This window comes from Heptranchias perlo, chromosome 16 (genome assembly GCF_035084215.1).
Source record: "Heptranchias perlo isolate sHepPer1 chromosome 16, sHepPer1.hap1, whole genome shotgun sequence".
NCBI lineage: Eukaryota > Metazoa > Chordata > Chondrichthyes > Hexanchiformes > Hexanchidae > Heptranchias > Heptranchias perlo.
In genome coordinates this window covers 13,921,856-14,053,730 of record NC_090340.1, presented here as the reverse complement: position 1 = coordinate 14,053,730, position 131,875 = coordinate 13,921,856, and the positions used below count along the sequence as shown (strand labels likewise).

Here is a 131,875-nt window from a genome sequence, read left to right as displayed (position 1 = left end):
GAATAGGTACCTCTACTCTACTCTATTGAATGGATACAATAGGTACCTCTACTCTACCCTATTGAATGGATACAATAGGTACCTCTACTCTACCCTATTGAATGGATAGAATAGGTACCTCTACTCTACCTTATTGAATGGATAGAATAGGTACCTCTACTCTACCCTATTGAATGGATACAATAGGTACCTCTACTCTACCTTATTGAATGGATAGAATAGGTACCTCTACTCTACCCTATTGAATGGATAGAATAGGTACCTCTACTCTACCTTATTGAATGGATAGAATAGGTACCTCTACTCTACCCTATTGAATGGATAGAATAGGTACCTCTACTCTACCCTATTGAATGGATACAATAGGTACCTCTACTCTACCTTATTGAATGGATAGAATAGGTACCTCTACTCTACCCTATTGAATGTATAGAATAGGTACCTCTACTCTACCTTATTGAATGGATAGAATAGGTACCTCTACTCTACCCTATTGAATGGATACAATAGGTACCTCTACTCTACCTTATTGAATGGATAGAATAGGTACCTCTACTCTACCTTATTGAATGGATAGAATAGGTACCTCTACTCTACCCTATTGAATGTATAGAATAGGTACCTCTACTCTACCCTATTGAATGGATACAATAGGTACCTCTGCTCTACCTTATTGAATGGATAGAATAGGTACCTCTACTCTACCTTATTGAATGGATAGAATAGGTACCTCTACTCTACCCTATTCAATGGATAGAATAGGTACCTCTACTCTACCCTATTGAATGGATACAATAGGTACCTCTACTCTACCTTATTGAATGGATAGAATAGGTACCTCTACTCTACCCTATTGAATGGATAGAATAGGTACCTCTACTCTACCCTATTGAATGGATACAATAGGTACCTCTACTCTACTCTACCTTATTGAATGGATACAATAGGTACCTCTACTCTACCCTATTAAATGGATACAATAGGTACCTCTACTCTACCCTATTAAATGGATAGAATAGGTACCTCTACTCTACCTTATTGAATGGATAGAATAGGTACCTCTACTCTACCTTATTGAATGGATAGAATAGGTACCTCTACTCTACCCTATTGAATGGATACAATAGGTACCTCTACTCTACCTTATTGAATGGATAGAATAGGTACCTCTACTCTACCCTATTGAATGGATACAATAGGTACCTCTACTCTACCTTATTGAATGGATAGAATAGGTACCTCTACTCTACCCTATTGAATGGATACAATAGGTACCTCTACTCTACCTTATTGAATGGATAGAATAGGTACCTCTACTCTACCCTATTGAATGGATACAATAGGTACCTCTACTCTACCTTATTGAATGGATACAATAGGTACCTCTACTCTACCCTATTAAATGGATACAATAGGTACCTCTACTCTACCCTATTAAATGGATAGAATAGGTACCTCTACTCTACCCTATTGAATGGATAGAATAGGTACCTCTACTCTACCCTATTGAATGGATAGAATAGGTACCTCTACTCTACCCTATTGAATGGATACAATAGGTACCTCTACTCTACCCTATTGAATGGATAGAATAGGTACCTCTACTCTACCCTATTGAATGGATACAATAGGTACCTCTACTCTACCCTATTGAATGGATAGAATAGGTACCTCTACTCTACCCTATTGAATGGATACAATAGGTACCTCTACTCTACTCTATTGAATGGATACAATAGGTACCTCTACTCTACCCTATTGAATGGATAGAATAGGTACCTCTACTCTACCCTATTGAATGGATACAATAGGTACCTCTACTCTACTCTATTGAATGGATACAATAGGTACCTCTACTCTACCCTATTGAATGGATAGAATAGGTACCTCTACTCTACCCTATTGAATGGATAGAATAGGTACCTCTACTCTACCCTATTGAATGGATACAATAGGTACCTCTACTCTACTCTATTGAATGGATAGAATAGGTACCTCTACTCTACCCTATTGAATGGATACAATAGGTACCTCTACTCTACCCTATTGAATGGATACAATAGGTACCTCTACTCTACCCTATTGAATGGATACAATAGGTACCTCTACTCTACTCTACCCTATTGAATGGATACAATAGGTACCTCCATTCTAAGGGCATTAGATAATGTAGACAATGACAAGCTATTGTCCAGAACAGTAGAACCAGAGGACACGGCCTGCGCTTGTAGGGGAGTAAATTCAAAACTAACCTGCGGAAACAATATTTCAGTGAGTGAGTGGTCAATCTATGGAATAGGCTCCCTAGAGAGACGGTGGAAGCAGTTAGTATTGATTAATTCAAATGCAAATTAAATAGATTTCTTTCAGAAAATAACATTTTGGGATAGTCTATATGAGCAATGTGAGACATGACATGTTAAGTGTAGCATGGTTGGGAGGAAAAAGGTAACTTTGGACCTATGGGGGACGATTTTCGGATGTCCGAGCGGGTGCGTTCATGGCAGGGGGGCTGCTAAAATTCGCAATTCTCGGGCGGGTCCGGAGCCAGGTTCCAACCCGCCCACTTCCGGGTTCCCCAATGTCGTGCTTAGATGCGCACGCAGCCCCCACACACGGGACTCCCACCAGCAATTAAAGCCGGCGGGATCCCACTTAAACCAATTAATTAGATAGCTCAGGTCGTTTGCAGACCTGATTCGGAGGATATTTTAGGAGGGGTGGGATTTTCATCTCAACTGAGCGTGTTTCCCATTCTGGGGGAAACACTCCCAGTTAAAACAGACATGTTGCAGCTGCCAGCCTGTGGCAGCTGCAAAGGTCCATTTGACAAGTTGGGCAGGGAGACCCTCACTCATTGCAGGAGGCCACTCTGTCACTTTGGACAAAGTTTGGCCTGCACCACCCTCCACCTAACACTAAAGTTCACAAACTTGGAACCTCAACCCGGGTGTCCAGACACATTTACCTACCTTGCGGACCCCCTCAAACGTTCATCTTCCGGATGGGGGCCGCCGTAGCTGCAATCATGACCTCATCGGAGGACGAACAGCATCACCGGCCTCGCCGGCCAAGCCGTCCACCTCTGACACGTGGAGCTCCATAACACGGTGCTGTGACACATCCACCTGCACAGCAGGAGGGAGGGCAACTGTAGAGAGAGATGCTCTACACACTAAGGCTCAGCTTCCTGGACCTCTCTGAGGAGCAGTGCACATGGAGGCTCAGAGTCACTCGACATGTAGTCGTGGACACCTGCAGCCTCCTTCATGCCGAGCTGCTCCCGGCTGGCCCGAGCACCATCTTCTTACCTGTCGCCGTCAAAGTCACCACTGCTCTCAACAACTTCTCCTCCGGATCCTTCCAGGGTGCCACTGGGGACATCGCCAACATCTCAGTCGTCTGCACAAAAGAGCCCTGCAAATACACCTACACCCACTCTGCAGTGACCCAATGGTGGCATCAGGTGTGGGTCTTCATGGTGATCCTCAGGAAAGGGAATTATTGCACAAACCAGACAAGATTTTCAAAGACATGGCAGTAGTGGTGATAATAAATTTTAATGTGCTTGGCAAAACAAACAAAACTAAATGAAAAACATGACATTTCGTCTTACACCCTTGTGCATCCTCTTTGTGCTCACAAAACCTTAGCCTCACGTTTACGGGAACCCCTACATGGTGCTACCCCTGTGGCTTCAGCAGAGGTAGTGGCAGGTTGCTCTTGTTCATGCCCTGACCGATGAGATGCTTTGTGTGGACACCCTCTGGGTTTCTGTGCCCGTGAGGGCCCCTCCAAAGACTGCTCCACCTGCACCTGTGGAGGGGCAGACTCGGCCACCTGGAGAGGGGGCAGCATTGCGGGTACTGCTGGAAAGGGGGGCAATGGGAGCACTTTGAGAGGCGTCCCCACTTCCATGTCCCCTTTCACCATCATCCCTCTCCTAGCCCAGGCCCACATCACTCCTTCCACCCTGCTGGACGACAATTTGGAGGACTTGTGTGAAGCCTTGGAAGGCCAGTTGTAAGGTATCTATCAGCCTGTTTAAGGCGGCAGAATGTTGCTCACCCTGAATCTGAATGGCCGTTGTCAGGGCCTGAATGGACTCATTGTTGAGCCGTGCTTGACGCTCGATGGAGGCTAGCCTTTCCTCCATCGCAGACACTCCCGCACCTACCCGCGACACTATCTCAGAGATGCCTTCACATCCTTGTGACAGTATTCCACTCATGCAGGAGTTGGACTCCTCCATCCTCTGCGCGATTGTGGAGAGTGCGCGTGGCAACTGTTCCAGTACCTCGGCAATGTGCTGCTGCCCCTCGATGACTCTCCTTTTCATGGCTGGCCCCCAGGGTTCAGCATCTGGGTCCAGCTGAGCAGAGCCTGGAGAAGAGTGCTCCCACCGACGCGGACGCTCCACGGCTGCCCCTGCCACCAGGGTCTGCTCGTGCTCACATGTGCGTGGTGACTCACCATGTGCAAGCCCAACTAAGTGAGGATGGGGACCCACCGAGGTGTGTGTATCTGCGCTGGTGGATGGCTGGCTCAGATGTGACGATGCACCCTCAGTGGCCGGCAGGTCCTCTGAGGAATCGCCCTCCACAGTCACGGCGGTCGCAGATGGCCCTGCAAGAGAACAGAAAGCAATATTAAGCATGTGGACAGATGTTGAGGTGCTGCAGATGCCACGTGATGTTAGGATCATTCACTATCATGACTGCTGAGTGTTAGATTTCTGTCACAGCCGCTTGTGCGCTCCCAGTTTCAGCGTTGCCATGGACAGGCACTCCAGCGTCCGGCTTATTTCCATTGCCTGCTGCTCAGCGTCCGTTAGGACCACCTGGTGTGGCGGGCCCCCTCTGGTCCTTGCCCTCTCCCGGACATTCTGGCATCTCTTCTCCTATAAAGGAGAAACACAGAGGCATGATTGAGTGATGGTTGCATGGTGACCCGCTGCATGCATTGGAGTGGGAGAGCGTGAGGGAGATGCATGGGAGGGTGCGTTTGAGACATAGCCATGGGATTGTATGAGGATTGAGTTGCGTTGTAGTGTTCAAATGGGAATGGGGCAGTGGGTACATGCAGGCAAGGTGAGGATGATGGTTGAGTGGATGTGAGGAGTGATGTGAGAGCGTTGTGGCAGTGCAGAAGGAGTTGTGTAATGGTGGAGGTGATGTGGAAGACAGAGTGAGGGAGAATGCGTAAGTATACTCACTTTGGCTAACCTGGTTAGGTCATTAAAGCGCTTCCTGCACTGGACCCAGGTTCGGCCAACGTTGCTGTTGCTGCTGACCTCCTCGGCCACCTTGACCCAGGCCTTCTTGGTGGCAGAGGGAGGCCACCTCCTCCCATCAGATGGGAAAAACGTTTCCCTCCTCCTCCTCCTCACCCCATCGAGCAGCACCTGGAGTGAGGAGTCAGAAAACCTTGGAGCAGCCTTGCCTCTGGCCTGCTCCATTCTATTATTTTGGTTGTTTGCTGCAGGAGGAGCATTGGAGGACTGCCCCTTTAAATAGGGCTCCTCCTGCTGACAGCCTGCGATGTGGGTGCGCAGTGCGCTCTCTGCGCAGGTCTGGAACGGGAAACCCGGAAGCACGCTTAAGTACATTCAAATAGGCTGCGATCGCGTGCAGAGCACAAAGATTTCACTGGGCGTGTTCCCCACGCGCCCAGTCGACCCCCCCGCTGCAAAACCGTCTCCCTCCTAATATCAGGCCCATGGTTTCCCAAAGGTCTCCACCATTTGGGTTTCTATTCACAGCAGTCCATAAAGTCCAGGTTTATATGAGTTTCTCTTGATGTGAATAGAGAGAACACATTGTTCTCCACTAGTGGGAACCTTCACATCATTGAGATCCAGGCAAATCGTGACAGCTGTACTGCCTAATATCAAGTGACCACTAATCAAATTACCAAAAGATCAATTAAAAGACCCTTCCCAGAATCCAGATGGATCACTTTCTGGAGCACCTAGGGTTCAAATAGATTGCAATCTCTGTGGTGGTCTTGACTCCATCTGATAGTCGAAGTCCAGTATTGCCAGACTTTCAGATCTAGTCAGAATATGAGAAATAGATTCACTCCTCTCCAACACACACCAAAGCCAGAAATGTCCCAACTATGGAGTTGTACCAATATCCCAATATATGGTACATCCAAAAGCAAAATACTGCAGATGTTGGAAATCTGAAATAATATCCGAAAATACTGGAAACACTCAGCGGGTCAGACAGCATCGTTGGAGAGAGAAACAGAGTTAACGTTTCAGGTCGATGACCTTTCATCAGAACTGGAAGATGTTCGAGATGAACAGCTTTTAAGCAAATACAGAGCCAGGGAAAAAGGGGCAGGGAAAGAACGAAAGGGAGAGGTCTTAGTTAGGATGGAGGGCAGGAGTGATGAAATGACAAAAGGGATGATGGTGCAAGGCAAAAGGGAGTGATAATGGGATGAGTATGGAAACAAAAGATGGATCCAGAGGAGGTGTAACTGATTACAGCAGAATAGCAGAGGGGGAGAGAAGTATGGAAAATTTGGCAAAACGGAGAGGGTTGCCATGGCCCGGAAATGTGGCGGAAGGAAGGCAGGCAGACCCCAGAGATGTGGACCACCCCTCCAGCCGTGTACCCATATGGGATCGCCACCCCAACCCATACAATGAATATTGTACATCTATTTTGGCAATTTTTTTTGTCATGAATGCAGAGATACTAGTTTTGCTGGGCTTGTGACCATTTGCCATTCATTAAATATTGAGCAGACATGATGTGATAACGGTCCATCTGATCTTCCAGTGGGAATTTTACAAAGTGCAAATTTGGCTCAGCTGATTGCAGAGTACTTTGTAAAACAGATGAAAGGTGCAAACTTATTGTGACACACAAAGAGAAAAGTGACACAGTGATTGATGATGCTGCCCTACTACAGTCAGCATCATCAACCCAAGGCAAGTCATCTGAAGAAAACTGCTCATTTCCATTGGTGACATTGCACAGAGTTGTTATAATGAGGCTAACAGGAAACAGATGCATACGAATGGGGAATAAACAGGTGGTGACAGAAATTTCCTTTCCAGAGAACACTTGTGTAGGCTGCACAGTTTATCCACAAACACTGTATTGATTACCAGTCTGTCTAGGGCTAGTGTCACAGAATTAAGAGAGCGGGAATTTATTTATCCATGCTGGCCTCATTATAAAAGATCTTTGTCAACGCATAATGATCAGGAGTGGGGAAATAAAGAGGAAATAGAATAAAAAGATGTACTGAGAAAATGCATCATGTAGTTTGGCACTGAGCCAGACAGTCTGGAAGGATCCAGGATCCATCTCCAGTCTGTGTTGGGCTAGTTAATCTGAACCTGCACTGTAGCTGGGGCACTACAACCTCTGATCCCTACCGAATAATCGTGTGTATGTGAGTCTGTGTATGTGAGTGTGTGTCTGTGTGTATGAGTAAACATGTGTGTGTGTGTGTGTGTGTGCATGAATGTGTGTCTGTGTGTGTATATGTGTGTATGTGTATATGTGAGTGTGTGCCTGTGTGTATATGATGCGTGTGCACATGAGTGTGTGTCTGTGTGTACATGAGTGTGTATACATGTGTGTACATTTGTGTGTGTATATGTGAGTGTGTGTCTGTGTATATATGTGAGTGTGTGTACATGAGTGTATATGAGTGAGTGTGTGTGTATATACATGAATGTGTGTACATGAGTGTGTGTGTATGTACATAAGTGTGTGTGTGTGTTGTATGTATACATCAGGTGAGGATCAGTTTCAGCTGTGATAGCTCCCGTAGTCAAGTAGCCCGCCAAGGCTGATTGACCTGGCTAATACATGAGGAATGGCAACCTGGGCAAGGTTCCGGAGAACTGCTGCCAACTTTGAAACCGTACTCAAGCAAGAATCAGCGCCTTCAGGAGGGGAGGGGGAGAAAACAGGAAAAGAAAGAGCCAAAACACTGGGGCCAGTATGTAATCTGTGCTGGCTCGGGACACTGCCTGTTGAATTAGACAGTGAATAATTCAACAGCGTATTGTTTTTACATAAATAATACACACTCTATAAAGCAAACTAGGCCTAAAGTTTTCTTGTAGTCAATTCCAGACCATTCCCTATAAACCTGCTGTAATGATGCTTTGATAGAATGGGCCTGTAATGAAGGTAAAAGTACTTATCTGTTCACTTGAAAATATATGGGCTGTGTTGAGCCACCTGCTGCTCAGTGAGTAACTGCACTGTGTAATGTGGCACTGAGCTATGCGGTCCAGGAAGGCCCCAGCTTTCGTCTCTGGACTTTGCTGAGTTAGTGGATCTCAGCCATGACAGTCTGTCGCAGCTTCTCCAGGCTCTGGAGGGAAGGTAATCGACCATGATGTGAAACCAGATTCTAGTCTGCCTGTTGCTACGGTCCAGGTGGATCAAGGATGGATTAGCCCATAGGCCTATGGAGCCCTGGCCAGGGGCCCCAGCCAGATATAGGGCCCCTGGTAAAACTCACCATAATGAGGAAAACTGCATACAGCCTCAGGATCAAAATATTGTCGCATTTCAAAATACTGTCAGAAGTGGGCGTGTCAGGAGAGTCGATATTTTACTACAAGTTTGTATTTTAATGGATCGGGTGAAGGGGGGGCTGGGGGGAGGTGTGAAGGGGCCCTGAATAATTCCCACCAAACAACATCTAAGAATTGTAATCATTCCAGATTTTACTGAAAGAAAGACTTGCATTTATATAGCATAGCTCACAAGTCCTTCACATAAAACGAGTTACTCTGTAGTGTAGGTTCTGACTGTCATTACGTAAGTAAACATTGCAGCTAATTTGCGCACAGCAAGATCCCACAAACAGTCGTTGGATGAATAACCAGTTTGTCAGGGCTCCAAGTATTCTTAATCCAGCTCTGAGGTGAATGTTAAAATTCCCTGGCTTTATTCGAAAAAGAGCAGGAAACATAGAAAAATAGAAACATAGAAAATAGGAGCAAGAGTAGGCCATTCGGCCCTTCGGGCCTGCTCCGCCATTCAAAATGATCATGGCTGATCATCTAACTCAGTACCCTGTTCTCGCTTTTTCCCCATATCCCTTGATCCCTTTAGCATTAAGAAATATATCTATCTCCATCTTGAATACATCTAATGACTTGGCAGGAAGTTCTCACGCATGGCCTCACCATTCCTCCCTCAACCAAAAACAAATAAACTGTGAGCAAATTAGGAGGAACTAGGGAAAGATGCAAGTTCAGGGCTAGGGCAGGGGAGAGCCTTGGCTTGGTGGCCTAGGGGAAGAGAGGGATGTGACAGAGACAGCTTAATGGATGGTGTCAATCTAAGTGACAAAGAATTGAAAGACCTCCTCGCACTTATTGTCGGAGGTGAAGGAGGCAGGAAGAGGGGTTTCAAGAGACAGTTGGTAGTGGAGAAAAGAATCCAGGGGTTATCTTTGCATTCCAGGATGATCCTGGAGTAGTGAACAGTTCTGGCAGAGGAGAACAGGGCCTGATAGTGCTTGATGTGGTCCATCTAGATTTGGCATTGAATGGGTAAACCAGTTGTGCACCATATACACACAATTTGTGTCCCTTGAACTTAAGGGAGCGAAGATGGGGACTGTACCAAGGGGAACGACCAAGGTGGGTGAGAGTAAGGATTTTACTGGGGACAAGGGCTTCAAAGGTGGAGATGAGGGTGTGATTGAGCAGATTGACAGCTGCAAACGCATTATAGCTAATGGAGGGCCAAAGACTAGACAGTTGGGAGTTTGAAAGTGTTTTAAGTGACTCGGGGGGAGAGTTTTTTTCCCAGGGGCAGACACAGATGGAAGTGGGGTTGGGAGGGGGAAGCGGATGTGAGTGGTGAGGGATACAAGGAAGTGATCAGAAATAGCCTTGTCAAGGATTGAGACAATGGGAATGGAGAGGACATGTGAGATAGCACGGTCGAGGGGTGGCCGTGAATTTGGGTGGGAGAGTTTATATGGAGGGAGAGGTTAAGGGAGCACAGGAGCGCAGTTATTTCAGAGGAGAGAAGGCAAGAAACATTGAAATGGAGGTTGAAGTCACCGAGGATGAGAAGTCGCTCGTGCAGTGGACGAGGGAGGAAAGCAATGAATACATCTCGCTAAGAAACCTGGCGTGGTACTTGGTAGAGAAGGAGGATTTTAAAGGAGAGGCGAGAGGGATGGAACAAGGTGAGATGTTCAAAGGAGGAGAAGGTGCCAGAGGAGTAGGGGGACAGACCAAGTTGAGATTTGGTGATAAAGGGCCACACTGCCACTGTGCCAGTTTGAGCAGGGCAGGTGGTGGAAGGTATAGACAGGCGATGAAGCTTCAGTAAGGGGGGAAGATGTTAACATCCATAAACCAAGTTTCCATCAAGGCCGTGATATCAGTGCAATCATCAACAATAACGTCGTGGATGGCGAGGGCTTTGTTCTCAAGTGAACGGACATTCTGGAGGGAGATGCAAAGAGGGGAGGTGATTGTTGATCTGCTGGCAGATTCCATGGTGGGAGGGGTGAGTGGGAATGGAAGGAAGATAACAAGATTAGTCCCCAGCAGGTCAGTGTGAGAGTATAGGATGGGGCAATTGGGGTTCCTGCTCAGAAGGAGGCAACAACGAGTGCCTCGATTGGTTCTTTGGAGAATGCGGAGGGAGGCAAAGAGGAAGCTGTGGGCGTATCCAAGAGGGAATCAAGTCTGGGACGGCAGCAGGAGAGTAGGAAGGTAACGGAATAGTGAAAGGTTGGGGTAGGGGTTTGGGGGAGAAATGAGAGGGCAGAAATAAAAGAAGGCATGACTGGGTAACAGGAAGGGGAGGAGACAGGAGAGAAGGTTCCAGGGGGATAAAGAGGCTAACATGGGAGGTAGAAGTAATGGGCTCGGGTCTGGAGCGGCAGCCAAAATGCGCATGCAAATTGACACAGAGAAAATTCAGGCAAAGATTTCTATACACAAACCACCCGGCTGACTCCATTAGATTCTTGCTTGCAATCTTACTCTCACAATTCCCTTATTCTATAGAGCTAATTTATCAACTTTATGCTTTCAGTGGGGAGCCTCAGCCACTGAGAATCTTCTCCTCCTCTTCCATGCCTAGCAGTACATGAGGCAACCCATTTCTTCCACTGCTTTTACATACATGGGTTGTTTCATTAACAAATGTGGATAGTCATTAGCCTGACCCAGGGGGAATGGCACTCTACTTCCATTGGACACAGGTAGCCCGTTGCATGTCAACCCAATATTCAGCGACGGGAACCCTCGTCTCCACTCACCGGGGCTGTCTGGAGTGGAGCCCGAACCTATGACCTTTGGCCTCAGAGGCGGGAATAACTGAGCCAAGGCTCACTCCTCACCCGCTGAGACTGCGTGTCGAAAACTTCAGCATGCACTACCCATGATTTCCTGACCATTTCCAATATGGATTTTTGGCTGTCTCTCCCAGAAATAGGAGGTCGGGAAATTGCCACTTATGTAGAAATCATCTGATCTCTTTGTTTAGACTCCAGCCTGCAACGTTCTCCCAGCTATCAATTATCCTATCCTTGATTACACAATAAAAACAGAAAACGCTGGAAATGGGCAACAAGTCAGGCAGCATCTGTGGGGAAAGAAACAGAGTTAATGTCTCAGGTCGAAGACCTTTCGTCAATGCCAGTTCTGACGACCTGAGACGTTAACTCTGTTTCTTTCTCCACAGTTGCTGCCTGACCTGCTGAGTATTTCCAGCATTTTCTGTTTTTATTTCAGATTTCCAGCATCCACAGTAGCTTGCTTTTTGACTCCTTGATGACATTCCACTCCGTAACTCAGTCCAACATAAGCAAGCTTGCTTTGTATTTTCTTACATTGTATTACATTTCATGGTTGCGAGTGTGAATCCTGCATGGGTGGGTTGTGTTGAAAGTGAGGGTTGGTCACGGCATAACTGATTTTGCATCACTGCATAGTCTGTGTGATGCCCCCAACCATTGCCAAGTGCCTGAATTTTATTGAACATAGTAATTATCTTGATACATTGTCCTAAAAAGTAAACATCACAGTTAAAAGAGTTTGTAATGTGCCACCATCGAAGTTTGAAGGGGTTTGTAATATGTGTCCCTCACAATCTGAATGGGTTTGTAATGTGGACAGACTTCAGACTTCACAATCTGAATGAGTTTGTAATGTGTTCATCCCTCACAATCTGAAGGGGTTTGTAATGTGTTCATCCCTCACAATCTGAAGGGGTTTGTAATGTGTTCATCCCTCACAATCTGAAGGGGTTTGTATCGTGTTCATCCCTCACAATCTGAAGGGGTTTGTAATGTGTTCATCCCTCACAATCTGAAGGGGTTTGTATCGTGTTCATCCCTCACAATCTGAAGGGGTTTGTAATGTGTTCATCCCTCACAATCTGAAGGGGTTTGTATCGTGTTCATCCCTCACAATCTGAAGGGGTTTGTAATGTGTTCATCCCTCACAATCTGAATGAGTTTGTAATGTGTTCATCCCTCACAATCTGAATGAGTTTGTAATGTGTTCATCCCTCACAATCTGAATGAGTTTGTAATGTGTTCATCCCTCACAATCTGAATGAGTTTGTAATGTGTTCATCCCTCACAATCTGAAGGCGTTTGTATCGTGTTCAGCCCTCACAATCTGAACGAGTTTGGAATTTGTGACTCACAATTTGAAGAGGTTTGCAATGTGAATCCCTCACACTTTGAAGCAGTTTGCAATGTGAATCCCACAAAATCTGAAGGGGTTTGTAATGTATGTCCATCACAGGCTGAAGTAGTTTGTGCTGTGAATCCCTCAAAGTTTGAAGAAGCTTGTAATGTGTGTTATTTACAGTTTGGATGGGTTTGCAGTGGGTGCCTCTTTCTTTGAATATGAGCTTCCCTCTTCGTCTTTCCCAGTTGGTTACAGTTCAGCGAGTATAACTTGGTGTCAAGTCTGGGAGTGTACAGTTTGGTGACAGGAACGGGAGTGTACAGTTTGGTGACAGGAACGGGAGTGTACAGTTCGGTGACAGGAACGGGAGTGTACAGTTTGGTGACAGGACCGGGAGTGTACAGTTCGGTGACAGGACTGGGAGTGTACAGTTTGGTGACAGGACTGGGGGTGTACAGTTTGGTGACAGGAATGGGAGTGTACAGTTTGGTGACAGGACTGGGGGTGTACAGTTTGGTGACAGGAATGGGAGTGTACAGTTTGGTGACAGGTGTACGGTTTGGTGACAGGACCGAAAGTGTACAGATTGGGGACAGGAGCAGGAATGTACAGTTAGGTGACAGGACAGGCAGTGTACGCTTTTGTGACAGGACTGGGAATGTTCAGTTTGGTTTCAGGTCCGGTAGTGTATAGTTTGGTGACTGGACTGGACTGTCCAGTTTGGTGTCAGGGCCCGGAGTGTTCAATTTGTGGACAGGACTGGAAGTGTACAGTTTGGGGACAGAACTGGGTATATACAGATTGGTGGGAGGTCTGGGAGTGTGCAGTTTTGTGACACAACTGGGAGTGTACAGTTTGGTGACAGGGCCAGGTGTGTTCAGTTTGGAGACAGGACTGGGAGTGTACAGTTTGGAGACAGGACTGGGAGTGTACAGTTTGGAGACAGGACTGGGAGTGTACAGTTTGGAGACAGGACTGGGAGTGTACAGTTTGGAGACAGGACTGGGAGTGTACAGTTTGGAGACAGGACTGGGAGTGTACAGTTTGGAGACAGGACTGGGAGTATACAGTTTGGTGACAGGACTGGGAGTGTACAGTTTGGTGACAGGACTGGGAGTATACAGTTTGGAGACAGGACTGGGAGTGTACAGTTTGGGGACAGGAGTGGGAGTGTACAGTTTGGGGACAGGAGTGGGAGTGTACAGTTTGGTGACAGGACTGGGAGTGTACAGTTTGGAGACAGGACTGGGAGTGTACAGTTTGGGGACAGGAGTGGGAGTGTACAGTTTGGGGACAGGAGTGGGAGTGTACAGTTTGGGGACAGGCCTGGGAGTGTACAGTTTGGGGACAGGAGTGGGAGTGTACAGTTTGGGGACAGGACTGGGAGAGTACAGTTTGGTGATAGGACTGGGAGTGTACAGTTTGGTGACAGGACTGGGAGTATACAGTTTGGTGACAGGACTGGCAGTGTACAGTTTGGTGATAGGACTGGGAGTGTACAGTTTGGTGACAGGACTGGGAGTATACAGTTTGGAGACAGGACTGGGAGTGTACAGTTTGGAGACAGGACTGGGAGTGTACAGTTTGGGGACAGGAGTGGGAGTGTACAGTTTGGGGACAGGAGTGGGAGTGTACAGTTTGGGGACAGGACTGGGAGAGTACAGTTTGGTGATAGGACTGGCAGTGTACAGTTTGGTGATAGGACTGGGAGTGTACAGTTTGGAGACAGGACTGGGAGTGTACAGTTTGGTGACAGGACTATCAGTGTACAGTTTGGAGACAGGACTGGGAGTGTACAGTTTGGAGACAGGACTGGGAGTGTACAGTTTGGTGATAGGACTGGGAGTGTACAGTTTGGTGACAGGACTGGGAGTGTACAGTTTGGGGACAGGAGTGGGAGTGTACAGTTTGGAGACAGGACTGGGAGTGTACAGTTTGGAGACAGGACTGGGAATGTACAGTTTGGAGACAGGACTGGGAGTGTACAGTTTGGGGACAGGACTGGGAGTGTACAGTTTGGAGACAGGACTGGGAGTGTACAGTTTGGTGATAGGACTGGGAGTGTACAGTTTGGAGACAGGACTGGGAGTGTACAGTTTGGTGATAGGACAGGGAGTGTACAGTTTGGTGATAGGACTGGGAGTGTACAGTTTGGTGATAGGACTGGGAGTGTACAGTTTGGTGATAGGACTGGGAATGTACAGTTTGGAGACAGGACTGGGAGTGTACAGTTTTTTGACAGGACTGGCAGTGTACAGTTTGGTGACAGGCCTGGGAGTGTACAGTTTGGTGACAGGACTGGGAGTGTACAGTTTTTTGACAGGACTGGCAGTGTACAGTTTGGTGACAGGCCTGGGAGTGTACAGTTTGGTGACAGGACTATCAGTGTACAGTTTGGAGACAGGACTGGGTGTGTACAGTTTGGAGACAGGACTGGGAGTGTACAGTTTGGTGACAGGACTGGGAGTGTACAGTTTGGAGACAGGACTGGGAGTATACAGTTTGGTGATAGGACTGGGAGTGTACAGTTTGGTGACAGGACTGGGAGTGTACAGTTTGGAGACAGGACTGGGAGTGTACAGTTTGGTGACAGGACTGGGAGTGTACAGTTTGGTGACAGGACTGGGAGTGTACAGTTTGGTGACAGGACTGGGAGTGTACAGTTTGGAGACAGGACTGGGAGTGTACAGTTTGGAGACAGGACTGGGAGTGTACAGTTTGGAGACAGGACTGGGAGTGTACAGTTTGGAGACAGGACTGGGAGTGTACAGTTTTGTGATGGAACTAGGAGAGGGCAGTTTGGTGTCAGGACTGGGACTGTACAATTTGATGACAGGACTGGGAGGTGCAGTATGGAGTCGGGGCTAGGAATGTACTGTTGGTTGACAGCACAGGGATTGTATAGTTCGGTGACAGGACTGGGAGTGTACAATTTGGTGACTGGACCGGGTATGTATTGTTTGGTGACATGAATGGGAGTATACTGTTTGGTAACAGGAACTGGAGTGTAGAGTTTGGTGACGGAAACGGGTGTGTGCAGTTTGACAACAGGAATCCGAGGTTACAGTTTGGTGACAGGACTGGGAGTGTACAGTTTGGTGACAGGACTGGGAGTGTACAGTTTGGAGACAGGACTGGGAGTGTACAGTTTGGTGAGAGGACTGGGAGTGTACAGTTTAGTGACAATACTGGGAGTGTACAACTTGGTGACAGGACTGGGTGCCTACAGTTTGGTGACAGGACTGGGAGTGTACAGTTTGGTGACAGGACTGGGAATGTACATTTTGGTGACAGAACTGGGTGTGTACAGTTAGGTGTCAGGACTGGGAGTTTTCAGTTTGGTGACAGGCCTGGGTGTGTACAGTTTGGTTACAGGACTGGGTGAGTACTGTTAGGTCAGGACTGAGAGTTTTCAGTTTGGTGACAGGCCTGGGAATGTACAATTTGGTGATAGTACTGGGAGTGTACAATTTGGTGACAGTACTGGGAGTGTACAATTTGGTGACAGTACTGGGAGTGTACAATTTGGTGACAGTACTGGGAGTGTACAATTTGGTGACAGTACTGGGAGTGTACAATTTGGTGACAGTACTGGGAGTGTACAATTTGGTGATAGTACTGGGAGTGTACAATTTGGTGACAGTACTGGGAGTGTACAATTTGGTGATAGTACTGGGAGTGTACAATTTGGTGACAGGACTGGGAGTGTACAATTTGGTGACAGTACTGGGAGTGTACAATTTGGTGACAGTACTGGGAGTGTACAATTTGGAGACAGTACTGGGAGTGTACAATTTGATGACAGTACTGGGAGTGTACAATTTGGTGGCAGTACTGGGAGTGTACAATTTGGTGACAGTACTGCGAGTGTACAGTTTGGTGACAGGACTGCGAGTTACAGTATGCGATCGGGACTAGGAATATTTTTAAAAATTCGTTCATGGGATGTGGGCGTCGCTGGCGAGGCCGGCATTTATTGCCCATCCCTAATTGCCCTTGAGAAGGTGGTGGTGAGCCGCCTTCTTAAACCGCTGCAGTCCGTGTGGTGAAGGTTCTCCCACAGTGCTGTTAGGAAGGGAGTTCCAGGATTTTGACCCAGCGGCGATGAAGGAATGGCGATATATTTAAAAGTCGGGATGAGTCTTGGAGGGGAACGTATAGATGGTGTTGTTCCCATGTGCCCGCTGCTCTTGTCCTTCTTGGTGGTAGAGGTCGTGGGTTTGGGAGGTGCTGTCGAAGAAGCCTTGGCGAGTTGCTGCAGTGCATCCTGTGGATGGTACACACTGCAGCCACAGTGCGCCGGTGGTGAAGGGAGTGAATGTTTAGGGTGGTGGATGGGGTGTCAATCAAGCGGGCTGCTTTGTTCTGGATGGTGTCGAGCTTCTTGAGTGTTGTTGGAGCTGCACTCATCCAGGCAAGTGGAGAGTATTCCATCACACTCCTGACTTGTGCCTTGTAGATGGTGGAAAGGCTTTGGGGAGTTAGGAGGTGAGTCACTCGCTGCAGAATACCCAGCCTCTGACCTGCTCTTGTAGCCACAATATTTATAGGGCTGGTCCAGTTAAGTTTCTGGTCAATGGTGACCCCCAGGATGTTGATGGTGGGGGATTTGGTGATGGTAATGCCGTTGAATGTCAAGGGGAGGTGGTTAGACTCTCTCTTGTTGGAGATGTAAACAATTTTACAACACCAAGTTATAGTCCAACAATTTTATTTAAAATTCACAAGCTTTCGGAGGCTTCCTCCTTCCTCAGGTGAATGTTGTGGAAATGAAATCCTCGAACCCTTCACATTTATAAATCACAGAACAATACCTGGTGATTACAGATAGTCTTTCCAACTGCCCGTTGCCACGGCAATCACAGTGTGCAGACAGAGAGGTGTTACCTAAAAGGCCACCGAATATACAAACCACCAAAAAAAAACAGAGAGAGAGACATTGTTGGAGATGGTCATTGCCTGGCACTTGTCTGGTGCGAATGTTACTTGCCACTTATGAGCCCAAGCCTGGATGTTGTCCAGGTCTTGCTGCATACGGTCTCGGACTGCTTCATTATTTGAGGGGTTGCGAATGTAACTGAACACTGTGCAATCATCAGTGAACATCCCCATTTCTGACTTTATGATGGAGGGAAGGTCATTGATGAAGCAGCTGAAAATGGTTGGGCCTAGGACACTGCCCTGAGGAACTCCTGCAGCAATGCCCTGGGGCAGAGATGATTGGCCTCCAACAACCACTACCATCTTCCTTTGTGCGAGGTATGACTCCAGCCACAGGAGAGTTTTCCCCCTGATTCCCATTGACTTCAATTTTACTAGGGCTCCTTGGTGCCACACTCGGTCAAATGCTGCCTTGATGTCAAGGGCAGTCACTCTCACCTCACCTCTGGAATTCAGCTGTCTTGTCCATGTTTGGACCAAGTCTGTAATGAGGTCTGGAGCTGAGTGGTCATGGCGGAACCCAAACTGAGCATTGGTGAGCAGGTTATTGGTGAGTAAGTGCCGCTTGATAGCACTGTCGACGACACCTTCCATCATTTTGCTGATGATCGAGAGTAGACTGATGGGGTGGTAATTGGCCGGATTGGATTTGTCCTGCTTTTTGTGGACAGGACATACCTGGGCAATTTTCCACATTGTTGGGTAGATGCCAGTGTTGTAGCTGTACTGGAACAGCTTGGCTAGAGGCGCAGCTAGTTCTGGAGCACAAGTCTTCAGTACTACAGCCGGGATGTTGTCGGGGCCCATAGCCTTTGCTGTATCCAGTGCACTCAGCCATTTCTTGATATCACATGGAGTGAATCGAATTGGCGGAAGACTGGCTTCAGTGATGGTGGGGATATGGGGAGGAGGCCGAGATGGATCATCCACTCGGCACTTCTGGCTGAAGATGGTTGCAAACGCTTCAGCCTTGTCTTTTGCACTCACGTGCTGGACTCCGCCATCATTGAGGATGGGGATGTTTACAGAGCCTCCTCCTCCTGTTAGTTGTTTAATTATCCACCACCATTCATGACTGGATGTTACAGCTACAATATTATCAAGCAACACTTACTCACCAATAACCTCCTCACCGAAGCTCAGTTTGGGTTCCACCAGGACCACTCGGCTCCAGACCTCATTACAGCCTTGGTCCAAACATGGACAAAACAGCTGAATTCCAGAGGTGAGGTGAGAGTGACTGCCCTTGACATCAAGGCAGCATTTCACCGAGTGTGGCACCAAGGAGCCCTAGTAAAATTGAAGTCAATGGGATTCAGGGGGAAAACTCTCCTGTGGCTGGAGTCATACCTAGCACAAAGGAAGATGGTAGTGGTTGTTGGAGGCCAATCATCTCAGCCCTAGGACATTGCTGCAGGAGTTCCTCAGGGGAGTGTCCTAGGCCCAACCATCTTCAGCTGCTTCATCAATGACCTTCCCTCCATCATAAGGTCAGAAATGGGGATGTTCACTGATGATTGTAAGGAATCTTACAACACCAGGTTATAGTCCAACTGTTTTATTTGAAAATCACAAGCTTTTGGAGGCTTTCTCCTTCGTCAGGTGAGTGTGGGAACAGTTGGACTATAACCTGGTGTTGTAAGATTCCTTACATTTGTCAACCCCAGTCCATCACCGGCATCTCCACATCATCACTGATGATTGCACAGTGTTCAGTTCCATTCGCAACCCCTCAAATAATGAAGCAGTCCATGCCCAGATGCAACAAGACCTGGACAACATCCAGGCTTGGGTTCATAAGTGGCAAGTAACATTCACGCCAGACAAGTGCCAGGCAATGATCATCTCCAACAATAGAGAGTCTAACCACCTCCCCTTGACATTCAACGGCATTACCATCGCCGAATCTCCCACCATCAACATCCTGGGGTCACCATTGACCAGAAACTTAACTGGACCAGTCATATTAACACTGTGGCTACAAGAGCAGGTTGGAGGCTGGGTATTCTGCGGCGAGTGACTCACCTCCTGACTCCCCAAAGCCTTTCCACCATCTACAAGGCACAAGTCAGGAGTGTGATGGAATACTCTCCACTTGCCTGGATGAGTGCAGCTCCAACAACACTCAAGAAGCTCGACACCATCCAGGACAAAGCAGCCCGCTTGATTGGCATCCCATCCACCACCCTAAACATTCACTCCCTTCACCACCGGCGCACTGTGGCTGCAGTGTGTACCATCCACAGGATGCACTGCAGCAACTCACCAAGGCTTCTTCGACAGCACCTCCCAAACCCGCGACCTATACCACCTAGAAGGACAAGAGCAGCAGGCACATGGGAACAACACCACCTGCACATTCCCCTCCAAGTCACACACCATCCTGACTTGGAAATATATCGCCGTTCCTTCATCGTCGCTGGGTCAAAATCCTGGAACTCCCTTCCTAACAGCACTGTGGGAGAACCTTCACCACATGGACTGCAGCGGTTCAAGAAGGCGGCTCACCACCATCTTTTCAAGGGCAATTAGGGATGGGCAATAAATGCTGGCCTTGCCAGCGACGCCCACATCCCATGAACGAATAAAAAAAAGTCCCCTCAGGATCGTATATGTTTCAATAAGATCACCTCTCATTCTTCTAAATGTAATGTATACAGGCCCAACTTGTCCAACCCTTCCTCATAAGATAACCCCGTCATCCAGGTATAAGTCGAGTGAACCTTCTCTAAACCGCCTCTAAGCAATTATGTCCGTTCTTAAATAAGGAGACAAAAACTGCACACTGTATTCTAGATGTGGTCTCACCAACGCCCTGTACAACTGTAGCAAAACATCTCTACTTTTATATTCCATTCCCTTTGCAATAAATGACATAATTCCATTTGCCTTCCTAATCACTTTCTGAACCTGCTTTTTGTGATTCATGTACTAGGACACCCAGATCCCTCTGTACCTCAGAGTTCTGCAATCTCTCTCCATTTAAATAATATCCTGCTTTTCTATTCCTCCTGCCAAAGTTGACAAATTCACATTTTCCCACATTATATTCTTTCTGCCAAATTTTTGACCACTCACTTAACCTATCTATATCCCTTTGCAGACTCCTTATGTCCTCTTCACAACTTACTTTCCTACCTACCTTTGTGTCATCAGCAAATTTAGCAACCATACATTCGGTCCCTTCATCCAAGTCATTGATATAGATTGTAAATAGTTGAGGCCCCAGCACTGATCCCTTTGGCACTCCACTCGTTACATCTTGCCAACCTGAAAATGACCCATTTATGCCTACTCTCTGATTCCTGTCAGCTAACCAATCCTTTATCCTTGCTAATATGTTACCCCCGACACCATGAGCTCTTATTTTGTGTAGTAGCCTTTGATGTGGCACCTTGTCAAAAGCCTTCTGGAAATCAAAGTACACCACATCCACAGGATCCCCTTTATCCATTTTACTTGTTACTTCCTCAAAGAACTCTAATAAATTAGTCAAACATGATTTCCCTTTCACAAAGCCGTGTTGACTCTGCCCGATTGCATTGAGATTTTCTAAGTGCCCTCCTGAAGAATAGATTCTAGCATTTTCCCTATGACAGATGTTAAGCTAACTGGCCTGTAGTTTTCTGCTTTCTGTCTCCCACCTTTCTTGAATAGAGGAGTTACATTCACTATTTTCCGATCTGATGGGACCTTTCCAGAATCTAGGGAATTTTGGAAAATTAATACCAATGCATCTACTATCTCTGCAGCCACTTGTTTTAAGACCCTAGGATGCAGTTTGGAGACAGGACCAGGAATGTACACTTAGGTGACAGGACTGGGAGTGTACAATTTGGTGACAGGACTGGGAGTGTACAGTTTGGTGACAGGACTGGGAATGTACACTTAGGTGGCAGGACCGGGAATGTACAGTTTGGTGACAGGAACAGGAATGTACACTTAGGTGGCAGGACCGGGAATGTACAGTTTGGTGACAGGACCGGGAATGTACAGTTTGGAGACAGGACTGGGAGTGTACAGTTTGGTGACAGGACTGGGAATGTACAGTTTGGTGACAGGACCGGGAATGTACAGTTTGGTGACAGGACTGGGAATGTACAGTTTGGAGACAGGACTGGGAATGTACACTTAGGTGGCAGGACCGGGAATGTACAGTTTGGTGACAGGACCGGGAATGTACAGTTTGGTGACAGGACCGGGAATGTACAGTTTGGTGACGGGACTGGGAGTGTACAGTTTGGGGACAGGACAGGGAGTGTACAGTTTGGGGACAGGACAGGGAGTGTACAGTTTGGGGACAGGACAGGGAGTGTACGGTTTGGTGACAGGACTGGGAGTGTACAGTTTGGGGACAGGACAGGGAGTGTACGGTTTGGTGACAGGACTGGGAGTGTACAGTTTGGGGACAGGACAGGGAGTGTACAGTTTGGGGACAGGACAGGGAGTGTACGGTTTGGTGACAGGACTGGGAGTGTACTGTTTTATGACAGGACTGGGAATGTACATTTTGGAGACAGGACTGGGAATGTACACTTAGGTGGCAGGACCGGGAATGTACAGTTTGGTGACAGGACCGGGAATGTACAGTTTGGTGACAGGACCGGGAATGTACAGTTTGGTGACGGGACTGGGAGTGTACAGTTTGGGGACAGGACAGGGAGTGTACAGTTTGGGGACAGGACAGGGAGTGTACAGTTTGGGGACAGGACAGGGAGTGTACGGTTTGGTGACAGGACTGGGAGTGTACAGTTTGGGGACAGGACAGGGAGTGTACGGTTTGGTGACAGGACTGGGAGTGTACAGTTTGGGGACAGGACAGGGAGTGTACAGTTTGGGGACAGGACAGGGAGTGTACGGTTTGGTGACAGGACTGGGAGTGTACTGTTTTATGACAGGACTGGGAATGTACATTTTGGTGACAGGACTGGGAATGTACAGTTTGGAGACAGGACTGGGAATGTACACTTAGGTGGCAGGACCGGGAATGTACAGTTTGGTGACAGGACCGGGAATGTACAGTTTGGTGACAGGACCGGGAATGTACAGTTTGGTGACGGGACTGGGAGTGTACAGTTTGGTGACAGGACTGGGAGTGTAGATTTTGGTGACGGGACTGGGAGTGTAGATTTTGGTGACAGGACTGGGAGTGTAGATTTTGGAGACGGAACTGGGAGTGTAGATTTTGGTGACGGGACAGGGAGTGTAGATTCTGGTGATGGGACTGGGAGTGTAGATTTTGGTGACGGGACAGGGAGTGTAAATTTTGGTGACGGGACAGGGAGTGTAAATTTTGGTGACGGGACAGGGAGTGTAGATTCTGGTGACGGGACTGGGAGTGTAGATTTTGGTGACGGGACAGGGAGTGTAGATTCTGGTGACGGGACTGGGAGTGTAGATTTTGGTGACGGGACTGGGAGTGTACAGTTTGGTGACAGGACTGGGAGTGTACAGTTTGGGGACAGGACAGGGAGTGTACAGTTTGGGGACAGGACAGGGAGTGTACTGTTTTATGACAGGACTGGGAATGTACATTTTGGTGACAGGACCAGGACCGCACAGTTTGGTGACAGGACTGTGTGTATCTAGTTTGAGGACAGGACTGGGAGTGTACAGTTTGGTGACAGGCCTGGGAGTGTACAGTTTGGTGACAGGCCTGGGAGTGTACAGTTTGGTGACAGGCCTGGGAGTGTACAGTTTGGTGTCAGGCCTGAGAGTGTACAGTTTGGTGTCAGGCCTGAGAGTGTACAGTTTGATGACAGGACTGGGGATTTGCAGATTAATGACGGGACTCAGTGTGTGCAGTTTGGGGAAGGGACTGGGAGTGTACAGTTTGGTGATGGGACCGGGAATATACAGTTTGGTGATGGGACCGGGAATTTACAGTTCGTTGACAAGTCCAGGAGTGTACAGTTTGGTGTCAGGCCTGGGAGTGTACAGTTTGGTGTCAGGCCTGAGAGTGTACAGTTTGATGACAGGACTGGGGATTTGCAGATTAATGACGGGACTCATTGTGTGCAGTTTGGGGAAGGGACTGGGAGTGTACAGTTTGGTGATGGGACCGGGAATATACAGTTTGGTGATGGGACCGGGAATTTACAGTTCGTTGACAAGTCCAGGAGTGTACAGTTTGGTGGCTGGACTGGGAGTGTACAGTTTGGTGATGGGACTGGGAGTGTACAGTTTGGTGATGGGACTGGGAATTTACAGTTTGGTGACAGGACTGGGAATTTACAGTTTGGTGACTGGACCAGGAGTGTACAATTTGGTGACAGGACTGGGAAGCTGGGACTGGGAATGTAAATTTTGTTGATGGGACTGAGAAGATGGGACTGGGAATGTATAGTTTGCTGATGGTACTGGGAAGGTGGGCCTGGGAGTGTACAATTTGGTGGATGGACTGGGAGTGTTCAGTTTGATGATAGGACTGGGAGTGTACAGTTTGGAGACAGGACTGGGAATGTACAGTTTGGAGACAGGACTGGGAATGTACAGTTTGGAGACAGGACTGGGAATGTACAGTTTGGAAACAGGACTGGGAATGTACAGTTTGGAGACAGGACTGGGAGTGTACAGTTTGGAGACAGGACTGGGAGTGTACAGTTTGGAGACAGGGCTGGGAGTGTACAGTTTGGAGACAGGACTGGGAGTGTACAGTTTGGAGACAGGACTGGGAATGTACAGTTTGGAGACAGGACTGGGAGTGTACAGTTTGGAGACAGGACCGGGAGTGTACAGTTTGGTGACAGGACTGGCAGTGTACAGTTTGGAGACAGGAGTGGGAGTGTACAGTTTGGAGACAGGATTGGGAGTGTACAGTTTGGAGACAGGACTGGGAGTGTACAGTTTGGAGACAGGACTGGGAGTGTACAGTTTGGAGACAGGACTGGGAGTGTACAGTTTGGAGACAGGACTGGGAGTGTACAGTTTGGAGACAGGACTGGGAGTGTACAGTTTGGAGACAGGACTGGGAATGTACAGTTTGGAGACAGGACTGGGAGTGTACAGTTTGATGATAGGACCGGGAGAGTACAGTTTGGAGACAGGACTGGGAATGTACAGTTTGGAGACAGGACTGGGAGTGTACAGTTTGGAGACAGGACTGGGAATGTACAGTTTGGAGACAGGACTGGGAGTGTACAGTCCCAGTCCGACCCTGGGTTTTGAATGGGATCGAAGAGGAGAGGCAGCATAAGCAGCTCGATGCACTATTGTTGTCAGTTCGACGCCTTTCCTGTCGTCCTGTGACTGACTCACCTCTCTCTGTGTCAGCATGTCCACTCCGGGACTGTCAGCTGCAATCTCGCGGAACTCACCCAGTCCCTGGGATCGCGAAGGAAACTGACACAGCAATTAACACGAAACCCTCGGCCCCTTTCCTCCTCCTCCTCCTCCTCCTCCTCACAGCACGGGCAGCCCCAGCCTGTAAATGACCATTCATTACCATCCAGAGCCTATCAGCGGCAGAGCAGGGGATGTCTGCAGAGGATGGCAGCGTGAACAGACAAGGTAAGGAAGAGCAGGCAACTCGCAGACTGCGCTATAGCGTTCACCATCAGTGATTCTGTTCATCCTCAGCATGTTTCTTGGATCGGGAGCGGGGTGATCAGCCCTGATCTGGAAATGCCTGTAAATCCGCAGAGTTAGAAATCTCTCGTGTTATGTATAACACGCTGCGTCTGGCCGACAGCCGGCTGTTAGTCGGATCATTTCAGGGGCGAGAGAGGAAAAAGCAAGAAGAAAAAAACAGCACTTAGGAATGTTAACGGATGTGACTGGGTAAGTAGCATTTGGACTATGTCTCTTTAAATGGGCAATGTGGCATCTCTCGCCTCTGGTACAGCGCTGTTATTAAGGAACATTGTGTTGTGTTGTGGGTGCCCTCCTTGCGTTTAGATTAGGAATTCTAGAAATTCGTCATCTTTTAAAGACTTTACAAGTTACTTGTACCACATTCAAGTCGTCCTCTCTCTCTCCCACCTTTATGTTGTACAGTCTTTACTCAACGGCTGATACATAGTTGGAATAATCTATACACGGATGAGGCAAAGACTTTGGTTTATCGCAAATACAGTTAAATGCCAACATGGGATAGTTGGTAGAGGGAGGGGTTTGGATCCATGGGCCTTTCTCACCCCTGACTTACGTTCTTACACTTCTGTAATGGGCAGACTTATACTGACGCGTCCCTCTCTCAGAAACATTTCAAAGACCTTTACAGGCAGAAAGTTATTTTGAAATGCAAATGCTGCGTCTTTTTGCAGGATCGCACAAACAGCAAATGAATGAACGATCGGTTTTTGGTGGTGTGGTTGAGGAAGGAATGTTGGTTAAGACACTAAAATGGGACCTTTAACATCCACCTAATTAGGCACATCAGCCCTCGATTTAATTCCTCATCCAAAAGGCAGTGCTTCTGGCAATACAGCAGCTCCCTCAGTACCGCATTGAAGCGTCAGCCTCGATGACATGCTCAGGTCCTGCAGTGGGAGTTGAACTATAGCCGTCTGAGTCGGGGCCAAGTGTTATCAACTGAGACAAGAGGACACACCGATTTTGTATATGCTATTTTAAAAATATAGACAGGAACCTAGGAGGAAATAAATATGTATTGTATTATAGGACAAAGAGCAGGCTTCCCTAAGGGATCAGGTGGCCAGGATTAGATTGTTCCCTTTCGGAGTTTATTTCAGTATTTGTTAGCACAGTATTGTTAACATTTTTTAAAGACTAGATTCCAAACTCTCTTTGTTAAATGAAACATAAGAAATGTTAATTATTTTAAGACTGCAAAGCATTGAGAAGCACGAGAAGCCAACCTTATTTTATACTTACATTTTACATTTACTTTTTCATTCAAAAAGAGATTAAATGAGTACCCACTTAGCAATGGAGTATCTCAATGCACAATATTTATTGTTGGAGTACTCCAACCTGTAGTACGTATTGATGGAGTACTCCAGCCTACAATACGTATTGATGGAGTACTCCAACCTACAGTATGTATTGATGGAGTACTCCAACCTACAGTACGTATTGATGGAGTACTCCAACCTATAGTACGTATTAATGGAGTACTCCAACCTACAGTACGTATTGATGGAGTACTCCAACCTACAGTACGCATTGATGGAGTACTCCAACCTATAGTACGTATTAATGGAGTACTCCAACCTACAGTACGTATTGATGGAGTACTCCAACCTACAGTACGCATTGATGGAGTACTCCAACCTATAGTACGTATTAATGGAGTACTCCAACCTACAGTACGCATTGATGGAGTACTCCAACCTATAGTACGTATTAATGGAGTACTCCAACCTACAGTACGTATTGATGGAGTACTCCAACCTACAGTACGTATTGATGGAGTACTCCAACCTACCGTACGTATTGAAGGAGTGCTCCAACCTATTGTACGTATTGATGGAGTGCTCCAACCTACAGTACGTATTGATGTAGTACTCCAACCTATAGTACGTATTGATGGAGTACTCCAACCTATAGTACGTATTGATGGAGTACTCCAACCTACAGTACGTATTGATGGACTACTCCAACCTGTAGTACGTATTGATGGAGTACTCCAACCTAAGTACGTATTGATGGAGTACTCCAACCTACAGTACGTATTGATGGAGTACTCCAACCTACAGTACGTATTGATGGAGTACTCCAACCTACAGTACGTATTGATGGAGTACTCCAACCTACAGTACGTATTGATGGAGTACTCCAACCTACAGTACCGATTGATGCAGCACTCCAACCTACCGTACGTATTGATGGAGTACTCCAACCTACAGTACGTATTGATGGAGTACTCCAACCTACCGTACGTATTGATGGAGTGCTCCAACCTATTGTACGTATTGATGGAGTACTCCAACCTATAGTACGTATTGATGGAGCTCTCCAACCTACCGTACGTATTGATGAAGTACTCCAACCTGTAGTACGTATTGATGGAGTACTCCAACCTGTAGTACGTATTGATGGAGTACTCCAACCTAAGTACGTATTGATGGAGTACTCCAACCTACAGTACGTATTGATGGAGTACTCCAACCTACAGTACATATTGATGGAGTACTCCAACCTACAGTACATATTGATGGAGTACTCCAACCTACAGTACGTATTGATGGAGTACTCCAACCGACAGTACGTATTGATGGAGTACTCCAACCTACAGTACGTATTGATGGAGTACTCCAACCGACAGTACGTATTGATGGAGTACTCCAACCTACAGTACGTATTGATGGAGTACTCCAACCTACAGTACATATTGATGGAGTACTCCAACCTACCGTACGTATTGATGGAGTACTCCAACCTACCGTGCGTATTGATGGAGTACTCCAACCGACAGTACGTATTGATGGAGTACTCCAACCTATTATACGTATTGATGGAATACTCCAACCTACAGTACGTATTGATAGAGTACTCCAAACTACAGTATGTATTGATGGAGCACTCCAACCTGTAGTACGTATTGATGAAGTACTCCAACCTACAGTACGTATTGATGGAGTACTCCAACCTACAGTATGTATTGATGGAGTACTCCAACCTACAGTATGTATTGATGGAGTACTCCAACCTACAGTACGTATTGATGGAGTACTCCAACCTACAGTACGTATTGATGGAGTACTCCAACCTATTGTACATATTGATGGAGTACTCCAACCTATTGTACGTATTGATGGAGTACTCCAACCTATAGTACGTATTGATGGAGTACTCCAACCTATAGTACGTATTGATGGAGTACTCCAACCTGTAGTACATATTGATGGAGTACTCCAACCTATAGTACGTATTGATGGAGTACTCCAACCTACAGTACATATTGATGGAGTACTCCAACCTACAGTATGTATTGAAGGAGTACTCCAACCTACAGTACATATTGATGGAGTACTCCAACCTACAGTAGGTATTGATGGAGTACTCCAACCTACAGTACGTATTGATGGAGTACTCCAACCTACAGTAGGTATTGATGGAGTACTCCAACCTACAGTAGGTATTGATGGAGTACTCCAACCTACAGTAGGTATTGATGGAGTACTCCAACCTACAGTACGTATTGATGGAGTACTCCAACCTACAGTAGGTATTGATGGAGTACTCCAACCTACAGTATGTATTGATGGAGTACTCCAACCTATAGTACGTATTGATGGAGTACTCCAACCAACAGTACATATTGATGGAGTACTCCAACCTATAGTACGTATTGATGAAGTACTCCAAACTATAGTACGTATTGATGGAGTACTCCAACCAACAGTACGTATTGATGGAATACTCCAACCTACAGTACATGTTGATGGAGTACTCCCACCTACAGTAGGTATTGATGGAGAGCTCCAACCTACAGTACGTATTGATGGAGTACTCCAACCTATAGTACGTATTGATGGAGCACTCCAACCTACAGTACATATTGATGGAGTAATCCAACCTACAGTATGTATTGATGGAGTACTCCAACCTATAGTACGTATTGACGGAGTACTCCAACCTACAGTAGGTATTGATGGAGTACTCCAACCTACAGTACATATTGATGGAGTACTCCAACCTACAGTACATATTGATGGAGCACTCCAACCTACAGTACATATTGATGGAGTAATCCAACCTACAGTATGTATTTATGGAGTACTCCAACCTATAGTACGTATTGACGGAGTACTCCAACCTACAGTAGGTATTGATGGAGTACTCCAACCTACAGTACATATTGATGGAGTACTCCAACCTATAGTACGTATTGATGGAGTACTCCAACCTACAGTACGTATTGATGGAGTACTCCAACCTATAGTACGTATTGATGGAGTACTCCAACCTACAGTACGTATTGATGGAGTACTCCAACCTACAGTATGTATTGATGGAACACTCCAACCTACAGTACGTATTGATGGAGTACTCCAACCTATAGTACGTATTGATGGAGTACTCCAACCTACAGTACGTATTGATGGAGTACTCCAACCTACAGTAGTTATTGATGGAGTACTCCAACCTACAGGACGTATTGATGGAACACTCCAACCTACAGTACGTATTGATGGAGTACTCCAACCTACAGTACGTATTGATGGAGTACTCCAACCTATTGTACGTATTAATGGAGTACTCCAACCTATTGTATGTATTGATGGAGTACTCCAACCTATTGTACGTATTGATGGAGTACTCCAACCTATAGTACATATTGATGGAGTACTCCAACCTACAGTAGTTATTGATGGAGTACTCCAACCTACAGTACGTATTGATGAAACACTCCAACCTACAGTACGTATTGATGGAGTACTCCAACCTACAGTACGTATTGATGGAGTACTCCAACCTATTGTACGTATTAATGGAGTACTCCAACCTATTGTATGTATTGATGGAGTACTCCAACCTATTGTACGTATTGATGGAGTACTCCAACCTATAGTACATATTGATGGAGTACTCCAACCTACAGTACGTATTGATGGAGTACTCCAACCTATAGTACGTATTGATGGAGTACTCCAACCTACAGTACGTATTGATGGAGTACTCCAACCTATAGTACGTATTGATGTAGTACTCCAACCTACAGTACGTATTGATGGAGTACTCCAACCTACAGTACGTATTGATGGAGTACTCCAACCTACAGTACGTATTGATGGAGTACTCCAACCTATAGTACGTATTGATGGAGTACTCCAACCTACAGTACGTATTGATGGAGTACTCCAACCTACAGTACGTATTGATGGAGTACTCCAACCTACAGTACGTATTGATGGAACACTCCAACCTACAGTACGTATTGATGGAGTGCTCCAACCTATTGTACGTATTAATGGAGTACTCCAACCTATAGTACGTATTGATGGAGTACTCGAACCTGTAGTACGTATTGATGGAGTACTCCAACCTAAGTACGTATTGATGGAGTACTCCAACCTACAGTACGTATTGATGGAGTACTCCAACCTACAGTACGTATTGATGGAGTACTCCAACCTAAGTACGTATTGATGGAGTACTCCAACCTACAGTACGTATTGATGGAGTACTCCAACCTACAGTACGTATTGATGGAGCACTCCAACCTACCATACGTATTGATGGAGTACTCCAACCTATTGTACGTATTGATGGAATACTCCAACCTACAGTACGTATTGATGGAGTACTCCAACCTATAGTACGTATTGATGGAGTACTCCAACCTACAGTACGTATTGATGGAATAATCCAACCTACAGTCCGTATTGATGGAGTGCTCCAACCTATTGTACGTATTAATGGAGTACTCCAACCTATTGTATGTATTGATGGAGTACTCCAACCTATTGTATGTATTGATGGAGTACTCCAACCTATAGTACATATTGATGGAGTACTCCAACCTTCAGTACATATTGATGGAGTACTCCAACCTATAGTACGTATTGATGGAGCACTCCAACCTACAGTACGTATTGATGGAGTACTCCAACCTACAGTAGGTATTGATGGAGTACTCCAACCTATAGTACGTATTGATGGAGTACTCCAACCTACAGTAGGTATTGATGGAGTACTCCAACCTACAGTACGTATTGATGGAATACTCCAACCTACAGTACGTATTGATGGAGTACTCGAACCTGTAGTACGTATTGATGGAGTACTCCAACCTACAGTACGTATTGATGGAGTACTCCCACCTACAGTAGGTATTGATGGAGAGCTCCAACCTACAGTACGTATTGATGGAGTACTCCAACCTATAGTACGTATTGATGGAGTACTCCAACCTACAGTATGTATTAATAGAGTACTCCAACCTACAGTATGTATTGATAGAGTACTCCAACCTACAGTACGTATTGACGGAGTACTCCAACCTACAGTAGGTATTGATGGAGTACTCCAACCTACAGTACATATTGATGGAGTACTCCAACCTATAGTACGTATTGATGGAGTACTCCAACCTACAGTACGTATTGATGGAGTACTCCAACCTACAGTACGTATTGATGGAACACTCCAACCTACAGTACGTATTGATGGAGTGCTCCAACCTATTGTACGTATTAATGGAGTACTCCAACCTATAGTACGTATTGATGGAGTACTCGAACCTGTAGTACATATTGATGGAGTACTCCAACCTAAGTACGTATTGATGGAGTACTCCAACCTACAGTACGTATTGATGGAGTACTCCAACCTACAGTACGTATTGATGGAGTGCTCCAACCTATAGTACGTATTAATAGAGTACTCCAACCTATAGTACGTATTGATGGAGTACTCGAACCTGCAGTACGTATTGATGGAGTACTCCAACCTAAGTACGTATTGATGGAGTACTCCAACCTACAGTACGTATTGATGGACTACTCCAACCTGTAGTACGTATTGATGGAGTACTCCAACCTAAGTACGTATTGATGGAGTACTCCAACCTACAGTACGTATTGATGGAGTACTCCAACCTATAGTACATATTGATGGAGTACTCCAACCTACAGTACGTATTGATGGAGTGCTCCAACCTACAGTACGTATTGATGGAGTACTCCAACCTAAGTACGTATTGATGGAGTACTCCAACCTATAGTACGTATTGATGGAGTACTCCAACCTATAGTACGTATTGATGGAGTACTCCAACCTATAGTACGTATTGATGGAGTACTCCAACCTATAGTACGTATTGATGGAGTACTCCAACCTACAGTACGTATTGATGGACTACTCCAACCTGTAGTACGTATTGATGGAGTACTCCAACCGAAGTACGTATTGATGGAGTACTCCAACCTACAGTACGTATTGATGGAGTACTCCAACCTACAGTACGTATTGATGGAGTACTCCAACCTACAGTACGTATTGATGGAGTACTCCAACCTACAGTACGTATTGATGGAGTACTCCAACCTACAGTACCGATTGATGCAGCACTCCAACCTACCGTACGTATTGATGGAGTACTCCAACCTACAGTACGTATTGATGGAGTACTCCAACCTACCGTACGTATTGATGGAGTGCTCCAACCTATTGTACGTATTGATGGAGTACTCCAACCTATAGTACGTATTGATGGAGCTCTCCAACCTACCGTACGTATTGATGAAGTACTCCAACCTGTAGTACGTATTGATGGAGTACTCCAACCTGTAGTACGTATTGATGGAGTACTCCAACCTAAGTACGTATTGATGGAGTACTCCAACCTACAGTACGTATTGATGGAGTACTCCAACCTACAGTACATATTGATGGAGTACTCCAACCTACAGTACATATTGATGGAGTACTCCAACCTACAGTACGTATTGATGGAGTACTCCAACCGACAGTACGTATTGATGGAGTACTCCAACCTACAGTACGTATTGATGGAGTACTCCAACCGACAGTACGTATTGATGGAGTACTCCAACCTACAGTACGTATTGATGGAGTACTCCAACCTACAGTACATATTGATGGAGTACTCCAACCTACCGTACGTATTGATGGAGTACTCCAACCTACCGTGCGTATTGATGGAGTACTCCAACCGACAGTACGTATTGATGGAGTACTCCAACCTATTATACGTATTGATGGAATACTCCAACCTACAGTACGTATTGATAGAGTACTCCAAACTACAGTATGTATTGATGGAGCACTCCAACCTGTAGTACGTATTGATGAAGTACTCCAACCTACAGTACGTATTGATGGAGTACTCCAACCTACAGTATGTATTGATGGAGTACTCCAACCTACAGTATGTATTGATGGAGTACTCCAACCTACAGTACGTATTGATGGAGTACTCCAACCTACAGTACGTATTGATGGAGTACTCCAACCTATTGTACATATTGATGGAGTACTCCAACCTATTGTACGTATTGATGGAGTACTCCAACCTATAGTACGTATTGATGGAGTACTCCAACCTATAGTACGTATTGATGGAGTACTCCAACCTGTAGTACATATTGATGGAGTACTCCAACCTATAGTACGTATTGATGGAGTACTCCAACCTACAGTACATATTGATGGAGTACTCCAACCTACAGTATGTATTGAAGGAGTACTCCAACCTACAGTACATATTGATGGAGTACTCCAACCTACAGTAGGTATTGATGGAGTACTCCAACCTACAGTACGTATTGATGGAGTACTCCAACCTACAGTAGGTATTGATGGAGTACTCCAACCTACAGTAGGTATTGATGGAGTACTCCAACCTACAGTAGGTATTGATGGAGTACTCCAACCTACAGTACGTATTGATGGAGTACTCCAACCTACAGTAGGTATTGATGGAGTACTCCAACCTACAGTATGTATTGATGGAGTACTCCAACCTATAGTACGTATTGATGGAGTACTCCAACCAACAGTACATATTGATGGAGTACTCCAACCTATAGTACGTATTGATGAAGTACTCCAAACTATAGTACGTATTGATGGAGTACTCCAACCAACAGTACGTATTGATGGAATACTCCAACCTACAGTACATGTTGATGGAGTACTCCCACCTACAGTAGGTATTGATGGAGAGCTCCAACCTACAGTACGTATTGATGGAGTACTCCAACCTATAGTACGTATTGATGGAGCACTCCAACCTACAGTACATATTGATGGAGTAATCCAACCTACAGTATGTATTGATGGAGTACTCCAACCTATAGTACGTATTGACGGAGTACTCCAACCTACAGTAGGTATTGATGGAGTACTCCAACCTACAGTACATATTGATGGAGTACTCCAACCTACAGTACATATTGATGGAGCACTCCAACCTACAGTACATATTGATGGAGTAATCCAACCTACAGTATGTATTTATGGAGTACTCCAACCTATAGTACGTATTGACGGAGTACTCCAACCTACAGTAGGTATTGATGGAGTACTCCAACCTACAGTACATATTGATGGAGTACTCCAACCTATAGTACGTATTGATGGAGTACTCCAACCTACAGTACGTATTGATGGAGTACTCCAACCTATAGTACGTATTGATGGAGTACTCCAACCTACAGTACGTATTGATGGAGTACTCCAACCTACAGTATGTATTGATGGAACACTCCAACCTACAGTACGTATTGATGGAGTACTCCAACCTATAGTACGTATTGATGGAGTACTCCAACCTACAGTACGTATTGATGGAGTACTCCAACCTACAGTAGTTATTGATGGAGTACTCCAACCTACAGGACGTATTGATGGAACACTCCAACCTACAGTACGTATTGATGGAGTACTCCAACCTACAGTACGTATTGATGGAGTACTCCAACCTATTGTACGTATTAATGGAGTACTCCAACCTATTGTATGTATTGATGGAGTACTCCAACCTATTGTACGTATTGATGGAGTACTCCAACCTATAGTACATATTGATGGAGTACTCCAACCTACAGTAGTTATTGATGGAGTACTCCAACCTACAGTACGTATTGATGGAACACTCCAACCTACAGTACGTATTGATGGAGTACTCCAACCTACAGTACGTATTGATGGAGTACTCCAACCTATTGTACGTATTAATGGAGTACTCCAACCTATTGTATGTATTGATGGAGTACTCCAACCTATTGTACGTATTGATGGAGTACTCCAACCTATAGTACATATTGATGGAGTACTCCAAACTACAGTACGTATTGATGGAGTACTCCAACCTATAGTACGTATTGATGGAGTACTCCAACCTACAGTACGTATTGATGGAGTACTCCAACCTATAGTACGTATTGATGTAGTACTCCAACCTACAGTACGTATTGATGGAGTACTCCAACCTACAGTACGTATTGATGGAGTACTCCAACCTACAGTACGTATTGATGGAGTACTCCAACCTATAGTACGTATTGATGGAGTACTCCAACCTACAGTACGTATTGATGGAGTACTCCAACCTACAGTACGTATTGATGGAGTACTCCAACCTACAGTACGTATTGATGGAACACTCCAACCTACAGTACGTATTGATGGAGTGCTCCAACCTATTGTACGTATTAATGGAGTACTCCAACCTATAGTACGTATTGATGGAGTACTCGAACCTGTAGTACGTATTGATGGAGTACTCCAACCTAAGTACGTATTGATGGAGTACTCCAACCTACAGTACGTATTGATGGAGTACTCCAACCTACAGTACGTATTGATGGAGTACTCCAACCTAAGTACGTATTGATGGAGTACTCCAACCTACAGTACGTATTGATGGAGTACTCCAACCTACAGTACGTATTGATGGAGCACTCCAACCTACCATACGTATTGATGGAGTACTCCAACCTATTGTACGTATTGATGGAATACTCCAACCTACAGTACGTATTGATGGAGTACTCCAACCTATAGTACGTATTGATGGAGTACTCCAACCTACAGTACGTATTGATGGAATAATCCAACCTACAGTCCGTATTGATGGAGTGCTCCAACCTATTGTACGTATTAATGGAGTACTCCAACCTATTGTATGTATTGATGGAGTACTCCAACCTATTGTATGTATTGATGGAGTACTCCAACCTATAGTACATATTGATGGAGTACTCCAACCTTCAGTACATATTGATGGAGTACTCCAACCTATAGTACGTATTGATGGAGCACTCCAACCTACAGTACGTATTGATGGAGTACTCCAACCTACAGTAGGTATTGATGGAGTACTCCAACCTATAGTACGTATTGATGGAGTACTCCAACCTACAGTAGGTATTGATGGAGTACTCCAACCTACAGTACGTATTGATGGAATACTCCAACCTACAGTACGTATTGATGGAGTACTCGAACCTGTAGTACGTATTGATGGAGTACTCCAACCTACAGTACGTATTGATGGAGTACTCCCACCTACAGTAGGTATTGATGGAGAGCTCCAACCTACAGTACGTATTGATGGAGTACTCCAACCTATAGTACGTATTGATGGAGTACTCCAACCTACAGTATGTATTAATAGAGTACTCCAACCTACAGTATGTATTGATAGAGTACTCCAACCTACAGTACGTATTGACGGAGTACTCCAACCTACAGTAGGTATTGATGGAGTACTCCAACCTACAGTACATATTGATGGAGTACTCCAACCTATAGTACGTATTGATGGAGTACTCCAACCTACAGTACGTATTGATGGAGTACTCCAACCTACAGTACGTATTGATGGAACACTCCAACCTACAGTACGTATTGATGGAGTGCTCCAACCTATTGTACGTATTAATGGAGTACTCCAACCTATAGTACGTATTGATGGAGTACTCGAACCTGTAGTACATATTGATGGAGTACTCCAACCTAAGTACGTATTGATGGAGTACTCCAACCTACAGTACGTATTGATGGAGTACTCCAACCTACAGTACGTATTGATGGAGTGCTCCAACCTATAGTACGTATTAATAGAGTACTCCAACCTATAGTACGTATTGATGGAGTACTCGAACCTGCAGTACGTATTGATGGAGTACTCCAACCTAAGTACGTATTGATGGAGTACTCCAACCTAGAGTACGTATTGATGGAGTACTCCAACCTACAGTACGTATTGATGGAGTACTCCAACCTAAGTACGTATTGATGGAGTACTCCAACCTACAGTACGTATTGATGGAGTACTCCAACCTACAGTACGTATTGATGGAGCACTCCAACCTACCATACGTATTGATGGAGTACTCCAACCTATTGTACGTATTGATGGAATACTCCAACCTACAGTACGTATTGATGGAGTACTCCAACCTATAGTACGTATTGATGGAGTACTCCAACCTACAGTACGTATTGATGGAGTACTCCAACCTACAGTACGTATTGATGGAACACTCCAACCTACAGTACGTATTGATGGAGTACTCCAACCTATTGTATGTATTGATGGAGTACTCCAACCTATTGTACGTATTGATGGAGTACTCCAACCTATAGTACATATTGATGGAGTACTCCAACCTACAGTACATATTGATGGAGTACTCCAACCTATAGTACGTATTGATGGAGTACTCCAACCTATAGTACGTATTGATGGAGTACTCCAACCTACAGTATGTATTGATGGAGTACTCCAACCTACAGTACGTATTGATGGAGTACTCCAACCTACAGTACGTATTGATGGAGGACTCCAACCTACATTACGTATTGATGGAGTACTCCAACCTATAGTACGTATTGATGGAGCACTCCAACCTACAGTACATATTGATGGAGTAATCCAACCTACAGTATGTATTGATGGAGTACTCCAACCTATAGTACGTATTGACGGAGTACTCCAACCTACAGTAGGTATTGATGGAGTACTCCAACCTACAGTACATATTGATGGAGTACTCCAACCTACAGTACATATTGATGGAGAACTCCAACCTACAGTACATATTGATGGAGTAATCCAACCTACAGTATGTATTTATGGAGTACTCCAACCTATAGTACGTATTGACGGAGTACTCCAACCTACAGTAGGTATTGATGGAGTACTCCAACCTACAGTAGGTATTGATGGAGTACTCCAACCTACAGTACATATTGATGGAGTACTCCAACCTATAGTACGTATTGATGGAGTACTCCAACCTACAGTACGTATTGATGGAGTACTCCAACCTACAGTATGTATTGATGGAACACTCCAACCTACAGTACGTATTGATGGAGTACTCCAACCTATAGTACGTATTGATGGAGTACTCCAACCTACAGTACGTATTGATGGAGTACTCCAACCTACAGTAGTTATTGATGGAGTACTCCAACCTACAGTACGTATTGATGGAACACTCCAACCTACAGTACGTATTGATGGAGTACTCCAACCTACAGTATGTATTGATGGAGTACTCCAACCTATTGTACGTATTGATGGAGTACTCCAACCTATAGTACATATTGATGGAGTACTCCAACCTACAGTAGTTATTGATGGAGTACTCCAACCTACAGTACGTATTGATGGAACACTCCAACCTACAGTACGTATTGATGGAGTACTCCAACCTACAGTACGTATTGATGGAGTACTCCAACCTATTGTACGTATTAATGGAGTACTCCAACCTATTGTATGTATTGATGGAGTACTCCAACCTATTGTACGTATTGATGGAGTACTCCAACCTATAGTACATATTGATGGAGTACTCCAACCTACAGTACGTATTGATGGAGTACTCCAACCTATAGTACGTATTGATGGAGTACTCCAACCTACAGTACGTATTGATGGAGTACTCCAACCTATAGTACGTATTGATGTAGTACTCCAACCTACAGTACGTATTGATGGAGTACTCCAACCTACAGTACGTATTGATGGAGTACTCCAACCTACAGTACGTATTGATGGAGTACTCCAACCTATAGGACGTATTGATGGAGTACTCCAACCTACAGTACGTATTGATGGAGTACTCCAACCTACAGTACGTATTGATGGAGTACTCCAACCTACAGTACGTATTGATGGAGTACTCCAACCTACAGTACGTATTGATGGAACACTCCAACCTACAGTACGTATTGATGGAGTGCTCCAACCTATTGTACGTATTAATGGAGTACTCCAACCTATAGTACGTATTGATGGAGTACTCGAACCTGTAGTACGTATTGATGGAGTACTCCAACCTAAGTACGTATTGATGGAGTACTCCAACCTACAGTACGTATTGATGGAGTACTCCAACCTAAGTACGTATTGATGGAGTACTCCAACCTACCATACGTATTGATGGAGTACTCCAACCTATTGTACGTATTGATGGAATACTCCAACCTACAGTGCGTATTGATGGAGTACTCCAACCTATAGTACGTATTGATGGAGTACTCCAACCTACAGTACGTATTGATGGAATAATCCAACCTACAGTCCGTATTGATGGAGTGCTCCAACCTATTGTACGTATTAATGGAGTACTCCAACCTATTGTATGTATTGATGGAGTACTCCAACCTATTGTATGTATTGATGGAGTACTCCAACCTATAGTACATATTGATGGAGTACTCCAACCTTCAGTACATATTGATGGAGTACTCCAACCTATAGTACGTATTGATGGAGCACTCCAACCTACAGTACGTATTGATGGAGTACTCCAACCTACAGTAGGTATTGATGGAGTACTCCAACCTATAGTACGTCTTGATGGAGTACTCCAACCTACAGTAGGTATTGATGGAGTACTCCAACCTACAGTACGTATTGATGGAATACTCCAACCTACAGTACGTATTGATGGAGTACTCGAACCTGTAGTACGTATTGATGGAGTACTCCAACCTACAGTACGTATTGATGGAGTACTCCCACCTACAGTAGGTATTGATGGAGAGCTCCAACCTACAGTACGTATTGATGGAGTACTCCAACCTATAGTACGTATTGATGGAGTACTCCAACCTACAGTATGTATTAATAGAGTACTCCAACCTACAGTATGTATTGATAGAGTACTCCAACCTACAGTACGTATTGACGGAGTACTCCAACCTACAGTAGGTATTGATGGAGTACTCCAACCTACAGTACATATTGATGGAGTACTCCAACCTATAGTACGTATTGATGGAGTACTCCAACCTACAGTACGTATTGATGGAGTGCTCCAACCTACAGTACGTATTGATGGAACACTCCAACCTACAGTACGTATTGATGGAGTGCTCCAACCTATTGTACGTATTAATGGAGTACTCCAACCTATAGTACGTATTGATGGAGTACTCGAACCTGTAGTACATATTGATGGAGTACTCCAACCTAAGTACGTATTGATGGAGTACTCCAACCTACAGTACGTATTGATGGAGTACTCCAACCTACAGTACGTATTGATGGAGTGCTCCAACCTATAGTACGTATTAATAGAGTACTCCAACCTATAGTACGTATTGATGGAGTACTCGAACCTGCAGTACGTATTGATGGAGTACTCCAACCTAAGTACGTATTGATGGAGTACTCCAACCTAGAGTACGTATTGATGGAGTACTCCAACCTACAGTACGTATTGATGGAGTACTCCAACCTATTGTACGTATTGATGGAATACTCCAACCTACAGTACGTATTGATGGAGTACTCCAACCTATAGTACGTATTGATGGAGTACTCCAACCTACAGTACGTATTGATGGAGTACTCCAACCTACAGTACGTATTGATGGAACACTCCAACCTACAGTACGTATTGATGGAGTACTCCAACCTATTGTATGTATTGATGGAGTACTCCAACCTATTGTACGTATTGATGGAGTACTCCAAACTATAGTACATATTGATGGAGTACTCCAACCTACAGTACATATTGATGGAGTACTCCAACCTATAGTACGTATTGATGGAGTACTCCAACCTACAGTACATATTGATGGAGTACTCCAACCTATAGTACGTATTGATGGAGCACTCCAACCTACAGTACGTATTGATGGAGTACTCCAACCTACAGTAGGTATTGATGGAGTATTCCAACCTATAGTACGTATTGATGGAGTACTCCAACCTACAGTAGGTATTGATGGAGTACTCCAACCTGCAGTATGTATTGATGGATTACTCCAACCTTCAGTACGTATTGATGGAGTACTCCAACCTACAGTATGTATTGATGGAGTACTCCAACCTACAGTAGGTATTGATGGAGTACTCCAACCCACAGTACATATTGATGGAGTTCTCCAACCTATAGTACGTATTGACGGAGTACTCCAACCAACAGTACGTATTGATCGAGTACTCCAACCTACAGTACGTATTGATGGACTACTCCAACCTACAGTACATATTGATGGAGTACTCCAACCTATAGTACGTATTGATGGAGTGCTCCAACCTACAGTACGTATTGATGGAGTACTCCAACCTACAGTACATATTGATGGAGTACTCCAACCTACAGTATGTATTGATAGAGTACTCCATCCTATAGTACATATTGATGGAGTACTCCAACCTACAGTAGGTATTGATGGAGTACTCCAAACTACAGTACGTATTGATGGAGTACTCCAACCTACAGTAAGTATTGATGGAGTACTCCATCCTACAGTACATATTGATGGATTACTCCAACCTACTGTACGTATTGATGGAGTACTCCAACCTACTGTACGTATTGATGGAGTACTCCAACCTACAGTACGTATTCATGGAGTGATTCAACCTACAGTACGTATTGATGGAGTACTCCAACCTACAGTATGTATTAATGGATTACTCCAACCTGCAGTATGTTTTGATGGAGTACTCCAACCTACAGTACGTATTCATGGAGTGATTCAACCTACAGTACTTATTGATGGAGTACTCCAACCTACAGTACGTATTGATGGAGCACTCCAACCTACAGTAGGTATTGATGGAGTACTCCAAGCTACAGTGCGTATTGATGGAGTGCTCCAACCTACAGTACATATTGATGGAGTACTCCAACCTACAGTACGTATTGATGGAGTACTCCAACCTACAGTACATATTGATGGAGTACTCCAACCTACAGTACATATTGATGGAGTACTTCAACCTACAGTACGTATTGATGGAGTGATTCAACCTACAGTACGTATTGATGGAGTGCTCCAACCTACAGTACGTATTGACGGAGTACTCCAACCTACCGTACGTATTGATGGAGTACTCCAACCTACCGTACGTATTGACGGAGTACTCCAACCTACCGTACGTATTGACGGAGTACTCCAACCTACCGTACGTATTGATGGAGTACTCCAACCTACCGTACGTATTGATGGAGTGCTCCAACCTACAGTACGTATTGATGGAGTACTCCAACCTACAGTATGTATTGATGGAGTACTCCAACCTACAGTACGTATTGATGGAGTGCTCCAACCTACAGTACATATTGATGGAGTACTCCAACCTACAGTACGTATTGATGGAGTACTCCAACCTACAGTACATATTGATGGAGTACTCCAACCTACAGTACATATTGATGGAGTACTTCAACCTACAGTACGTATTGATGGAGTACTCCAACCTACAGTACGTATTCATGGAGTGATTCAACCTACAGTACGTATTGATGGAGTGCTCCAACCTACAGTACGTATTGACGGAGTACTCCAACCTACAGTACATATTGATGGAGTACTCCAACCTACAGTACATATTGATGGAGTACTTCAACCTACAGTACGTATTGATGGAGTACTCCAACCTACAGTACGTATTCATGGAGTGATTCAACCTACAGTACGTATTGATGGAGTGCTCCAACCTACCGTACGTATTGATGGAGTACTCCAACCTATTGTATGTATTGATGGAGTACTCCAACCTACCGTACGTATTGACGGAGTACTCCAACCTACCGTACGTATTGATGGAGTACTCCAACCTACCGTACGTATTGATGGAGTACTCCAACCTACCGTACGTATTGACGGAGTACTCCAACCTACCGTACGTATTGATGGAGTACTCCAACCTACCGTACGTATTGATGGAGTGCTCCAACCTACAGTACGTATTGATGGAGTACTCCAACCTACCGTACGTATTGATGGAGTGCTCCAACCTACAGTAGGTATTGATGGAGTACTCCAACCTACAGTACGTATTGATGGAGTACTCCAACCTACAGTACGTATTGATGGAGTACTCCAACCTACAGTACGTATTGATGGAGTACTCCAACCTACAGTACATATTGATGGAGTACTCCAACCTACAGTACATATTGATGGAGTACTCCAACCTACAGTACATATTGATGGAGTACTCCAACCTACAGTACGTATTGATGGAGTACTCCAACCTACAGTACATATTGATGGAGTACTCCAACCTACAGTACGTATTGATGGAGTACTCCAACCTACAGTAGGTATTGATGGAGTACTCCAACCAACAGTACGTATTGATCGAGTACTCCAACCTACAGTACGTATTGATGGACTACTCCAACCTACAGTACATATTGATGGAGTACTCCAACCTATAGTACGTATTGATGGAGTGCTCCAACCTACAGTACGTATTGATGGAGTGCTCCAACCTACAGTACATATTGATGGAGTACTCCAACCTACAGTACGTATTGATGGAGTACTCCAACCTACAGTACATATTGATGGAGTACTCCAACCTACAGTACATATTGATGGAGTACTTCAACCTACAGTACGTATTGATGGAGTGATTCAACCTACAGTACGTATTGATGGAGTGCTCCAAACTACAGTCCGTATTGACGGAGTACTCCAACCTACCGTACGTATTGATGGAGTACTCCAACCTACCGTACGTATTGACGGAGTACTCCAACCTACCGTACGTATTGACAGAGTACTCCAACCTACCGTACGTATTGATGGAGTACTCCAACCTACCGTACGTATTGATGGAGTGCTCCAACCTACAGTACGTATTGATGGAGTACTCCAACCTACAGTATGTATTGATGGAGTACTCCAACCTACAGTACGTATTGATGGAGTGCTCCAACCTACAGTACATATTGATGGAGTACTCCAACCTACAGTACGTATTGATGGAGTACTCCAACCTACAGTACATATTGATGGAGTACTCCAACCTACAGTACATATTGATGGAGTACTTCAACCTACAGTACGTATTGATGGAGTACTCCAACCTACAGTACGTATTCATGGAGTGATTCAACCTACAGTACGTATTGATGGAGTGCTCCAACCTACAGTACGTATTGACGGAGTACTCCAACCTACCGTACGTATTGATGGAGTACTCCAACCTACCGTACGTATTGACGGAGTACTCCAACCTACCGTACGTATTGATGGAGTACTCCAACCTACCGTACGTATTGACGGAGTGCTCCAACCTACAGTACGTATTGATGGAGTACTCCAACCTACCGTACGTATTGATGGAGTACTCCAACCTACAGTACGTATTGATGGAGTGCTCCAACCTACAGTAGGTATTGATGGAGTACTCCAACCTACAGTACGTATTGATGGAGTACTCCAGCCTACAGTACGTATTGATGGAGTACTCCAACCTACAGTACATATTGATGGAGTACTCCAACCTACAGTACATATTGATGGAGTACTCCAACCTACAGTACATATTGATGGAGTACTCCAACCTACAGTACGTATTGATGGAGTACTCCAACCTACAGTACATATTGATGGAGTACTCCAACCTACAGTACGTATTGATGGAGTACTCCAACCTACAGTAGGTATTGATGGAGTACTCCAACCTACAGTACATATTGATGGAGCACTTCAACCTATAGTACGTATTGTTGGAGTACTTCAACCTATAGTACGTATTGATGGAGTACTCCAACCTACCGTACGTATTGATGGAGTGCTCCAACCTACAGTACGTATTGATCGAGTACTCCAACCTACAGTACGTATTGATGGAGTACTTCAACCTATAGTACGTATTGATGGAGCACTCCAACCTTCAGTACGTATTGATGGAGTACTCCAACCTACAGTATGTATTGATGGAGTACTCCAACCTATAGTACGTATTGATGGAGTACTCCAACCTACAGTACGTATTGATGGAGTACTCCAACCTATAGTACGTATTGATGGAGTACTCCAACCTATAGTACGTATTGATGGAGTTCTCCAACCTACAGTACGTATTGATGGAGTACTCCAACCTACAGTACGTATTGATGGAGTACTCCAACCTACAGTACGTATTGATGGAGTACTTCAACCTATAGTACGTATTGATGGAGTGCTCCAACCTTCAGTACGTATTGATGGAGTACTCCAACCTACAGTACGTATTGATGGAGTACTCCAACCTATAGTACGTATTGATGGAGTACTCCAACCTACAGCACGTATTGATGGAGTACTCCAACCTATAGTACGTATTGATGGAGTACTTCAACCTACAGTACGTATTGATGGAGTACTCCAACCTACAGTACGTATTGATGGAGTACTTCAACCTACAGTACGTATTGATGGAGTGCTCCAACCTTCAGTACGTATTGATGGAGTACTCCAACCTACAGTACGTATTGATGGAGTACTCCAACCTATAGTACGTATTGATGGAGTACTCCAACCTACAGTACGTATTGATGGAGTACTCCAACCTATAGTACGTATTGATGGAGTACTCCAACCTACAGTACGTATTGATGGAGTACTCCAACCTACAGTACGTATTGATGGAGTACTCCAACCTATAGTACGTATTGATGGAGTACTCCAACCTACAGTACGTATTGATGGAGTACTCCAACCTACAGTACGTATTGATGGAGTACTCCAACCTATAGTACGTATTGATGGAGTACTCCAACCTACAGTACGTATTGATGGAGTACTCCAACCTACAGTATGTATTGATGGAGTACTCCAACCTTCAGTACGTATTGATGGAGTACTCCAACCTACAGTACGTATTGATGGAGTACTCCAACCTGCAGTACGTATTGATGGAGTACTTCAACCTGTGAGAGGAAAATCATGTTGTGAGAGGAAAATCATGTCTCACGAATTTGAATGAGTTTTTTGAAGGGGTAACCAAGAAGATAGATGAGGGCTGTGCAGTTGACGTGGTCTACATGGACTTCAGCAAAGCATTTGACAAGGTACCGCATGGTAGGTTGTTACATAAGGTTAAATCTCATGGGATCCAAGGTGAGGTAGCCAATTGGATACAAAATTGGCTTGACGACAGAAGACAGAGGGTGGTTGTAGAGGGTTGTTTTTCAAACTGGATGCCTGTGTCCAGCGGTGTGCCTCAGGGATCGGTGCTGGGTCCGCTGTTATTTGTTATTTATATTTATGATTTGGATGAGAATTTAGGAGGCATGGTTAGTAAGTTTGCAGATGACACCAAGATTGGTGGCATTGTGGACAGTGAAGAAGGTTATCTAGGATTGCAACGGGATCTTGATCAATTGGGCCAGTGGGCCGATGAATGGCAGATGGAGTTTAATTTGGATAAATGTGAGGTGATGCATTTTGGTAGATCGAATCGGGCCAGGACCTACTCCGTTAATGGTAGGGCGTTGGGGAGAGTTATAGAACAAAGAGATCTAGGAGTACAGATTCATCGCTCCTTGAAAGTGGAGTCACAGGTGGATAGGGTGGTGAAGAAGGCATTCGGCATGCTTGGTTTCATTGGTCAGAACATTGAATGCAGGAGTTGGGATGTCTTGTTGAAGTTGTACAGGGCATTGGTGAGGCCACACTTGGAGTACTGTGTATAGTTCTGGTCACCCTATTATAGAAAGGATATTATTAAACTAGAAAGAGTGCAGAAAAGATTTACTAGGATGCTACCGGGACTTGATGGTTTGACTTGCAGGGAGAGGTTAGACAGACTGGGACTTTTTTCCCTGGAGAGTAGGAGGTTAAGGGGTGATCTTATAGAAGTCTATAAAATAATGAGGGGCATAGATAAGGTCGATAGTCAAAATCTTTTCCCAAAGGTAGGGGAGTCTATAACGAGGGGGCATAGATTTAAGGTGAGAGGGGAGAGATACAAAAGGGCCCAGAGGGGCAATTTTTTCACTCAAAGGGTGGTGAGTGTCTGGAACAAGCTGCCAGAGGCAGTAGTAGAGGCGGGTACAATTTTGTCTTTTAAAAAGCATTTGGACAGTTACATGGGTAAGATGGGTATAGAGGGATATGGGCCAAGTGCAGGCAATTGGGACTAGCTTAGTGGTATAAACTGGGCGACATGTACATGTTGGGCCGAAGGGCCTGTTTCCATGTTGTAACTTCTATGATTCTATGATTCTATGATTCTACAGTATGTTTTGATGGAGTACTCCAACCTACAGTACGTATTGATGGAGTGCTTCAACCTACAGCACATATTGATGGAGTGCTCCAAGCTACAGTACGTATTGATGGAGCACTCCAACCTACAGTACGTATTGATGGAGTACTCCAACCTACAGTATGTATTGATGGAGCACTCCAACCTACAGTACGTATTGATGGAGTACTCCAACCTACAGTATGTATTGATGGAGCACTCCAACCTACAGTACGTATTGATGGAGTACTCCAACCTACAGTATGTATTGATGGAGCACTCCAACCTACAGTACATATTGATGGAGTACTCCAACCTATAGTAGGTATTGATGGAGTACCTCAATGCACAATACTTATTGATGGAGTACCCAAATCCATTACAGTCAATCATGGAGTAGCCAAACACACAGTACTTATTTCTGGATTATTCCATCATACAGTACTTACTGATGAAGGACATCAACCTATAGTACCTACTGATGGAGTAACTTAATGCGCAATACTCACTGATTGGGTACTCCAAACTATAATATTTATTGATGGGGTACCCAAATGCACAATACTTACTGATGCAATGCCCAAATCCACAATACTTACCCATTAAGTATCTAATCACACAGTACTTAATTATGGAGTATTCCAACCTACAATACTTATTGATGGAGCACCTAAGCCTACAGTACTCACAGATAACAAAGCAGTCCATGTCCGCATGCAGCAAGCCCTGGACAACATCAAGGCTTGGGCTGATAAGTGACAAGTAACATTCGTGCCAGACAAGTGCCAGGCAATGACCATCTCCAACAAGAGAGAGTCTAACCACCTCCCCTTGACATTCAACGGCATTACCATCACCGAATATCCCACCATCAACATCCTGGGGGTCACCATTGACTTGAAACTAAACTAGACCAACCACATAAATACTGTGGCTATAAGAGCAGGTCAGAGGCTGGGTATTCTGTGGCGAGTGACTCACCTCATGACTCCGCAAAGCCTTTCCACCATCTACAAGGCACAAGTCAGGAGTGTGATGGAATACTCTCCACTTGCCTGCATGAGTGCAGCTCCAACAACACTCAAGAAGCTCGACACCATCCAGGACAAAGCAGCCCACTTGATTGGCACCCTATCCACCACCCTAAACGTTCACTCCCTTCACCACCAGCGCACCGTGGCTGCAGTGTGTACCATCTATAGGATGCAATGTGGCAACTCGCCAAGGCTTTTTTGACAGCACCTCCCAAACCCGCGACCTCTACCACCTAGAAGGACAAGAGCAGCAGGCACATGGGAACAACACCACCTGCACTTTCCCCTCCAAGTCACACACCATCCCGACTTGGAAATATATCGCCGTTCCTTCATCGTCGCTGGGTCAAAATCCTGGAACTCCCTTCCTAACAGCACTGTGGGAGAACCTTCACCACACGGACTGCAGCGGTTCAAGAAGGCGGTTCACCACCACCTTCTCAAGGGCAATTAGGGATGGGCAATAAATGCTGGCCTTGCCAGCGAAGCCCACATCCCATGAATGAATAAAAAAAGTACTTGCTGATGGTGTATCTGAACCTATAGTATTTGCTGATGGTGTATCTGAACCTATGGTATTTACTGATGGTGTATATGAACCTATAGTATTTGCTGATACAGTATCTGAACCTATAGTATTTGCTGATGGTGTATATGAACCTCTAGTATTTGCTGATACAGTATCTGAACCTATAGTGTTTGCTGATGGTGTATATGGACCTATAGTATTTGCTGATACAGTATCTGAACCTATAGTGTTTGCTGATGGTGTATATGAACCTATAGTATTTGCTGATACAGTATCTGAACCTATAGTATTTGCTGATGGTGTATCTGAACCTATAGTATTTGCTGATACAGTATCTGAACCTATAGTGTTTGCTGATGGTGTATCTGAACCTATAGTGTTTGCTGATGGTGTATATGAACCTATAGTATTTGCTGATACAGTATCTGAACCTATAGTATTTGCTGATGGTGTATATGAACCTATAGTATTTGCTGATGCAGTATCTGAACCTATAGTGTTTGCTGATGGTGTATATGAACCTATAGTATTTGCTGATACAGTATCTGAACCTATAGTATTTGCTGATGGTGTATCTGAACCTATAGTGTTTGCTGATACAGTATCTGAACCTATAGTGTTTGCTGATGGTGTATATGGACCTATAGTATTTGCTGATACAGTATCTGAACCTATAGTGTTTGCTGATGGTGTATATGAACCTATAGTATTTGCTGATACAGTATCTGAACCTATAGTATTTGCTGATGGTGTATCTGAACCTATAGTATTTGCTGATACAGTATCTGAACCTATAGTGTTTGCTGATGGTGTATATGAACCTATAGTATTTGCTGATGCAGTATCTGAACCTATAGTGTTTGCTGATGGTGTATATGAACCTATAGTATTTGCTGATACAGTATCTGAACCTATAGTATTTGCTGATGGTGTATCTGAACCTATAGTGTTTGCTGATACAGTATCTGAACCTATAGTGTTTGCTGATGGTGTATATGGACCTATAGTATTTGCTGATACAGTATCTGAACCTATAGTACTTGCTGATGGTGTATCTGAACCTATAGTGTTTGCTGATGGTGTATATGAACCTATAGTATTTGCTGATACAGTATCTGAACCTATAGTATTTGCTGATGGTGTATCTGAACCTATAGTGTTTGCTGATACAGTATCTGAACCTATAGTGTTTGCTGATACAGTATCTGAACCTATAGTGTTTGCTGATACAGTATCTGAACCTATAGTATTTGCTGATGGTGTATCTGAACCTATAGTATTTGCTGATGGTGTATATGAACCTATAGTATTTGCTGATACAGTATCTGAACCTATAGTATTTGCTGATGGTGTATATGAACCTATAGTATTTGCTGATACAGTATCTGAACCTATAGTATTTGCTGATGGTGTATATGAACCTATAGTATTTGCTGATGGTGTATCTGAACCTATAGTACTTACTGATGGTGTATCTGAACCTATAGTACTTACTGATGGTGTATCTGAACCTATAGTACTTACTGATGGTGTATCTGAACCTATAGTACTTACTGATGGTGTATCTGAACCTATAGTACTTACTGATGGTGTTCCCCCAAGTGGGGGGATTTGTCGCTGAGCATTGTGGCCCCTTACATCCAGGGTGTGCCAAGCTGGGAAATGAAAAATTCTTCAGTCATCAAATTTCATACTCAACAATTTTATTATAATTCTGGAGGAACAAGGTTATATTTTGAAAACGAAGCTCATTTTCTTTCTAATTCCCCAATTTTCTTCCCTCCTCTCCTGAAGGGGTACAGATCGACGGGTGCCTTGCCCCAGCGACCAAGGTTCACCAGTGAGCTTTGACAGTGAGTTTCAGAAGGTCACTCAACCGCAGGGGGCATCACAGTTGAGGCTGATCTGAGTTTTCGCCCATGTCCGCGCACTCGTGTGTCACTTCCAGGAGTCAGTCTGGCTGATTCTCGCCCTCCCTAGCCCAGGGACGATGTGACCAAATGTAGAATCCCTGTTGTTACGATTTGCAATGCACGGCCTGAAAGGGTGTTCAAAGCAGATTCAATAGTAACTTTCAAAAGGGAATGGGATATATATATACTTGAAAATGAAAAATTTGTAGGGCTATGGGGAACGAGCGGGGGAGTGGGACTCATCGGATAACACTTCCAAAGAGTCAGCACAGGCACGATGGGCCGAGTGGCCTCCTCCTGTGCTGTTTGATTCTATACTGTTGCCTGGATTGACATCAATTAACTCAGCATAGACGGTGGATCAAACCTCACTCTTTCCTGGGTCTATACAGTTCACAAATAGAGACAGTAAGGTTTGATTTCTTAATAAGTTTGGAATCTCAGTTCTGTTGAGTGTATATTTACTGTTCTGTGTATGCACAGATGTCTATTTGGAATGCATGACAGCTCATGGAATTCAATGCAACACCTGGTGAGGTACTGAGCCATACAGGTGAGGAAGATCCCAGGTTTCAGTCCGCAGTGTGTGCTCAGTTAGCTGATCTCGGTCTGGGTGATGGTAAGGAAGTTACAGTTGGCCTTAGTGTCCTCAAATTCAGAAATGGCCAGGCCAGGGTTTCTGGTGCTGATTCCTAACCAGTGACTCCTGCCGGAAATTCCGCATCTCTGGATGTTGGGTGATGATAGCATCGGGTTCGACTGTAATGCTCAGCACAGTTGAATAGCCTCCAAGCAATCGTCATCTAGATTTACATAGAAAGAACAGTGACTTGGATGAGGTGCTGGAGGACAGCTGATGCCCGTGAAACTGAGGCCTAGTAAGAGTCAGTGCCTTCAGGAGAGGAGAAGCTGGGGCGGTGGGGGAGGGGCTGGTAATTAATGACATTGGCATGTACATAGCAGCAGTGCTAGACTCTGCACACAGTCAGACCACAGGACGTCTGAAATGCCTGCTGACAGGAGGATATTGGATGACTTTGCCAAGGGCTGATGCCATCTGTATCAGTCAGACTCCAAGCTGCCACGATCACAGTTTCTCTCTCTCTCTGTCTCTCATTTTCTGTCATTCTCTCTCTCTGTTTCCTTCTCTCTGTCTTCCTTTCTCATTCTCTTTCTCTCTCTCCCTCTTTTTCATTTTCTATCTCTTGTTTTCGTTCCCTCTCACCCTTTCCTCTCACTCTCTTTCTCCTTACATTCTTTCTCTCCCTTTCACTTTCCCAATCTCCCTTCCTCTCTGACTCCTTCTATCATTTTCTTAAAGTCACTCTTCCTATTCCTCAATTTTTTCTCTCATTCTCTTGCCCTCTCTCATTCTTCTCTTTCCTCCCTTTCTCTCATTCCCTCCACCTCTCTCGTTCTTTCTCTCCGTTTCTCCACTTTCTCTCTCCCTCTTTCATTCTTTCTCTCATTCTCTCTCATTCTCACCCTCTCTCACATACAGAATGTTGAGTTCACCGTCAACAGTGCAGTCTTCCGAGAGCTGATCCAATTTAAAGGGGCACCACCTTCCCAGAAAACTTGGCAGATGTTCTCTCGATGAATTTTAAACACACGGGATGCTGATGTAAGCACGATTGAAAGGCATCGCTCCATCAGTTGCATGTGGGGGTAACTGCATTTCAAGTGCTTCCAGTGCAGAACTTGGTGAGCTGAGAACACATCGTGGGAATTCAGGCACATGCTCGATTTTCTATCCACTACCGTTGATGTGCACACCCAAACCTCCCGTTCCCAGTGTGCAAAGCCAAGAGCTTTAAATGCACCCCCCCAGATGTGAGTGACGGCTATAATGCTTGGCTACTCAAGCTCCAAATACAACAAATTCCAAACACTTTTTCATGGCGACAGTATCACTTTAAGAAGCACAGAAAACCAAAGAACGTAAGTTTTTTGATAATTCTCAAAGGCACAAGATGCATTCAGCGACGATAAATAATCTATTTCCTTTAATACGTTGCTCGGCTGTCATCACTGACCTTTCCAGTCCTCCTGCTCGATATCGATTTCTGCCTGAGAGTGGTTTGAGCACAGTATGATTTCATTTGCACTCAGTGATGCATTGCTTATAACATGCTGCCAAACAGTTACTTCACCGCTGATAATCTGGTGACTGCGCAGGAGATGCAATAGTTTATTGCTGATGAAGTGACGAGGTGGGGTGTGCGACTGCTCTCTGTGTATTGTCCCACTTAGTATCCAAAGGGGGTTTGTGTGGGGAGCCTGGCTGTTTGGCTCCGGGAGCTATGTTCAAATCCAGCTCACACTGATGGGGATGAAAGTCTCTGTTATGGCTCTGACTTTCTCCCTGTTTTGTGTTCATGGTGAAAAAGTGCCTTATGTAGGCAGACTGAGTTTGTGCCCTTTTATATTGGCCCAGGATAAACAATTGCTCCTAAATTACGGTATGTAAGGACAGATCTTACAAACTTGCAGTCTCAGGCAGAACTTCATATGCTGGGGGTGGGTGCAGAAGCCAGCACACCCCAAAGGATTTCTCATCCATTAGTTTCAAGAGACAGACAATCCTGTGGGGCCCAATATTTCCTGCACCAGAATTCTCAAAATGAGCTCGAGGTGTATGTAACTCCACCCTGAGTGTAAATTCATAAATCTGAACCTATGCTGCACAGGAGATCATGTGGGATGCCCATCAGGTTATCCTGTCATCTTTGAAAGGAAGAAAATACCACACTGTCAGAATAATAAATACAGGCTAAAATTCGTATTTGGATTTATTTAATTTGAATACTATATTGAAGCAGCAAAACATAGCATGATATTAAAAGCACAACAGCAGACTTACAGAATTTAAAAACTGCTTCTAAATTTTAAAAAAAAGACGGTCCAAAATTCTGTGGTTCTTTTCTGTAGCTTCTGATGGAACCTTTGATAGGAGTTACATGAAAAAGGACCCTTACCGAGCCCTTCTCAGCCCCCTCACGTTGTAGGGGCAGTGTGAAGCTGGGAACGGGGACCACAAGGGTGCCCCTCAATTAAATGGCTGCCGTTAGTTTGACGTTAAAGCAGGTACATTTGACAATACAATGATTTATTCTCAATGATCAAGCAATTTAGATATTAACCCATTTTTAACGCTTAAGTAAATAAGGGAGCCGATTTTCGTGTTGACAGCCTTGGCGGTAATCTGGTTACCTTGTAGAACCCATCTGGTTTTCATACCGTTCAAATCAATACAATGAAAACCAGGCGGGTTCCATGACGGGCGGGTGATCCGCTCCGTCAGATTACAGCCCAGCTCAACACAAAAATCTACCCTAAGGTGTGAACTGTGGCCCCTGGCCATTTAACAATCTGTTTGCTTTTGACACCTGAAGACAATCAAAGCCATAACTCTGCCTGATTGGCATGAGGTGGGGTTAATGTATGATAATTTGATGAGCCTGGGCTCACAGGCTATTGAGATTTTGCCCCAAAGACTCCATGTGTGGTCTTCTATGTTGAATTTTGGTAAAGGGAGACAAGAAAACGTCCATTTGGACTCCAGCTATTTTGAAAACATGTCTGAAATAACGACACGGATTTCCATATCTGCTACAGGATGAAAACTCTGCTTTTGCTGCGGTCTCCTCTGTCTGTCTCTGCAAGGATCCTAACTGAAGTGAGTCTCACCCAATTCCTTCTGACCTGGCCCACAGCACAAAATTGCTACAATTCAATGGAAGTTAGAGAGGACACAGAAGGTGGGAAATAGTAAAATGTCATAAGGGTGCAGAAAGGTTCTGAGTTTAGAGGTTAGAGTTAAGGCACATTGTTAAGGTATCTAACCCATGCTATACCTGACCTGGGATCTACTTGACGTGGACAGTAATGTACCAATGTAGCTTGGTGCACATACTGACATACTCTAGGGGAATCAAGGGATATGGGGATCGGGCAGGAAAGTGGAGTTGAAGATCAGGCATGATCTTATTGAATGGCAGAGCAGGTTTGAGGGGCCATGTGGCCTACTCCTGCTCCTATTTCTTACTTCTTATGTTTTTATACCGAAGTGACACAGGAGTGGGAGGATGGAGGAGCATGTAATGGATTGTAATGGGAATTCATATCTTCCATTTATTCCCAGTGGTTACGCTTGGAGTGCTAAGTAATGACTTACAGGCCATGTACCTCGGACCGAATGTGTTTTTTTTTATCTTGTGGTGTCTGAATAATGGAGCTTGCTGTTAAATGACAGCACTGAGTGCTCAGAAGATTGATGAGGTGCCTCTGAACTTATGGTAATATGAGCTTGTTTATTTCAGAGCTTCCACTTTCCGTAAATACAGTCCAGGACGTGGCTCTGACTGTTGCTTAGGAGCGTCCAAACTGAATGTAACCTGCGTTGCTCTTACCCTCTGCAGTTCAGCTCGTGTCATTGGCCATGTTAAATTACCAGCTCAGCCCCTGTGCTACCATTAAATATTTTCAGCATCAAATACCAATTTGAAGTGAATCTGCTACAACAAAGCTCAATCTGAGGTGACGGAACGGGGTAAATATTTACACTAGACTATAGCTGGAATCTACCCATAAGATTTAATAATAATGATGGCAAGCACCTGAAGCTCTGGAGTGCAGACTCCCTTTACTGGAAGGTGCAGAGGCCTGAGGCCTACTATGCGCCTGACTCACACAGCGCACCAATTAGGGTTGCCAATTCTGATTGGACATTGCCTGGCGGTTTCATCACATGACCTCCGGCCTCCAACTGTCCCAGCCAGTCAAACAGCCTTTTTCTCATCTCCAATATTTTTATAACTGATCAACAAAAGTGTTCAAAGAAAACCCCAGTTTTTTTAATGCCCCTATGATTTTTCTCTCAGAGTTGCTCGCAGCAGTATCCAGGAGATTAACCTTTAATTCCTGGGGTTGGAAACCCCTAGCGCCAATACAAGACCCTGAAACACCTCGAGCCCAAGAAGAGCTCCAGACTTGCAGTGCTCGACTGAAATGGGCACCACACGGACTGCAGTGGTTCAAGAAGGCGGCTCATCACCACCTTCTCAGGGGCAATTAGGGATGGGCAATAAATGCTGGCCTCGCCAGCGACACCCACATCCCATGAACGAATTTTAAAAAACATCAATGGAGAGCCCCTTCGCAATAGGGAATTGTTTGTTCCTCCTGAGTGGCATCTTTCTTCCTGTAGGACCACTCAATTTTTGGCCCTCATTTCTTCGGCATGGCCAGTGCGCCACTGCCTGCAGTCCCGGGGCCCCCCCATTTTTACTCAGCATCATTCGGTATTATGCCACGGGTGGTGAATGACATGAACCCCATTCAATATTTTTCCTACTTCATAGAGATTGATCACAAACAGTTCTGTGTGGGAAGGGTTTGAATTCACAGCGATAACCCCAGCATCCATCTAAAAATGAAATTCTACAACTGAACTGGACCAGCCACGTAAATGCCGTGTCTACTAGAGCAGGTCAGAGGCTGGGTATTCTATGGCAAGTGACTCACCTCCTGACTCCCCAAATGCCTCTCCACCTACAAGACAGAAGTCAGGAGTGTGATGGAATACTCTCCACTTGCCTAGATGAGTGCAGCTCCAACAACACTCAAGAAGTTCAACACCAACCTAGGACAAATCGGCAGCCCATCCACCACCCTAAACATTCACTCCCTTCACCACCGGCGCAGTGGTGCAGTGTGTCCTATCTACAAGATGCACTGCAGCAACTCACCAAGGCTTCTTCGACAGCTCCTCCCAAACCCGCGACCTCTACCACCTAGAAGGACAAGGGCAGCAGGCGCATGGGAACAACAGCACCTGCACGTTCCCCTCCAAGTCACACACCATCCCGACTTGGAAATATATTGCCGTTCCTTCATCGCTGCTGGGTCAGGATCCTGGAATTCCCTACTTAACACCACTGTGGACATACCTTCACCACACAGACTGCAGTGGTTCAAGATGAAGGCTCACACTAGGGATGGGCAATAAATGCTGGTCTTGCCAGCAACTCCCACATCCCGAGAATAAATCTGCGTCCAACTTTTTTTTCCCTTTATTTTTTAACAATTTAACTGAACCTGGTGTGCGGTAAGGCAGAATATCTGGTGAGGAGCTGTGCAAAACCATTTATACCTCATTCATGGTTACCACTTGGCAAATGGCAGCATCTCACTTGTGCTCCTTGGTTACCTTTGGCCTGTGATATCAATTGTGTCTTTTATTTTCCCGACTAAAAACTAAGTGGGCCAAATATTAGGCCCCATTTGAAGCTCGCCTGCCTTTATATGCAGCCCCTTAGCAGTCTTGCTGTTCCATATATCTCTGGGCCTCTGAGTTTGGGCAGTGGGGTGTTGCCAGAGCTGGGATTTCAGCCAAGGCGTATGCTCCTCAACGCTATCCGGGCTGGCTCCTGCTGGAAAGTGCGGACATGCAGGGACCAGATCAGGATTGTGGTGAGATGTGGAGATTGGCCAGCGTCCATGGAATCCCACCCCCCTCCATCAGCCACAAGAGTCAGCACCTTCGGAGTACGAGGGGTGGAAGCTCGGAGAAGTAGAATCCTACATGACTGAATACTATTCCAGCTTATGACCTAATGACATTTTTGGACTTAGAAAGGAGGCCCAACCTCCTTGAACTCCTTGCATTGACCTCCGCAGATGTGGTCGGTCGTAACAATGTTTCCTGATGTCTCTCTATCAAGTTCTCCCATTGTTGACTGAGGCCTGGTTATTCTTCTCTCCCCCCTCAGCTGACACATCATATGGCTGTCATTGTTTCAACTTCAGCCAGATTACTGAGCAACAAAAAACAAGCCTGAATGGTTTGATTATGTTCCGACAGCCACGTGTCTGCTACGGGCTCAGATCTGGGAAGAACGGGCACCAGGCATTTCCAGCCTGTGACACAGAACTGACTGATTCCCCCACCCCCCAACTCGATGGGTTTGGTAGTCAGTGTACTGATGGGCCACATAGAACAGAGAAATCTGAATCTTAAATCTGTGCTGTGTTAGCTGATCACAGCTGGGACCACAATCGTGGGGGGGAGGGCAGGGGCGGAGGGGGGGGCTACAATTGACCTCATTGCCGTGGGTTAGGGAGGGGAATCTCAGCTAGGGTTCCTGCTCCTAATATCTGTGCATTAGTTCCTGCTGAAAAGTCGGGTGAGAGCAGCATCAGGCTTGGCTGTTGTGCTCTCCATGGTCGAATAGTCTGCAACAATCACTGTTTAGGTTAAGATGTGAAAAATGGTCATGGGTTTCCTACAATTTTGAAATGCCAGCTTGGTGCACCGAGTCACTCCTTTCCAGATTAACCTCATCCTCTCTCCCATTCCTTTCAGCCTTGCCTACGTCCTGCTGTAAGAGCCTTGGCGCCTTCACGGTAGATTTTAATACAGTGACAAAAATGATTCAGCGCCTTCAGGAAAGGATGGGAGGAATCTCGAGGGAAGTAATTACAGGGAAAAATAAAATAAACTTGTCAGATGCCACACCAAAAAAAGAGAAAAAGGAAAGGATGTTAAAGTTAGTCAGAATTATTTTTAAACTGGCTTTGAAAAGTCAGATGCAAAGATTTCCTCTCTATTGAGGTAGCTATGGCTTGTAATCTGTTGTTCTTATCATACTTAAAGCTTTTTGTTTGTTATTTAATTTAAATCTTCAGGTGTTTTTTTTAATTCAGGGCTGAGCCTCCCAAAGCTGTTGAAATGTTCACATGAATCAAATTTTAACTCTTAGACTGTCAGCAGGCCCAGTGTTATTCCTCTCACCTGGGAATCACATGCCATCTTTGTGTATGCTAGCTTGTCCCAGTTGGTATTACTTTCACCTCTGGATCACATCTGGAAGGGTGTGGGATCAACACCAGGGCTTGAACACGCAGTCTAGACTCTATCTAGACTGACATTGTCAGACGTACCCTCGTTCAAGCAAGACATTAAATCGAGGCCCTGTCTGTCTGTTCAGGTGAATGGTAAAAATCACATGACTCAGAAGAGCAAGGCGTTCTCCTGGTAATCTGGCTAATATTGCTCCTTCACCAATATCTTGTCATTTATCTCATTACTATTTATGGCAAGTTGCTGTGTGCAAAATGGCTGCTATGCTTACCTACATAACAACAGTCACTGCACTCCAGAAAGTAATTCACCGTGTGAAGCACTTTGAAATGTCCCAATGTGGTGATACGTCAATATATAAGATGGAGAAACTTATGTCTATGGGTATAGCAGCCTAGTGGTTATGGTACTGGACTCTAACCACTATAACCACAAGCCAAAGGTTATTAGTTCCAAATCCTACTATAACAAGTTCTGAAATTGAATTCAATAAATCTGGTCATTTGTGGGCTGGGCACCAGGGAAGAAATGACCATAAAAGCTGCTATTTTGCTGTAAAAACCCAATTGGTTCACTAATGACCCTCACGGAAGAGAACCTATCTGGTCTGGCCTACATGTGGCTCCAGTCCCACACTATGGGATTGGCTCTTGATGCCCACAGGGCAGCTAAGGATGGGCAATAATTGCCTTGCCTTGCCGGTGTTGCGTACATCCCAAGAACAAAAGGAAAATGACAGTTCATTTTCGAAATGTTTTTGTGTGTCCAAACAGCTAAACGGCAAGTATAGTCATCCACTGACCCAGTGATTGTGTCCAGAGGAGAAACCTCATCTGCAGCAGGCTGGAGGTTAAATAAGATTGTCAACCTAGTTCACATGGATTCAAAAAATGCCCGTTTATCGCTCCCAATTACCTCATGGTAAACGGGATCAGGTCACTGAACGTACCAAGGAGTTAAAGGGTGAAATTCAACTTTGGCAGGGATGCAAGCGGACGGTAGCAGATTGCCATCCATTAAACACTCCGCTCAATTTTGCTTTACGTTGACTATCGGGCGAGGTGCATAACAGGCGGCCGATCTGCTAGAGTCAGTTTGTGCTGCTATCGAAGATGAATTTCATCCCCAAAGAATCCAGCTCAGTATAATCCTTCCTCCTTTTTTTTGTGCTTTCCTTTTTTTAATTTTCCCTTTACCCCCATTGCCCACAGTTTTGCGAAGGGCTCCTTGGTGCCAGTCTCGGTTGGGTGCTGCCTCAGTGTCAAGGGTAGCTACTCTCAGCCCTCCGATGGCAGGCTATTGGCGAGTAGGTGTCGCTTGATGACACTATTGATGACTTCGTTCGACAAGAGTGGCTACAAGAGCAGGTCAGAGGTTGGGTATTCTGCGGCGAGTGACTCACCTCCTGACTCCCCAAAGCCTTTCCACCATCTACAAGGCACAAGTCAGGAGTGTGATGGAATACTCTCCACTTGCCTGGTTGAGTGCAGCTCCAACAACACTCAAGAAGCTCAACACCTTCCAGGACAAAGCAGCCCGCTTGATTGGCACCCCATCCACCACACTAAACATTCACTCCCTTCACCACCGGCGCACAGTGGCTGCAGTGTGTACCATCCACAGGATGCACTGCAGCAACTCGCTAAGGCTTCTTCGACAGCACCTCCCAAACCCGCGACCTCTACCACCTAGAAGGACAAGAGCAGCAGGTACATGGGAACAACACCACCTGCACGTTCCCCTCCAAGTCACACACCATCCCAACTTGGAAATATATCACCGTTCCTTCATCGTCACTGGGTCAAAATCCTGGAACTCCCTTCCTAACAGCACTGTGGGAGAACCTTCACCACACAGACTGCAGTGGTTCAAGAAGGCGGCTCACCACCACCTTCTCAAGGGCAATTAGGGATGGGCAATAAATGCTGGCCTCGCCAGCGACGCCCACATCCCATGAACGAATTTTTAAAAACGTGTAAAAGGGGCAAATATCAAAATGGAATCAGCTAATGGATCTCAAAAAAAAGTGTCCCATTTATACAGAGGTTTAAGAAAAGTTATGTAATTGTTTGGTTACATTACATTGTTATATTTATAGCGCACAGTACGTAAGGTTCTCTGCATTTGGTACAAAGGGATACTGACTGAGCTTTGCAGTACAGTTTGGCTTATGATGACCTTGGTGACTGAGGATGTACTTGTTTTGCTTTTGTAAGAAAGAAAGACTTGCATTACCTTCCGGTTCCTGCTATTCAGAATAGTCATTAGGTATTTCAAATGTAAAAGCGGTATTTCTATATGCAGCGCGGAAGGAATTTTTGAAAGCCCTGCCCGCTCTCTTTTCAGATGCTATGTGGCCAGAGTTCGAGAAAGCTGAAAGGCTGGCCCGGGGATCCGCGTTAAAATGGGCCTCGGGAATCTTTTACCGCCCCGATCAATTGGAGAGACTGGGCCAGTATCGCAAGAGGGAAACGCAAAGAACATCCTCTGTTCAGTCCAGGTTAAAGGCAAGTGTGTAACAGGATCGTGAGATAGTAAGGTAGCAACTGATGTCGTTCATACCCATCCCAACTTGGGCTCCATAACCCTGGTTGTGTTTCTGAAAAATCATTTTCCTATCTCAAATGACTCTATTAGATCAGGAGCTGATCCAATTTTCTTCTGAATGTTTCAAAGAGTCGTTGTTTGCTGACTGGGCTGGTAGTTAAATCTTTTGCTGACTTTGAGCTCTTGTGCGAAGTTCAGCTTGTGGATTCCTCAGCGTGTCCTTCAGTTCCTTATTCTGGAGTTCCTCGAAGTACATCCATCTCATTAATTCCGTTTATATTTTTAAAAATTTCCACCTTCTACTTTCTTACTCTTCTCTCTTCCAACTTAAAGATTTTTTTTTGTCTCTTGCTGTGGATTCCAGTCCTGATTGCAATCCCGTGACCCAGGCTGCAAAGTGAGCGCAGGTGTGGAAATTGGCTGAAGACAGGATTGAGCTTGGCTGTGATGCCCCAACAGTCGAATAGTCTGAGGACATTTAATACCTAGGCTAACTCATGAAGGATGGCTACCTGGTTGAAAGAAATGAAAATGTTTGAAACAATGAGTGAATAACAAGTCAAGTACTCCTGTTACTTCCAGCCCCACCTGGCTAATAAGCCATTCAAGCTCCCTGGTGGTTCACTGCGTTTATCTAGTGAGTAGCTGAACGATACAGCCCAGGCAGGTCTCGGGTCCAATTCCCGCTCGGTGCCGAGTTAGCTGATCTCATCCAATACAGTGATGGGGCTCAGCAATCATGTGTCAGGGATAGGAAACATGGGGCAAGATTTCTGCTCCCAATTGTTGTCGAACAGCCCATGCTGGTAAGTGCAGTCGGGTGGAGATCAGGTGAAGGCAGGATTCTGCTGTGATGGGTAAGCATGAAATTTGAGCAAAGTACTGGAGCCCAGCGAGGAATCAGGGCCTTTGGGAGGAAGGGAGAAAATTGGTTTTAAAAGAACAAATTAATATTCCAATTGAAAGAGAAACCTCAGTGCCCTACAGTTATTGTATAATTGTCTTAGTCCCTTGGTGTATGGATAGGAGTGAAAGAAGCTGGTTTGAAAACTGCAGTCACTGTGGAGACGCTCAGGGCTTCACAGAAAGAGAAAACTTGCATTTATATAGAGCCTTTCGCAATCTCAGGATGTCCCAAATCATTACAGCCAGTGAAGTACTTTTTGAAGTGTAGTCACTGTTGTAATGTAGGAAACACAGCAGCCAATTTGCACACAGCAAGATCCCACAAACAGCAATGTGATAATGATCAAATCATCTCTTTTAGTGATGTTGGTTGGGGGATAAACATTAGCCAGGAAAACTGGGGAGAATTCCTCTGCTTATCTTTGAATAGTGCCATGGGAGCTTTTACATCCATTGGAGAGGGCAGACAGGGCCTTGGCTTAATGTTACACCTGAAAGACAGCACCTCTGGAAGTGTAGAACTCCCTCAGTGCTGCACTGGAGTGCCAGCCTGGATTATGTGCTCAATGTCCCTGGATTGGGAACTTGAACCCATGACCTTCTGACTCAGAGGTGAGAGTGCTACCAACTGAGCCACGGCTGACAGCAGGGAGGGCAGCTTGAGGAATGCTCGGTTTGTGACCTCACACTATGACCTCTGGCCTTTGGCCTGGCTTGTTGCCAATCATGCTGCTAGAATCCAGGGGTCAGGAATGCGAGCTCTCAAATTTCATGTTAATAAGGTTAATCTACTCGGCAAAAATAAGGCTTTAAAAAGATCGCCACTGGAAGGATGTTTCAGTAATCCACATCCCGTATCTCCTACATTGGAAAAATGAATCAAGTGTCTTCACAGTGTCATTGTTTAACGATGGTTCAAAACCAGGAATCCGGTTCACTGAGCCTCGCTGTGTTTAGCTGTCATGGGACTGTTCCCATTGATGTTGACCAAACCTCCATGAATAGAGCACTCAAGACTATTTGGCCTTATGACATTGGGGAGGGTGTTGCTGTGTGGATGCCACGTGGCCTGAGAGTGCCGCACAGCTCAGGTTGCCGTTGTGATCTTGTGCTTCCATATTTAAATGTTCTTCTCTATTTGGCCACCCTAGCAAAGGGGGTTCCCTCAGCCTTTACATCCTTAAAGGCTAAATGAAGGGGTAAAGTGAGCACTGTGAGAACAAAAGGTTTCAGGCTCATTTTTATTGTTTGACTGAGGTAAGCGTCTCTGTCTCTCTCTCTCTCTCTCTGCAGTCTGCTGTTCAGTCCTATCTGGAAGGGGTTGGGACGGGCCTCGGGCAGCTAAGGGCTTCTCTCGATGATGTCAGGACCGTGTGCCGCACGTTGGTCGAGGTCCGTGAGGACTGGCAGAACAAAATCAACGGGTTCGAAGGCCTGGGGCAGCTGAGAGGCCTGGTTTCTGACCACGTCCAGTTGGCCACTGCGGTACACAATCTACAGCAAGTTTTCTCAGGTAAGGAGGCCTGCGGCCTTTACTGTTTACAATCTCCACGTTCCTCACTGTCCGATTAATTCTCGCATTAAAGGGTACACGACTCCGCTTGGTCCTCCGATGGTCAAGGTGTTGACTAGTGTGCAGATCTGGAAGGCCTCAAGTTTAACTAAGCACTCCGATAGGCCTCAGTGCCCCAGGCTAGGTAGAGAAGACATCAGCCAGGGTTCCTGCTCCTGCTGGACATTGGACCAGAATATGATTGGGCTGGCAGCAACAACAACAAGAACTTGCATTTATATAGCGCCTTTAATGTAGTTAAATGTCCCAAGGTGTTTCACAAAAGCTTGGTCAAAGAAGTAGGTTTTAAGGAGTGTCTTAAAGGAGGAGAGAGAGGTAGAGAGTCAGAAAGGTTTAGGGAGGGAATTCCAGTGCTTAGGGCCTAGGCACCTGAAGGCATGGCCACCAATGGTGGAGCGATTAAAATCGGGGATGCGCAAGAGGCAAGAATTAGAAGAGTGCAGAGATCTTGGAGGGCTGGAAGAGGTTACAGAGATAGGGAGGGGTGAGGCCATGGAGGGCTTTGAAAACAAGGATGAGAATTTTAAAATCAAAGCCCATGTAGGTCAGCGCGTACAGGGGTGATGGGCAAATGGGACTTGGTGCGAGTTAGGAGACGGGAAACAGAGTTTTGGATGAGCTCAAGTTTATGGAGAGCGGAAGATGGGAGGCCGGCCAGGAGAGCATTGGAATAGTCAAGTTTAGAGGTAACAAAAGTTTGGAAGAGGGTTTCAGCAGCAGATGAGCTGAGACAGGGGTGGAGACTGGCGATGTTATGAATGTGGAAGTAGGCAGTCATGGTGATGAAGCGGATTTGTGGTCAGAAGCTCATCTCAGGGTCAAATAGAATGCCCAGGTTGTGAACGGTCTGGTTCAGCCTCACACAGTGGCCAGGGAGAGGGATGGAGTCGGAGGCTAGGAAACGGAGCAGGGATGGAGCCATACTTGAGCACAAACCACTGCCTTCAAGAGAGAGGAGAGAAAATTGGAGGGGGGTGGGGGGTGGTGGCATCTAATTCCATTAATTCCTATCCCCCCCTCCCCTCTCCTAGCCGAGATGCCAGGTGAATGAATTAAGGATATCGTCATAACTTCAACGCCAAATGTGCTCAACCAGCCGCAAGTGGTTTGCTATAGAAGAGATAACTGCTTAGTGCCATTTACTCACGTCCTATGGTTTTACTTCAAGGATATTCAATAGAGATGGTTCCGAATATGAAAAGAAGGCCCAAAAAAGTCTGTAAATTTTACCATGCAAAGAACTAAATTTCTTGGCAACTTAAACATAACAAGCTGGGGCCTATTGTGTATGTCACAGTGAGCCTGTTTAGTGAGTGTCAGAAAGCTATTGACCCATATGGAGCATTGCAGCTCATTCCGATCTTGACATCTTCACATGCTAGATAGTAACAAGAAGTGGAAGCAATGGCTGATTTCCCCCTCCTTAATCTGGGGCAATTCAGGTCAATTATAGCATTCCCCTCAGCTCCCATCTGAGACCAGAGGTCAAACCTGGGACCTTCCTGCTCTGCGGAGCTCAGTTCCATCCTGGGCAGTTGACCCAACTGACCCATCAGAGGAGCACCAAGAGACATTGGAGTTCCACCTGACCACTACAACTGGAATAATACAAAGAAAGACTTGCATTTATATAGCATCTTTCACAACCTCAGGATGTCTCAAAGTGTTTACAGCCACTGAAGTACTTTTGAAGTGTAGTCACTGTTGTAATGTAGGAAACGCAGCAATGTGATGATGACCAAACAATCTGCTTTTTTAGTGATGTTGGTTGGGGGATAAATATTGGCCAGAACACCATGGAGATCGCCACTATTCATCTTCAAAATAGTGCACTGGGATCTTTACATCCACTGAGAGGGCAGACAGGGCCTTGGTTTAACGTCTCATCTGAATGACGGCATCTCTGACAGTGCAGCACTCCCTCAGTACTGCACTGGAGTGTCAGCCTAGATGATGTGCTCAAGCCTCTGGAGTGGGACTTTAACCCATCACTTTCTGACTCAGAGGCGAGAGTGATACCAACTGAGCCACAACTGACAGTTCATGGCACTTATATCAGAAACTAGTACCTGTTTCCAGATGGCCAGGTGTTTTTAGGTCATTAGAGTTTGAAAGGATGGAGTAATAGGAGAGAGTCCAACTCCCCACCTCTGTGCACCTTCAGTGAGAGACACTGCGCCCAACTTCTTTCCCACAGCTAGGGACCAGACTGGCATAGCCCTGTCAGCTGGCTGCAGTGTAACACTCATAGAGGCCGGGTAACAATTCTCTTTCCTGTCTTGGCCTAGAAGGATGGATAGCATGGGGCAGAGATAAGAACTGGGGGGGGGGGGGGGGGGGAGAATAGCTGGAATAAAACTGAACCACCCAGCAAATGATCACACAGTGAAGCAAAGGTGCAACCATATTGAAAGAGTAGTCAGGACATTCACGACAACTGTGCGATTTGAAAGGGTGGTTTCAAAATAACTTTAAACCAGTTGGGTGATAGGGGTAAGAGCCCTAATGTGGGACATGTAACTAAGGAAACTGCAGACCAATGGGCACCATTTTACAATCCAAGTACAAGAGGAAGGAGGAGGCAAATACTGTTATTGACCAATCGCAGTGGTTGTTATTCCTGGGTGGATTTTTGTGATTGGCGGGATGGAGTGGATCTCCTACGGCCTGTGACAGGAGGATTGGAGCTTGTTTTGGTCGGTTGTTAGTAGTCGCAGCAGCATCTCTGACATTTCCTTTAAGGGAAAATTGGTTTATTATTTATTTAAAACTTTCGTTGATTGTACGTAATTAATGTTGAGGTGATGGGAGGCGATTCCATCATTACTGTTTTGGGGTGGGACATATCTCATGCTGAATAATGTCGTGGGGAGAGGGCACATCCCATTCAGTTCTCCCCTTCTCGGATGATAGGATTCTGCAGTCTGTCCTGTTGTTTCTTCCCAAGTCCAGCCTGCTTGATTCATTGCCTAAAATCCGTCTGATGCCCTGCAGACGGTTCTTCCATTGTTCTGTCCATTACCCTTCCTGTTTAAAATAAGGAAACAAATATTTTCCTGGAGCAGATTGTTTTGGTTGCAGACAGATCATTGTGTGTGTGAGAGACCAGAGACATTTATTAAATTGAAAGGAGTTGTTTTTGTCCTTCTACAAAGGCATCAGCATTAACGACATTACTTTCTGTAAACATAGAGCAGAATCTACAACCAGACACATTCCTATGTTTACTTTACATCAGCTTTATCTAACTGAGGATTTACATTGCCATCTGACTCTCACAGCTAGATTCCAGCCACTAATTCACTTCTGGGTCTCCATATTTTATACATTAATTATCATTTCATTAAGCTACGCTCCGTGTAACTCACTCCTAGAACCTGTTACTCTGTGTGTAAATTATTCCCAGTGCCTATCACTCTCTGTGTAACTCATTCCCAGTATCTTTTACTCTCTGTGTAACTCACTCCTAGTACTTGTTATGCTCGGCGGAACTCACTTTTGACCACCTATTACTCACTGTGCACGTTGTCTTGGATTCAGCATCACCCAGCCTGTAAGTAGACCTTCCGTCCCTTATGTTCAGGAGTTTACCTTTACTGCCCGATATCTAGTCATGCAATAATATGTCCCGAGGGTTGTAACAATGAAACCCCTCATTGTCTGAACTAAATACCAAGATCTTGGACATACCCCACGTGCATTTCTCCAGAAGATGGACTGATAAAACACTGGAGTGATTTGAGGCCAATTGTAAACTAACAAGCTGATAACATGTGAACGAACAGAGTACTGGCCCCATTATTTACAGGGCGGTGGGAAGGGATTGTAGTGGCCGGGAAACCTGGAAATGCGAGTAACACAGAGGTCCTGTGAATTTAATGCCGTTTTTTTAAAAAATTCTCCTTTTTCCGGCTGGCAGCCAGTCAGATTGAGAGGCTGGCTGGATGTTAGGCTGGAAGACCTGAGACACCAGGCCACAGCCGGGGAGCAGAGAGGAGGGAGGGTTTGTTCGTGGGTTGGGGGAACATCATGGATGCAAGGTCAGTGGTGAGATCGGTGGGGGGGTAGCATTGGATCACAACGAGGGAGGCTAATCGCAGGGGAGGTCTGATCACGAAGGGTGGTCAGATCGCGGGGGAGGGGGGTCCAAACACAGGAGTGGGGGAGGTCCGATCGTGGGGTGGTCCGATCGCAGGGGGTTGTCCGATCACATTGGGTGTCCGATCACAGTTGAGGGGTTCTGATCCCGCGGGGGGGGCGACCGATTGCAGGGGGGTCCGATCACAGGTGGGGAGGTCCAATTGCCGGGGTGGTGGTGGGGGTGGGTCCGATTGTACTTGCTGGATTCAGCCGTTCTCACCTCCCTTCAGCTGTCGGGTTTCCTGAGCCCGTCTCCGTTAAATTTAAAACTGTGGTAAAATTTGAGGCCGCACCCTCATTCGAATTTTCAAATTACTGACCTGCCTCTGGAGAGCAGGATAGTCTCCCACTGCCCAACCCGTCTCCGATAAAACCGAGGAGCTGGGTTGGGGTCGGATTTCCAATTCTTGAAATTTTAATCCCTCCCCCTACCCCTCTCCCGCCCGTCCTGGGGGAGTTAAAATTCTCTCCACAGCTTCTCAATGAATTTCAAATTATTTCATAACACTCCTTTTGACATGGGAAATAACAAAGCACGACACACTATCCTTGTTAATGGGCTAAATTCACTTTACAGACTGGCAAATCTCTGAAGCCAGTCGGCCCTGACCTTAAGAAGAACAATCTTTCTGAGTGACTGTTCTCACTCCAAATTTCTGCAGACTTCTTCTTTTTCCTTAGCTGAACAAAAACTTGACCTCTGACCCTTCCCCATGCTCTCCGTGCCCAGGGAGTAGCCAGTTGATCTGCCAAATAAACCTGCCACTGCACTTATGTATGGGCTGCAGGTAGCCATCTCCCCTCACCGTCCCCCGAAGAATGAAGACATTCCAATATATTCGGTGTGAATGTCAGTAGAATGTCTTAGCAATCCCCGCTGTCTCGAGCTGATATGGAAGGTAGGAAACACCGTGGACAGACATTTCAGCTGGATCTAATTGTCATTCCCAGATGCAGAGTACGTGGTGTGGATTTAATCGCTTGTGAGCTGAATTTAACTCATCAGCCTCGTCTTAACATAAATTGGTCAGAAATCCCTCCAAGGGCGAGCAGTGAAAAGTCCCGAAACATGAAAATCTCCGGGTATAACTCACTCCTGGATACCTGCTTTTCTCTGTGCAGCTCATTCCCTCATATGTGTGATTACCTTTGCCTCATTCTACTCTTCATAGCAAAGAAAAGGTGGTGGAGGTGTTAACGAGGGAGGGCCCTGATGCTTTCAAGTCCACTTGATGGACACCTCGGAAGCCAGAAGCTATTGTTCTAAAGCATAAAGTGGTCCCCAGCTCGGCAATCCTTCTGGTTCACTGCGATATTGATGAATACCTAAAGACACGTGGTCATAAAAAAACCTAACCTAAGCTCCAGAGAATTAAGCACATTAACTTGTCTGACACTCCAGTGCAGCACTGAGGGAGTGCAGCACTGTTGGAGGTGCCGTCTTTCAGATAAGACGTTAAACCGAGACCCCTCTCAGGTGGACGTAAAAGATCCCATGGCAGTATTCAAAGAAGAGCAGGCAAGTCCTGGCCAACGTTTATCCCTCAAACAATACCTAAAATAGATTATCTGATAATTTACTTCATCGCTGTTTGTGGGATCTTGCTGTGCGCAAATTGGCTGTTGCGTTTCCTACACTACAACAGTGACTACACTTCAAAAGTATTTTAGTGGCTGTAAAGCACTTTGGGACGTCCTGAGGTCATGAAAGGCACTGTATAAATATGCAAGTTCTTTTTTCTTTCAGTAAGTTTAATGTTAGAGATGCTGCTCCAGGTTGAATGTTGCTAAGTGGGAAGCGAGGTGTTTTAACTTTTCATATTTTTGTCTGAGTTAGATATTCTGGCCCTGGAATTTTGCGGAGTTACCACAAGTCTCTCGCTGTGACTTCGGTAGGACACTTGTCAGAATCTCCGGTGAAACCACACACACGGCCATTTTCAACCATTCCAATCTGCGGACCGACAGCTGATCCGAGCAAAAGATAGCGGCGTCGTCCATGTACAGGGAGGCCTTGACCTGAGTGCCTCTGCTGCCTGGGATCATCACCCCTCTTATGCCCGCATCCCTCCTGATGGACTCGGCAAAGGGTTCGATGCAGCACACGACCAAAACGGAGGAGAGAGGACAGCCCTGCCTGACTCCAAATTTGATCGGGAAGCTTTCTGATTCCCACCCGTTGATTGAAACGGCACTACTGATGTTTGTGTAGAGCAGTTGGATCCAATTGCGGATTCCCTCCCCAAACCCCATTTTGGAGAGCACGTCCATCATGTACGTGTGGGATATTCTGTCAAAGGCCTTCTCCTGGCCCAGGCTGATCAGGCAGATATTCACCCCCCTGTCCTGTACGTAGGCGATCGTATCCCTGAGTAGCGCCAGGCTATCAGCGATCTTCTTGCCGGGTACGGCGCAGGTCTGATCGGGGTGGATCACCACCTCCAGGGCTGACTTGACCCGATTGGCGATGACCTTGGACAGAATTTTGTAGTCCACGTCAAGCAGTGAGATGGGTCGCCAATTTGTGATTTCTTCCCTCTCCCCCTTCCGTTTGTAGATGAGGGTGATGATGCCTTTCCTCATGGAGTCTGACATGCTGCCTGCCAGGAGCATACCCCCGTACAATTCCAGCAGGTCTGGGCCTATCCAGTCCCACAGAGCCGAGTACAACTCCACCGGTAAGCCGTCGCTTCCGGGAGTCTTACTCTTCTCGAAGGAACAGACGGCCTTTGTCAGTTCGTCCAGAGTTAGCGGTTGATCCAGACTCTCCCGCTTGCTGTCATCTAGAACCTCCGTGATAGGACTGGGAGGCCGCGCTGTCTGTGGGCTTCGCGTCGTACAGTCCGGCATAAAAGGATTTGCAGATCCTCAGTATGTCGGGCTGCGAGGACGTGACCGAGCCGTCCTCTTCCTTCAGGATGCTGATCACAGAGCTCTCTCTGTGCACCTTTTGGAAGAAGAAGCGCGAGCAAGTCTCGTCCTGCTCCACGGAGCGGACTCTGGACCGGAAGATGATCTTGGAGGCCTTGGAGGCAAAGAGCGAGGCTTGCTGGTCCTTCACCTCTCTGAGTTCCTCCCCGACATCAATCCCCATCGACTGCAGCAGGAGAAGATTCTGCATGCTTTTCTGGAGTCTGGACGTTTCCCTCTGCCTCTCTCTCGCCTTCTGAACACCTTTGAGGATGAAGAACCTCTTGATGTTCATCTTGATGGCTTCCCACCAGTGCATTGGGGAGTCAAAGAGGGGCTTTACGGTTCTCCAACCTTTGTAATCCCTCTTCAGTTCCTCAATGTTTCCCGGGGTCAACAGTTTCACGTTCAGCTTCCATGTCCCCCTGCCCACTCTCTGATCGTCCTGTAGGTGACAGTCGGCCAGGAGGAGGCAGTGGTCAGAGAAGTCACTGGTGTGACTTTGGTGGATCTGACCTTGAGCTTCAGGGACACAAACAGGAAGTCTATCCTGGAACGGACGGACCCGTCTGGTCTGGACCAGGTGTATTGACGCGCCGCTCTGTCTGCAGGGTTGCTGGAGACGTCGCACAGCTTGGCGTCTTTCACTGCTTCCATTAGGAGTTTGGACATTGTGTCCAGTTTGTTGTCAGCTCTGCCGGATCATCCAGCCGCATCGATGATGCAGTCGAAGTCACCGTCGCGAATGACTGGCTGCTAAAGTTACGGCAGGAGGCTGGTGGTAAACCCGCAGAATTCCAGGACCACTGTAAGAAGTGAAATCTGCTGTTTAGACTTCCTACTGCTGTTTAATCTTTACTTTTAATAAAATCAGATTCATTGTTTATAGCCTAGATCCCATGGCCTGAAACAACGTCTATTGTTCCACCATCCAAAGACCAGCAGAACATGAGAGGGCTTGTGTCAATTCAATTAACTAATTACAGTGACGAATTTCTTCTCAAAGCCTGGGTAACGCTGCATTAAAGAAGGAACTTACATTTATATAGCACCTTATCCATCCTTAGGAAGTCCCAAAGCACTTCACAGCCAATTAATTGCGAGGTGTAGTCACTGTTGTAAAGTAGGGGAAAGCAGCAGCCAAAGTGCGCACAACAAGACCCCACAAACAGCCACTGAGATGACTGATCAGTTATCCTGTTTTAGTGATGCTCACTGAGAGAACGCCCCTGCTCTTCTTCGAATAGTGCCCGGGAACTTTTACATCCATCTGAAAATGCCACTTCTGGCAACGCAGCACCCCTCTGTACTGCACTGAAGGGTCAGCCTAGATTATGTGCTCTTAACTCAATGCAGGGCTACGGAGGAATGAGTGGGCGAGTGGGACTAATTGGCTAGCTCTTTCAAAGAGCCGACACAGGCACGATGGGGCGAATGGCCTCTTCCTCTGCTGTAAGAGTCTATGAAATCCTGGAGTGGAGCCAGACCGACACCTCCTGACTCTAAGTCAAGAGTGCTATCCGCTGAGCTAAACTGAGACTTTGCCAGATCACCAGATATTGTGCATATAAACTCAGACTCAGCATAGGAAGCAAGGGCTCCCTTATGGGAGTGGTCTTTGGTACTGAGCACGAGAGAAGTATCAAGTGACAAGGACAGGCACGTGTGGATCTGCTCCAAGTGAGGGGTCCTTCAGAAGGGGAGGTAGGGATGAGAAAAAAAATTGATGGAAAAAGGAGAGGGGGTGGGAAAAAGTAAATAAAGTTTGTCGCACCAACATAATTTAGATTAAATTTAAAAAAGCTTGCTGTTTGAAATGCAAAGTGATACTGAACTGACTGACCGAGCCTGATCTGTTGGATTGCAGTCCCTGAGGTTGTGACTGAGACGCGGCAGCTGGTAGAGGACAGGAGGCTGCTGGAGGCGCACACCAAGCTGATGGAGATGGAATGCTGGCGGGACGACATTCTGTACCAGCTGTACCGAGCCGGAAGACAGAACACGGAAGGGGAGCAGATAGTCCTGTCATACTTCAGCGATGTCATTCAGCTCAATGAAGACCTCGCCAAGGAACTCTGGGACGTCGTAAGCTCTGGCCTAACCCTGGTTAAACAGGACCCTACTCTGTTCGTCTCAGCGATTCGTATAATCGAACGGGAAGAGAAGATTGACCAAATTATTCTAGACGGCCAAAGCCAACACAAGTTTCTTCCTCCTGAGCGGCCCAAAAACCTGAGGCAGACATTTTTTAAAGTTATTGAGCAGTCAGCCACAGCACAATTCAGAGCAAGGCAAACTGACACAAAGGGGCCGGCACTGGCCAATCATTTAGAAGCCTTGCAGAACAATACTCTCAATGATTTAAAAGTAGTAAAACACTTAATGGTGCAGTGCTGCCCTCCCCACTACAATATTCTTGAGACCTATGTGCGGCTACACCACAGTTGTCTCTCAGGGCACCTGCAGGATATAATATCGTGGGATTTGGAGAAGAGTGAGATCTATACAGTGCTGAATTGGATACGTCATGTCTACCACAGGTAGGTGGCAGGACGCGGGGTTTGCAGTCTAATCTGAATAGGGATGGCATTTGGAAGCGCATCAGCATGGCTAGTTTTGGTGAACAATGTTGGATTGTTGACTGCAGGGAAGACCAAAGGGATAAGATCCAAGCCCCAGGAGGTTTTGTCACGATCTGCCTGAGTTATTAAAATGACAAGGCAGTCAGCAATATTTTTAATGTTTTTTGAGATGCATGAAGGTTTTCATGTACACCATCCATTGTTGTCACAGTTTTGCCTCAGGATCCCATGTTCTGAGAGGATTAGATATAAGGGAGGGCCTCACTTGTTTTGTCCCCTCACTGACAACGTTGAGCATGAGGGCCCATGTCCAAGTCCTCGTGCCTGGAGCGAATGTCATTGTTACTGGCATCTTATGTTCCAATTCAGGATGTGTGAGGGGATACTTAAAAAGACTTGCATTTATATAGCGCCTTGTTATGTCAATGTATTGAGGCACTTCACGTACAAGAGTCTCCTTATTTTCTGAAGGGCAACAATTGTCATATTGATAATCTTACCAGCCATTTTACACTAACAGTGTTGTAGAAACAGGATGACCTTTTAATCTGTTTCTGTTGGTGATTGAGGGAGGAATGTTATCCAGTGAGAGCTCAAGAAGGGAGGGGAGAGAAGACAGGGAACTACAGGCCAGTTAGCCTGACATCGGTTGTCGGGAAAATGCTGGAATCCATTATTAAGGAAGTTGTAACAGGGCACTTAGAAAATCATAATATGATTAGGCAGAGTCAACAAGGTTTTTACGAAAGGGAAATTGTGTTTGACAAATTTATTAGAGTTTTTTGAGGATGTAACTAGCAGGGTAGATAAAGGGGAACCATATATATATATATATTTCGATTTTCAAAAGGCATTCGAAAAGGTGCCACATAAAAGGTTGTTACATAAGGTAAGAGCTCATGGGGTTGGGGGTAATATCTTGGCATGGATAGAGGATTGACTAGAGGACAGAAAACAGAGAGTAGGGATAAACAGGCCATTCTCAGGTTGGCAGGCTGTAACTAGTGGGGTACTGCAAGGATCGGTGCTTGGGCCTCAGCTATTTACAATCTATATTAATGATATAGATGAAGGGACCGAGTGTAATGTATCCAAGTTTGCTGACGATACAAAGCTAGGTGAGAAAGTAAGCTGTGAGGAGGACACAAAGAGTCTGCAGAGGGATATAGACAGATTGAGTGGGCAAGAAGGTGACTGATGGAGTATAATGTGGGGAAACGTGAGGTTGTTCACTTTGGTAGGAAGAATAGAAAAACAGACAATTTTTTAAATGGTGAGAAACTATTAAATGTTGTTGTTCAGAGAAACTTGGGTGTCCTCGTACAAGAAACACAAAAATGCAGGTACAGCAAGCAATTAGGAAAGCAAATGGCATGTTGGCCCTTATTGCAAGGGGGTTGGAGTACAAGAGTAAGGAAGTCTTACTACAATTGTACAGTGCTCTAGTGGGACCTCTCCTGGAGTACTGTGTACAGTTTGGTCTCCTTATCTAAGGAAGGATATACTTGCCTTGGAGGCGATGCAACGAAGGTTCATTAGATTAATTCCTGGGATGAGAGGGTTGTCCTATGAAGAGAGGTTGAGTAGAATGGGCCTATACTCTCTGGAGTTTAGAAGAATGAGAGGTGATCTCATTGAAACATATAAGATTATGAGGGGGCTTGACAGAGTAGATGCTGAGAGGTTGTTTCCCCTGGCTAGAGAGTCTAGAACAAGGGGGCATAGTCGCAGGATAAGGGGTCGGCCATTCAAGACTGAGATGAGGAGGAATTTCTTCACGCAGAGGGTTGTGAATCTTTGGAATTCTTTACCCCAGAGGGCTGTGGATGCTGAGTTATTGAATATATTCAAAGCTGAGATGGATAGATTTTTGGACTCTTGGAGAATCAAAGGATATGGGGATCAGGCGGGAAAGTGGAGTTGAGGTCAAAGATCAGCCATGATCTGATTGAATGGTGGAGCAGGCTCGAGGGGCCGTATGGCCTACTCCTGCTCCTATTTCTTATGTTCTTTTGTTCTTCTTAGGACAGAGTTGTGAGGAAAGATTAGTAAGACTTGGACTCTCCACCTTGAAAGAGGCATAGGAGAGGGTGCCTTATCAAATGGGCCAGAAATGTTGAATCCTGAGCACTGTTTCAGGTTAAACCATGACTGCAGGACAAGGGGACAGAGGTATATACTAGTAAAAGGCGAGTTCAAAACCATGTTTGCAAAGAATTACATAGAATGTACAACACAGAAACAGGCCATTTGGGCCAACTGGTCCAGGCTGGTGTTTATGCTCCACGATGTTTAGAAGCACTTCTTCACATACAGAGTGATTAAAGGGTGCTCCAGATTGGCTAGTAGAGGCAGAAAGTCTGTAGTCACCCAAGAGGCAGTTAGCCGATGGAGGTGCAGCATCATAGGTTTCTATGAATGAATTAGTTGGATGGACCCAATGGCCTCCCTTACCTGCACTTATCTTTGTGTATTTTCCCATTGGAGGCCACTGGGAGTTGTGGGGGGGTGGGGGGGGATGGTGGGAGGGTCCATGTGAATCATGCACTGTCTGGTCCAGTGCTTGGGTTTCCAGCTCTCCACTGTTTAGAATGGGAGACCTCCTGTAGATGTTGAGGATGGAGAGGATTGTTTACACTGGTAGCCTGACAGTGAAAAGGCCCAGTGATTGATGAGGAACGTGGCTCGCATGTGCTGTTTAGTTTGGCTAAACAAGTTCACCGGTAGTTACCAGGAAGGACAGCTCCATCTGCTTAGTGTTTGGGTGACAGCAAGATTTTTTGATTTATTTGTCAAACGCCATTCAGTCTCCAGGATGTCTAAATTTGCGTTATCATTTCTAAAATATTATTCTTGCAAACACTCCCTACTCATACTCGATTTTTCTGCCTGGTTTTGGTGCTTGAGGACCTTTCACCGCACTGAATCCCAGGGTCTTCCTGGACCAGGACGAGTCAAACTTAGACATTCTTGAGCTGACCCTGGTCCACACCATGTGACAGTAGAAGACAGACACTGTTGCTTTAAGGACCTGTAACACATAAAACCAATTTTGAGCCCAGGTGCTGGCATCAACCAGAATTTAGAAAGCTAGGAGCTGGGTTTCAATTGGTCAAGGGAGGTCCAAGTAGGCATATTGCCAGATGGCACTGATTGAACAGTCCACAGACTTGCTTTCAGACTCTATAGAACAGTGAAAGCCCGATTAAAACAGGAATGTTGTCCCTACAAGCTAAGGCACTAAAGAGAAATTTGACAACTAACAATTGGAAAAAAGGGTTCATTTCCACAGGGATCCTTCCGATTGTCCGCCGTAGCTCAGTGAAAAAGCCACGGAAACCCCAAACAGCGTCTACACCAATTTACCAGGGTTTCCGTGGCTGTATTGCAGAAGTTACGGTGGACGATTGGGCGAATCCCCAAAATATTTAATTTTCAACAATTTATACAAAACTCAAACTCTGCCACGTGCCCTTTGCCAGACGTGGCTGGTTGTACAGAAATCCAGGTTTGTAACACCAACTTACATTTAAATCGAGCCTTTAACATAATAAAATGTCCCAAGACACTTCACAGAAGCTTCATCAAACAAAAATTGACATCAAGCCAAAGAAGGAGACATTAGGACACGAGACCAAAAGCTTAGTCAAAGAGGTAGGTTTTAAGTGGCGTCTTAAAGGAGGAGGTGGAGAGGAGAGGTTTGGGAGGGAATTCCGGAGCTTAGGGCCTAGACAGCTGAAGGCACGGCCGCCAATGGTGGAGCGAAGTTAAGTGGGGGATGCACAAGGGGCCAGAGTTGAAGGAACGCAGAGTTCTCGGAGAGTTGTACGGCTAGGGGAGATTACAGAGATAGGGAGGGGTGAAGGTTTGAACAGGAGGATGAGAATTTTAAAATTGAGGCATTGGTGGAGCCAATGTAGATCAGCAAGCACAGGGGTGATCATAGAATCATAGAAAGGTTACAGCACGGAAGGAGGCCATTCAGCCCATCAAGTCCCCACCAGCTCTATGCAAGAGCAATCCAGCTAGTCCCACTCCCCAGCCCTATCCCTGTAGCCCTGCAGATTTTTTACTTTCAAGTACTTATCCAGTTCCCTTTTGAAGGGTGTGACTGAATCTGCCTCCAACACCCCCTCGGGCAGTGCATTCCAGATCCTAACCACTCGCTGTGTAAAAAAGTTTTTCCTCATGTCACCTTTGATTCTTTTGCCAGTCACCTTAAATCTATGCCCTCTGCTTCTTGACCCTTCCACCAATGGGAACAGTTTCTCTCTATCTACTATGTCTAGACCCTTCATGATTTTGAATATCTCTATCAAATCTCCTCTCAACCTTCTCTGCTCCAAGGAGAACAACCCCAGCTTCTCCAGTCTATCCACATAACTAAAGTCCCTCATCCCTGGAATCATTCTAACAAATCTCTTCTGCACCCTCTCTAAGGCCTTCACATCTTTCCTGAACTGGACACAATACTCCAGTTGTGGCCAAACCAGTGTTTTATAAAGGTTCATCATGACTTCCTTACTTTTGTACTCTATGCCTCTATTTATAAAGCCCAGGATCCCATATGCTTTTCTAGCTGCTTTCTCAACCTGCCCTGCCACCTTCAACGATTTGTACACGTACACCTATACCCCCAGATCTCTCTGTTTCTGTACCCCTTTTAGAATTGTGCCCTCTAGTTTATATTCTCTCCCTTCGTTCTTCCTACAGAAATGTATAACTTCACATTTTTGTGCGTTAAATTTCATCTGCCACGTGTATGCCACCTGCCTGTCTATATCCTCTTGAAGTCTATCACTATCCTCCTCACTGTTCACTACACTTCCAAGTTTTGTGTCATCTGCAAATTTTGAAATTGTGCCCTGTACACCCGAGTCCAAGTCACTAATATATATCAAGAAAAGCAGTGGTCCTAGTACCGACCCCTGAGGAACACCACTATACACCTCCCTCCAATCCGAAAATCAACCGTTCACCTCTGTTTCCTGTCACTTAGCCGATTCTGTACGCATGTTGCTACTGCCCCCTTTATTCCATGGGCCTCAATCTTGATGACAAGCCTACCATGTGGCCTTTTGAAAGTCCATATACACCATATCAACTGCATTGCCCTCATCTACCCTCTGTTATCTCATCAATAAACTCTATCAGGTTAATTAAACACGATTTGCCTTTAACAAATCCGTGCTAGCTTTCCCTAATCAATCTACACTCGTCCAAGTGACTGTTAATTCAGTGATGAATGAAACAGGACTTGGTGCGAATCAGGATACGGACAGCTGAGGTTTGGATTAGCTGAAGATTATGGCGGGTGGAAGATGCTGCTTCTTGTTCCTGTAGTGAATTCTGGGTTGGACGACGTCTCTGTGTCTGGTGTACGATGACTTAGGGGGCAGGATTTTCATTTTTTTCTCACCCCCCAGTTGTCTCCCTTCCTCTCGCTGAGTCTTGCTGAGTCTTGGTGGTGAAAGAAAAGGGAATGTTGGAGAGCTGAGTTCATCCTCATTCATTCAACTTTCACTTACAAACAAGAATTGCTATCATCCCACCTTGGGGAAAGTCACTAGAGACACTAACTCTTTAAAACAAACCGTGGTCTAGTGTGAGCTGATATCCCCTCACTCTGTTGCAGCATAGCCTCAATCTGAGGGAGCCGTTCAGTTAGTATTCCTCTGCTTCAAACCACAGGTGTGACCTGTTATCTCCCAGGAGTATAATCTAGGCTGATACTGCAGTACTGGGAGAGTGCTACATTATCATTCGACTGAGACAATAAACCGAGGCTCTGTTTTGGCCTCTTGCGTGGCACTATTTAAGGAAGAGCAGAGGCCCCTGGTGTCCGAGCCAACAGGTATCCCTCAACCAACGTCACTAAAAACAGATTATCTCATTGTTGTTTGTGGGATCTTGCTGTGCGCAAATTGGCTGCTGCATTTCCCTACATCACGCAGTGACCACACTTCAAAAGCACTTCATTGGCTGTAAAGCTCTGAGATGCCCTGAGATTATGAAAGGCACTCTATAAATATTTCTTTAATTGGTTACATTTAAACCTTGGAGTTCCAGCAATTCCCTGCTCCCTGGCCTGGCCAGGATTTAAAAATTTGAGCTCAGTCACTGCGATGCTGAAAGATCCCCTACTATTAGAGTGATAGTCACATGTCAGGATTGATGTTATCAACAATGGACGACAGACCCTGCAGCAAATAGTCGAAACCTTTGGGACTCGGGGCAAGAAAAATTAATTCCTCAACTGTTCCTCAACAGGGATATTACATCCTTGAAACATGGAAGGCCAATCATGTGCCAGGCCATTATCTTTGTGTCACTGATGTAATCGGGGTCAAACTGTCAGACACAGCTCCTGATAAGTCGTCTCATCATCAGCCAGTAGAGTGGGCACCCCCAACATAAGTCTTCTTGGTGGCAAAGCCTGAAGCAATAAGATATCACCCAATATTGTGAGTGATGGCAATGACTGTCAATCAGCCTGAGCTCACTATCTGTTTGCTCTATCTTGTGCCAGGGTGGCCAGTCAGGTTAGTGGGTCGTACTGTCACCTCCGGGTCAGACTGTTAAGCGTTCAAGCCCCACTCCAGGACTTAACCACGTAATCGAAGCTGACACTCCAGTGTAATTCTGAGAGAGTGTTGCATTGTCAGAGATGCCGTCCTTTGGACGAGGCATTAAGCTGCCTGCCTGTTTAGGTGGATGTTAAAGAACCTGAAGAACAGGATGTCCTGGCCAACATTCCTTCCTAAACCAACACCGCCAAAAAATAGGATAAACGGCCATTGCTGCTCGTGGGACGTTGCTGGTACAGGTTGACTGCTACATTCTCCTGCATAACAACAGTCTTTGCACTCCAAAAGACATCGTTTTGATGCGATGACCTTATAAATGCAAGTATTATTTTAATGCTCATCCATTGAAGTGAAGTATCGCTCCCGAAATAAAGTAGAAGTGAGATTGCCACATTTTCTGCACTGCCTGAAAGGGCAGTGGAAGCAGATTCCAATGGTAACTTTCAAATGTAAGGAATCTTACAACACCAGGTTATAGTCCAACAGTTTTATTTGAAAATCACAAGCTTTCGGAGGCTTTCTCCTTCGTCAGGTGAGTGTCGAGATTCATTGAAAATTACCGCATATATAGTCAGAGAACAATGCCTGGTGATTACAGATAATCTTTCCAACTGCCTGTTATCAAGGCCATCAAATTAATTGAATAGTGTTCAGACAGAGAAACCTTAGATACCCCAGACAACTGAATATACAAACGGCCAGAACCAAAGAAAGAGAGGGAGAGAGAGAGCGAAACATCCGAAAGGAAGAGAAAGAGAGAGAATGACCCGTTGTATTAAAAACAGATAACTTTTGTTCGCTGGTGGGGTTACGTGTAGCGTGACATGAACCCAAGATCCCGGTTGAGGCCGTCCTCATGGGTACGGAACTTGGTTATCAATTTCTGCTCGACGATTTTGCGTTGTCTTGTGTCTCAAAGGCCGCCTTGGAGTACGCTTACCCGAAGATCGGTGGCTGAATGTCCTTGACTGCTGAAGTGTTCCCCGACTGGGTGGGAACCCTCCTGTCTGGCGATTGTTGCGCGGTGTCCGTTCATCCGTTGTCGCAGTGTCTGCATGGTCTCGCCAATGTACCATGCTCCGGGGAATCCTTTCCTGCAACGTATGAGGAAGACAACGTTGGCTGAGTCACAGGAGTATGAACCATGTACCTGGTGGGTGGTGTCCTCTCGTGTGATGGTGGTATCTGTGTTGATGATCTGGCATGTCTTGCAGAGGTTGCCGTGGCAGGGTTGTGTGGTGTCGTGGACGCTGTTCTCCTGAAAGCTGGGTAATTTGCTGTGAACGATGGTCTGTTTGAGGTTGGGTGGCTGTTTGAAGGCGAGTAGTAGAGGCGTGGGGATGGCCTTAGCGAGGTGTTCGTCGTCATCGATGACATGTTGAAGGCTGCGGAGAACATGGCGCAGTTTCTCCGCTCCGGGGAAGTACTGGACGACGAAGGGTACTCTGTTGGTTGCGTCCCGTGTTTGTCTTCTGAGGAGGTCTATGCGATTTTTCGCTGCGGCCCATCGGTACTGTTGATCGACGAGTCGAGCGTCATATCCCGTTCTTACGAGGGCGTCTTTCAGCGTCTGTAGGTGTCCATCGCGTTCCTCCTCGTCTGAGCAGACCCTGTGTATTCGCAGGGCCTGTCCATAGGGGATGGCCTCTTTGACGTGGTTAGGGTGGAAGCTGAAAAGTGGAGCATCGTGAGGTTGTCCGTGGGCTTGCGGTAGAGTGAGGTGCTGAGGTGCCCGTCTTTGATGGAGATTTGTGTGATCAAGAAAGAAACCGATTCTGAGGAGTAGTCCATGGTGAGTTTGATGGTGGGATGGAACTTGTTGATGTTATTGTGTAGTCTCTTCAGTGATTCTTCGCCGTGGGTCCATAGGAAGAAAATGTCGTCGATGTATCTGGTGTATAGCGTTAGTTGGAGGTCCTGTGCAGTGAAGAAGTCGTGCTCGAACTTGTGCATGAAAATGTTGGCGTATTGGGGTGCGAATTTGGTCCCCATGGCTGTTCCGTGTGTTTGGGTAAAGAACTGGTTATCGAAGGTGAAGACATTGTGATCCAGGATGAAGCGGATGAGTTGTAGGATGGCGTCTGGAGATTGGCTGTTGTTGGTGTTGAGTACTGAGGCTGTTGCAGCGATGCCGTCATCGTGGGGGATACTGGTGTAGAGTGCCGAGACGTCCATCGTGGTGAGAAGTGTTCCTGGTTCAACTGGTCCGTGGGTAATGAGTTTTTGTAGGAAGTCTGTAGTGTCGCGACAGAAGCTGGGGGTTCCCTGTACGATGGGTTTCAGGATGCCCTCGACGTATCCAGAGAGGGTCTCACACAGGGTTCCGTTGCCTGATATGATAGGACGTCCGGGTGTGTTGGCTTTGTGTATCTTTGGGAGGCAGTAGAAGTCTCCAAAAGGGAAGCAGTAGAAGTCTTCAAAAGTCTTTCAAAAGGGAATACTTGAAAAGGAAATATCGGCATGGCTATGGGGAATGAGCAGGGGAGTGGATCTAATTGGATAGCTCTTCGAAAGAGCTGGCACAGGCACGATGGGCCAAATGGCCTCCTTCTGTGCTGCAACACTCTATGATTCAAGATGGTCCTTTCTTTCATCAGCCTGACTAAATGGTCTCCCTCCTTCATGTTACTCTTCTCAGCATCAAAGAATCTTGCTGACTGCTGACAGGAAACCTCCTCCTATTGAGGGGAAGGAGCCAATGCTAATAATAGGTTCCGCAATTGTCTCGGAATGTTAATCTTTCCTGATGTTTTTCCTGTAATGGTGTTATCACATCCTTGCTTCCTGTTTTCCTTTTTGTTTTTCTCCCCCTCCCCAGCAGCAGTCCAGAGGTGCTAGCTCACCCCGATCTCTGTCCAGATGTTGACATTGCCTCACCGGGCCCTCTGATTTCCCAAGGTGCACTGGAGCAGCTGCAGAATAAATATGTTAATGCTGTCCGGGTGAGTTGAGACCTTTAAAGGAAGTTAATCTGGGGAAGGCCCGCTGGAACTTGTATTTGTGGACTTCCCTTTGCAAACCTCAACTTTAAGCAAAAATTACACAAGTACCTTTAAAGACCAAACAAAGCAATGGGTCACTGTGTGCTGCTGGGCTGTAGAGAGCGAGAATAGGCCAGGTCCAATCCTCAGCCTGTACGAAGTTAGCTGGTCTCAGCTGAGCTCATTATTAGATGCCATTATTGAGCTTAGAGCCTTGGGGCGGGAATCAGACAAGAGTTCCCACTCTTGATCGCCACACAGTGACTCCTGCTGGAAAGCACATGGTAAGGTCGAAGGAACAGAGAATCAGTCTGGGCAGTGATGACCCCTATGGTAGAATAGTCTGCAGGCTCACTCATGCACAACAGATACTTTGGCCAGGTACTAGAAGGGTGCCAGTACCCCTTGAACTGGGCAGCTGTGTCTTTAGGAGAGTAGTGGAGAAAAATCCGAGACAAAAAACATGCCAGTTAATAATGGGGAGCCCATCCGCCAATAGAACTACATAGAAATTACAACAAGGAAACAGGCCGTTCGGCCCAATCAGTCCATGTTGGTGTTTATCCTCCATACAAGCAATGGTCCTAATCCCACTCTGTTCCCATGTCCCATATCCCTTTATCACCCACCTATCTAATCTATTCTTAAATGTTGACATGGTCTCTGCTTCAATCAGTAATTCTGACAGTGCATTCCACAGCCTCACTGCCCTCTGTAAAAAAGTTTCTTCTGCTCTCTGTCCTAAATCTCTTACATTTAATCTCCAACAAATAAGGAATGCAGAAGAGAATTTGCCTGCTGGTTGTGTTCATATATATAAAAATGGCATCACACTGGTAACTGATGATAACCATGAGATGATATCACACTGTTAACTATACAATGGTATACAACTGGTTTAGCCGTCCTTCACCAGATCTGGCTGGACCACAACAAGCACTATCAGGCCAGCTCTCCTCTGCCAAAGTTGCTCACTACTCCAGGAATGCAAAGGTGACCCCTGACTTCTTTTTTCCACTGCCAACCATTTCCTTACACCTCTCTCCCTGCCCCCTCACCTCACCTCACAAGTGAGAGGACCTCATGGATGCCTTTGACACTAAGATTGTGACCATCTGTTGAGCTGACTCGGCCACGTCTCTCCCTTCCTCTTGCCCACCAGACTTCCCAAGTTCCCCCCGCCCTAGCCCAGAACTCATATCTTCCTTTAGTTTTTTTCTCCTATTTCCCCTCATGCACCCCCCCACCCCCCCCGAGCTCATCTTGTCCATGAGACCTACCTCCTGCTCTCTCGACCCTATTCCCACTAAACTGCTGGCCACGCAACATCCCTTCCTGACCCCCATGTCAGCTGATATTGTAAACAGTTCCCTCAACTCAGGTACTGTTCTCCTCCCTTTCAAATCTGCCACCATCACACCCCTCCTGAAAAAATCCACCCTTGACCCCTCTGACCTTGCAAACTACCACCCCATCTCCAACCTTCCTTTCCTCTCCAAAGTCCTTGAATGTGTTGTCACCTCCCAAATCCGTGCCCATCTCTCCTGGAACTCTATGTTTGAACTTCTCCAATCAGGTTTCCGCCCCTGCCACAACACTGCAATAGTCTTAATGAAGGTCACAAGTGTCATCCTGTGACTGTGACCATGGTGCACTATCACTCCTCATCTTTCCTGACTTGTCTGCAACCTTTGACACAATTGATCACACCATCCTTCTCCAACGTCTCTCCTCCATGGTGCAGCAGAGTGGGACTGCCTTCACCTGCTTCTACTCTTACCTACCCAATCATAGCCAGAGAATCTCCTGCAATGGATTCCCTTCCCACCCCGCACTGTTACCTCTGGAGTCTCCCAAGGCTCAGCACTCTTGCATATCAAACAATAGCCACTTACTTCATTCATTATTCCAAACCCACATCACTTTATCCTGATAGTTTAGCCCTAATCTAAAATATTGGGTTTATATAAACCCCCTTGCCTATTTGTTTAATCCGATAGACCTATGACTACTTATTTGGAGCTCCAGATAGCTGCCACTGTCCACTCTCCATGGACCCAGTGCCCAAAGCATCGGGAGTGGATACACTTCATCACACCATACAATGGTATCACATTGGTAACCACTGGTAACCATGGACACGTATCACACTGGTAACCATTGATATCCATGGACAGGTATCACACTGCTAACCACTGGTAACCAAGGGATGGTATCACACTGGTAACCATGGGATGGTATCACACTGGTAACCATGGGATGGTATCACACTGGTAACCATGGGATGGTATCACACTGGTAACTGTGGGACTGTATCACATTGATAACCATGGGAGTCTATCACATTGGTAACCATGGGAATGTTCACGATCACAACATAATAAAGTTTAAGATAAAGATGGACAAGAACATAAGTAAAACAAAGAACAAAGTAATAGATTTGAAAAAAGCTGATTTTGCAGGAATGAGAATGGAACTAGGGAAAATAAACTGGAAAATAATATTGGCAAACAAAGAGATAAAACAATAGTGAGAAATATTCAAAACGGAGATCAGTAGAGTTCAGGAGAAATATATTCCATTATAAAACAAGAACAAACCAGCCAATAATGAAACTCCATGGATGAACAGAGACATATGGTCAAAATTGAAACAATAGAAAAAGGCATATTCTAAGTACATAGACAACAAAGGAGAGGATGACAAAAGGGAATACAAAGAGGTTAGGAAAGAAGTCAAAAATAACAATTAGGAAGGCAAAGGAGAACAATGAAACTAAATTATCAAGGAATATAAAAAGAAATAGTAAAGTGTTCTACAGACACAGAAATAACAAAAGAAAAATCAGGATAGGGATGGGGCCACTAAGGGATACATAAGATAAACTCACAGGTAATAACAGTGAAATGGCAGAAATGTTGAATAATTACTTTGCCTCAGTATTTACCAGGGAGACTAATAAAGTGGACATGACATTAGAAGAAGAGATCAAAAAAGATATAAAGACATTTAAGATAGAAAGGGGGGAGATAATTGATAAACTAATCAAACTTAAAGAGGATAAAACCCCTGGTCCGGATGAATTGCATAGTAAAAGAAGTTAGGGAAAGAGATAGCAGAGGCACTATTGCATATATATAAAAATTCATTAGAAAAGGGAATAGTGCCAGAGGACTGGTGAACAGCTATAGTTATACCTATATTTTAAAAAAGGAGATAGAACAAGTCCAGGGGACTATAGACCAGTTAGCTTAATGCCAGTGATGGGAAAGATACTGGAATCTTTACTGAAAGGTGCAATAGAAAAACATCCAGAAACCTAAAATTTAATAAAGAATAATCAGCACTGATTTCAGAAGGGAAAGTCATGCTTGACCACCAGTATTGAATTCTTTGAAAAAGTAACAGAAAAGGTAGACAAGGGTAATGTAGTAGATGTAATATATTTGAATTTCAAAAGGCCTGCAATAAAGTACCGCATAGGAGACTCATGTCTAAGGTCAGAGCATGTGGAGACAGGGGACAAGCAGCAGAATGGATAGCAAGCTGGCTACAAAACAGAAAACAGAGTAGGGGTTAAAGGTGGCTACTCAGACTGACAAAAGGTGGGAAGTGGTGTTCCACAAGGATTGGTGCTGGGAACACCATTGTTCACAATTTACATAAATGATTTGGACTCAGGAATCGGAAGTACAATTTCAAAATTTGCAGATGACACCAAATTGGGGGTATAGTTAATACTGAGGACTGCAACAAAATACAGGAAGACATTAATAAACTTGCAGAATAGGCATTTAATGGGCAAATTAATTTCAATATAGGTAAGCATGAGGTGTTACATTTTGGTAGGAAGAATAAGGAGGCTTGGATAATAAGAGTCTAAATGGGGTAGAGGAGCAGAGGGATGTAGGGGTACAGATACACAAATCATTAAAAATAGTGACGCAGGTTAATAAGGCCATAAAAAAGCAAACAAAGCATTAGGGTTAATTTCTTGAGGGATAGAAGTGAAAAGCAGAGAAGTTATTTTAAACTTGAATAGAACCTTGGTTAGAGTACTGTGCACAGATCTGGTCTCCAAAAGATAAAAAGGTACTGGAGAGGGTGCAAAAAAGATTTACAAAGGTGATACCAGAACTGAGAGGATATACTGATCAGGAAAGGCTGGGGCTCTTTTCTGTAGAAAAGAGAAGGCTAAGGAGTGACCTAATAAAGGCCATTAAAATTCTGAAAGGGTTTGACAGGGTAGGCGGAGAGAAGATGTTTCCACTTGTAGGGGAGACCAAAACTAGGGACCATAAATATGGTCACCAATAAATCTAATAGGAATTCAGGAGAAACTTCTTTACCTAAAGAGTGGTAAGAACGTGGAACGCGCTACCATAAGGAGTAGCTGAGGTGAATAGCATAGATACAGTTAAGGGGAAGCTAGATAAGCACATGAGGGAGAAAGGAATAGAAGGTTATGCTGATAGGGTTAGATGAAGAGTGTTTGGAGGAGGCTCGTGTGGAGCATAAATGTCGGCATAGACCAGTTGGGGCAAGTGACCCGTTTCTATGCTGTAGATACTATGTCATTCTTTGTAATTATATCACAGTGATAATCATGCAGTGGTATCTCACTGGTAACCATGGGATGGTATCTCACTGGTAACCATGGGATGGTATCTCACTGGTAACCGTGGGATGGTATCTCACTGGTAACCAAGGGATGGTATCTCACTGGTAACCATGGGATGGTATCTCACTGGTAACCATGGGATGGTATCTCACTGGTAACCATGGGATGGTATCTCACTGGTAACCGTGGGATGGTATCTCACTGGTAACCAAGGGATGGTATCTCACTGGTAACCATGGGATGGTATCTCACTGGTAACCATGGGATGGTATCTCACTGGTAACCGTGGGATGGTATCTCACTGGTAACCGTGGGATGGTATCTCACTGGTAACCGTGGGATGGTATCTCACTGGTAACCGTGGGATGGTATCTCACTGGTAACCGTGGGATGGTATCATACTGGTAACCGTGGGATGATATCATACTGGTAACCGTGGGATGATATCATACTGGTAACCGTGGGATGATATCATACTGGTAACCGTGGGATGGTATCTCACTGGTAACCATGGGATGGTATCTCACTGGTAACCAAGGGATGGTATCACACTGGTAACCATGGGATGTATCAGACTGGTAACCATGGGATGGTATCACACCGGTAACCATGGGATGGTATCAAACTGGTAACCATGGGATGGTATCACACTGGTAACCATGGGATGGTATCACACCGGTAACCATGGGATGGTATCACACCGGTAACCATGGGATGTATCAGACTGGTAACCATCGAGTGGTATAACACTAGTAACCATGGGATGGTATCACACTGGTAACCATTCACTGTGTGTGAGTGTGGGCATCAGTTGGGGATGGGATTGGGATGGAACTGTGTGTGAGTGTGGGCATCGAGTGGGGATGGGGTTGGGATGGAACTGTGTGTGAGTGTGGGCATCGAGTGGTGACAAGACTGGGATGGAACTGTGTGTGAGTGTGGGCATCGATTGGGGACAGGATTGGGATGGAACTGTGTGTGAGTGTGGGCATCAATTGGGGACAGGATTGGGATGGAACTGTGTGTGAGTGTGGGCATCGATTGGGGACAGGATTGGGATGGAACTGTGTGTGAGTGTGGGCATTGATTGGTGACAGGATTGAGGTGGAACTGTGTGTGAGTGTGGGCATCGAGTGGGGACGGTATTGGACTGGAACTGTGTGTGAGTGTGGGCATTGATTGGTGACAGGATTGGGGTGGAACTGTGTGTGAGTGTGGGCATCGAGTGGGGACGGGATTGGGGTGGAACTGTGTGTGAGTGTGGGCATCGAGTGGGGACGGGATTGGGGTGGAACTGTGTGTGAGTGTGGGCATCGATTGGGGACGGGATTGGGATGGAACTGTGTGTGAGTGTGGGCATCGAGTGGGGACAGGATTGGGTGGAACTGTGTGTGAGTGTGGGCATCGAGTGGGGACAGGATTGGGTGGAACTGTGTGTGAGTGTGGGCATCGAGTGGGGACGGGATTGGGGTTGAACTGTGTGTGAGTGTGGGCATCGAGTGGGGACAGGATTGGGATGGAACTGTGTGTGAGTGTGGGCATTGATTGGTGACAGGATTGGGGTGGAACTGTGTGTGAGTGTGGGCATCGAGTGGGGACGGTATTGGACTGGAACTGTGTGTGAGTGTGGGCATTGATTGGTGACAGGATTGGGGTGGAACTGTGTGTGAGTGTGGGCATCGAGTGGGGACGGGATTGGGGTGGAACTGTGTGTGAGTGTGGGCATCGAGTGGGGACGGGATTGGGGTGGAACTGTGTGTGAGTGTGGGCATCGATTGGGGACGGGATTGGGATGGAACTGTGTGTGAGTGTGGGCATCGAGTGGGGACAGGATTGGGATGGAACTGTGTGTGAGTGTGGGCATCGAGTGGGGACGGGATTGGGTGGAACTGTGTGAGTGTGGGCATCGAGTGGGGACAGGATTGGGTGGAACTGTGTGTGAGTGTGGGCATCGAGTGGGGACAGGATTGGGATGGAACTGTGTGTGAGTGTGGGCATCGACTGGGGACGGGATTGGGCTTTGGTAAAACTGGATTTGCTCTTCGTGACAACTGAAATCTTGCAAAACTCGGCTCGACACGTACACAGGCCATGGGTTCTGAAGAGAATACAGATGAACATTCACCATGAATGAATAAATCAAATTTTGATTAGTTATACGGGATTCCAGGAGTTTTTCCAGGGAATGATATTCTACGATATAATCTGTTTTCCCATGAAAACTACGAATCAGTGACCTTGCTGATAAATTCCATCTATGGAGACTGTGTGGATACTTCAGAAATGTAACATTAATTTCCTTGAATTATTAACTTGAAATAAATCCAGTTAAATTCCTGGAATGAATTCAACGGATACAAAACAAGATGTACATAAGTAGAACTGGAGTGGTACAGGGGGTCTCCCTAGAAACCAGACCCTTAGAACCTGACCCCAGCAAGAGTCAGTGACACCAGGAGAGGAGGGGAGAACATTGGGGTACAACAAGACAGTTGCTGCAGAGCTTGAGAGACCCCCCAGCACAGGCTGTTTCACAAACTCCCGATCCCCACGAATCCCTCCCCAGCATGCTGCCCAGCCCCTCGGTCATCTCCTTGTCCGTCCCCATCAGCGTCCCGGCCTCTTACAGCCGTCATACAGTGGCGGAAGGAGGAGGTTGCCATTTTAATGAGCTCCTGTCCGAAATCAGACTCCTGTTTGTCATGGACAGCGAACAGATAACAGGATCAAACTCAGTACGTGGATTGTAAAACCCTGGCAATGGATCGGAGTAGTGCAGAGGGGACGGGTGCCATGCAGAGCAGTTTGACCCACCGCCCTGTCGAATGCCAACACTGAATCCCCCTCCCTTTTCACTTACCCAGTTAGCAACATCCCAGTAACATGGCTGCTGCCAAGCTGATTGGGTCAGGCCCTCGTGCTGTACTGGTAGTGTGGAGGTTTCACTCACACTGAGTCGAACGTGTTTCCTTGAAGTCGGGGGTGGGGGAGGGATTTTAACCCTCAAGAACGGGTGGGTTGGTGATGGGTGGGTAGTTAAAATATTTGATTTTTCGAGCGCGACCCCAACCCGCCCACTTCCGGGTTTAATCAGGGCGCGTTTAGATGCATTGAGGTAATCTACTCACCGCAGTTGGGACCTTAATTAGTTCAGGCTGGCAAGTGGTTATAGCATCAGTTAACGTCCTTATGAGATGTTAATTAGGTCTTTTTAAATTGAATTTTACTGACCTTTAAATTTAACACCTCCAGCTCCTTTATTGCACTGCTTGTGGACTAGGAGGAGCAGGAGTGTTCCCTCCAGGCCCAACAAGCCTACCTGCCGCATTCGGACTCCCGCGATTGGCCGACCCCCCCACCCCCCCAAACAATGTCTCACTTCTCACCACCCCAACGATCTCCAACCTGTCACCTCCCCAACAATCTCCGAGCTCTCACCTCCCCAAAGATCTCCGACCATTCACCCACCCAACGATCTCTGACCTCTCACCTCCCCAACAATCTCTGACTGCTCATTTCCCCAACAATCTCCAACTGTTCACCCACCCAACGATCTCCGAACTCTCACCTCCCCAACGATCTCCGACCTCTCACCTCCCCAACGATCTCCAACTGCTCACCCCCCCCAACAATCTCCGTCCTCTACCTCCCCAACGATCTCTGACCTCTTACCTCCCCAATGATCTCTGACCTCTCACCTCCCCAACGATCTCTGACTGCTCACTTCCCCAACAATCTCCAACTGTTCACCCACCCAACGATCTCTGACCTCTCACCTCCCCAACAATCTCTGACTGCTCACTTCCCCAACAATCTCCAACTGTTCACCCACCCAACGATCTCCGAACTCTCACCTCCCCAACGATCTCTGACCTCTCACCTCCCCAACGATCTCTGACCTCTCACTTCCCCAACAATCTCCAACTGTTCACCCACCCAACGATCTCCGAACTCTCACCTCCCCAACGATCTCCGACCTCTCACCTCCCCAACGATCTCTGACCTCTCACTTCCCCAACAATCTCCAACTGTTCACCCACCCAACGATCTCCGAACTCTCACCTCCCCAATGATCTCCGACCTCTCACCTCCCCAACGATCTCCAACTGCTCACCACCCCCAACAATCTCCGTCCTCTACCTCCCCAACGATCTCTGACCTCTTACCTCCCCAATGATCTCTGACCTCTCACCTCCCCAACGATCTCAGACTGCTCACCTCCCCAATGACCTCTGACTTCTCACCTCCCCAACGGTCTCCCGGACCCCCTCCTCCAACCCCCAAAGTTCCCGATCTCTCCCCAACCCTCTCGTCCAACCCCCAAAGATCCCGATCACTCCCCGACCTCCCCATTCCAAACCCCGAAGACTCTGATCTCTCCCCGACTGCTTTCCCACCCGACAGGCTGTCAGCCTCTCAATCTGCCTGCTGGGCACGAAACTCGGAAGTAACATTTTTATCCTTCAATTAAGTTGCGATTGCAGATTCCGACCCATCAACATCACTTCCGGGTTTGGCCCCCACCCCCACCCCGCTCTCTTCCCGGCTCCAAGTTAAAATCCAAGCCATTGTATTTTAACATAGAAACAGGAGTAGACCATTCAGCCCCTCGAGCCTGCTCCTCCATTCAGCTAGATCATGGCTGACCTGTACCTCAACTCCCACCTATGCTCCATATCCCTTGATACCCTTACCCAACAAAAATCTATCGATCTTGGACTTGAAAGCTCCAATTGTCCCCCAGCATCCACAGCCTTTTGGGGCAGAGAGTTCCAGATTTCTAAAACCTTTGTTTTAATGAACACTAACCTGCTATAAATCAGATACTTTTCACCAATGCAAGTTTAACAAACAGTTTCCTGGCTTTCATTTCACCCTTGCCCATTTTCATAGTTGTCGGTGACATATGTCCCAGAAATATTTGTCATGTTTCAATTTGTGGGACGAAAGGACAGATACAAAATCTGAGTGTAATCAGTAGTTCACACAAACGTCATTATGACAAAGTCTCTCAGTCTCTGTATCTCTCACCCTGCCTCTCTCCCTCTCTGCCCAGTCTTTCTGTCAAATGCAAATTAGTCTCCACCTGATTCCCAGTGGGTGGGATGCACAGCACACACCGCTGCCTCTAGCCTGGGCATTAATTTTCACAGAGGCCACAAAGGTGGCCGGGTTGGCAAATGGAAAGGCCACACTGGTACAGGAGTGTGGGTGATGAAGAGGGGCGTTATTGTGTCCAACCATACTATGCCTGAGCTGATGCTTCATGCCTGAAGTCAGAAAGTGTTCTATGCCTCAGCACAAAATTGACAAAAATATACACATGCACTCGTGCTGCGTGTGTGTGTGTGTGTATGTGTGTGTTTGAGCATGCGTGTGTGTGTGTGTGTGTTTGAGCATGTGTGTGTGTGTGTGTTTGAGCATGTGTGTGTGTGTGTGTGTGGATGCTTGTGAGTATGTGTGCATGAGTGAGTGTGAATGAGTGTGTCTGCACACACCACATAGAGAAATGCAGAAATTAACACACCAGGCACATTACCCTGAGTAAAACATTTACTCAGTAGAGGTGTGAGGAGATGTAAACTTGGCTGGAGCCATTCCCACTCCCGAACTACTCCATGAGGCTTCATCATTTAGTTGGAATTCTTTTGACTGCCTCCTTTTCATTTGATCATTCTCATAGACAGACCCTGCTATGCTGCTCGATCTAAGATTCTGAATCTAGTCCAATTAAATTCCCATTTTCAATTTTCAGTTATTCATTGTGGCTGAAATTAGTCCGGGTGGGGGGTGGGGGTGGGATTTAGAAATCAGTGGAGAAGAAAATCATGTGGAATGTGATACAGGCCGTCAATTCACGATCGCCTGTCTTGTACTGCTGCCTAAGACCAATTACACCCCCATGGAATGTGGTGGTTCCAGTTAGTGCAGTAATTCCGCTTCTAGATGTCTTTAGCATGTCTGGTAACTATGAAATCATAGAATCATAGAAAGGCGACAGCACAGAACGAGACCATTCAGCCCATCGAGTCCGTGCCGGCTCTATGCAAGAGCAATCCAGCTAGTCCCACTCCCCCGCCCTATCCCCGTAGCCCTGCACATTTTTTCCTTTCAAGTACTTATCCAGTTCCCTTTTGAAGGCCGTGATTGAATCTGCCTCCATCACCCCCTCAGGCAGTGCATTCCAGATCCTATCCACTCGCTGTGTAAAAACGTTTTTCCTCATCTCACCTTTGGTTCTTTTGCCAATCACCTTAAATCTATGTCCTCTGGTCCTTGACCCTTCCGCCAATGGGAACAGTTTCTCTCTATCTACTCTGTCTCGACCCTTCATGATTTTGAATATCTCTATCAAATCTCCTCACAACCTTCTCTGTTCCAAGGAGAACAACCCCAGCTTCTCCAGTCTATCCACGTAACTAAAGTCCCTCATCCCTGGAATCATTCTAGTAAATCTCTTCTGCACCCTCTCTAAGGCCTTCACATCTTTCCTAAAGTGCGGTGCCCAGAACTGGACACAATACTCCAGTTGTGGCCGAACCAGTGTTTTATAAAGGTTCATCATGACTTCCATACTTTTGTACTCTATGCCTCTATTTATAAAGCCCAGGATCCCGTTTGCTTTTTTAACCGCTTTCTCAACCTGCCCTGCCACCTTCAATGATTTGTGCACATATACCCCCAGATCTCTCTGTTCCTGCACCCCTTTTAGAATTGTGCTCTCTAGTTTATGTTGCCTCTCCTTGTTCTTCCTACCGAAATGTATCACTTTGCATTTTTCTGCAGATGACACAAAACTTGGAAGGGTAGTTAGAAGTTAAATTTCATCTGCCACGTGCCTGCCCATGTCACCAGCCTGTCTATATCCTCTCATTATCACTATCCTCCTCACTGTTCACTATCCTTCCAAGTTTTGTGTCATCTGCAAATTTTGAAATTGTGCCCTGTACACCCAGGTCCATGTCATTAATATATATCAAGAAAAGCAGTGGTCCCAGTATGACCCCTGGGGAGCACCACTGTACACCTCCCTCCAGTTTGAAAAACAACCGTTCACCACTACTCTCTCTTCCCTGTCACTTAGCCAATTCTGTATCCATGTTGCTACTGCCCCCTTTTATTCTATGGGCCGCAATCTTGATGATAAGCCTATCATGCGACACTTCATCAAATGCCTTTTGAAAGTCCATATACACCACATCAACTGCATTGCCCTCATCTACCCTCTCTGCTACCTCATCAAAAAAGTCTATCAGGTTGATATTAGTTGCCGAATGTGCCAGTGACTTCTCATGCCAGGTATAGATTATCTTACATTGACCAGCCGTCCAATTTAGGGAACTTGTGGTCCTTACAGTGATGTCTAATTGAAATGTCACCCATCGATGTTGCTAGGTCTACCACCTAGTGCCTTACACTGCTCTCGAAACATGGCAGAGGTTGTTCCGCTGAGGACATCTCCATCTGAGCAGAGACTAGGTGACCTGGTTTCAATGACCAGCCTCTCACCATAGGAGAAACAGGTTCAAAGCCTCGGCCTCCAACTCGCTATATTAAACAGGTCATTGTGGAACCAGACCAGGCTGAGCCCGTGTACAACCGGACCAGGCTGAGCCCGTGTACAACCGGACCAGGCTGAGCCCGTGTACAACCGGACCAGGCTGTGCCCGTGTACAACCGGACCAGGCTGTGCCCGTGTACAACCGGACCAGGCAGGCTGAGCCCGTGTACAACCGGACCAGGCTGTGCCCGTGTACAACTAGACCAGGCTGTGCCCGTGTACAACCGGACCAGGCTGAGCCCGTGTACAACCAGCCCAGGCTGTGCCCGTGTACAACCGGACCAGGCTGAGCCCGTGTACAACTAGACCAGGCTGTGCCCGTGTACAACCGGACCAGGCTGAGCCCGTGTACAACTAGCCCAGGCTGAGCCTGTGTACAACTAGACCAGGCTGTGCCCGTGTACAACCGGACCAGGCTGTGCCCGTGTACAACCAGCCCAGGCTGAGCCCGTGTACAACTAGACCAGGCTGAGCCCGTGTACAACCAGCCCAGGCTGAGCCCGTGTACAACCAGCCCAGGCCGTGCCCGTGTACAACCAGCCCAGGCCGTGCCCGTGTACAACCAGCCCAGGGTGAGCCCGTGTACAACCAGACCAGGCTGAGCCCGTGTACAACTAGACCGGGCTGGGCCCGTGTACAACCGGCCCAGGCTGAACCCATGTACAACCAGCCCAGGCTGAGCCCGTGTACAACCGGCCCAGGCTGGACCTTTGTACATCCAGCCCAGGCTGAGCCCTACATGAGAGGCAAGGCCAGGTCAGGTCACTTGCCCTGTCTGTTGGAAGCAGAGCGTTACATAGAGTGATGTCTAAAATGGGAGAACATAGCCAAAAAAAGTCAACAGAGTTTGAGTTAATTGAAATGAATCCAGCCCTTGATTTCCATTGTTTCTTCATTCCAGGTCACGCTGTCGGACTGGATGCAGAAAGCGCTGGAAGCCGAGGTGAACGACTGGTACAGAGAGGAGGAGCCCGAGTCTGACCATGAGGGCTACTGTCACTCCAGCCTGCCGGTGATAGTGACCCAGGTCAGTGGAAGGGCAGCACCATAATGTGAGGCCAGCTCATTTATATACTTCAGAGCCTGAGGCACTGGGAGCGCCATGGGGCACTGGGTGCCAGCAGTCACTGAAGGGCTGCTGCTGCTCATGCCATTTTCTGAGGGGAGGGGGTTACATCTCCTTGCTAAAAAGGAACAGCAGCAGCAAGGAAGGGTGGCCCTACATGAAGGAGAAGGCTGCTTCAGAACAAGATTCTCATCCCTGATCCCCCCCAGTCACAGACCTCCACAAAGCTCAGACAGGCCTCAGTTTAACATCTCATCTGAAAGACAGCACCTCCGACAGTGCAGCACTCCCTCAGTAATGCGCTGGAGTGTCAGCCTAGATTTTGTACTTAAGTGTCTGAAGTGGGACTTGAACCCATGACCTTCTGACTCAGAGGTGAGAGTGCTACCATCTGAGCCTCGGCTGACAGCAGAGAGGGCAGCTTGAGGAATGCTCGGTTTGTGTCCTCACACTATGACCTCTGGCCTTTGGCCTGGGTTGCTGACCACTGCTGTGGCCTGTGCTACAGGGGAGCTGGGGGAGGGGTATGGAGGGAAGGAATTTGGAGGGGCTCCTTTTCAATTAAACACAGGCCCACATTTATTTCAAAAGAACTGAATTGAAAGCATTTGCACTGCAGCACCATGGCAACCAATGTAATGGCATCAGACCTAAGGCCTTCCCAGGGACTGAACCTTCCCAGGATCTCTCTCCCTTTCAGGTGACTGGTCGCAGCCACTCTGGGTACAGACATTTTATGTGAAGGTTCTCATTCTGTGACGTCAGCAATGGAGCAGGCTTCCCACAATAAGGAAAAATGTTAAAAAGGCAAAATTAAAGGCACTTTATCTGAATGCACACAGCATTCGCAACAAGGTAGATGAATTGACGGCACAAATAGAAGTGAATGGGTATGGTCTAATTGCCATTACGGAGATGTGGCTGCAGGGTGACCAAGGCTGGGAACTGAATATTCAAGGATATTCGACATTTAGGAAGAACAGGCAAAAAGGAAAAGGAGGTGGGAGAGCGCTGTAAATAGAGGATGAGATCAGTACAATAGTGAGAAAGGATCTTTGCTCAGAAGATCAAGATATAGAATCAGCTTGGGTGGAGCTAAGAAACAGCAAGGGACAGAAAACATTGGTGGGAGTTGTTTATAGGCCATCAAACAGTAGTGGTAATGTAGGGCACGGTATAAAGCAGGAAATTAGAAGTGCTTGTAACAAGGGTAATACAGTAATCATGGGGGACTTTAATCTACATATAGATTAGACAAACCAAATTAGCACTAATACTGTGGAGGATGAATTCCTGGAATGTATACGAGATGGTTTTTTAGATCAGTATGTTGAGGAACCAACTAGGGAACAGACTGTTTTAGATCCCCTAAACCACTCCACATTTCTCATCTCCTTACTGTTAGTACTGACAAGCATCGGTAACTCCCTACAATACTCCTAGACCATGGGTCCTCACTCTCCTATGCCTTCTGTCAGGGGAGCTGGGGGAAGGGTACGGAGGGAAGGAATTTGGAGGGGCTCCTTTTCAATTAAACTCAGGCCCAAATTTATTTCAAAAGAACTGAATTAAAAGCATTTGCACTGCAGCACATGGTTACCATGGCAGCCAATGTAATGGCATCAGACCTAAGGCCTTCCCAGGGACTGAACCTTCCCAGGATCTCTCTCCCTTTCAGATGACTAGTCGCAGCCAATCTGGGCATAGTCATTTTATGCAAAGTTTCTCCCTCTGTGACGTCAGTATTGGAGCAGGCTTCCCACAATCCATTGCCTTCACTCGTGATGTCACCGGAGAGTGGAGTCCGAGATAAAATGGCTGCCTCGGACTGGCAATTTTGAACTATAAAATACGGTATGGTATTTTCTGTGAATACTCACTTTGTGCTGTGACACACTCAAACTCCCAGTCCGCTGGGAGACAAGGCACGGGGCCATATATGGCTCCCCGACAAAGTTCCCATCTATCCGGGAAGATACCACAACGCCTGTTGCCAGCTCCAGATCCCCGGTGCTGCAGGAAAAGCCTCCCAACTGCGCGTTCCAGACCGGTGGGACTGGACAATCCGCAGGCTCGCCTGGAAATTTGGCGCCAAGCCGCCCTCCGGCACAAATGATCAAACGTCAGCCCGGATACACTGAGACTTGTAATGTTTGTGCGTGGTGAGCTGCGACTTTCAGCCATAGCTTCACAGAGAGACAGCGAGCCCCATGAGAAGGAAGAAAACATTCTCAACTGTGTTAGTCTGAACACATATCCAACCTCGTGAAGCACCAAATTACAGGTCCTGTTCATTCGATATCCACATTGAACCGGTTTTGAAACCTCCTCTTTCTACACAGGTTCTCAAACCCTTTTCCAGACACAATGACACACTGACAATTAGAGGCAGCCAAGATCTCTCAGGCCCCACTGCAAACGACATTTGAAATTCAAGGCCAAATCTTTTTTTTCTCTTCTCACTTTTTTTTCTTTCCTTGCCTCTCCCGAAGACCTGTGGTGTTGGCCATGGCTCAGTGGGGTAGCACTCTCGCCTCTGAGTTAAAAGGTTTGTGGGTTTAAGCCCCACTCCAGAGACTTTGAGCACACAATTTAGGCCTACGCTTCAGTGGAGTGCTGCACTGTTGGAGATGCCGTCTTTCGGATGAGATGTAAGATCTATTTGGAGAAGAGCAGGGTGTCCTGATGAACATTTATCCCTCAACCAACACATCAAAAATATTATCTCATTGCTGTTTGTGGGACCTTGCAAATTGGCTGCTGTGTTTCCTACATTACCTCAGTAACTACACTTCAAAAGTACTTCATTGACTGTGAAGAGCTTTGAGAGGTCCAGAGGTTGCAAAAGACGCTATATAAATGCAAGTTCTTTCTTTAAGTTGCGGACTCAGGCTGGGGCCAAGTCCCATTACTGTCAGCCACCTTCCTGCACTTCGTCCAAGTAGCCATTCTTAATGGGTGAGGCTGGATGGTGAGATTCAACAGGCTATTTCACCATGGTGGGCAGCACAGCTGAGCCAGCCCTATCCTCACCAAATGTCCGTATACAGCAAGGGGTCGCTAGATAGGGATCGGGAGCGGGAACCCTGGCTGATTTTTTCTCCCTTCCTATCCCAGAGACATTGATACCAATTGTGACACCCACACCACTCTCTCAAGAGATAAGTGAACTGATGGGGATCGACAGCACCTCTCAAACCCGTGACCTTCACCACTTAGAAGGACAAGGGCAGCAGATGCATGGGAACTCCACCAACTCCACGTTCCCCTCCAAGTCACAAACCATCCCGGCTTGGAAATATATCGCCATTCCTTCATTGTCCCCAAGTCAAAATCCTGGAACTCCCTTCCTAACAGCACTGTGGGAGAACCTTCACCACACGGACTGCAGCAGTTCAAGAGGGCGGCTCACCACCACCTTCACAAGGGCAATGAGGGATGGGCAATAAATGCCGGCCATACCACGTTGACCATATCCCGAGAATGAATTAAGAAAAAGAGATGGGGACTTCCTGGTCTGTGTGGACCTTTACCTCAACCTGTGATACATTTACGCACTGAGCTATTAGACTGAAGTCTACAAGTGTATACCGAGCAGGAAGAAACAAAAACTCAATAGCCACAGTTCCAAGGGTTTCTGTATGATTACAACACTCTAGCAAAAGAGGTAATGACTGGAGTTTTAAAGTGGATGGACATATTAACCCCAGTCGCTGAAACCAATGCATTTGGCACGGCTTCCGAAAGAGGTCAAGTTATATGTTGTGTTATGTTTCGTGCACGGTTGCCTTGACCTTCGAACTTTGTCCTTTTCCATCCAGATGCTGGAAGAGAATGTCCAGGTGGCAGCGGTGATCGGCGATTGTCTCAGGGACCAAGTCGTGGCAATGGCCCTGCAGGAACTGGAGACCTTCCTGTACAGGTAACCCACGAGGATAGGAAATGGAGTAACAGTTCATACCTTGGCACGGCTGGCAGCTCAAATGGTGACGGTAAAATGGTGCCATTTGCTTGTGAGAATCTGTTAAGTGAGTCACTATTTCCTGACCCAATAGAATTGGCAATGAATAACTATATTCTTTGAGCTAAACCTAACCGAGCATGAAGTTGGCGGGGTGTTTGGAAGAGAGGCTCGTATAACCAATCTCACCAAATCGGGTAAGTGCACCCCGCTGGCCTGCTTCTTAAAGCCATTGGGGTTGAATTACTATTGGTGTTCTCCCGATCTCCCGAGTTCCTTAACTGGAAATCCCGGAGAAACGGCCGTTCACACACCTGGGATTTCTGCCAATCTTCTGCCACCGTTTCAACGGGAGATCAGGAGAGCCCCTGCTCAAATTCTACCCCCAGTGACTCTGATATATTTCATTCGGACTTTCAGGAAGATTTTGGCAAAAGTTCCACATGAAAGGCTTCTTATTAAACTGAAAGCCACAGGAATCCAGGGTAGAACATGGATTAAAAAAGCAGGAGTGGAGATCACATGGCAGTATATAAAATATTAAAAGGTTTGGCTAAGTTAACCCAGACTATTACTTTACAGTAAGTCAGAAAAGCGGGAATCAGAGGAAATAAAATTAATTTAGTGAAAAGTGAATTTCAACAGATCTAAGGCACTGGAGAGGTGAGCTATTGCAGTCTCAATGTTTTCTCCTGCTCAACTCTTTTATGTTCTTACACTCAAAATGCTTCATCCAAATTGGAATTCCACTGGACCAAATCTCTTGTCATGAGCCAAACCATTTCAGTATTACATCCCACTGTAATATTCCTGATCCAAGGATGCGCTGCATCAAATGACTTTTCATAGCACACACACGAGGGTGAATTCCCATGAGATTCTTCCACTCATCTGTTTACATCATTTTTCCAGCGTCTCCGTGAATCTTCACAAGAGCGGGAGTTCTCCCACGGAAATTCACTCCCACGGTATCTTAAATGTGACCTCCCTATTGCTGAGCATCACCAACAAACAGCAAACACGTTCTGTTAATTATTACCTGTTGGATTGACTGAGTGAATGATTAAAATCAGCAGATTGCCCGGGTTCTTCAGTATTTTACCCAATTCTCCCCCCCCCTCTCCCCAAACCCCCACTCTGCTTAAGGTGCTGATGTTTTGCTGGGGTATGATTCCACAGGTCAACAGTTATCCTGCAGAACCAGTGACAGGGTATATTCAACCATGGTGGGGAGGGCTTCTCAGCTATCGTCACTGAATGCTCACTCACACACACTCAGACACACTTCCCAGCAGGGTCGATAGTGACCGGGAGCAGGAGCATGGCTGATTTTCCTCTCCCTAGCCCAGGAGTGCTGAAGCTGACTGTAGTTTCCCCACTGCTACTATAGCTGAGATCAGCTAACTCAGCATAGACCAGGCCTGAGCCTGAGACCTTGGGCTGTGCATCAGTAACACATCAGGACCACACACACATACACCAACTGGGGAAGCAGCAGGCTGGTTTTAATCTGCAGTTTATAGAAGGTCTGACCTGAGTTAGAGAATGTTTGGATAACCAGTTTAGCAGGCTTTTCACTCCGACTCCCGGTGAGTTTTCCAATATGTGAGTTCAGAATCTGATACAGTCCCCACCACTTATATAACGCCTGTTGGTGTTAATGCGGTTTACCCGCTATAGCGATGGGCGGTAAATCGTGAGAGTCCATGTTATTGAAACTTTAACTGCTGAAAATTCCTTTTAATTAAAAGTGATTCTTCGTTTCCTTGCCAGAATATTAGTAATATTTTCCCCGAGCTGTAAGAATTCCGACACTATGAAACATACAATGTAAAGGAGAATGGGGGTTATATTGGATAACCCCTGAAACTGGGCGCGGGGGTCGCTGGGCGCTATTAACCTGCGCCCGGTCGTTGAGATGCAGGCAGCACGTAAAACTCGTGCTGCCTGGTGATTTACCTGCTTGCTGCGTGCGGCCAGCCTACCTGCGGTGTTGAGTGGCTGCTCACCAGCAGGGGGGGCCCAGATATCGCAAGTGGCTAGCACCACTTAAAGGCAGCCTGCACCTTAAAGCGGAGGTGTATTGTGGCTGCAGGAAGTGATGGAAGTCAATTGGGAAGTGAATCTGTGCTGCAATATAGTGCAACAGGACGATGGGAACTCTAGAATTTTTAATGAGCAACAACTGGGCTGCTCAACGTTTGTGGGACTCTGATATTTGCAAAATGTGAGATACGGGTCTGCACGGAGTCTGAACGGAGATCAGACATTGCACACATAAAACACAGATACAAGTCCCGTCCCTATGTTTATAAACTGTTGAGTTATGTTAAAACATTGAATAAAGGTTGCGCACTACTAAATCCCACATCCTCCAATCTGCATGCCAGACCTCACCAATCTGCCGATCTGAGTTTGTACCAGGCCTGCGAGAGTGCGTGCACCAAGGTTCTCTGCTGATGCACTGGAGGCCTTGGTGCAAGAGGTGGACGGATGAAGGGGCATCCTATATCCACAGGGGAACAAGAGGCCCTCCAGACATATGCTCCTGAGGCAGTGGGAGACAGTAGGGAACAAAGTCCATACCAGGAGCATGGCACCACGAACATGGATGCAGTGCAGGAAGAAGTTCAAGTGGTCAAGATGAATGAGGTCAACTGTCAAGTGGCATCTCCTACCAACTGCACCACTAGCCTCATGCACTGCTCCGCGCACTATATCCCCATCACCCACATACCAACAAACTCTTTCAATCAGTACTCAACTCTTCCAATCAGATGCTTCCTCTCACCTTCACACATTACCACTGTTGCAAGCCGCACACCCACAACTCACAGGTCACACACACTGGCAGCTATTCAACCATGACGGCCACATCGCCCAAACATCCTGCAGGACAGTCACCGACACACGTCCTGCTTTCTTGCAGGAGAAGGTGGCGCATAACAGGAGGCAGCAAGTGGCAGTGGCTCCATGGAACGTGAACCTGCTGTTCTCTCTCAGGATGACAGCATTCCTGTCCCACCCCTGCCACTCTACCCGTGCCCTTGCTGTTGCCTGTCAGCCAGCCAGCCCACTCCCTGTAGAGTGTTGAAACTTCATTATAGGAACATAGGAACAGGAGTGGGCCATTTAGCCCCTCGAGCCTGTTCCGCCATTCAATGAGATCATGGTTGATCTGTGACCTAACTCCATATACCCGCCTTAGCCCCATATCCCTTAATACCCTTGGTTCACAGAAATCTATCAATCTCAGATTGAAAATTAACAATTGAGCTAGCATTAACTGCCGTTTGCGGAAGAGAATTCCAAACTTCTACCATCCTTTGTGTGTAGCAGTGTTTCCTAACTTCACTCCTGCACGTCCAAGCTCTAATTTTTAGGCTATGTCCCCAAGTCCTAGTATTCAAGTATAGGAGGCCTCCAAAAACAGGTACAAATGAATCAGCAGCCAGAAGCAATAATCCAGCAACTAACCTGTAAATCCTGCGTGGTCCCTTTAAATAGCGCTGGTTGGGGGCAGTGGGGGCCGTCCTCCACGCTGTTTAAGACCCATTCAGCTGTGTGAGGTTAAGACAGTGCGTTGGCTGGAGCGTTGAGTTCCAAAATTGTATCTGTCCCTTTAAATCAGCGTTGCACACTGATCTGCCGCATATTCTCCTGACTTTACATGGTGCCGGCGTTCGTTAGCGCGTGTGTACAAACTCCTTTACCAATATGGCGTGCGCGCTCTCCGGACTCCATTTTGGGTTCTTAGGAGTCTGTGTAGCGCCTACACAATGGGCCCCAATATAGAGCCCAATGTTTATTAATATTTCCTTCTCTTTCTTTCCAGTCTGTGCAGTGCACAGGTGCCTACGATACGAAAACAGCTCCCCGAAATAGCCAGGGTGCTTAATACATTATAAGCGATGCCTTTATAATTGATGCCTGCGATAGTGGGAAACAGTTAGCTCCATTTGCCTGATAGAGGTGGCTGCCCGTGATAAGCAAGGACGATGGAAGTGGTGGGGACTGTACCAGACTCTCTCTAATCCTTGTCTACTTTTATCTTTATGTTCTGATTTTCCTTTCTACAGGTTCCGAGAGGCTGTGATCAGTTATGGGAAGGAGCAGCAGAAGGACTCCCAGCCCAAGTATTACCTGCTGTACCTGCTGGCTGCTGTCAACAACTGTATTGCATTCAGGTATGTCGTTTCCTCTTGACAAGGACAAGGACAAAGATAGAACAGCAGTTAAAGTTCTCAATTGGCGAAAGGCCAGTTTTACTAAGCTGAGAAGTGATTTAGCAAAAGTGGACTGGAAACAGCTACTTGAAGGTAAATCAGTGTCAGAGCAGTGGGAGGCATTCAAGGGGGAGATAGTGAGGGTTCAGAGTAAACATGTTCCCATAGAGATAAAGGGTGGGGCCGCCAAATCTAGAGCCCCCTGGATGTCATTCAGGGTAAGATGAGGCAGAAAAGGAAAGCTTATGTCAGACACCAAGAACTGAATACTACAGAAAGCCTAGAGGAGTATAAAAAGTACAGGGGTGAAATTAAAAAGAAAATTAGGAAAGCAAAGAGAGGGCATGAAAAAATATTGGCAAGTAAAATCAAAGAAAACCCAAAGATGTTTTATAAATACATAAAAAGCAAGAGGATAACTAAGGAAAGAGTAGGGCCTATTAGAGACCAAAAAGGTAAACTATGTGTGGAGGCAGAAGATGTGGGTATGGTTTTTAATGAATACTTTGCATCTGTCTTCACAAAGGAGAGGGACGATGCAGAGATTGTAGTTAAGGAGGAGGAGTGTGAAATATTGGATGGGATAAACTTGGTGACAGAGGAAATATTAAGGGGATTAGCATCTTTGAAAGTAGATAAATCACCAGGGCCGGATGAAATGTATCCCAGGCTGTTAAAAGAAGCAAGGGTGGAAATAGCAGAGGCTCTGACCATCATTTGGGAGCGAGGGATAGACCAAGTAATTACAGGCCAGTCAGTCTAACCTTGGCGTTGGGCAAATTACTGGAATCCATTCTGAGGGACAGGATAAACTGTCACTTAGAAAGGCACGGATTAATCAAGGACAGTCAGCATGGATTTGTTAAGGGAAGGTCGTGTCTTGACTAATTTGATTGAATTTTTTGAGGAGGCAACAAGGAGGGTAGATGAGGGTAGTCCATTTGGTGTAGTGTACATAGATTTTAGCAAGGCTTTTGACAAGGTCCCACATTGCAGACTGGTCAAAAACGTAAAAGCCCATGGGATCCAAGGGAAAGTGGCAAGTTGGATCCAAATTGGCTCAGTGGCAGGAAGCAAAGGGTAATGGTCGACGGGTGTTTTTGTGACTGGAAGGCTGTTACCGGTGGGGTGCCGCAGGGCTCATTACAAGGTCCCTTACTTTTTGTGATATATATCAATGATTTGGACTTAAATGTGGGGGGTATGATTAAGAAATTTGCAGATGATACAAAAATTGGCCGTGTAGTTGATAGTGAGGAGGAAAGCTGTAGACTGCAGGAAGATATCAATGGACTGGTCAGGTGGGCAGAAAAGTGGCAAATGGAATTCAATCCGGAGAAGTGTGAGGTAATGCATTTGGGGAGGGCAAACAAGACAAGGGAATACACAATAAATGGGAGGATACTGAGAGGTGTAGAGGAAGTGAGGGACCTTGGAGTGCATGTCCACAGATCCCCGAAGGTAGCAGGACAGGTAGATAAGGTGGTTAAGAAGGCACATGGAATACTTTCCTTTATTAGCCGAGGCATAGAATATAAGAGCAGGGAGGTTATGCTGGAATTGTATAAAACATTGGTTAGGCCACAGCTTGAGTACTGCGTACAGTTCTGGTGGTCACATTACAGGAAAGATGTAATTGCACTAGAGAGGGTGTGGGGGAGATTTACGAGGATGTTGCCAGGACTGGAGAATTTTAACTATGATGACAGATTGGATAGGCTGGGGCTATTCTCTTTGGAACAGAAGAGGCTGAGGGGAGATTTAGTTGAGGTGCACAAAATTGTGAGGGGCCTTGATAGAGTGGATAGAAAGGACCTATTTCCCTTAGTGGAGGGGTCAATAACCAGGGGCCATAGATTTAAAGTGATTGGTAGAAGGATTAGAGGGGAGTTGAGGAAAGAAATTTTCACCCAGAGGGTGGTGGGGGTCTGGAACTCACTGCCTGAAAGGGTGGTAGGGGCAAAAACCCTCAACTCATTTAAAAAGTACCTGGATGTGCACCTGAAGTACCGTGACCTGCAGGGCTACGGACCAAGTGCTGGGATTAAACTGAGTGGCTCATTTTCGGCTGGCGTGGACAGGATGGGCCGAATGGCCTCCTTCGGCGCCTGTAAGTTTTCTATGATTCTATGATTCTTGACAGTTACATATTAGTCAGTTACTTCGGAACACTGGGACTCAACCTGACTGTGTGAAACACCGGGCAGCAGGGTGGTAAGATGAGATGTTATACCCCTCCCCACCCACACCCAAGGCTCCGTTGGTAAAGACACGACTCAGTGTGGTACCAAGTCACATGAGCTAGGAAGGCCTCATGCCTAGGCCTCAGGCTCCATTGACTTCACTGGTCTCAGACAGAGCCAGTGGTGTAGGGCCCACCATTGAACTTCAGGGCTAGAGAAGAAGAGTGGCGAAAATCCCCCACGGTCCCTGCTCCTGGTCAGTACCCTGTGATCCCCACTGGAAAGTGCGTGTATTGGGTGAGAACACAATGCTCTCCATGGTCAAATAGGCCGCCAATACCCAACATCTTGGCCGACACGTGAAGAACAGTCGGTTGTGTAAGGTAGTGGGCAGGCAGCACCGGTGGAATTTCCCCAGAAAGATCCGGAACCATCGGGGAGCGATCCTTTCCTGAATGGAAACCTTAACTCTTAACGCTGACAGCTGGGCTCAGTGGCGGCGCTCTCACCTCTGAGGCAGAAGGTCAGGGTTCACGTCTCACTCCAGAGAGTTGAGAATAAAATCTAGGCCAACACTTCAGTTCAGTACTGTCAGAGGTGGGATCTTGCTGTGCGCAAATTGATGGCTGCTTTTTCTACATTACAACAATAATCACACTTTTAAGTACTTCATTGTCTGTAAATCGCTTTGGGGCGTCCTGAGGTTGTGAAAGGTGAAAATGTAAGTTCTTTTTTTCTCTAAACATGTGTACTGTGGGTTTTACCATCCTCCAAAGTGTGGTACCCAGTCTGGTACTAAAGCCCCACAGATCAGAAAGGTCCCAGGACCGATCTCAGCCAAGGGGATGGGGATTGGTGCTACAATAGGTCCTGAGCTTAGCAGTTGATAAATGAACCAGGCATCCTCTGGTCCAGTGACCACTGCTGGACGGCGCATTTTGCAGGTACGAGTATATTCGGGCAATCCGAGAATCTAGTCCACTATGATGCCCCTCCTGCTTGAATGACCAACTGACACTATTGAGGCTCACACATGAAAGACGGCCACTTGAGCAGGGCACAGAGCCGGGAGTCAGGAGGGGTAGGAGCTAACTCTTTGCACATGGCAATGCACCGTTAAGTGACGTCACCCCCTTGTGTTTCAGGAGATCCGTGCAACGGCTGCAGCAGCAGTGCAGCCCGGGTTACCATGGTGACTGTTGCACTAAATTACCTCACTCCATTGACACGGCAGTGGACCGAGCTACGAAGAAAGGATGCAGGCTGCTAATAGACGAGATGCTTTCAGAACTACAGGTACTGTACCAACCTGGAAGCATTGGTGTGGGCTGGAGCCCTAGAGGTGAACGGCCAGTGTCTAATTACTGGGTACGGTAGTGTAGTGTGTATGTTACTGGGTTAGTAATCCAGAGAACATGAGTAATTTGAGAAGTTGAGAATTCTCAAACTGAGTTCGCTTTAAAAAATCTGGAAATAAAAAGCTGGTATCAGTAAAAGTGACCATGAAACTGTTGGAACCCAACTGGTTCATTAATGTCCCTTTAAGGAAGGAAAACCTGGGGTCCTTACCCAGTCTGGTCTGTATGTGACTCCAGTCCTACACCAACTTGGTTGACTCACAGCTGCCCTCTGAAGTGCCCTAGCAAGTCACACAGTTGTATCAAACTCGGCAACTAGGGATGGGCAATAAATGCCGGCCTTGCCAGCGACGCCCACATCCTGAGAATGAATTACAAAAAAACACTATGGCACCCAATCATTTTCAAACAAACATGATAAGGATACTTAGCCTCTCCACCCCACACCCTCTCTCCCCCCCACCACAGTGAGTATTAGTGACTCTCCAACCAGGAGACTACTGTGAAATATGCTTAAAAACAGAATGAAGTTGCCATCTTTTTTTGTTGACTTAGTATACTATCCTGGAGAGTGGGGGGGGGGGGGGGCAAGGTGAATTATCTCAGCATTGATTCCTCACTGGGACCTGGATTTACACCACGCCCACCTGTTGGGATCAACGTCTCCCCTGTCTGTGGCTGTTGGGGTCCTTCAGGAGATGGGACTGGGGTAAACGTTCCACCAAGTGACACAAAACCGATTCCTACTCATGGTGGACAAAATGATGGACATGTAGGAAGTGGAGCAGTCGGGGGGGTGGTGGCTCTTCTGAGATTGTTGGGACAGTGTAGAGGGAGCTTTACTCTGTATCTAACCCACGCTGTACCTGCCCCGAGGAGTGTTTGATGGGACAGTGTAGAGGGAGCTTTACTCTGTATCTAACCCACGCTGTACCTGCCCCGAGGAGTGTTTGATGGGACAGTGTAGAGGGAGCTTTACTCTATATCTAACCCGTGTTGTACCTGATCTGGGAGTGTTTGATGGGACAGTGTAGAGGGAGCTTTACTCTGTATCTAACCCACGCTGTACCTGCCCTGGGAGTGTTTGATGGGACAGTGTAGAGGGAGCTTTACTCTATATCTAACCCACGCTGTACCTGCCCTGGGAGTGTTTGATGGGACAGTGTAGAGGGAGCTTTACTCTGTATCTAACCCACGCTGTACCTGCCCCGAGGAGTGTTTGATGGGACAGTGTAGAGGGAGCTTTACTCTATATCTAACCCACGCTGTACCTGCCCTGGGAGTGTTTGATGGGACAGTGTAGAGGGAGCTTTACTCTGTATCTAACCCACGCTGTACCTGCCCCGAGGAGTGTTTGATGGGACAGTGTAGAGGGAGCTTTACTCTATATCTAACCCATGTTGTACCTGCCCTGGGAGTGTTTGATAGGACAGTGTAGAGGGAGCTTTACTCTGTATCTAACCCGTGTTGTACCTGCCCTGGGAGTGTTTGATGGGACAGTGTAGAGGGAGCTTTACTCTGTATCTAACCCGTGCTGTACCTGCCCTGGGAGTGTTTGATGGGACAGTGTAGAGGGAGCTTTACTCTGTATCTAACCCGTGCTGTACCTGCCCTGGGAGTGTTTGATGGGACAGTGTAGAGGGAGCTTTACTCTGTATCTAACCTGTGCTGTACCTGATCTGGGAGTGTTTGATGGGACAGTGTAGAGGGAGCTTTACTCTATATCTAACCCGTGCTGTACCTGCCCTGCGTGTGTTTGATGGGACAGTGTAGAGGGAGCTTTACTCTGTATCTAACCCGCGTTGTACCTGCCCTGGGAGTGTTTGATGGAACAGTGTAGAGGGAGCTTTACTCTGTATCTAACCTGTGCTGTACCTGCCCTGGGAGTGTTTGATGGGACAGTGTAGAGGGAGCTTTACTCTGTATCTAACCCGTGTTGTACCTGATCTGGGAGTGTTTGTTGGGACAGTGTAGAGGGAGCTTTACTCTGTACCTTCCCCGGAAGTGTTTTGATCCAGACATTGGGTGTAAAAAAATGGGAATATGTTCCATTTCCCGATCCTAACGTTTTTCATCCCAACGAGCATCCATAATCATCATTGTGAAGTGAGGTTCAATGTTTAATATTAAACTCACTGCAAATCTTCCCTCCAGCCTCATTTCCTACAGTTGCTGTCTGGGTCCTGGCTCTGTGGCTCTGATTTCATTGACACCATCTGTACCATCATGGACACATACTACGGTTACTTCAGCCGCATCAGGGAGCCCATCTTTCAGGTGAGAGACAAGTTCCTTATTTCACTCACTGTCCTGCACCACCTCCGCCACCCCCCACCCCCCTCCGCCCCCCCCCCCCCCCCCACAATTTGACTCAGCAAGAAAATATCAAAGCTGCTTGTAAGAGATTAGAAGTGGGGCCCACAGCAAACATGGCGTCCAACTGTGCAAGCCAATGCCACTAATTGTTCTACCTGGTGCAACATCGCCTCCTGCTGGCAGAAATGTGCAATTACATCAACAACATTTTTCTCCCCCCTATCTTTCATATTTCTTAAAGGTGTAGCAATGCTTAAAGGGAAAGTATCATCATCAGTGCTTCTTATAAAACACTTAAACAATAGCTTTAATTCCTTTTCTGTCTATTTAGCGGGGAGAAGCTAGCGAGTCCAAAATTGTAAGGATATGTGGGAGGGCGAATTTATATGGAAGTCAGGTTATTTCGCTACTAATATAATTTCCTCACTTGTACCCCACAAATCTGTGAGGGAAGTGATCTCAAGGCACTGTCATAGTTACCCCAGTGTAATTGTGAGGGTGATATTCTGGGGTAGAGCTGAACACCATAGAGGTGACCCACCCCCCGGAGCCCAGGGAAAGTTAGCAGCAGAGGCATGGAGGGAGACTCACGCACACACTCACTGGTGAGCCCCTATTGACCAGGTTTGAATCGCCTCCCTGAGATGAACAGTTTTATTTCTGAACTCCAAACCCAAGTCAGCTGGTTGCAGGCTGAGGGAGTGTAGGGGGTGGTGGTGTGTGTCAGCTTCACCTCTGACTTCTGAGTGGTCCGAATCGCTCCCACTCCCTGGGTTCTAGACCTTGGACTTATTTGGGGGCTGTGACAAAGTGCAGCAGACAACTGGTTTTGGTGCAAGAAAAAAAAACTGGGTTTATTGAAGTCACAAATGAACTTATAACATTAGGATAACACTGAGATTATACAGACATACGAAGTACACTTAGTTAAGAATGGGGATCACGCGGCGTAACGAGGGAAAATCACCCTACTAATCCCCTTACCCTTGTACCACCCCCAGAACCTAACTAAATTGAACTAGGAGAGGTCAGGGATCATGCTCACCAACCAGGGTTCCTTGACAGTTCGAAATCCAGCCAGGTAAGCCGGTTGCAGTTTTGGGGTACGCTCTTTGTGTCCTCTGGGCCCTGCCGTCCCCACGTGGTCCTGGTCTGTGGAATCTGCGAAGGTTCTTCAGTTGGATAGAGTCTGTTGGTGCGGTAATGCGCAGTTGTGGGTGGGCGATCTTCGTGGAGGGCTGCGGTTTCGCCTTGTTGCTGCTCCAAAACTGCTGTTTAAAACCTGCTCCAAAAACTGCTGTTTAAAACCTGTTCCAAAACCAACTTAAAACCTGCTCCAAAACTGCTGCTCCAAAAACAGAACTGCTTCGAACCTGCTCCAAAACAAAACCCCCCGCCCCCCTTCGTAACTGGTGGCCCAGTTATACTGTTTTTTTCGAATTTCTTATCTGAATCCAAAACAAGGTTAGTTCTTTGTCTGATTATGGTGGGCTTCTTCAGGTGATTGTTGGCTTCCTGTCCCCGTAACTAGTCTTGAACTGAAAGCCATTGTATATGTGAAGTATTGATGGGTTTGCATAATTGCATTGATTGCTACCTTCCTGCTTTAGTAGTTAGTAGCGATAATTTACGCAAGGTTTTGATGGGCTTTAGTTTCGTGTAAGATGAAGTCTTTCTCTGGGTTGATTGTTTTAAAGGGAAGAATGCGTATTCTGTCTCCTCTCATTGTCTGGTTTTCAGGCAACAATCCACACTGCACCCAACAAGCCCGGGCATGTCATAAAAGTCCAAAAGTTATATCCTTGTTGATGGTATGAAAAATGTGGGAATTTTGAGAACCCTTCAGGTAGTGAAGAGTTGTTTGGGCCAGGAATTCACACTGAGCTTTACTGGTCCGTAATTTAATAAACAACCCTTGCTGGAAAGAAACTCATTCCTAAATGAGGGGGGAGAGGCATCCTGGCCAAGACTGATCTGATATACAGACACACGCACACCCTTTTAAACATTCACACAATTGTGCACACATACTCGCATGCACACACAAACATTCGCACACGTACCATATTGCAGGGATCACTAGATATTAATCAGGAGCAAGAATTCTGGCTTTTTTTAATCCTTCTATATTATTCATCCTTCTGTAGCCCAGGGGCACAGAGCCCAATTGCAGTAACCCCGCTCCACCTGACTGTGATCAGCACAAAGTGAGAGTTAAATCTGGGTCCATCCTGGTGTGAGCACCACCCCGGGCAGTGTATTTACCCACAGAGCCATTCGGAGCTTCTTTATTTATTTTATGTAAAAGACTTCCTGGAAGTGCGGCAGGCTCGCAGAGGAGAAGGGAGGAAATTAAATCAGTGGCAAAAATGCAATAAGAAGGGAGAATGATCCCCGCTGTTGTTAAGCCGACTATTTGTGATCTCACACAACACTCAGGTGCGAGGTGTAATTGACTCTGTTGTGTGCTGATTCCGCAGTTCCTGCTGTTTGAAGGCCTGCGTCTGGTAATCATTGAGTACGTCCGCACACTGATGCTGAAGAAGATCATCTGCAGAAACCCCGCAGAGCGAGAGAAGGTGTCGGACAGAATGGCCCAAGATGCAGCACTACTGCACGAACTCTTCTGTAAACTGGTGAGTGAGCACACGGACATATACACAGAAATACACAGGTACACACAGACATATACACAGACAGGCACACACACACACACGTACACACAGACATATACACAGACAGGCACACACACACACGTACACACAGACATATACACAGACAGGCACACATACACATGTACACACACATATACACAGACAGGCACACATACACATGTACACACACACACATATACACAGACAGGCACACACACACATACACACAGACATATACACAGACAGGCACACACACACATGTACACACAGACATATACACAGACAGGCACACATACACATGTACACACACATATACACAGACAGGCACACATACACATGTACACACACACATACACAGACAGGCACACATACACATGTACACACACACAGACATATACACAGACTGGCATACATACACATGTACACACACAGACAGGCACACATACACATGTACACACACATGCAGACATTTACACAGACAGGCACACATAGATATGTACACACACACAGACATATACACAGACAGGCACACATACACATGTACACAAACACAGACATATATACAGACGGGCACACATACACATGTACATACACACAGACATATGCACAGACAGGCACACATAGACATATATACACACACACAACAACAACTTGCATTTATATAGTGCCTTTAACATAATAAAACAACCCAAGGCGCTTCACAGGAGCTTCATCAAACAAAGTTTGACACCGAGCTACATAAGGAGATATTAGGACCGAATAATTATAGGCCAGTCTAACCTCGGTGGTGGGGCAAATTATTGGAATCAATTCTGAGGGACAGGATAAACCGTCACTTAGAAAGGCACGGACTAATCAAGGACAGTCAGCATGGACTTGTTAAGGGGAGGTCGTGTCTGATTAACTTGAATGAATTTTTTGAGGAGGTGACAAGGAGGATCGATGAGGGTAGTGCGTTTGATGTAGTCTACATAGATTTTAGCAAGGCTTTTGACAAGGTCCCATATGCCAGACTGGTCAAAAAAGTACAAGCCCATGGGATCCAAGGGAAAGTGGCAAGTTGGATCCAAAATTGGCCCAGTGGCAGGAAGCAAAGGGTAATGGTCGATGGGTGTTTTTGTGACTGGAAGGCTGTTTCCAGTGGGGTGCCGCAGGGCTCATTACAAGGTCCCTTGCTTTTTGTGATATATATTAATGATTTGGACATAAATGTAGGGGGCATGATTAAGAAGTTTGCAGATGGTACAAAAATTGGCCGTGTGGTTGATAGTGAGGAGGAAAGCTGTGGACTGCAGGAAGATATCAATGGACTGGTCAGGTGGGCAGAAAAGTGGCAAATGGAGTTCAGTCTGGAGAAGTGTGAGGTAATGTATTTGGGGAAAGCAAACAAGGCAAGGGAATACACAATAAATGGGAGGATACTGAGAGGTGTAGAGGAAGTGAGGGAACCTTGGAGTGCATGTCCACAGATCCCTGAAGGTAGCAGGACAGGTAGATAAGGTGGTTAAGAAGGCATACGGAATACTTTCCTTTATTAGCCGAGGCACAGAATATAAGAGCAGGGAGGTTATGCTGGAACTGTATAAAAAAACTAGTTAGGCCACAGCTTGAGTACTGCGTACAGTTCTGGTCACATTACAGGAAAGATGTGATTGCACTAGAGAGGGTACAGAGGAGATTTACGAGGATGGTGCCAGGACTGGAGAATTTTAGCTATGAGGAAAGATTGGATAGGCTGGGGTTGTTTTCTTTGGAACAGAGGACGCTGAGGGGAGATTTAATTGAGGTGTACAAAATTATGAGGGGCCTAGATAGAGTGGATAGGAAGGGCCTATTTCCCTTAGCAGAGAGAACAATAACCAGGGGGCATAGATTTAAAGTAATTGGTAGAAGGATTAGAGGGGAGTTGAGGAAATCTTTTTCACCCAGAGGGTGGTGGGGGTCTGGAACTCACTGCCTGAAAGGGTGGTAGGGGCAGAAACCCTCAACTCATTTAAAAAGTACCTGGATGTGCACCTGAATTGCCGTAACCTGCAGGGCTACGGACCAAGTCCTGGAAAGTGGGATTAGGCTGTGTGGCTCATTTTCGGCCAGTGCGGACAAGATGGGCCGAATGGCCTCCTTCTGTGCCATAAATTTTCTATGATTCTATGATTCTAGGACGGGTGACCAACTGAGAGAGATGTAGAGAGGTAGAGAGGTTTAGGGAGGGAATTCTAGAGCTTAGGGCCTAGGCAGCTGAAGGCACTCAGAGGATTGTAGGGCTAGAGGAGTTACAGAGATAGAGAGGGGAAAGGCCATGGAGGGATTTGAAAACAAGGATGAGAATTTTAAAATCGCATCGTTCCTGGACCGGCACAGGGATGATGGGAGAACAGGACTTGGTGCGAGTTCGGATACGGGCAGCGGAGTTTTGGATGAGCTCAAGTTTATGGAGGATGGAAGATGGGAGGCCGGCCAGGACAGCATTGGAATAGTCGAGTCTAGAGGGAACAGAGGCATGGATGAGGGTTTCAGCAGCAGATGGGTGATGTTATGGAGGTGGAAGTCGGCGGTCTTGGTGATGGAGCGGATATGTGGTCAGAAGCTCATCTCGGGGTCAAATAGGATGCCAAGGTTGCGAACGGTCTGGTTCAGCCTCAGACAGTGGTCAGGGAGAGGGATGGAGTCGGTGGCTAGGGAACGGAGTTTGTGGCGGGGACTGAAGACGATGGCTTCGGTCTTCCCAATATTTAGTTGGAGGAAATTCTTGCTCATCCAGCACTGGATGTCGAACAAACAATGTGATAAATCAGAGACAGTGGAGGGGTCGAGAGAGGTGCTGGTGAGGTAGAGCTGGGTGTCGAACAGGTGAACTGGTGAGCGAGCATACAGACACACACAAGGCACATACACACACACACACACACACAGACACACACACACACACACACACACTCTGATAGTTCTTCGGATTCAGTTGGTACAAATACTGAACCAACTTGTAAGAAATTTTAAATTTGATTCCCAGAGGGTTCTGGTCACAGCAGAGAGTTAGAAACTCCTGGGGTTTTACATGGCGATGACGCTTGACATCACACTGTGCCTTGTCCTGTGAACTCATCTGTCCTTCTCCTGCCTGCAGGGATTGGAAGAACCCGACGGCCTGACCAATGTGATTTCCTCTGTGTCGGAGATCATCAGGCTGAAGGACACCTCCCTCCTCAGCCTGGAGGTCTCATGCCTGGTGGCCAATTACCCAGATATCAGGTAACTCTCCCCCCAGTATGTACACAGTGCCCCTCTCCCACCCACCCAACACAGTAACTACCAGGAGCGATGACGTTGATCTGCTGACTAGGAGGCTGATTTGGATCCCAGTGACCTACACCCCCCCTCCCCAAACCCTGTGGCTCATTGGATAGTTGCACAAACTAGTGTGGCACTCGAGTGTACCGCGATAGACCTCATCAGCCCTCCAATACCTCGAGCATGTGACCATCCTTCATTTGTGACAGTGAGTGTTGGTAGGCTATTCGACTGCAGAGGGCATTGTAGTGCAGCCTGTTCCTGCCCATACCTGACGTCCATGCAGGTGCTCCCAAAAGCTTGGTTATAGGCAGCAGGAAGCCTGGCTGCTTCTTACCCCTTCCTGGCCCAGGACCGCTGTGGCCAGGTGTGGCATTGTATGCTGGGATCAGGTAACTCAGCGCAGACTGGGGATTGAACTGGGACCTCCTGGTCTGTATGACTGAGCAGCACATCAGGCAGCCCATTTACCAATGAGCTGGGGGGAGTGGGGATAGTTTCTTCTGTATCCTGAGTGTTTAAAGTGAACAACTATTGTTTTCTCCGGCACTGTCATCCCTCAGCCTGAGGGATATTTTGCTCTGTGTTTCAACATTAACAAGAATTGGATATAAACAAACGAGGAACACAACCAGTAGAAAGCCATTCTTCTCCCACCCTGAAATGGGTGAAAGGAATTTTAAAAATATTCCTTCACGGGATGTGGGCGTCGCTGGCGAGGCCGGCATTTATTGCCCATCCCTAATTGTCCTTGAGAAGGTGGTGGTGAGCCGCCTTCTTGAACCGCTGCAGTCCGTGTGGTGACGGTTCTCCCACAGTGCTGTTAGGAAGGGAGTTCCAGGATTTTGACCCAACAACGATGAAGGAACGGCAATATGGGATGAGTTTGACTTTGGGCAATAGGGGAAAACAGACAACATCGGAACAGGAGAAGGTCATTCAGCCCCTCAAGCCTGCTCCATCATTCAATTAGATCATGGCTGATCTGTATCTTAACTCCATTTACCCGCCTTGGTTCCATAACCCTTAATATCCTTACTTAACAAAAATCAATTGACCACAAGCCTCAACAGGTTTTTGAGGGAGAGGGTTCCAGATTTCCACTCCCCTTTGTGTAAAGAGGTGCTTGCTAGCATCACCCCTGAACGGCCCAGCTCTAATTTTAAGGTTATGCCCCCTTGTTCTGGACTCCTCCCACCAGAGGAAATAGTTTCTCTCTATCTACCCTCTCAAATCTCAATTAGATCACCCTTAATCTTCTATATTCATGGGGATACTCGTCTAGTCTATACAACCTCGTAATTTAACCCTTTTAGCCCCGGCACCATTCTGGTGAATCTGTGCTGCACCCCCTCCAAGACCAGTATATCCTTCCTGAGGTGCGGTGCCCAGAACTGAATGCAGTTCTCCAGATGGGGTCTAACCAGAGCTCTGTACATCTGTAACATAACGTCGACCCCTTTGTATTCCAGCCCTCTTGCGGTAAAGGCCAACATTCCATCAGCCTTTTTAATTTGTTCTTGTACCTGTCCACGGGCTTTTAGTGATTTCAGATCAGCTGCCCATTACACATCTCTCCTGATTTTAATCTCCACTGACTGAAATGAAAAAGGGAAAATGAAAAATGTTTTCCCAACTTTTCAGGTCTTTCTTCCTATTTGTATTTCATAGAATTACCTGGAAATCACAACACAAAAACAAGCCATCCGTCCGGCCAACCAGTCTGTTTATCCTCCACAGGAGCAAGATTGAAATGTTAAAACAATATTGCCTTGTGGCTTGATGCCAGCTCTCTGTTCCCAGCTCTCTGTTACCTGCATCCACTGCCCTCCCGTGTACAGTCGCAGTGCTCAGCCTCCGCCACTAGGTTGCAGTAGTGTCCACTAACAATGAGGGTGGTGCAGCCCCGAAGCTCCGCCTAGTGGCCGTCACTTTCCATTGTCGAATTACAGCCAAATCTTCCTGGAGAAATAAGGGCGTGTTAGTGAAGCCATTGTTAATGTGCAAACCGGCCAGCAAGTTCAGGAGAAGAGGAGATACCCCGTGAACTGCAAATCTCCAGAACGTGCTGGTCGATTTACGCTGTTTGCCTCGCCCAAACGCCAGCTCGCTCTCAACCTCCCCAATGGCCCAAAATTTGCTGTGGCAGGCCAATGAACGGCACCCGCCATTAGTTAGACTTGCCCTTCCCCGTTTAATCTCCACGATATTTTGCGCTGCAAGTTGCTGGAAGTGGGAGCTGGAAACGGCACAGTGTCCCCTACAGGGCATCTGGGACCTGAGTGAACAGGGCAAGCAACTGGGTATCTCCTTAACCAATCAGATTGACAGAGTGTGAAATGAACAGCGCAAAGTCTGAACCAGGATGTGTAAGTTCGAATAAATTCAAGGTCAAATGAGGTATAGAAAGAGAAATAAAGATTGGAATTGAGAGAGAAAAAAGAGACAGAAAGAAAAAGTTTTTAAAAAAAATTTAATTTTAATTTTATATTTTTTTAAAAATCTCCAAAAATAAAAGCTGAAGGATTGAGGCTCCACACTTGTAATAGTTAATTTTCAGTGCCAGGGAGGTTGACGGGCAGTAATTAACACTTATCACGTTGTTAAAAAGGTACTTAGACTTGAAATGACTTAGCTTTCTGTGGAGAGTTTAGTTTGTATCTACCGCGCAGATCCAGCAACTTCACATCGTTCAGCGTATTTGAACCATGAGGCAGTCAGCGAGAGGCCGTTTTCGGGAAGCTAACGGGGGAGTGACGCATCTCGGACAACAACTTTTCATTTTCCACGTTTTTCCGCGCACCTGCCCTCGCCTGAAGTTGTGCAGCATTTACGCATAAATAACGGGGAGTGCTATTAGCCTCACTGTTACTTTGACAGCAATTTTTGGGCCATTATTTTTAAGAACTTGCTGGAATTGCACATTACTTGCCCATTAAACTCGCTGCAGAAAGTTAGGGCTCATAATTAGTAGTGTAAGTACCCTTTTAACTATTTGATAATTGTTAATGCAATGCCAATCAACCTGTCTGGCACAGAAATGGAACAATTTAAACTGTTGCGTCTCATTCCTGCATGTAGTAAATTTTTCTTAGAGATTTTAAAAACTTCAAATTTTTAATGTTTTAAATTTTTTCATAATTTTCCATTCGCTCTCTTTTTTTCTCTCTTTTAATCCAATCTTTCTTTATTTCTCTTTCTGTCCCTGATTTGACTGTAATTCACCCTCCTTCTCTGTCATTCCGCTGTTTCTTTCTCAATTCTTAAATCTCATAAGTTCAGGAGATACACTGTTGGTCCCGCCATTCACTGAGGTCCCAGACGCTCCGTTATCAGCTCGCACTTCCAGCCAGTCACGGCACAAATTATTTTCGAGCTGCAGGGTGTGGGAAAAAGCCAACTAACGCTGCACCCTGCGAGATGCCCCACTCCAGCAAGATTAGGCCCAATATTTAAACTTGGATTCCACAGTTGGGCACCACTCACAGGGAGCGCTGGCCAGGAACTCGCAGGTCTGCAGCAAATACATTTCTGTCCATTCATTAAGCCGGATGGAAAATGAAAGACTCACCTCCTGACTCACCAAAGCCTTTCCACCAACGACAAGGCACAAGTCAGGAGTGTGATGGAATACTCTCCACTTGCCTGGATGAGTGCAGCTCCAACAACACTCAAGAAGATCGACACCATCCAGGACAAAGCAGGCCGCTTGATTGGCACCCCATCCACCACCCTAAACATTCACTTCCTTCACCACCGGCACACAGTGGCTGCAGTGTGCACCATCCACAGGATGCACTGCAGCAACTCACCAAGGCTTCTTTGACAGCACCTCCCAAACCCGTGACCTCTACCACCTAGAAGGACAAGGGCAGCAGGCACATGGGAACAACACCACCTGCACGTTCCCCTCCAAGTCACATACCATCCCGACTTGGAAATATATCGCCGTTCCTTCATCGTCGCTGGGTCAAAATCCTGGAACTCCCTTCCTAACAGCACTGTGGGAGAACCTTCACCACACGGACTGCAGCGGTTCAAGAAGGCGGCTCACCACCACCTTCTCAAGGGCAATTAGGGATGGGCAATAAATGACAGCCTCGCCAGCGACGCACACATCCCAAAAATGAACAAAAAGAAAATCAGGCACTGTGGGCTGGTGATTCCCCAGCCAGTTCCCTGCCGAAGCCGATCCATACTGGGAGTATGTGTGCAGAACCACAGCTACTCTTTAACAGTCCACTCACATCAAGGTGAAAATAACCACCTTGGGAACACTTCTTCTGTAACAGGAGACTCAGAATATTATAGAATCATACAGCACAGAAGGAGGCCATTCGGCCCACAGTGCCTGTGCTGGCTCTTTGAAAGAGCTATTCATATGGGCCCACTCCCCTGCTCTTTCCCCAGAGCCCTACAAATTTTTCCTTTTCAAGTATTTATCCAATTCCCTTTTGAAAGTTACGATTGAATCTGCCTCCACCACCCTTTCAGGCAGTGCATTCCAGATCAGAACAACTCGCTGTGTAAAAAAAATTCTCCTCATCTCCCCTCTGGCTCTTTTGCCAATTATCTTAAATCTGTGTCCTCTGATAACCGACATTGCTGCCAGTAGAAACAGTTTCTCCTTATTTACTCTAATTTTTGAACACCTCTATTAAAATAAAGCACTGTGTTGTGTGTTTATCACATCACCACATCTTCTGTCGGAGAATAGTGTGAAGCAGTGGAGGGATTTGCAGGCTGATTAACAGTCTGACAGGTCTGGTTGCAAATCAGAACCCTGGTGTTTTTTTGATTGACAGGCCAATTAAATCATTGGCGATGTTTTGGAGTGGGCCTGTTGTTGGGGAGAGGGAAGCTGAAACACATACATCATTCCAAGCTTGTTTTCTGTAAGGATAAAGAGCCGAGTGCAGGAGTAAAGTAGAAGTTATCCCAGGGACCATTGTGTGAAAAAATTTTAAATTTTCCTACACAGCGAGCTGTTCAACTGTTTTTTAATTTGACCTAGCCAGATGTGTTAGAATAACCACCAGTCTAGATTCTCACAAATCTGGGCTGATTATAATAAATTTGACTCTGATTAAGGGTGACAGAAGGGTGACTGAACATTACTGGTCCATGGGATTGCCTATGGATTCATATAGATTAGGAACATAGGAACAGGAGTAGGCCATTCAGCCCCTCGAGCCTGTTGCGCCATTCATTGATATCCTAACTCCATCCACCTGCCTTTGCTCCATATCCCTTAATACCCTTGGTTAGCAAAAACCTATCGATCTCAGATTTAGAATTATTCATTGAGCATCTACTGCTTTTTATGGGAGAGAGTTCACACTTTTACCACCCTTTGCGGTAAGAAATGTTTCCCAACTTCACTCCTGAATGGCCTGGCTCTGATTTTAAGGTTATGTCCCCTTGTCCTAGACTCCCCCACCAGTGGAAAAAGTTTCTCTCCATCTACCCTATCAATTTCTTTCAAAATCCTATAAACCTTAATCAAATCACCCTTTAATCTTCTATATTCCAGGGAATACAAGCCTAGTTTATGTAATCTCTCCTCATAATCTAACCCTTGGAGCCCTGGTAACATTCTCATCAATCTGCGCTGCACTCCTTCCAAGGCCAATATATCAACAACAACAACTTCATTTATATAGCGCCTTTAAGGTAGTAAAACATCCCAAGGCACTTCACGGGAGCATTAATCAAACATAATTTGACACTGATCCTTTCTATGGTGCGGTGTCCAGAACTGTACACAGTACTCCAGATGTGGTCTAACCAGGGCTTTGTATAGCTGCAGCAAAACTTCCCCTTTATATTCTGGCCCTCCAGTAATAAAGGCTAACATTCCATTAGTCTTTTTGATTACTTTTTGTACCTGACATTTTAGTGACCTGTGTACGTGGACCCCTAAATCTCTTTGGACCTCCGCTGATCCCAGCTTTTCACCATTTAAAAAATACTCGGATCTAACCTTTTTTCATTCAAAATGGATGACCTCATGCCTGCCTGTGTTGAAATTGATCTGCCAGTTTTGCCCACTCAATTAATCGATCAATGTCTCTTTGTAATTTCTGCTCCCATCTACACTACTTACTACGTCACCAATCTTTGTGTCATTGACAAACTTGGATATAAGTCTTTCTATTGTGTTATCTATGTCATTAATAAATATTGTGAATAGTTGAGGCCCCAGCAAAGATTCTTGTGGGATTGGATTTAGGGCGGAGATAGCAACTTACACTTTATATATAGGGTAACCAACTGATTGCCTTGACCTGGTGGAACTGCTGTTTAATGCTTCTGTGTGAATATGTTATGCATAGTAATGATGAATCATTAATTATGATGAACAAATCTAGACAGCTAGGTGACGTGAGCAGATCCTTGTGCAGACTATTTCTGTTCCATAATAACTAAATGATTTCCTGATTTTCTGTTCCAGTGACGATCATGTTTCAGTACTGCTGGATATCAGGGGGGATGTGTCCAGAGATATTCGCGGGTCTGTACTGGAGATGTTGGAGCAGAATACCAAGCCACCTCCTGAAGACTATCAGTCCATCTTCTCTGACGTCCTGGTGCCAGCTTCTGTTCTGCCCTTCTGCCTTCCTGCTGTCAAATGCGGCTAGGTCTCTGAGTGTCATCGCAGACCTACGAAAGCGCCGTTTTGAGACTGCAGCAGAGAAAGAGGTCACTTGATGATAGCAGGCACCTAACGTTAGTGCAAGACAGCGGTTCACTGAAACTACCGTCCAAGTGTGTGATAGAATCTGGAGTCTAACTGGGCAAAAGGTGGCCAAATTGGACAGGCAGCCAATATAGTGAAGCTGTGAAGGTTGGTGAGGCACTGGTGTTCTACCATTAGATCTCTCCGGCACATACAACAGTCTCTCATATTTACAAAGCATGTTAAAAGTCGCTGGGGAGACCTCGCTCCATGGCTCAGTTGGTAAAGCCAACATGTGACTATCCCATACAGGCTGACGGTCTCATAGTCAATGCCGAGTTACCTCAGCCAGGGTTCCTGCTGCTGATCGCTGGTCATTGTTTTCTCTACTGGAAGGGGAAAGTGTGTGATTGGGCTTGGGTGCGATATCCCCTCTGTTGAATAGTCTGCCAATGTTCACTGTGAAGAGAGGCCTCTTGAGTGAGATACCAGAGGACTATTGGTGCCCCATGATACCAGACCCTCACACTTCAGGAAGAGGGGACAAACGCTTACAAAGATAGTTCGGGATGGAATGTCATTGTCACATCAACCTTTTCTCCACCCTGCCTCAAAGCTGGGTCTACCAATCCAAGGGGGCTTCCGGGGGCCGATTATCACCTGCCCAAATCAGGGTTAATGGGGCAGTAATGGCTTTAAAATCGGGTCAGGAGACTCATCGCCCAGTTACCGTCTGTAGTCGCCGTTTTCAAAGGGGTCTTCCCTCAGGCGGCCGGAAAACTCGCCTGTTTCAGGCGGGAGGCCAGGATCCCGATTGGACACGTGGGCGGAGCTAGCTGGCCGCAGCAGAAATGGCCCAGGAAAGTTGTCAGGTTATATTCTTGTGGAGCCAGGAGTGCTGGGGGGTCGTTGCCGGCCTGGTCTTGCCCCCTCCCCCACCCTCTGTGTTCCCACCCCATCCCTTCTCCGAGGACCTACTCATGAGCTGGCGCCCAATAGTGCCCCCTGCCCGGAGTCAGCAAGCTACATCGAGTTACATCGAAACTACAGCACAGAAACAGGCCATTCGGCCCAATGGTCTGTGCCACACGAGCCTCCTCTCTCCCTACTTCATCTCACCCTATCAACATATCCTTCTATTCCTTTCTTCCTCATGTGTTTATCTAGCTTCCCCTTAAATGCATCTGTGTTATTCACCTCAATTACTCCTTGTGGTAGCAAGTTCCACATTCTAACCACTCTCTGGGTAAAGGAGTTTCTCCTGAATTCCCTATTGGATTTATTAGCAACTATTTTCTATTTATGACCTCTAGTTTTGGTCTCCCCAACAAGTGGAAACATTTTTTCTACGTCTACCCTATCAAACCCTTTCATAATCTTAAAGACCTCTATCAGCTCACCCCTCAGCCTTCTCTTTTCTAGATAAAAGAGCCCCAGCCTGTTCAGCCTTTCCTGATGAGTATATCCTCTCAGTTCTGGTATCATCCTTGTGAATCTTATAATCATAGAATCATAGAAGGTTACAGCACGGAAGGAGGCCATTTGGCCCATCGAGTCCATGCCGGCTCTATGCAAGAGCAATCCAGCTGGTCCCACTCCCCCGCCCTATCCCCATAGCCCTGCACATTTTTTACTTTTGAAGGCCATGATTGAATCTGCCTCCATCACCCCCTTGGTCAGTGAATTCCAGATCACAACCACTCACTGTGTAAAAAAGTTTTTCCTCATGTCACCTTTGGTTCTTTTGCCAATCACCTTAAATCTATGTTCTCTGGTCCTTGATCATTCAGCCAATGGGAACAGTTTCTCTCTAACTACTCTGTCTAGACCCTTCATGATTTTAAATACCTCTATCAAATCTCCTCACAACCTTCTCTGTTCCAAGGAGAACAACCCCAGCTTCTCCAGTCTATCCACGTAACTGAAGTCCCTCATCCCTGGAATCATTCGAATAAATCTCTTCTACACCCTCTCTAAGGCCTTCACATCTTTCCTAAATTGTGGTGCCCAGAACTCCAGTTGTGGCCGAACCAGTGTTTTATAAAGGTTCATTGTAACATCCAAACTTTTGTACTCTATGCCTCTATATATAAAGCCCAGGATCCCGTATGCTTTTTTAACCACTTTCTCAACCTGCCCTGCCACCTTCAACAATTTGTGCACGTATACCCACAGATCTCTCTGTTCCTGTACCCCTTTTAGAATTGTGCCCTCTAGTTTATATCGCCTCTCCTCATTCTTCCTACCGAAATGTATTACTTCGCACTTTTCTGCATTAAATTTCATCTGCCACGTGTCCACCCATTCCACCAGCCTGTCTATATCCTCTTGAAGTCTATCACTATCCTCCTCACTGTTTACTACACTTCCAAGTTTCATGTCATCTGCAAATTTTGAAATTGTGCCCTGTACACCCAAGTCCAAGTCATTAATATATATCAAGAAAAACAATGGTCCCAGCACCGACCCCTGGGGAACACCACTTAGACCTCCATCCAGTCTGAAAAACAACCATTCACCACTACTCTCTGTTTCCTGTCCCTTAGCCAATTCTGTATCCATGTCGCTACTGCCCCCTTTATTCCATGGGCCACAGTCTTGATGATAAACCTACCAGGCGGCACTTTATCAAACACCTTTTGAAAGTCCATATACACCACATCAACTGCATTGCCCTCATCTACTCTCTCTATTACCTCATCAAAAAACTCTATCAGGTTAGTTAAACACAATTTGCCTTTAACAAATCCTTGCTGGCTTTCCCTAATCAATCCACCCTTGTCCCAGTGACTGTTAATTCTGTCCTGGATTATCGTTTCCAAAAGTTTCCCCACCGCTGAGGTTAAGCTGACTGGCCTGTAGTTGCTGGGTTTATGTTTCCATGCTCTTTTGAACAAGAGTGTAACATTTGCAATTCTCCAGTCCTCTGGAACCACCCTCCTATCTACGGATGTTTGGAAGATTATGGCCAGTACCTCCGCAATTTCCACCGTTACTTCCCTCAGCAACCTAGGATGCATCCCATCCGGACTTATCTACTTTAAGAACAGCCAGCGTTTCTAGTACGTCTTCTTTATCAATTTTTCGCCCATCCAGTATCTCAACTATATCTTCCTTTACTGAGACTCTGGCAGCATCTTCTTCCTTGGTAAAGACAGATGCAAAGTACTCATTTAGTACCTCGGCCATGCCCTCTGCCTCCATGAGTAGATCTCCTTTATAGTCCCTAATTGGCCCCACCCCTCCTCTTACTACTCGTTTACTGTTTACATGCCTATAGAAGACTTTTGGATTTCCTTTTATGTTGGCCACCAGTCTATTCTCATACTCTCTCTTTATCCCTCTTATTTCCTTTTTCACTTCCCCTCTGAACTTTCCATATTCTGCCTGGTTCTCACTTGTGTTATAAACCTGACATGTCATACACCCCTTTTTTCCGTTTCATCTTACACATTATCTTTTGTCTTTTTCGCACCTTCTCCAGTGCCACTATATCCTTTCTATAATATGGAGACCAGAACTGTTCACAGTACTTCAAGTGTGGTCTAACCAAGGTTCTATACAAGTTTAACATAACTTCTCTGCTTTTCAATTCTATCCCTCCAGAAATGAACCCAAGCTGCAGTAGGACGCCCGTTCGGGGAGTGCAGCTCACTGGCTAGATTTCCGTGAGGCCCGAACTGAGGGTTTCTGGGGCCCCTCATCCCCTTGGCAGTTGGACAACCAGCCAGCACCCTCCCTCTGGTCGACTGCCCGAAAGTGAAACTGGCCCCCTGGTTTCAGAGGCCTAGAGTTAATTGCGACTCTGATGATAAGTGATAAGTGACTCAGGCTGTTAACTGTAGTTGGAGGCTTCAGTTTGTACATAAGAACATAAGAAATAGGAGCAGGAGTAGGCCATACGGCCCCTCGAGCCTGCTCCGCCATTCAATCAGATCGTGGCTGATCTTCAACCTCAACTCCACTTTTCCACCTGATCCCCATATCCCTTGATTCCCTTAGGGTCTAAATATCAATCAATCTCAGCCTTGAGATAGCAAGACCAACTGTCGTCAGCCCCCACTCCGAGGAGTAATTGACCATATCAGACGTAGGGTTAACGACAGGGACACAAGTGACCCACAGGACGTCAAAATAAAATGTCATTTTAGAGAAGGCCTCCCAACAACTGCCCCTGCGTTGAAAATTGAGATAGGTTTTAGTCAGACATTTTAGATTTAGATGAGTAGATCTTCCTGTGCATCAGGGGTGTCATACTGTTTGGAGCAGGGGCCCGATCCATCTGCCATCATTAGTGAGTGGGCTACATATGATGAAACTCTTTGGGTTTAGACAGAATCCTCATTAAACCCCATGTCCAACACAATCACTTTCTTTCCCAATGAAACATTTGCACATGTCATTGGAGAAGTATTCTCACACACTCTCTGTTATTGGGGAAGTATTCTCATACACTCTCTGTTATTGGGGAAGTATTCTCACACACTCTCTGTTATTGGGGAAGTATTCTCATACACTCTCTGTTATTGGGGAAGTATTCTCATACACTCTCTGTTATTGGGGAAGTATTCTCACACACTCTCTGTTATTGGGGAAGTATTCTCACACACTCTCTGTTATTGGGGAAGTATTCTCACACACTCTCTGTTATTGGGGAAGTATTCTCATACACTCTCTGTTATTGGGGAAGTATTCTCATACACTCTCTGTTATTGGGGAAGTATTCTCACACACTCTCTGTTATTGGGGAAGTATTCTCATACACTCTCTGTTATTGGGGAAGTATTCTCACACACTCTCTGTTATTGGGGAAGTATTCTCATACACTCTCTGTTATTGGGGAAGTATTCTCACACACTCTCTGTTATTGGGGAAGTATTCTCACACACTCTCTGTTATTGGGGAAGTATTCTCATACACTCTCTGTTATTGGGGAAGTATTCTCATACACTCTCTGTTATTGGGGAAGTATTCTCATACACTCTCTGTTATTGGGGAAGTATTCTCACACACTCTCTGTTATTGGGGAAGTATTCTCACACACTCTCTGTTATTGGGGAAGTATTCTCATACACTCTGTTATTGGGGAAGTATTCTCATACACTCTCTGTTATTGGGGAAGTATTCTCACACACTCTCTGTTATTGGGGAAGTATTCTCATACACTCTCTGTTATTGGGGAAGTATTCTCATACACTCTCTGTTATTGGGGAAGTATTCTCATACACTCTCTGTTATTGGGGAAGTATTCTCATACACTCTCTGTTTTGGAGTGTGAGATCTGGGCTTTATATTTACATCATCTTCTTCCTTTTAATTGAAGAACCATTTCAAGTCTGCCACAACAAAACTGGTTCAGAGCGTGTCCCCCATAAGACACTCCTTGTACGCTGAAAAAACGCACACCACAGTCTGAGTTGAGTTTTCACTTCTCACTCTCAAATCTCCCTTAACCCCAGCAAATTCTGCCTCCTGTTGGTTCCTCTATTGTTGCCATCGCAGGTTGTGGTCCCTTTAACACCGCACAAACTTTGGGACACACGGGTCAAAGGTCCCCGCTCGCGTGTTCGACAGAACGCTGCCCGTCTCCGCACCTGCCCCGAAGGATGGGATTCTCTGAATCTTCCAGTCCCTGCGGCCACTTCCACCTGGCCGGATTGCTGGAACGAGTGGAGGTGTGACCTTCGGGGGGCATTAATACTGGAGTAACCAACACACTTCACTGTGCTGAGAGGTTTAGCAGCAAACTGTGACTAACCAAGCAGGCGACACTTTCTACTTTTAAACAGAATATTATTACACAAAGCTGTTGTTGACTCAGTGTTGGCAGAGCTTATGATTCCCATCAGGTCCCATTGAATCAGCGAATCATAGAATCGTACAGCACAGACACATATGTTGGGTTTTATTTATTATTACTCACGATTCACATGTAGAAAATCAGGATCCAATTTCCCGCGTGAAATGACAATCAGTATGTGTTGCATAGGGGCCCTGGTGACCCCACCTCCACAAGGGCTGACTAACTCTGTTCTACAAGGTATTCCTGAACCTCGGATTTGCACCCTTTAGGCATTTGAACGACACTGAATATGTCACACCATAAAACCCAGAGACTAAATCAGGAGCATTGGCTCATCAGTCCCACTCCTTCCAATGATAGGGTCGCCAATCCTCCAGGATTGTCCTGGAGTCTCCAGGAATTGAAGATTAATCTCCAGGACACTGCTGGGAGCAAAACCCGGGAGAAAAATCATCGGGGCATAAAAAAAAGTTTTTAAAATTTTCTTTGAATACTTTTATTTATTAGTTATCAACTGGCCGGGACGGTTGGAGGCAGGAGGTCATGTGATGAAACCTTCAGGGATATATCCAACCAGAGTTGGTGTCCCCTATCCACAGATCATGTCCAATCTACCCTATCGTGGACTCTACTCCACTGTGCTGAACCTACAGGGGGAAAGTTCTCCAAAGCCTCTTTTATACAGGCACTCATTGGTTCCAGAAGACTGGAGCCAGCGAGCTCGCTCCCACCATCAAGTCCGGTTCTCTTATCCTGGCAGGAGAATTGTATCCCCAGGTTTTCTTTTTGCATCCTCCTGGAATCCAATTTAAATTCACATGAGACTGAAAGGTGGTGAAAGGTTGTTCCCCTGACCCTATAATGTGGTGAAATAAAAATCACCAAAACCCATAGTCACACCTCAGTCATTGAACCTGACCGGCTGCCTTCCTCCTCCTCCTCTTCCTCCTCCTCCTCCTCCTCCTCCTCCTCCGACTTTCCGCCGTCCAAGGACTATCGTGTTTCCCGGGCAACTGATGAAAGCTTTTGGTTCAGAGACACATTTGCTTACTGCTGACTTGCAAGCCATGTTTATTACTGTCTAAAATTAAAGCACAATGGATCCGGACACTGAGAGTGTGGTTCCATTCTTCTCAAATTACTAGTCTAAAGCAACAGGCCATAGGTGCTGTCGGGTAATCGAATATTTCATATCATCTGCCAAAGAAGAGGGATTCGTCAAATTTGTAATGGTGGAATGTTTATTAAGTTTATAAATGTGTCTCGCCACAGAATGAACTGCAATTCGCAGAACCCATTATTTAAATTGTACCAAAACTCCAGACATAGCTCCCCACACTGGCTCAGTGATCCGTTTAGGATCACATTTGTTTAGTCTGAGCTTGTTAGTTTTGGAAATATATTTATCCTGCCTGCTCAGCACTCTACCTTCAAAGGTGTTCCACTTATCTTCTACTGAAGTGTTGTTGAACAACCTTGTATGTATGTGTGTATGTTTGTGCGCATATGTATGTCCACGTGTGCGAGTCTGTTTGCTAGTGTGTGTGTGAGAGTGAGTGAGTGTGAGTGTGTGTGCGAGTGTGTGTGCATGTATGAGTGTGTGCATGAGTGTGTGTGAGAGTATGAGTGTGTGTCTGCGTGTGCGAGTGTGAGTGTGTGACTGGGTGTGCAAGTGAGTTTGTGTGTCTGTGTGCGAGTGTGTGTGCAAGTATGAAAGTGTGTATGAGTGTGTGTCTGCGTGTGCGAGTGTGAGTGTGTGACTGGGTGTGCAAGTGAGTGTGTGTCTGTGTGCGAGTGTGTGTGCAAGTATGAAAGTGTGTATGAGTGTGTGTCTGCGTGTGCGAGTGTGAGTGTGTGACTGGGTGTGCAAGTGAGTGTGTGTCTGTGTGCGAGTGTGTGTGCAAGTATGAAAGTGTGTATGAGTGTGTGTCTGCGCGAGTGTGTGAGTATGTGAATGTGTGTCTGTGTGTGCGAGTGTGTGTGTCTGTGTGTGCGAGTGTGTGTGTCTCTGTTTGCGAGTGTGAGTGTGTGTCTGTGTCTGCATGTGTGTGTGTATGTCTGCGTGTGCGAGTGAGTGTGTGTCTGCGTGTGCGAGTGTGTGTGTGTATGTCTGCGTGTGCGAGTGAGTGTGTGTCTGCGTGTGCGAGTGTGTGTGTATGTCTGCGTGTACGAGTGTGTGTGTGTATGTCTGCGTGTGCGAGTGTGTGTGTATGTCTGCGTGTGCGAGTGTGTGTGTATGTCTGCGTGTGCGAGTGTGAGTGTGTGTCTGCGTGTGCGAGTATGAGTGTGTGTGCGAGTGTGTGTGCGAGTATGAGTGTGTGTGTGTGCGAGTGTGTGTGTGCGAGTATGAGTGTGTGTGCGAGTATGAGTGTGTGTGTGTGCGAGTGTGTGTGTGCGAGTATGAGTGTGTGTGTGTGTGTGCGAGTATGAGTGTGTGTGTGCGAGTGTGTGTGTGCGAGTATGAGTGTGTGTGTGTGCGAGTATGAGTGTGTGTGTGCGCGAGTGTGTGTGTGCGAGTATGAGTGTGTGTGTGTGCGAGTGTGTGTGCGAGTATGAGTGTGTGTGTGTGTGTGTGCGAGTATGAGTGTGTGTGTGCGAGTACGAGTGTGTGTGTGCGAGTATGAGTGTGTGTGTGTGTGCGAGTATGAGTGTGTGTGTGTGTGTGTGCGAGTATGAGTGTGTGTGTGCGAGTACGAGTGTGTGTGTGCGAGTATGAGTGTGTGTGTGTGTGCGAGTATGAGTGTGTGTGTGTGTGTGTGCGAGTATGAGTGTGTGTGTGCGAGTACGAGTGTGTGTGTGCGAGTATGAGTGTGTGTGTGTGTGCGAGTATGAGTGTGTGTGTGCGAGTGTGTGTGTGCGAGTATGAGTGTGTGTGTGTGCGAGTATGAGTGTGTGTGTGCGCGAGTGTGTGTGTGCGAGTATGAGTGTGTGTGTGTGCGAGTGTGTGTGCGAGTATGAGTGTGTGTGTGTGTGTGTGCGAGTATGAGTGTGTGTGTGCGAGTACGAGTGTGTGTGTGCGAGTATGAGTGTGTGTGTGTGTGCGAGTATGAGTGTGTGTGTGCGAGTATGAGTGTGTGTGTGTGTGTGCGAGTATGAGTGTGTGTGTGCGC

General features: G+C 46.2%; 1 protein-coding gene across 1 annotated transcript; it reads left to right on the top strand.

The window, feature by feature from the left end:
• Positions 1 to 61,174: 61,174 nt before the first annotated feature.
• Positions 61,175 to 129,870, top strand: exoc3l1 (exocyst complex component 3-like 1). The gene is made up of 12 exons (XM_067997660.1): positions 61,175 to 61,330; positions 63,570 to 63,789; positions 72,767 to 73,439; positions 82,887 to 83,010; positions 96,133 to 96,258; positions 100,119 to 100,219; positions 104,338 to 104,445; positions 107,813 to 107,963; positions 110,180 to 110,302; positions 112,822 to 112,977; positions 116,120 to 116,244; positions 122,738 to 129,870. Exons 1-12 carry the CDS (start codon positions 61,175 to 61,177, stop codon positions 122,922 to 122,924), a joined length of 2,250 nt encoding a protein of 749 aa, XP_067853761.1. The 3' UTR covers positions 122,925 to 129,870.
• The last annotated feature ends 2,005 nt before the right edge of the window (positions 129,871 to 131,875 follow it).

Coding starts and splice junctions, on each gene's coding strand:
- exoc3l1 (XM_067997660.1), top strand. CDS start 61,175: ATGTGGCCAGAGTTCGAGAAAGCTGAAAGGCTGGCCCGGGGATCCGCG. Junction 63,790..72,766: donor TCTACAGCAAGTTTTCTCAG/GTAAGGAGGCCT, acceptor GTTGGATTGCAG/TCCCTGAGGTTGTGACTGAG. Junction 116,245..122,737: donor GCCAATTACCCAGATATCAG/GTAACTCTCCCC, acceptor TTTCTGTTCCAG/TGACGATCATGTTTCAGTAC.